This window comes from Aquarana catesbeiana, linkage group LG03 (assembly GCF_042186555.1).
Source record: "Aquarana catesbeiana isolate 2022-GZ linkage group LG03, ASM4218655v1, whole genome shotgun sequence".
Lineage (NCBI taxonomy): Eukaryota > Metazoa > Chordata > Amphibia > Anura > Ranidae > Aquarana > Aquarana catesbeiana.
Genome location: NC_133326.1, coordinates 635,151,532 through 635,295,710, shown reverse-complemented (window position 1 = coordinate 635,295,710; position 144,179 = coordinate 635,151,532). Strand labels below are relative to the sequence as shown.

The 144,179-nt window shown below is 45.2% G+C and overlaps 1 protein-coding gene and 6 non-coding genes across 7 annotated transcripts; 3 read left to right on the top strand and 4 right to left on the bottom strand.

The window, feature by feature from the left end:
• Positions 1 to 4,182: 4,182 nt before the first annotated feature.
• Positions 4,183 to 4,254, top strand: TRNAE-UUC (transfer RNA glutamic acid (anticodon UUC)). Its single transcript has one exon. It is a non-coding gene; the product is annotated as a tRNA-Glu (tRNA).
• Positions 4,255 to 36,423: 32,169 nt separating this feature from the next.
• TRNAE-CUC (transfer RNA glutamic acid (anticodon CUC)) lies at positions 36,424 to 36,495 on the top strand. Its single transcript has one exon. It is a non-coding gene; the product is annotated as a tRNA-Glu (tRNA).
• A 362-nt stretch (positions 36,496 to 36,857) lies between these two features.
• TRNAV-CAC (transfer RNA valine (anticodon CAC)) lies at positions 36,858 to 36,930 on the top strand. The gene has a single exon. It is a non-coding gene; the product is annotated as a tRNA-Val (tRNA).
• Positions 36,931 to 59,934: 23,004 nt separating this feature from the next.
• On the bottom strand, positions 59,935 to 60,007 carry TRNAM-CAU (transfer RNA methionine (anticodon CAU)). The gene has a single exon. It is a non-coding gene; the product is annotated as a tRNA-Met (tRNA).
• A 27,138-nt stretch (positions 60,008 to 87,145) lies between these two features.
• On the bottom strand, positions 87,146 to 87,218 carry TRNAM-CAU (transfer RNA methionine (anticodon CAU)). Its single transcript has one exon. It is a non-coding gene; the product is annotated as a tRNA-Met (tRNA).
• Positions 87,219 to 100,158: 12,940 nt separating this feature from the next.
• TRNAE-CUC (transfer RNA glutamic acid (anticodon CUC)) lies at positions 100,159 to 100,230 on the bottom strand. The gene has a single exon. It is a non-coding gene; the product is annotated as a tRNA-Glu (tRNA).
• A 2,526-nt stretch (positions 100,231 to 102,756) lies between these two features.
• Positions 102,757 to 141,660, bottom strand: LOC141133251 (hepatic lectin-like). The gene is made up of 7 exons (XM_073622513.1): positions 141,510 to 141,660; positions 131,051 to 131,161; positions 128,188 to 128,250; positions 125,304 to 125,351; positions 117,041 to 117,183; positions 113,242 to 113,363; positions 102,757 to 104,133 (listed from the first exon to the last, which is right to left on the bottom strand). Exons 1-7 carry the CDS (start codon positions 141,550 to 141,552, stop codon positions 104,001 to 104,003), a joined length of 663 nt encoding a protein of 220 aa, XP_073478614.1. The 5' UTR covers positions 141,553 to 141,660; the 3' UTR covers positions 102,757 to 104,000.
• Positions 141,661 to 144,179: the final 2,519 nt, after the last annotated feature.

The window sequence follows — 144,179 nt, the reverse complement described above, 5'->3', positions numbered from 1 at the left end:
CTGAACCCCGATAAAGACCCGTAATCGATAAACCGGAGTCCCTCCTCTCCGGTCCCCGCCGGCAGATCTCCTTCCCCTCTCACCCCTCCCTCTCCCTCATCTCTAATCTTGCTTCCCTTTCTTTTCTTCTCTTTTTCGATCTTACCCTTTTATTGATTGACATAGCCAGTTTATATGACTTCTTATGCTTTTATAACTGCCAGCCTTGCTGTAGGCGATAGCCATTTGGCATGCTGGTTATCACTGTAATGTAAAATATTTTTTTTTCTTGTCAACTGCGCTTTTTCCTTCCTGTTTCTTTATACGAATAAAAACATTTTCAACCCTAAATTGCTGTATTTGTAAATTTTAAAAGCCAATATAAAGGAATAATAGTGGTAAAAAAAAAAAGCCCTTGTGGATTTAATCAACCTTTTTTTTTGGTTATTCTCTCTTAAGGGGTGTGGCAGGGGGCCTGTCCTATGCCTACATATGCTTGTTAGTAGGTGTCCCTCATTCCCATCTCAAAATGTTGGGAGGTGTGTAAATCCCACCCCTCATTCTGCAGCCAGCAAGCCATGCTACTCAGTAACACACGGTATGATAGGTTACAGCCTAATAAATGCAAAGCATTTTAATATAAATGCATATTAATATAATATTAATTAAATGCATTTAATAAATTAATTTAAATTAAATTAAATTATTAAATTTAATGCATTTAATATAATGCAAACCAGTGCAGCTCATCAGTGTCCACCAGTGCCGCATGTCAGGGACCACCAGTGCCGAATGTCAGGGACCACCATGTCAGGGATCACCAGTCAGGGACCACCAGTGGCGAATGTCAGGGACCACCAGTGCAGCATGTTAGGGACCACCATGTCAGGGACCTCCAATCAGGGACCACCAGTGCCACTTGTCAGGGACCACCATGTCAGGGACCACCAGGTCAGGGACCACCAGTGCCGCATGTCAGGGACTACCATGTCAGGGACCACCAGTGCTGCATGTCAGGGACCACCATTGCCGCTTGTCAGGGACCACCATTGCCGCTTGTCAGGGACCACCAGTGCCGCTTGTCAGGGACCACCAGTGCCGCTTGTCAGGGACCAGTGACCACCATGTCAGGGACCACCAGTGCCGCATATCAGGGACCACCATTGCAGGGACCACCAGTGCTGCTTGTCAGGGACCATCATGTCAGGGACCACCAGTGCCGAATGTCAGGGACCACCATGCCAGGGACCTCCAGTGACGCTTGTCAGGGACCACCATGTCAGGGACCACCAGTGCCGCTTGCCAGGGACCACTATGTCAGGGACCACCAGTGCCGAATATCAAGGACCACTAGTGCCGCTCGTCAGGGATCACCATGTCAGGGACCACCAGTGCCAAATGTCAGGGACCACCAGTGCCGCTTGTCAGGGACCACCATGTCAGGGACCACCAGTGCCGCTTGTAAGGGACCACCATGTCAGAGACCACTAGTGCCGCTTGTCAGGGATCACCATGTCAGAGACCACTAGTGGCAAATGAAAGGGACCAGCAGTGGCGAATGTCAGGGACCACCAGTGCCGCTTGTAAGGGACCATGTCAGAGACCACTAGTGCCGCTTGTTAGGGATCACCAGTCAGGGACCACCAGTGCCGAATGTCAGGGACCACCATGTCAGGGATCACCAGTCAGGGACCACCAGTGGCGAATGAAAGGGACCAGCAGTGGCGAATGTCAGGGACCACCAGTGCAGCATGTTAGGGACCACCAGTGCCGCTTGTCAGGGACCACCATGTCAGGGACCTCCAATCAGGGACCACCAGTGCCACTTGTCAGGGACCACCAGTCAGGGACCACCATGTCAGGGACCACCAGTTAGGGACCACCAGTGCCACTTGTCAGGGACCACCAGTGCCGCATGTCAGGGACTACCATGTCAGGGACCACCAGTGCTGCATGTCAGGGACTACCATGTCAGGGACCCCCAGTGCCGCTTGTCAGGGACCACCATGTCAGGGACCACCAGTGCCACATATCAGGGACCACCAGTGCTGCTTGTCAGGGACCATCATGTCAGGGACCACCAGTGCTGAATGTCAGGGACCACCAGTGCTGCTCGTCAGGGACCACCATGTCAGGGACCACCAGTGCCGAATGTCACGGACCACCAGTGCCGCTTGTCAGGGACCACCATGCCAGGGACCTCCAGTGACGCTTGTCAGGGACCACCATGTCAGGGACCACCAGTGCCGCTTGCCAGGGACCACTATGTCAGGGACCACCAGTGCCGAATGTCAAGGGCCACTAGTGCCGCTCGTCAGGGATCACCATGTCAGGGACCACCAGTGCCAAATGTCAGGGACCACCAGTGCCGCTTGTCAGGGACCACCATGTCAGGGACCACCAGTGCCGCTTGTAAGGGACCACCATGTCAGAGACCACTAGTGCCGCTTGTTAGGGATCACCAGTCAGGGACCACCAGTGCCGAATGTCAGGGACCACCATGTCAGGGATCACCAGTCAGGGACCACCAGTGGCGAATGAAAGGGACCAGCAGTGGCGAATGTCAGGGACCACCAGTGCAGCATGTTAGGGACCACCAGTGCCGCTTGTCAGGGACCACCATGTCAGGGACCTCCAATCAGGGACCACCAGTGCCACTTGTCAGGGACCACCAGTCAGGGACCACCATGTCAGGGACCACCAGTGCCACTTGTCAGGGACCACCAGTGCCGCATGTCAGGGACTACCATGTCAGGGACCCCCAGTGCCGCTTGTCAGGGACCACCATGTCAGGGACCACCAGTGCCGCTTGCCAGGGACCACTATGTTAGGGACCACCAGTGCCGAATGTCAAGGGCCACTAGTGCCGCTCGTCAGGGATCACCATGTCAGGGACCACCAGTGCCAAATGTCAGGGACCACCAGTGCCGCTTGTCAGGGACCACCATGTCAGAGACCACCATGTCAGGGCCACCAATGCCGCTTGTAAGGGACCACCATGTCAGAGACCACTAGTGCCACTTGTTAGGAACCACCATGTGAGGGATTATTATCAGAAATCACTTGTATGACACACGGGGATCTCCCGCTGTGTCGGGTATTGTATGTGAGAACACCGATTGCTGATGCCCCGCCTCCCGACCATTAATATGTTTGACAGCGCACTGTTCCTATACAGGTGGGAGGTGGATATCAGCGATCAGTGTTCTCATATACAATACATGACACAGTGGGAGATCTCTGCTGTGTCATACAACTAATTATTGATGATAATCCCCGCTCGGGGGGGGGGTGGGAAAGAGTGGAGGGGCGGTGACTGGCAGGAGCAGAGGAGGAGGAGGGAGGAGCAAGGAGAAGAAGGACACCTTCTCCATGGGCGGCACAGACCGGGGGCTGTGTGACCCCTTCCGCCCACTACATGTCTGCTTCCTCCTGCTCGGCTTTCAGGAGGACTACAACTGGGAGTGTCCCCAGGCAATAACGTTTTTTCAGCAAGTTCAGCAGCCTACTACAGAGAAACTACAGAGCTCAGAAGAACATGGGTGGCAATGTTGGTGAAGTTGGAGATCAGCAACAAGGACATGGAAAAAAATTTGGGCCGGAGTTCTGCTTTAATGTTGTATACAGCGTTAACACCCGTGTCTAGCCACGCCTAACAGCGCCAAGCGTTTTTACTGCTGTAACGCTGCTGCTCCAGAACACGCTGCGCCTGGGTTTTTGTAGCTTGAAAATGCCTATGCCACTTAAAGCTCCTAAAAGCCTATGTGTGCATGGACACATAGAATAACATAGAGAGGCGTTTTTAAGCTGTAAAAAAAAACAAAAAAAAAAAAAACACCTGATGCCCCTAGGAGCAGCTGTAAAGACATCCTGTGTGCATGAAGCCTTATAGTTTAATTTTACTGTCAGATATACAGCATAAACAGAACTTACACCATCATTGTGCCTCTTTTGCCCTCCCCCTGTCATAAAATATCCTCTCTCGGGTTCCATTTTGTCAGTGCCCCATTGTCCAAGACGGATTTTATTCCTGCATTGCCGTAGTTATCACCAATCCTCATTCATTTGAATCCTTATGCGCTCTGTAAAGTAGCCCATGTGTCTGATATCTATGAAAATTATCAGATAAAATGATCACTTACAGACAGATAGATAGTCCATGCCTTGTATAACCATGACATAAAATGCAATGTAGCCTGTAGCTCCCATATGGTCTAGTGGTTAGGATTCCTGGTTTTCACCCAGGCGGCCCGGGTTCGACTCCCGGTATGGGAAATACATGTTTTGATTAGGAAAAATGATCATATATAAGCAGAACAATTTCAGCTAAAAAGATTGACTAATAACAATTTACCAGGGAATGTCAGAAGCAATAACTTGTATTCACATCCATTTTTACTTCTATACCAACTTCAGAGATTAGAAGAAAACATCAGCAAATATTAGACATGTGCAACTTGTTTCCGTCCAAATACAAATTTGGACAAATTTTTGGTTATTCAGAGATTTGGATGTATCCGAATCTCCGAATAAAATAGTAATGAATAGTAACGAATTTCATTGAAATGCATTAAAATTAATTTATGAGTTTAACGAATACCAATTTCTCAGAACAATAAAAATTTGGATTGGTTGAAAAACGTCCACCTGTGTCCTTAACAACCATGATTTATCATCTGGCTTCCCCACTGACAGATGAATGTAAAGAAAAGAACGCTGGCAATTGCCCGGCAATAGAAAAAATTAAAAAAACTGCCTGTGGTTGTCAAAGTCTGTGGGCGGGGGCTTAAAAGAATCTAGGAAGCCCCCTTTAATCATAGGCTCCCACCCCCCCATGTGAATAGGTATCGGGTACATAGTACCCCTATCCATTCACCAAAAAAGTGTACAAAAGTAATAAACACAAGAGACAATTTTTGACCCGAAAAATCCAAATATTTTTCGGGTCCGGCCGGCGGCGTGATTGACGATGGATTTACATCGAGGAACATTATTTTTTGTAAAAAAAAAATAAAAAATAGTGTCCCTCAATGCAAATCCATCGTCAATCACGTCACCCTCTTCTGACGTCATGGACTGGTGGGCCCGGCCCCCCACCCGCAGACCCCGACTACCACAGCCCAGGGTTGTTGGGAAGAGGCCATTGGACAAGGTGCTTTGGCAGAGCTCCCCACTGCCCCATAGCACCCACCCCCCATGTTGAGGGCATATGGCCTGGTATGGTCCCCCACTTTCCTGACCTGCCAGGCTGCATGTGCGAATAAGGGTCTGGTATGGAATTTGGGGTGGACTCCACGCCGGTTTTTTTTTTTATTTTTATTTTTTTATTTATATTATATTATATTTAGCTCTTTTAGATTTTAAACTTTTTTCTATTGGCGGGCAATTGCTGGCATTCTTTCTTTACATTCATCTGTCAGTGGGGAGGCCTACTGACAGATGATGACTCATGGTTGTTAAGGTTGCGGGAGGCCGGCTTCCCGACCCGCTGCTTAACAACCAGCAATTTCTTCACACAGAATTCAAATTGGTCGATTTCGACCGATCCGAATTCTAATTGTTCTGAAAAGTTGGAATTCGTTAGAAAATGAATAAAGGAAACTAATTTTAACGAAAACTAAACTAATTTGAACAAAAACGAAACTAAACAAATTCTGAAACCAAACCAAACGAATTCCATAACGAAACAAAATTAGTAACATAACGAATCTATCCGAAACAAAACAAATTTTACCTTTGTGCACTTCTAGCAATTATTATTTCAGCTTTAAAAGATAAGTAACATAGTTACATCGTTGGTGAGGTTGAAAAAAAACACAAGTCCATCAAGTCCAACCTGTGCATGTGTGCATTTATGTCAGTATTACATTATATATCCCTGTATGTTATGGTCGTTCAGGTGCCTGTCTAATAGTTTTTTTTTTAATTATCTATGCTCCCTGCTGAAACAACTGCCTGTGGAAGAGAATTCCACATCCTTACCGCTCTTACAGTAAAGAACCCTCTACCCAGTTTACGGTTAAACTGCTTCTCTTCTAATTTTAGTGAATGACCGTCTGTCTTTTTGAATTTCCTTTCGCGGAAGAGTTTTATCTCATTGTAGGGTCACCAGTACGGTATTTGTACATTGAAATCATATCCCCTCTCAAGTGTCTCATCTCCAGAGAGAATAAGTTCAGTGCTTGCAGTCTTTCCCTGTAGCTGAGATCCTCCAGTCCCTTAAATAGCTTTGTTGCCCTTCTCTGGACTCTCTTGAGTTCCAGCACATCTTTCCTGAGGACTGGTGCCCAGAACTGGACGGCATACCCCAGGTGCAGCTGGACCAGAGTCTTGTAGAGTGGGAGAATTATCGTTTTATCAGGTTTTCGGATTCGAGTTAATCCCTTTTTTAGTTTTCAATAATTTTTATTCAAGCTTTTCACAAAACAGAAGAAACACTTTGGCACTGACTCCGAACAGTGCATAGCTTCCTTATTCTGAAGATCATACAAAGTAAAAATGAAAAGTCGAACAGTACATTTGTATAGGTACGCTAGACGAACATGCTACCCCATTCCGCGTGGTGATAGGTCATGCTCCCTAAGACAACAAATCATAATCTTTGGTAATAGTGATTCATTAACTACGATATTGAGTATTAATCTTTAAAGCGAGCTGCAAGGTAGACTACAAATCTTAAACTTCTCACTATGCCCTGTGTCCTTGTGTCAACTCTGTTAAAACAGGTCCCGGAGTACGCCCCTCATGCCAAGGGATGCGCGTCTCCCCCACAGGTAGCTGGAGACATTCCATCCCCAAAATGTGGAAGGACACAGTCCAGGTCCTACAATACCAAAATCCAAGGAGAGAAATAGAAGGGGAGAAGAAAAATATAAAGAGAAAAGGAAATCAAAATGTATGAGAGGTGAAAAGAGGACGAGAGGAGAGAGGGGGGAAGGGGCGGGGGGGGACTCTGCGCTCTGAGCTATGCTGACCAGGAGGGATCCTAGTCAGCGACTGTCCGGGGATCATTTTTTAGATCTCTTTAGATATCTGACCCAGGGACTCCATACCTTGTCAAACAGCCAAGAAAGTTTATGCTTAAGTTGGTCAAATGGTATAGCTGCTGACTTCCAGTTCTTGGCTATTGTGATTTTAGCAGATACAAATATGAATATAAGGACCGTCTCTGAGTTTTGGAGGCTTCTTCTACCTTGCAACCCAGTAGCGCGTGTTTTGGGAACTTAGTCAGGTTGATTTGGGTGAGAGTATAAATGAAATTATAAACCATGATCCAAAACCTTCATACCTTGGGGCATGGCCACCATATACGGTAGGCCGTCTCTTCCTGACCACAGCCTTGAAAACACTTAGAGGAAGCCCCTGGAACAAAAGTGGCCAATCTAGCCAGTATCAAATACCATATAGTTCAGTTTTTACTTAAAAATGTTTTAGGATAGTGTATATTGCAGATATATGACTTCGAATTTTGTCATATTAACGACATGTTTTCCATAGGTGACATAGTTGCGAGATCACTTTTGCGTGATAAGGTTTGCGAATAATGCTGTATTTGAGTATATCTAAAGTGTTCAGATTCTGGCAGTTGGTGTTTTTCTATCAGCAATCTTTTGGATAACATACCTTTATGGTCACAGAGGTCAGCAATCCTCATGAAACCCTTGTTGGACCACCATTCAAAAAGCAAGGGGGTGAGGCCCGGGGTGAACTCCCTATTTTGCAAGAGGGGAGCTAATGGGGTGTGAGGCTATTTGAAGTTCAGAGATCTAGACAGTCTGTCCCAGATATCTAGCGACAAAGAGAGGGAGGGGCATAGAATCGTAGGCCGATCTTTCATCGGCAACCACATAACGTGGGAAATTGGTTTAGGTTTAGGATGACAGGATTGAGATTCCATTAACATCCACAATGTATGGGGCTGCTGGAAATTATATTTGGTAAGTTGGACCAATTGGGAAGCGTGGTAATATTTCAGTAGATCGGGAAGTCCTAGACCTCCCTTCTGTTTAGGGGTAAACAGTGTACGTTTATTCACCCTGGGCCTCTTGTCTCCCCAAATGAACTGAAGAAGCTTCTTTTGAAATACCATCAGATCTAACAAGTGCCACTGGTAAAGTGCGAAAGAAATATAAGATTCTTGGAAGAACATTTATTTTTACTGAGTGTAATCTGCCGAACCACAATGGAGGGTGGATTTGCCATCTGGCTAGGTCTGTCGTCAAAAGTCTATACAGTGCAGGGTAATTGTGTGAGTATAAGGTCTGTAACAAAGGCGTCAACTTAATTCCTAGGTAAGGAAGAGCTTCTGGTTCCCAATGAAATTTGTAGGATTGTTCAAGGGCTTTTTGAGTGTTACTCTGTAAAGAGATATTCAATGCCCTAGATTTGTCTTGGTTGATTTTAAAACCCGAAATTCCTGAAAAGTGTTGTAGGATTGCATATAGGTTGGGGAGGGTGATGACAGAACCATCAACATGTCATCTGCGAACAGTATACATTTATGTTTCCTATCTCTGCATTCTGTTCCCCAAACATCTGGACAGTCACGGATCTTTATTGCAAGCGGTTCCATTGCTAGAATGAATAGCAATGGGGACAAAGGGTAACCTGCCGAGTTCCCATACGTATGAGAAGGGATCAGAAGGAATACCCTTTAAGCATTAAAGACGTCATAGGAGTGTCATACAATGCGTGAAGGAGAGCTGAGAAATTTTGGCCAAACCCAAAGTGGGATAAAACATGAAATAAATAATCCCAGGACAGGGAATCAAACACTTTATGGATATCCATTGAAAGAAGCATGCCCTGTCTGGATCCCATGTGGTCCCAATCAGAATGGCTGAGATTATATCTATAATTCTTCTAGTCTGATCTGATGCCTGGTAATTAGGAATGAAGCCTGCCTGATCAAGATGAATATATTGTGGAAGAAAAGAATTTAGTCTAAGAGCTAGCACCTTTGTCATTATTTTTAAGTCCACGTTTATTAAAGAAATAGTTAGAGAAATCCCCGTGATCTTTACCCGGTTTCGGCATCACATGGATGTACACCACGTTTTCGTGTTTGGGGATGCTATTACCACGTCTCAGGTCATTAAAATAGGAGCACAAACGGGGGATCAGGATTTCCTGATACTTCCTATAGTAATAGCCGGGGAAGCCATCCGGGCCTGGGGCTTTAGAGGGATGTATCGTTTTCATAGCCATTCTAATCTCAGATTCTGTGAATTCCTTATCCATAAGTTTGACATGAGTTTGTCTGAGCTGGGGCAGTGGAATATCTTGAAGAATTTCATCTGCATTTGTTTGCAAAAACTGATCAGGCATGCTGTATAGCCTGTAATAGAATTTGTAGAATTCCTGTATAATCAGTTGAGGGTTCTGGGTGGGGTGTCGTAATTTGGGTAAAGTAGGTGTATGTACCCGGGGTACCAGTTTTCTAGCCAGCATTGAGGTAAGTCTGTCACCCATCATGTAATATTTAAGTTTCGACCAGTGAATGTGTTTTCCTGCTTGGGTAGTTAGACTTAAATTTAATGCCAACCTATGTCTAATATCTACCTGAGGGGCTGCACGCTGCTCGTTCATGAGACTTACCAAGTCAGCTTCCAGTTGTTTGATTGTCTGTTCCCGAGCTCATTTGGCCCTGGCCGCTAGCTGGATAAGTTTACCGCATATGGTGGCCTTATGGGCCTCCCAATTTATAGCAGGAGATGTATCTGAGGATGAGTTATCTGGAAAATATGCACGTAATTCTGTCTCGATTTCAGAATATAGTATGGGATCATTTAATAAGGCGACATTGAAGTGCCATGGAGAGGGGGTGCGGTTTAGTCCTATAAAACCAGGTGTAGCGCTAAAAAATGAGAAAGAAAATATTGCTATACCACATAAAATAACAAGATAAATTGTTAAAAAATGGTGTTTTGTATGTTTTGTGGAAGTTCACACATAAAAGTCACTCATGTTATAAAGCCTTAGGGTCACCAAACGTGATGACAGGATGCAATAATGGCAATAAAGTCCAAAACTGAATATGCAGGTGCAGTGAACATAAATGTTGCAATGGTGATGAATTCCAAAACATATACTCGTGAACATTTCTGAATATAATCCAATATGTGCTGACAGACACTTGTGCGAAACCACCACCCGAGATGACTGGAGGCTTACCAGAAAGTTGGGACCCACCCAGCATACGCTATATGGGTCAAACAGGCTTAGGTTGCTCACTGGCAATGGAGGTAGGATACCAAGGACTGGTAAATGGTGAAGTTGTAACGTTGCTATCCCAAAGTAGTCTTCCCCATACGGAAGCTCAGACATCAACGGACATTACCCACATGTAATGAAGAAGGGGCTATCTAATGGATGCCTTCTACCTTTGTTCCAGAGCGGTTTAGTCCAAAGGTCAGTCAACGATAGTTTTATCGGAGAATGTTCCGACCAGGGGATGGACAGAATGTTCACCGACGTTATATACGATAGCAGTGAAGTATGTACGAAAAAGTGGTCTATTTGAGAGTATGTATGGTGTACCTGCGAAAAGTGTGTGTAGTCTCTAGTGGAGGGGTTGGCCTCTCACTAGGCATCTATTAGATCATATAGGTGTAGCAGGCATGCCACTTTGCTGCTGCTTTTGGGTATTTGTTTGAGAATCGCATTGGTAGGGTTAGCTTCATCCAGGATCCGATCTAACGGAATAGTGCTATCGCCACCCAGAACTACCTATCCCTGTACCTTAGGTATTAACACCGCCAAAATCTTGCTAAAGAACTCTACCTGTCCAGAGTTCGGGACATAATAAGAAATGAATGAGACCACTTGGTCATGAAGGGCGGCCCACCGCCATGATGTATCGGCCATTCTTATCTTTAACTATAGTGATGGGTGTGAAAGGGGTCTGTTTAGAGAAACAGACTGCCACTCCCCTTTTTTCTCCAGGCCAGAGGATAAAAAATATTGTGAATATCTAACACTGAGATATCTAGGAGCTGAGGTCTTAGAAAAGGGAGTTTCCTGTAATAATAGGACATCAGCTCTCTGTGAGTGATAGTATTGGAAGGCTTTAGTTCTTTTGACTGGGGAGTTAAATCCATGTACATTATGGGTAATTATAGAGTACTTAGTGGAATATACCTTAGTCATCGTGGTAGGGCAGAGTACACTCACCTTGATCCATGAAGTTGGGAGGTGGAATCACCAAGTCAGGTACTACGTTCCTCAATATGATCCAGAAGAAGCGTGAATCCGGAGTTGGGATGGGAAAAAGAGTAAGAAAGAAAAGTAAATAAGTGAAAATGGGAGTTGAGCGGTTGGCCTAAGGCCTATTTTACAATGCCTAATAAACATCAAGTAGAAACCATAACCCCTTCCCGCCGACCAAACGCATATATGCGTACTCGGCTTTCCGGGGTTATACCGGGATGATGCCCGCAGCTGCAGGCATCATCCCGGTACCGTTGTTTTCAGCGGGCGATCGGCTACCCGAGTATAACAACCGATGTGGCTAAAAGCCGCTCGGTTGTTATACCGGAGGAGCGGGAGGGGACATCCCCCCCTCCCGCCGCCTCCCGCCGCTGTTACCGGGCCTCCCGTGCGATCGGGAGGCCCGGTGTCCGTTCCGCTGCCTTCGGCGGCTGGGGGCGGACTGGAACGAAGCTGCGAGCGGCTTCGTTCCAGCCTTCTTGCTGTAAACGCGGAAGCGACGTCATGACGTCACTTCCCGTTTACTCGGCTGCCAATGGCGCAGAATTTAAAAAAGTACACAGTATTCAGAATCGCCGTTTTCGGCGATCTGAATACTTTGAAGTGTAAAGGAGGGATGGGGGGTCTTTTAGACCCCCCATTCCTCCATAAAGAGTACCTGTCACCACATATTACTGTCACAAGGGATGTTTACATTGCTTGTGACAGCAATAAAAGTAAAAAAAAAAAAAAAAAAATTTTAAACACAATTTATAAAGTACAAAAATAAATAAAATAAATAAAGTGCCCCTGTCCCCGCGAGCTCGCGCAGCGAAGAAAACGCATACGGAAGTCGCGCCCGCATATGTAAACGGTGTTCAAACCACACATGTGAGGTATCGCCGCGATCGTCAGAGCGAGAGCAATAATTCTAGCCCTAGACCTCCTCTGTAGCTCAAACCTGGTAACCGTAAAAAATTTTTAAAGCGTCACCTATGGAAATTCAAAGGTACCGTAGTTCGTCGCCATTCCACGAGTGCGTGCAATTATAAAGGGTGACATGTTTGGTATCTATTTACTCGGCGTAACATCATCTTTCACATTATACAAAAAAATTGGGGTAACTTTACTGTTTGGATTTTTTAAAATTCATGAAAGTGTCACTTTTCCAAAAATTTGCGTTTAAAACACCGCTGCACAAATACCGTGTGATAAAAAATATTGCAACAATTGTCATTTTATTCTCTAGATTCTCTGCTAAAAAAATATATATAATGTTTGGGGGTTCTAAGTAATTTTCTAGCAAAAAATACAGATTTTAACTTGTAAACACCAAATTTCAAAAATAGGCTTAGTCATGATGGGTTGAAACCCTACCCGGAAGCAATGTCCGGGAAACATAGCGTAAGGGTACCCTCATCTAGGGATGAGCCGAACACCCCCCGGTTCGGTTCGCACCAGAACCCGCGAACGGACCGAAAGTTCGCACGAACGTTAGAACCCCATTGACGTCTATGGGACTCGAACGTTCGAAATCAAAAGTGCTCATTTTAAAGGCTAATTTGCATGGTATTGTCCTAAAAAGGGTTTGGGGACCCGGGTCCTACCCCAGGGGACATGTATCAATGCAAAAAAAACTTTTAAAAACGGCCGTTTTTTCGGGAGCAGTGATTTTAATGATGCTTAAAGTAAAAAAAAAAAAGTGAAATATTCCTTTAAATATCGTACCTGGGGGGTGTCTATAGTATGCCTGTAAAGTGACGCGTGTTTCCCATGTTTAGAACAGTCCCTGCACCAAATGTCATTTTTAAAGGAAAAAATCTCATTTAAAACTGCTTGCGGGTTTAATGTCATGTCGGGTCATGGCAATATGGATGAAAATCAGTGAGACAAACGGCATGGGTACCCCCCAGTCCATTACCAGGCCCTTTGGGTCTTGTATGGATATTAAGGGGAACCCCGCACCCAAATTAAAATAAGGAAAGGTGTGGGGCCACCAGGCCCTATATACTCTGAACAGCAGTATACAGGCGGTGCAAACAAGACAGGGACTGTAGGTTTGTTGTTAAGTAGAATCTGTTTGTAATTTTGAACATTTTTAACGTGTTTAGCTCCAGCCAAAAAATCTTTTCTAAGCTTTTTGGAAAACATAGGGAAGGGTTATCACCCCTGTGACATTTGTTTTGCTGTCTTTCCTCCTCTTCAGAAGATTTCACCTCACTTTTTTGTCCCAATGAAAAATGTTTTTTGAAAATTTGGGTTTTTTTGTGGAACAAGGATTGGAAAGCATCAGTGGAAAGGAGAAATTGTTTTCCCATATTAACTCTTACAGGAGAGAATTTCCCTTCCTAGGGGTAGATTTCATCTCACTTCCTGTTGTCTCCTTCCGTTTGCAAGTAGGAGTCGTTTGTAAGTTAGATGTTTGAAAGTAGGGTCCTGCCCTATATACTCAGCAGAAATTTGGGCCTTAGGTGTTGCTGTGGCCACAACACTGTAAGCCCTCACAGGGCCCTGCTGTGAAATATTAGATCAAGAATTGTAATTACATGCCCCTGTTGAACAGGAGCTGAAAAATTAGGCCTTAGGCACTGGTGCTGGTGCCACAACACTGCAACCCCTCACAGACACTCTAGTTGGAACGCAGGAATGAGCCCTGCTGCAAATTATTGCTTCAAAAATTGTAATTACACGCCCCTGTTAGACAGGGGCAGAAAAATTGGGCCTTAGGCACTGGTGCTGGTGCCACAACACTGCAACCCCTCACAGACACTCTAGTTGGAACGCAGGAACGAGCCCTGCTGCAAAGTATTGCATCAAAAATTGTAATTACACGCCCCTGTTAGACAGGGGCAGAAAAATTGGGCCTTAGGCACTGGTGCTGGTGCCACAACACTGCAACCCCTCACAGACACTCTAGTTGGAACGCAGGAACGAGCCCTGCTGCAAAGTATTGCATCAAAAATTGTAATTACACGCCCCTGTTAGACAGGGGCAGAAAAATTGGGCCCTAGGCACTGGTGCTGGTGCCACAACACTGCAACCCCTCACAGACACTCTAGTTGGAATGCAGGAACGAGCCCTGCTGCAAAGTATTACATCAAAAATTGTAATTACACGCCCCTGTTAAACAGGGGCTGAAAAATTGTGCCTTAGGCACTGGTGGTGGCGCCCAGAACCAAAAATGTTCTTACAAGCTATCAGCGTGATGATTGAGGAGGAAGAGGATAATTACTCAGGGATAGTCACTCAGCATCAGCATAGGCAGTCTTTGAAGGGATCTGAGATTTCAAAAAAAATTATTCGGTTACATCAGCATCAGGTGCTTGGTAGCTGGTGGTGATCCAAGACTCATTCATTTTTATGAAGGTCAGCCGATCGACCGAGTCGGTGGACAGACGCACCCTGTGATCGGTTACCACGCCTCCAGCAGCACTGAATGTGCGTTCCGAAAGAACGCTGGATGCAGGACAGGCCAGTAGCTCAATTGCATACTGTGCAAGCTCTGGCCAGTGATCCATCCTCAAGACCCAGTAACCCAGAGGATTTTCGGTGGGAAAGGTGTCCAAGTCTGATCTTGCCCCTAGGTATTCCTGCACCATGTAAAACAGACGCTGGCGATGGTTGCTGGAACCGATCATACCTTGGGGCTGCGGACCAAAAAATTGTCTGAACGCATCGGTCAGACGGCCACCTTCTCCACCACTCCTTCTTTGACTGACCGAAGCCTCAGCAACACGTTGTCCAGAAACAGGAGTTTGTAACCTCCCAGTCTCTGGGAACGCGTTGCACAGACCTTTCTGCAAGGCCTCCCGAAGATGTTTCATCCTCTGCTCCCTCTGCGATGGCAAGATAAGGTCCGCAACCTTACCCTTGTAACGTGGATCAAGGAGGGTTGCCAGCCAGTATTGGTCCTTCTCCTTGATACCACGAATACGAGGATCCTTACGCAGGCTTTGCAGGATCAGGGAGGCCATGCAGCGTAGGTTTGCTGAGGCATTCGGTCCGGAGTCCTCTGGGTCACTAAGAACGACATGGTCCGCAGCCACCTCCTCCCAGCCACGTACAAGTCCATGTGTTTCTTGGGACTGATCCCTTAAAGACTGCTGCTGATGCTGAGTGCCAGGCTCCACCTCCATACTGACACAATCTTCCTCCTCCTCCTCTTCCTCCTCGTCCTCTTCCTGTGTGATCGGCGGGCACGCAGGAACACTGTCTGGATAAAGGGGGCCTTGAGAGCTAAGGAAGTCCTCCTCTTCCTGCCTCTGTTCTGCCTCAAGTGCCCTGTCCATTATTCCACGCAGCGTGTGCTCCAACAGGTGAACAAGGGGGACAGTGTCACTGATGCATGCACTGTCACTGCTCACCATCCTCGTGGCCTCCTCGAATGGTGACAGGACAGTGCATGCATCCCTGATCATGGCCCACTGGCGTGGGGAAAAAAAACCAAGCTCCCCTGACCCTGTCCTGGTGCCATAGTCGCACAGGTACTCATTGATGGCCCTCTGCTGCGTGTGCAGCCGCTGCAGCATGGCCAACGTTGAGTTCCACCTGGTGGGCATGTCACAGATTAGGCGGTTCTTGGGCAGGTTAAACTCCTTTTGGAGGTCCGTCAGCCGAGCACTGGCATTATATGACCGGCGGAAATGCACACAGACTTTCCTGGCCTGCCTCAGGACATCCTGTAAGCCCGGGTACCTGCCCAAGAACCGCTGCACCACCAAGTTAAGGACGTGAGCCAAACAGGGCACATGGGTCATTTGTCCCTGTCGGAGGGCAGAGAGGAGGTTGGTGCCATTGTCGCAAACCACCATTCCTGCCTTAAGTTGGCGTGGCGTCAACCACCTCTGAACCTGCCCCTGCAGAGCTGACAGAACCTCTGCCCCAGTGTGGCTCCTGTCCCCCAAGCACACCAGCTCAAGCACCGCATGGCATCTTTTGGCCTGCGTACTTGCGTAGCCCCTTGAACGCCTACGGAGCACCGCTGGTTCCGAGGAAGAGGCCATGGAGGAAGAAGAAGAGGAGGGGGTGGAGGAGAGAGGTGTGTCACAATCAGCATTTTGGAGGCGTGGTGGCGGAACAACCTCCAACACTACTGCACCTTGTCCTGCATCCTTCCCAGCTGCCAGCAGAGTCACCCAATGCGCCGTGAAACTTAGGTAACGTCCCTGTCCATGCCTGCTGGACCATGAGTCAGCGGTAATATGCACCTTACCGCTGACCGCCCTGTCCAGCGAGGCATGGACATTGCCTTCCACATGCCGGTAGAGAGCCGGAATCGCCTTCCGTGAGAAAAAGTGGCGTTTGGGTACCTGCCACTGAGGAACCGCACATTCCACAAACTCACGGAAGGGGGCAGAGTCTACCAACTGAAAAGGCAGCAGTTGAAGTGCTAGCAATTTTGCCAAGCTAGCATTCAACCGCTGGGCATGTGGATGGCTGGGAGCAAACTTCTTTCGGCGGTGCAGCAGCTGGGGCAGGGAAATTTGCCTGGTACAATCTGACGTCGGTGTACCAAAAGCAGATTGCCCACAAGTACTTGGCTGTGACACACCTAATTCTACACCTTCATTCCTCTCACTGCAGGTCTCAGAGAGGACTGAAGGTCTAGTGGGGTTGGAAATCTCAGCTGATGAGGAGCAAGGAGAGATCCTCTTTGTTCTTTGGTGTGGGTCTTTTAGATACGCTTGCCAACGAACTGCATGGCAGGTCAACATATGTCTGGTCAAGCATGTGGTACCCAAGCGGGAGATATTTTGGCCACGCGAGATACGCTTGAGACATATGTTGCAAATAGCAGCGGTGCGATCTGATGCACTCGTCTCAAAAAAGGCCCACACCAAAGAACTTTTTGAATAACGCGCAGAGACTGCAGCGCCCTGCACATGTGGAGCTTTGGGGTGTGATGCAGTCAATGTGCTGCCCTTAGGCTGGCCCCTGGAGGGCATCCTGCCTCGTTGGTGATGTGCTGCCGCCTCCTCCTCCTCCTCCTCCTCCTCCTCCTCTCTCCTATCAGGCACCCACGTTGAGTCAGTGACCTCATCATCCCCTCCCTCCTCATCACTGGAGCAAACCTGGCAGTATGCTGCAGCAGGGGGAGCATGACTGCCAGATTGCTGTCCTTCTTGGGCACCCCCTCTGTCTGCGCTCATGTTACTGCCTTCATCGAGCTCAGTATCGTCATCAGAGCCTTCCAAACGCTGGGCATCCTCCTGGAGCATGTACCCAACACTGTGGTCAAACAGTTCGAGGGAATCCTCATGAGGACATGGTGGAGCCAGGGAAGGAGTCACTGATGACATTGAGCTGAGGGAAGAGGCCGCTGCTTTGCCAGACAAAGCACCCTGGGCATGGGTGAGAGAGGATGAGGAGGATGAGGACGGCTTGGTCATCCACTCGACCAAGTCTTCCGCATGTTGCGGCTCAACATGGCCAGCTGCTGAAAAAAAGGCCAAGCGTGTCCCATGGCCACGTGCTGATGAGGATGCACCGTCTCCACGACCAGCACTAGACACAGAGCCTGCTTGCCCTCTCTTATTGGCTTGTGACTGTCTGCCTCTCCTTCTTGGCCTTCCAGACATACTAATGGCCTGTAGCTGCACTAAGCTGGGATAGAACACCTGTAATTTTCTTCAAGTAGCTTTATATACTGTAACCAGACAAGCCTGCCTGTCAGTAGGAAGATAACAGGAACAGATCTAGCTGAACACTGTGAGCAGGACGCACTGTACTAAATGTAAATAGTCTAGCTGCCTGACCGTGGTACTAATAGGATCAAATAGAACACCTGTAATTTTCTTCAGGTAGCTTTATATACTGTAACCAGACAAGCCTGCCGGTCAGTAGGAATTTAACAGGAACGGATCTAGCTGAACACTGTGAGCAGGACGCACTGCACTAAATGTAAATAGCAGGAACGGATCTAGCTGAACACTGTGAGCAGGACGCACTGCACTAAATGTAAATAGTCTAGAAGATAACAGGAACGGATCTAGCTGAACACTGTGAGCAGGACGCACTGCACTAAATGTAAATAGTCTAGAAGATAACAGGAACGGATCTAGCTGAACACTGTGAGCAGGACGCACTGCACTAAATGTAAATAGCAGGAACGGATCTAGCTGAACACTGTGAGCAGGACGCACTGCACTAAATGTAAATAGTCTAGAAGATAACAGGAACGGATCTAGCTGAACACTGTGAGCAGGACGCACTGCACTAAATGTAAATAGCAGGAACGGCTCTAGCTGAACACTGTGCGCAGGACGCACTGCACTAAATGTAAATAGCAGGAACGGATCTAGCTGAACACTGTGAGCAGGACGCACTGCACTAAATGTAAATAGCAGGAACGGATCTAGCTGAACACTGTGAGCAGGACGCACTGCACTAAATGTAAATAGCAGGAACGGATCTAGCTGAACACTGTGAGCAGGACGCACTGCACTAAATGTAAATTGCAGGAACGGATCTAGCTGAACACTGTGAGCAGGACGCACTGCACTAAATGTAAATAGTCTAGAAGATAACAGGAACGGATCTAGCTGAACACTGTGAGCAGGACGCACTGCACTAAATGTAAATAGCAGGAACGGATCTAGCTGAACACTGTGAGCAGGACGCACTGCACTAAATGTAAATAGCAGGAACGGATCTAGCTGAACACTGTGAGCAGGACGCACTGCACTAAATGTAAATAGCAGGAACGGATCTAGCTGAACACTGTGAGCAGGACGCACTGCACTAAATGTAAATTGCAGGAACGGATCTAGCTGAACACTGTGAGCAGGACGCACTGCACTAAATGTAAATAGTCTAGAAGATAACAGGAACGGATCTAGCTGAACACTGTGAGCAGGACGCACTGCACTAAATGTAAATAGCAGGAACGGATCTAGCTGAACACTGTGAGCAGGACGCACTGCATTAAATGTAAATAGTCTAGATAGAAGATAACAGGAACGGATCTAGCTAAACTGAATACAGTGTATATATATATATATGCAACACCTGGGATGCATATATATACACAATACACTGTAAGTGCAGCTAACTGACTGACTGTTCTGCCTAATCTATCTAACTCAAATCAAATGACACTGTCTCTCTCTCTCTCTCTCTATCTCTCAGCACACCGGAACACACACTACACAGGGCCGCCGTGCAGGCGGCCTTATATAGTGTGGGGTGTGTACTAAATCCCCTGAGCCATAATTGGCCAAAGCCACCCTGGCTTTGGCCAATTACAGCTCTCTCTACTGACGGCGCTGTGATTGGCCAAGCATGCGGGTCATAGTGCATGCTTGGCCAATCATCAGCCAGCAATGCACTGCGATGCCGCAGTGAATTATGGGCCGTGACGCGCCACACGAATTTAGCGCGAACGGCCCATAACGTTCGCAATTCGGCGAACGATCGAACAGCCGATGTTCGAGTCGAACATGGGTTCGACTCGAACACGAAGCTCATCCCTACCCTCATCCTCCGAGGAAGGTAGTCTCACAAAGAGGGGAATGCATGTGCACCCTGACCCAAAGATCATAAAACAACAGAAGAGACAGGAACTATTCTTTAACCAATTTAACTTTTGGATCTCTATTTCTCTGAGCAAATCTCCTCTTCCTTTGGCCCAGAAGCCCAGAGCAGACTGGTGCTATCCCAACCTTCTTTGCTCTGGGAATATGGTCATAAGGGGATCGTGCGACTGCCCATTATAGCTGTTTGAGCTTAAAGTAATAAGATATCTAGCTTTAAGCAACCATTAACTGAACAGAAAAAGTCCAACGGGTATGACAGTGGCGAATCCACTATCAGCAACAGGTCATATCCAGCCCTACTAGAACAACAGTGTCACCCCTGTGTAGGGGGGAAGTAGAGTCATTCTGGAATCAGGAGATTGGGGAGGATCTCCTGGCTGACAATGGTCTTTGTTCCTGCCACAGTTGTGAAAGAGGACGGTCTGCTTGGTAAGAAGATGAGACGGTCTGGGAGTCACGTGAGATAATCCCCAGCTAAATCTTTTCCATCCTAGATTCCCCCAGAGGTTCACCCCCTAGTGAGTAGATTGCATTCATATTTTTGCCACCCATATGCATTATTTTACATTTATCTACATTAAACCTCATTTGCAATGTAGTTGCTCACCCCATTAATTTGTTCAGATCTTCTTGCAAGGTTTCCACATCCTGCAGAGAAATTGCCCTTATTAGCATCGTCTGCAAATGATGAGATTGAGCTGTTTATCCCATCCTCCAGGTCGTTTATGAATAAATTAAATAGGATTGGTCCCAGGACAGAACCCAGGGGGACCCCACTTTCCACACTGGACCATTCCGAGTATTCCCCATTTATCACTACCCTCTGAACTTGCCCCTGTAGCCAGTTTTCAATCCATGTGCTCACCCTTTGGTCCATGCTGACAGACCTTAGTTTGTACAAGAAACGTTTATGGGGGACTATCTAATGCTTTTGCAAAATCCAGATACACCATGTCTACGGGCCTTCCTTTATCTAGATGGCAGCTCACCTCCTCATAGAAGGTTAATAGATTGGTTTGGCAAGAACGATTCTTCATGAATCCATGCTGATTACTGCTAATACAGTTTTCATTACAAAAATATTGTATATAATCCCTTATCATCCCCTCGAAGAGCTTGCAAACTATTGACATTAGGCTAACTGGTCTATAATTCCCAGGGATATATTTCAGCCCCTTTTTAAATATTGGTGCTACTTTGGTCTTTCTCCAATCTGGTGGTACCATACCAGTCAGTAGACTGTTCAAAAAAAATAGGAACAATGGTCTTGCAATTACTTGACTGAGTTCCTTAAGGACTCTTGGTGCAAGCCGTCTGGTCCTGGTGACTTATTAATGATAAGTTTTTCAAGTCTATTCCTAAATCTATCTTTTGTTAAGGGTGCTTCCTGTGGCATGTTGTGAGTATAAACATTGCAGCCCCCCGTTTCCATCGCAAAGACCGAGGAGAAGAATAAATTCAATACCTTCGCCATCTCTCCATCCTTAGTAACCAGATTCCCTTCATCATTCTTTATGGGGCCAATGTGATCTGACTTCCCTCTTTTACTATTTATATACTTAAAGAATTTCTTGGGATTTTTTTTACTCTCCTCTGCTATGTACCTTTCGTGTTCTATCTTAGCCGCCCTGATTGCACCCTTACATATCTTGTTGCATTCTTTGTGAAGTTGGAATGCTGATGATGACTCCCTCAGCCTTGTATTTTTGAAGGCCTTCTCCTTTGCTTTTATATGCATTTTTACATTAGCGTTAAGACATCCAGGACTTTTGTTCGCTCTTTTGATCAGGGTCATTTGGGTAGTTTCTGTTGTCATTATGATTTAAAAAGAGTAAACACAGCTGATTGATAATAAATGGCTTCAGCTAAACACTAACCATGAGCGAAAGAAATGTTTTTGTGTTAACATATATATTCTCTGAAACATGGCCAAGAAATCATAAATCCTGCCAGGGTATGTAAACTTATGAGCACAACTGTATATGCATTTTTACGTTGGAGTTAAGCCACCCAGGACTTTTATTAGCTCTTTTAAATTTATTTCCCATTGGGATGCACTGGCTAATACCCTTATTTAATATACTCTGAAAGCACACCCATTTTTCCTCTGTCTTCTTTGTTCCTAGGATTTTATCCCATTTTATATCTTCTAGCAAGGAGCGTAGTTTGTGGAAATTGGCTCTTTTGAAATTCGGTGTCTTTGTACAGTGCCTTATGTTTCCTATTTGTGTGATTTATACTGAAACTTATTGACCTGTGGCCGTTGTTTCCTAAATTGCCCCGTATTTCTACAACCGCGATCGTGTCTGTATTGTTAGTAATCAGTAGGTCTAGTAACGCAGTGTTCCTTGTTGGTGCATTCACCATCTGACCCATGAATTTGTCCTGTAAGACATTTAGGAAATGGCGAACCTTAGCCAAATGCGCGGTTCCGTTCGCCCAGTCTATGTCTGGATAATTAAAATCCCCCATTATAATGATGCTTCCCATCCTTGCCGCCATTCCAAACTGTGATAGGAGGTCCGCCTCCCCCTCCTCCCTTGGGTTAGGGGGTCTATAGCATACACCCAGTATTACTTTCCCCTTGGTTTCCTCCCTTTGTAGCTCTACCCATAAGGATTCCACCTCTTCCCTTGCTCCATTTGTGATGTCGTCCCCTACATTCACTTGTATATCATTTCTGATATACAGGCATGCCCCTTCCCCTTTTTTTTACCCTCCCTATCTCTGCGATATAGGGAATACCCTTGAATGGTTTCCAGCCAATCATGAGAGCTGTTAAACCAAGTCTCTGAAATTCCCACAAAATCAAAATCCTCCTAGTACAACAGTAGCTTTAGTTCTCCCATCTTGTCTGCCAGACTCCTGGCATTGGTTTTGTCCAAACGCATACTACCTCCTTATTGGGTGTTCTGAGGTTGCAAATAGGACTTGTTACTGTACTTACCGCATGTTTAGGTGCGTTAGTCAACCTATCACTAATGCCCTCAATACTACCCTCTGGAATTTGTTTCACACTGGCTATCTCTACATCTGGACCCTCCCTCCTGTCGCCTAGTTTCAAATCCCCTTTAGCTTATTGGCCATCTTCTCTCCAAGCCGAGCTGCACCCTCCCCATTTAGGTGCAGTCCGTCCCTTTTAAAGAGCCGGTAACCGACTGAGAAGTTGGCCCAGTTCTCCAGGAACACTTTTAGAAACATGTTACATGTTCTACCCTGTGTGTGAATGAACTACAAGCCCCGACATCCTTTGCGGCTGTTGGCTTGTAGTTCTCAATGAACTACCATGGTGCTGTGGAGCGCCAGGGTAGTTCATTGATTCTTCCTGTCAGTGTATCTGCTTGCCCATATGGGATATACGGCGCACAGATATACTGACAGATCTGCAGAAGACCTGCATGGCACCAGCGATCTGCTGCTCGCTGGTGCAATGCTTTACAGGACCAAAAAAATAATGCAAATTTTTTACCTGCAAAAAAGTGTGCATTTATTTTTTAAAAGTGAACTTATCCTTTAAGGGCTTTTTTTTATAAAAAAAATATATTTAGAACCCCCAAACATTATATATATTTTTAAGCAGGGGCTCTAGAACAACCAACCCCCGGGCCGTGGCCTGTTTGCAGTTGGGCCGCGAAGGTTGCACTGTCTGACCTGCGGCGGTGGGCAAGCAGAGAGATTACATCTCTCACCGTCCGCTCAGAACACCACTCTTCCACCCACACAGCGGGGCCGCTACACTGCGGTGAGGCGGGGGGGGAAGCAGACAGATGAGATCATCTCTCACGGCCCACCCGGAACACCACTCTTCCGCCACACAGCGGGGCCGTTACACTGCGATGAGGGGGGAGCAGAGAGATCATCTCTAACCTCCCGCTCGGATCACCGCTCTTCCACCCACACAGTGGGGCTGCTACACTGCTGGAGGTGAGGCGGGACAGCAGAGAGATGAGATCATCTTTCACCGTCGGCCGTTCATCACTGCTGTTCTCCCTGGACATGTGCATTACGAAAATATTTGTTTTGTTTCGTATTGATTCGTTAATCTAGTTATTTTGTTTAGTTAAATTCGTTTGATTCATTCAATTCGTTTTCGGTATTTGTTTTCGGAATTTTCAAATTTTCTTTGAATTTATGAGGGTAAAAGGGTCGATGGGACGTGCATGCAAGTCAGCAAGGACGGCAAGACTTCAGTCTCCAGAGCAATCTTCCAGTAGGGCCTTGTAGGACCATGTTTTAGTGTATTGCTCTCTCCTGTTTTGGGCGGTAAGTACTAGGTCTTCCAGAGCATTAATATTCCTAACTTTGTTAAGCCACATAGCAATGGAAGGAGGACTAGGGTCCTTCCAGCAAAATGTAATACAGGCTTTGGCAGCATTAAGCAAGTGACGAAGTACTGATTTCTTATATTTCATAGTGCAGCCTATCAGTGCCCATCAGCGTAGCCTCATCAGAGCACTTTAGTGAAGGAGAAAAATTACTTATTTACAAAATTTTCTAACAGAAACTTTACTCTCTTGAACACCGGAGGAGGTAATCATCGAAGGACTCCCCTCTCCATTCCCCTTCTCTACTCTTTTGTCTATCTCTCCTTCTTTTCTACTCTCCCCCCCCCTTTTTTTTTTTGCGTTTCCCCATCCCCTTCCCCATCCCCTCCCCCACTTCCCTCATCACTCCCACTCCCCTCCCACTTCCCCTTGCCAATCCCCCTTGTCCCTATATTATAATATGATCCCCAACCCAAGCATCTACAGATTCTCTACATGGCTTCAATTCACTTCATAAATTCCCTATCTGTGCTTGCTCACGACCGCACATGAATTTACAGTACAACAAAACAATGCACCTCTCGCCACTAAACCCCTTAACCACCTCGAGATAAGGCAACAGAGAGCCTGTTTTTTTTTTTTTTGTATTCTAAATATCCTTACATTCCCTCAAACAGTCCTAGAAACCTGACATTAGTCGCACACCATAAACACCCCAGTCACGGTCATCGCATGATCAAATAACACGAAACATCGCAGGGAACAAATGGCTAAGACACATCCCGTACAGGTTTTTGTTAAAGTGATAAAAAATGTGTTCTTCTAATATAATCTTTCTATTCCATTCACCATTTATGTATAATGCCCTGTACACACGATCTGACTTTCCGACGGAAAATGTGCGATCGGAGCTTGTCGGAAATTCCGACCGCGTGTGGGCTCCATCTGACTTTTTCCATTGTAATTTCCGACACACAAAGTTTGAGAGCTGGACTTAAAATTTTCCGACAACAAAATCCGTTCGTGTAAATTCCGATCGTGTGTAGACAATTTCGACGCACAAAGTGCCACACATGCTCAGAATCAAGCAGAAGAGATGCACTGGCTATAGAACTTCATTTTTCTCGGCTCTTCATACATGTTGTACGTCACCGCGTTCTTGAATTTCCGACCAACTTTGAGTGACCGTGTGCATGCAAGACAAGTTTGAACCAACATCTGCCGGAAAAAATCTGATGGATTTTGTTGTCGGAATGTGCGATAACAGTTGTCTGAGAATGCTGTAAACGTTTACTTTTCCTCAAATAAAAAACTTTTTCAAAAAAAAAAGAAACTTTATTGTTCTGTATTTTTTATTTTTTTGGCAAAAAATAAAAAACCCAGTGGTGATTAAACACCACCAAAAGATAGCTCTATCGGTCTCAAAAAAAATTATAAAACTTGCATTTGGGTCCAGTGCTGCACGACCGCGAAATTATCATTCAAAATGTGACAGCACTGAAAGCTGAAAAATGGCCTGGGCAGGAAGGGGGTGAAAGTTCCCTGTATTGAAGTGATTTAAGAAGTGGCAGGGAGGTGGAAAAAGTCCAGATCCACAATTAAATGAAGCAGGGGTAAGGAGATCGATTTATGCTGGTCCTAATGTACAGCATCCACTCCATCAATGAGAACTGTATGCAGGAAAGGCATTATGAAAACTTGTGATACTGGCAGTCAAAGGTAGCAGTGCCTTAGATCTTACACTTCAAATATACAGCTATGAAGCTAGGCCAATGTTTTTCAACCTTTTTTCAGTCATGGAACCTTTTTGCCAGATCTCAAGGCACCCCAGTCTAAAAAGTAAAAAAATTATGATGTTACTTATCAGTGGGAAACCTGAACCTGGGATGAAGCACACAACCACCTTGATGAAATTAACTTCAAAGCAGAAGCTCTCCTTTACATCAAATGCCTCTCCATCACGTCAAAGCTTCCCCCCCTTTACATCATAGTCCCCCATCTTGTCAGAGGTCCCAGCTTCCCATCACATCAAAGTCCCCATCACATCAGAGTCCCCCCTATACATGAGAGCCCCATCACATTAGAGTACCCCCATGAAAGTGTCTCCCCATTACTCCAGAGTCTTCCTATGACATCAGAGTCCCCCATCACCACAAAGCCCCCCTCTCATCTATTTCTGATCCAGGCCATCTCTGATATCTGGCTTGCGGCACCCTAGGGGAACCCAAATGGCACTCTGGGTGAGAAACACTGTTCTAGGCACAGTCACATGTTGGGAAGTGCACTGTTATGTAGCACCCTCCTAGGTAGGTTACTAGGATTAGTGTATTAGAGTTGTGGTTTCTCTGTAGAGAGACAGCCAGGTAAATTTATTTGATGTCTGCTTAACAGAGAGCAGTGATCAGCTAGTGTAGTCTGCTCAGTGTGCTCTGGTGCTGCTCATGCTGTCTTGAAGTTTCACACTGTCCTGGCTGCTTTGGAATAGAAGGCAGGAACAATGCAGATGGGAGGATGAATATTCATACAGCATAGCTCCCAACTGTCTCTGATTTCGAGGGACTGTCCCTGATTTGGAGCAATGTCCATCTGTCCCTCTTCCCCCCTCAATTGTTCCTTATTTTGGTCTGATCTATATAGTTTTGTATAAAATGCACTTTTTATCTTTCAACAAGTGTTTCCCAGTGTTAAAGCTTTCATCCAAATTCTAAATTGCTGCATTTGTAAATTTTTAAAGCCAATATAAAGGAATAGTAGTGGTAAAAAAACCCTTGTGGATTTGATTAACTTTTTTTTGGTTAATTCTCCTTTAAGGGGGTGTGGCAGGGGGCATGTCTTATGCCTACATACCTTTGATAGTAGGTATCCCTCATTCCCATCTCAAAATGTTGGGAGGTATGATACAGCCCTGGCCAATTAGAAGGGGAGGTGTCCCTAGGCATGCTGAGTGCCTGTAATTATGTTTGAGGAGCACATGGGCTCTTGGTCATTTCTAGTAGAGGATTGCACCAGGCTGGGGGGGAGGCATTACCTCCCCCGGCACTTGCTGTCATGTGACCTCAGGTGGGCGACCTGAGGGCCTGAATTGATAACATGTGGCCTCAGGTGGGGGGCCTAATGTCTGTGTGGCTGACCCTGGTCCTACCATAACTGACAGAGGGAGAATCTTCAGTGCTCCTGGTCTGGTATCATGGAGAGAGAAGGCTGTCGGTGGTGCTTCAGGAGCCCTGTGAGTACAGACACCCTAAGGATCCTTAGACAATTAATCCCCCTCTTGTGCTCTAAGTCAGCTGTGGGTCCACACAAAGAGAACACTGGATAGTGTTCTTAGAGCTTTATCCAGAACTGTCCACTACTTTACTAAAGGACATCGCTCAGTTCTGCAATCAGTTTGCTGCTGCTGTGAAGAAGTCTGTATCTGCTTTCTGCAAGGTCTTCAGCAAATTTCACTAGGTAAGGAAGTTATGCCGCGTACACACGGTCGGACTTTTCGGCTACAAAAGTCCGACAGCCCGTCCGACAGACTTTCGACGGACTTTTGGCAGACTTTTGGCGGACTTGCGGCAGACTTTCTAACGAACGGACTTGCCTACATACGATCACACAAAAGTCCGACGGATTCGTACGTGATGACGTACACCGGACTAAAATAAGGAAGTTGATAGCCAGTAGCCAATAGCTGCCCTAGTGTGGGTTTTTGTCCGTCGGACTAGCATACAGACGAGTGGATTTCTGGGTCTGGCGTAGTTACGACGTAAAGATTTGAAGCATGTTTCAAATCTAAAGTCCGTCAGATTTGCGGCTGGAAAAGTCCGCTAAAAGTCCGGGGAAGCCCACACACGATCGGATTGTCCGCCGGCTTTGGTCCGTCGGCGTCCTTCGGACTTTTGTAGACGAAAAGTCAGACCGTGTGTACGCGGCATTAGAGTTCTCTGTGTGAATAGTTCAATTAGGAGTATCCTACTATATCCCTTCCCTGTCCAAGTTCTCCAATAAAACAACAAAACAAAAGCCCTAGACTGATTATTGGAGACAACGAGCAGAAGTATGTGTGCACCTGGCTGTGTGAATCTGCCTTGTGCCAGGCTGCAGAGCAAAAGTGGGGAAGACCCGGGCAAAATACCAGTGGCTACTTCGGGGGTAGCGCTACAATTATTTTTCGAGAGGATTTCAAAATAAAAAGCAGATTTTCCAGGTACTGCTTTCAATTCTCCCTATAAGAAAGGATATCTGAGGTCCATGTTTACAGGTTTCATGTTATAATATAGTAATGATACTGCACACTGCATAATTTATCACTACCAAGAACCGCTCCCAGCATTAATTATAAAAATGTCCTCCCTGAACATATTCAGGATTTTTCAATTGTGGAATTCACTCCAGCTAAATAGCTAGCCGTTCAACCTATACACTTCAATGTTTTCTTTTCCTCACATTGCCGTCCATGACAAGTGTAAATTATATGCAATGCCAGCCGAGCATGTGATTTGAGGGCCCGTTCACACCAATTGTGGTACTGGAAATGTGCGTTTTTGAGTTTTCTGCACTGCATGGGAATGTACTGCCCTGGTTAGATGCGCATGGGTGTTATTAATTGTTAATGGCACCCCAAATGCATCTAGAAAATTAGTGAATGTTGCGCACACCAAACTGCATGGTATTACAGTACCATGTGGTTTGGTACAGTGCAATTTTAAATGTTGTGCCTGATGTACTTTTTGCATGATCCTGGGCATTTACAGCCCCCCATATACTTACCTGAGCCCAATCTCAATCCAGCAATGTGCATGAGAGCCGAGGCTCTCTCTCCCCCCGCATTCCTCATTGTTTCAGACATAGCAGTGGGAGCCACTGTCAATCACAGCCAGTGAGGAGGGAGTGGGGCCCAGCCATGCTCTGTGTGGCTATGGACACACAGTGCTGGCTCAGGAGCGAGCACACCAAGTGCCCCCATAGCAAGTGACTTGTTATGGGGACACTCAGTGTGTGTGTGTGTGTGTGTGTGTGTGTGTGTGTGGGGGGGGGGGGGTTCTTGGAGGGCTGGTGGGGCGAAGCAAGAACAAGAGAATCGGGGCTGCTCTCTGCAAAACCATTTCACAGAGCAGATATACAACCTGTTTGATTGCTTTTGGCACCACTCAAAGTAGAGGTGAAAGCCAACCCCCCCCCCAACAAAAAACAGTTGATAACAACCTATGTGTACATGGACACATAGGATAACATGATGGGGAGTTTATTGACTGTTGAAAAAGACATCTGAAGCCAAAAACAGCAGCTGTAAAAACATCCAAAAATGTCCAGTGTGCATGAGGCCTAAGAGTTTAAAGTGGGGTTCCACTCAAATTTTTAACTTAATCTTACCCCCTTCAGTTAATTGCATAGATGTTCAAATGCCGCACGGAAAATTTTCATACTTTTGGCTCTGTATGCCACCAGAATAAAATTAAAATTAAACAATCCAAATGAATTTGAAGTGCAGACTTTCAGCTTTAATTCAAGGGGTTGAACATAGATATCAAGTACAAATTTTAGAAAAGGCAATCGTTTTTATACACAGCCCCCCCCCCATTTTCAGGGGCTCAAATGTAACTGGACAAATGAATATAATCATAAATAAAATGTTGATTTTTAATATTTTGTTGAGAATCGCCTACTGGCAACGACTGCCTGAAGTCTGGAACCCATGGGCATTAGCAAAGACTGGGTTTCCTCCTTTCTGATGCTTTGCCAGGCTCTAACTGCATGTCATGACCTTGCAGTAATACATTCATGACCTGTCTGTCTCTTACCTGGTCTGTGTATCAGCCTTGAGGCTTGTACTCTCACACCTGCATGCTTAAGTAATCTTCCCTCCACCCTAGCCTCAACAGGAACCACTATTTAACACCGTATTCTCCAAGCCTGCCTTGCTGTGCAATATTGTGTGTTTGGCTTCCTGGTTGCCGTGTGCTCTAAGTTTGTATCTGTCTCTGTTACCGATCTTGGCGTGTTCCCGACTATTCCTGTCTGCTTGTGACCCTGACCTTTGGTGCGTTCTCGACTATCCCGGTTTGCCTGTGACCCTGACTTTTGGCGTGTTCTCTGTTATCCTTGTCTGCTAGTCGCCCCCACATTTGGCTACCTCCTTACTATTCCTTGCTGTCCTGGGCTGCTGTTTCCTCTCCATCCTCCTGTAGCCTACTGTGAGCGTGAGCTGGGAGACCCTGGGGGCCGCGACCTGGAGCCAGTTGCAGCCCAGTCCATCCTCACCACTAGAGGCTCTGGTGAACACCAACTGGCTCTTAGACTCCACGCTCGGGGGAATCTATGATCTAACTCACTGTGGGATCCGTGTTGGTGCTCCAGGGGACCTGCCTTCCTGAACCACCCCGAGTTCCATCTGCAGCAGTCAGCCTTAGGGTCCACTATCATAGTGGTGCACTCCTGACCCCAATGGGGTGCATCTGTCACCTGGATACAGGTGACCTGACACTGCAGCTGCCTTCAGTCGTTCTTTGCTTGTGGGTATTTCTGCCTTTAGTTTTGCCTTCAGCAAGTGAAATGCATGCTCAATTGGGTTGAGATCAGGTGATTGACACGGCCATTGCACAATATTCCACTTCTTTTCCTTCAAAAGCTCCTGGGTTGCTTTTACAGTGAGTTTTGGATCATTGTCCATCTGTAATGTGAAGCACAGTCCAATCAACTTTGCTACATTTGGCTGAATCTGGGCTGACAGTATATCTCTAAACACTGCATAATTAATCTGACTGCTTCTGTCACATCATTAATAAACACCAATGACTCAGTGCCACTGGAAGCCATGCATGCCCATGTCATCACACTTGGTAAAGATAAAAGTTGTGATAGCGCTGCCCAATAGTAATCAATCATTCAAATAATAAACTCCTGTGAAAAACACATAAACACATATTGGGTAAATAAATAAAGTCCTAACAGTTCACGCATAAAGTGCTCTAGTGCATCTTCATATTTCAATATGTGTTCCACCATGTAACAAGAGTGCTCCATCACCAGGTGAAATGCTCGCTCATCTCAGGACAGAACCCTCAAAAGGGCCAACACAGCATAATGGTAATCAATCCTGTGCACCAGATAGTGGGTCCTCTGCTCACTTCCTCCTCTGATGATGGGACTTCCCCAGCTGGGATGACTCCACAGAACTCTCAGGATAAAGGAAACAATCTCCAATAGTGCAGTATCATGGTTAACATGCATAAGAGAATACCAGCCAAGCTTAAGGGAATGCACTGACATTTATTTATTATTATTATTAAAAACAAGCAATATGACAGCATCAATATAGCACCCTGGTTGTAGGCAGGGTTGCTAACAAATTTCGTGCTAGGTGGTAACTAGCCTGGTTAATTGTTAGGGGCATCCACTGACTTTTCTCTAACTCTGGATTTGATGCACCTCTCTCTTCTGTCACTAGGTGGCATTGTTGCCTGTGGCATTCGAATGACAAGGGCACAGTGCATTCAGACTAGGAGTGGATGGGTTGTCTCAGCCAATTGGCAGGGGTTTATTTGGTCCCTTTGCCTGCTGGGAGATTCTATCTATCCAGGAGGAGTCAGGTGATCGGGGTTCTGTGCCACCTGGGTGGCTGTCTGGGTGGACATGTGTTACAACGTCCGGGTTGCTAGGCCAGAAGCCAGAGGCCTATCCCGGGAGCACCTAGCTGCTAGGCTGTCTGAGACCTATCCGGGTTTGAGAGAAGCAGCGCAGGGTTGGGGCTTCATGCAGGAAGCCCAACCAAGTTGCAGAGGTTCCGTCAGACGGGGAAACAAATTGTTGCCATAAGGGATGACCACTACTGTCGCCAGAGGCAAGTGAGGATCAAGGCCAGAGGTAAAGGGGAAGCAGTCGCCACCAAGGGACAACCACTCCGGTTATCAGAGGACAGTGTATGGAAGTCTGAAGAAGTACCAGAGCAGCCTTTTCACCAGCCGGGGACGGTGAAGAAGTGGGAAAGCTTCAGCAAAGTGTCAAGCCAGGGACCCAGCGGGTTAGCAGGGGTGAAGCTTGAGGAGTATACAGCGGGTTAGCTGTGGAAGAGCTCAGGAGATCCAGTGACGGCTGGGGTCTTAACGTTTAGTGAGAGACTGGGAGCTCGGTGAAGATCTACAGTGGGATACTGTGAGATGTAAAAGAAGATCTGTAATGGGTTACTGTGATTTACGTGTATAGATATGTTAAAAGTTTATTTGCCATAGGAGACAGCAGTTCTACAAATACAGTTGCTGCATCCAGCATAAAGGCCCTCCACCTGTATAGCTGTCTGTCTATTATTTTTGCCTCGGACTCTGCCAATTGCTATTGCATCTGCCTAAGGGTGTCCTGGCCCTAACCCTCTCTCCACCAGAGCTGTTTAGGAGACAATAAATCTCTTTTTCTTGCATTCAAAAAGGGACTGGCGCCCATGTTTTCAGCTTGCATTACACCCACCATGCCTAATAACCCACACCCACAAGGAAGGATGTCAGCTCTCCCTTACTCTGGAGATCACCATTAGGCCTTTAGGAGTCGGGGACAATGCTACATCTAGATCAAGTAATGATATACACCCCCTGGCTCCTCTTTTACGCCTTACATCACTCTCCCATGTGGCTTCTTCTGATACTGGCATGGATAGGAGGCACTGATAGAGAGGCACTGATGGGCACTGATAGGCAACACTGATTGGCAGCACTGGTAGGCACAGATTGGCAACACTGGTGGGCACTGATAATAAGCACTAATTGGCAGCACTGGCGGTCACAGATTGGCAGCACTGGCGAGCACTGATAGGCAGCGCTGGTGGGCACAGATTGGCAGGACTGTTGGGTCTGCACTGATAATCAGGATACTGATAATCAGTGCCCTCATTATCAGTGTACATGTCCCTTTTACAGAAGCCAGTTATCGGCACTCTTCTCCCTTCCTCATGCTGTCAGCATGAGGAAAGGAAAGCCAATAACTGGGTTCCGTTTACATCTTGATCAGCTGTGATTGGCCACAGTGTCCGGAGGACACCCATGCACCGCAGCCCACCTCCCAGAACTGGCCATCCATGCTGTAGCCGCCATTCAGCTATAGCATTGTCGGCAAGTGGTTAAAAGGACACTGTATGGATATGTTACAGGGCCTCTTCAAAGCATTTGTTTTAAGTGGACTGACTCAGATATTAAAATGGCTGCCTTGGTGATAAAATTCAAAAAGTATAATAAAAGTTGTTTAACCACCTCAATACAGTGCATTTTCACCCCCTTCCTACCCAAGTCATTTTTCAGCTTTCAGCACTGTCACACTTTGAATGACAATTGCGCGGTCATGCAACACTGTACCCAAATGAAATTGTTATCATTTTTTCCCCACAAATAGAGCTTTCTTTTGTTGGTATTTGATCACCTCTGCGGTTTTTATTTTTTGCGCTATAAACAAAAGAAGAGTGACAAGTTTGAAAAAAACACAATATTTTTTACTTTTTGCTATAATAAATATCCAATTTTTTTTTCTTTAAAACAATTTTTTTCCTCAGTTTAGGCTGATATGTATTCTTCTACATATTTTTGGTAAAAAAAAATCACAATAAGCGTATATTGATTGGTTTGCACAAAAGTTATAGCGTCTCCAAAATAGGGGATAGATTTATAGCATTTTTATAATTTTTTTTACTAGTAATGGCGGCGATCTGTGATTTTTATCGTGACTGTGATATTGCGGCGGACATATCGGACACTTTTGACACATTTTTGGGACCATTCACATTTATACAGCGATCCGTGCTATAAAAATGCATTGATTACTGTATAAATGTGACTGGCAGGGAAGGGGTTAACACTAGCGGGTGATCGAGGGGTTAATTATTTTCCTAGGGAGTGATTCTAACTGTAGGGGGAGGGGATTCACGAGGGGAGGAGACCGATCGGTGTTCCTCTGTACTGAGAACACACCATCGGTCTCCTCTCCTCTGACAGGACCGTGGATCTGTGTGTTTGCACACACAGATCCATGGTCCTGCTCGGTTACCAGGCAATCACGGGTGCCCGACTCCCCAGTGACACAGCGGGCGTGCACGATTGTTGTCGATGGCGCACGCGCGCCCCCTGGTGGGCCGGGAAAGTGCCCTCCTGCAACAAGAGCTGCGCCGCCTGGCTGATTGATGGCCGGTGGTCGGCAAGCAGTTAGTGTGTGTGTGTGTTGGTGGGGGGGGTTCTTTATGATCTATAAGAGAGATATAAGGATTGTAGAGGGGTTGACTAAAGGCTGTAGTTCATGAAATGAAGACTGTTTTAAGTGGCTGTAATCCTCTGAAATATGAACAGAGCATATCCCTTAATGGTGTGTACAAGCCTCAATCCAAAGCACAGAGTGTGATTTCTGTCTCTTTTCTCTTCACTGCTATCTGCATTAGTTTCATCTGATGTTATCCTGACACCACAGAATCTTGGGAGACAGCCTTGCCCCCTCCAGCTGTACTCAGTGGTGCATGTTTCCCTATCAGATGGTGCAGAGCAGGGATAGGCAAGGACCAAGCCTGTGGCGGACATTTTCCAAAGTACTGACCTTAGTGAAGGACATCAAGGTACATTTCAGATTAAAACCATCAAAAAATACTCTGTCTACTAGCAGGGTCCCCATAGATCTCCATTTAGAGCAGACCAGGGTCCCCATAGACCCCCCTTTAGTCTTACCTTTTCACCTATATTCCCCGTGCTATGAGATTTTCCTGCACCACCAGTTACAGGAGCAGGCCAGGGTCCCCATAGACCCCCCTTTAGTCTTACCTTTTCACCTATATTCCCCGTGCTATGAGATTTTCCTGCACCACCAGTTACAGGAGCAGGCCAGGGTCCCCATAGATCCCCCTTTAGAGCAGGCCAGGGCAGCAGGTCCCCCCAATAGAATAGATCCCCCTTTAGTCTTCTTACTCTTACCTTTTCACCTGTGTATTCCCCAGGTTTTTCTGCACCACACTCCAGGCTCTCCTCCTGCAAAGAATATATACAGGCATACCCCACTTTTAAGTACACAATGGGACCAGAGCATGAATGTAAGACAAAAATGTACTTAAAGTGAAGCAATACCTTTTTTCACTTCTCAATCAGAGACGGCCTATCCATTAAGGGCACATGGGTGCTGCCCCCTCTGTCACGCCACCCCCCTCTATGTAAAATGGATAGATTCATGCATAGCATGAATCTATCTATGGCCACTGTAGCCACCCCCTATTCATGTGTCTGGCCCCTTTCAGGATGCCGGGCGCCTGAATTCCAGTGATGGGGTTTTTTTTTTTGAAGCACCTGATTAGAGCCATAGGCTCCAATAGGCTTCAGAAAAGGTGGACTTGGAGCGAAAAGCATTGAACTTGCAGTCCACCCAGATGTGTTAGAAAAACAAATGAATATTCTAGATTGTAAGCTCTAACGAGCAGGGCCCTCTGATCCCTCCTGTATTGATTTGTATTGTAAGTGTACTGTCTGCCCTCATGTTGTAAAGCGCTGCGTAAACTGTTGGCGCTAAATAAATCCTGTATAATAATCACCTGATTGGCTGAAAGCACAGGCAATCCCATTGGTCGCCTAGCAGAAGGCAAGAAGAGACGCATGGAGGACACAGGAGCCGTCGCCTGACCTGCGCTACCCGTCCCACAGCTTGCTGCTGTCACCCGCTGCCTGACCCGCCACCACGATGGGGTAAGTGCCAGTCAGACAGCAGGGGGGGGGGGGGGGTCACAGTGGCTGCATTTGCTGGGCACAGTTGGCTGCATATGATAGGCACAGTTGGCTGCATTTGCTGGGCACAGTTGGCTGCATTTTCTCAGCACAGTTGGCTGCATATGATGGGCACAGTGGCTGCATATGATGAGCACAATTGGCTGCATATGATGGGCACAGTTGGCTGCATTTGCTGGGCACAGTTGGCTGCATATGATGGGCACAGTTGGCTGCATATGATGGGCACAGTCGGCTGCATATGCTAGGCATGGTTGGCTGCAATTGATGGGCACAGTGGCTGCATTTGATGGCACAGTGAGGCTGCATTTGATGTTTTTGTTTCAGTATTTTTCAGAATTTTTCAGTTCGTTTGCACCCCCCCAAAAATTTTGAGCACCAGCCGCCACTGTAATCAATGCATGTTAATACACTAGCTCTATGGAAATCTTGGTCAAATTGACATGGCACTGCTCCCAAACCATAAGTGACATAGACACCAAACTTGGGGATTTCGTTAAGGGGACCCAGGTCTACGGCATGGTAGTTTACCTGGGCAAGCTGGCCGACCCCAAAATTGGATATGTTGTAGTCCCGGGTCCCCTCTTGGTGCTCCCCAAGTTGGGGGTCCCTGTCACTTATTGTTTGGGGGCAGTGCCATATCAAGCTGATCCATAGACGTCAATGTTAAAAACTGGGAGCAGTGCCATATACATGTTGTATATTTAATAGTGTTGAGATTGTTTTTTGGGGATTTTGACAACTTCCCTGGTGGTCTAGTGGTTAGGATTCGGCGCTCTCACCGCCGCGGCCCGGGTTCGATTCCCGGTCAGGGAAAGTCTTTTATTATTTAGCCTGTGTGAACTGCTCCTTCTTACATCTTCTTACATATATTGGAGTTTCATGTCCCGCTCTTTCTTTCAAACATTTTCTTTGTAGGTTTTACTGTTCAGGCAAGAAATTGCAATCAAGAAAGAATCCTGCTAACGTATGAAATTATCTTAACAGATTTATTTATTTCCTGAAAACTACTTGTTTTACAATCAATCTGAATTGCACCAGTAAATGAATAATGGAAAATGTAGTTACTTATAGGTTAATAAATTATTAAAAAGAGAAAAGGATAAATACCCACAGAGCATATTAACACTGTGTAGTATAAAGAGTCCCTATTTGTCCTTGAATAGCTTCCAACATGAGTTTCCGTAGTGTAGTGGTTATCACGTTCGCCTCACACGCGAAAGGTCCCCGGTTCGAAACCGGGCGGAAACATTTTTTTTTTTTTCATCTGTTGGCTCGTGATCACTGTAGAAATCTTTGTTACACTAATGCCAGATACAATGTCAGATACTCGCCATAGTCTTGTTTATTTCAAATCACCCTTTTATTATTCCTTGTTTATTTTAGACATAGGATTAACATATTACAGTACAGAGGTAAGAGCTTTAAAAAATAATTGCATGACAAGTTTTTTCACAAAGACATATGAAAAAGATCAGATTGGTGAAAATGATCACTATGGGATGTAATTATAAAAAAACTGCACAACAATTTGACCAGTGAAAGTGCATGTACATTTGTTCTGTGTGAATTGGAAAAAAAAATTATGTTTAACCACTTGTCTACCGGGGCAATTTTTTACTTATTTTTTTAATAAAATCTGCATTTTCTGCTAGAAAATTACTTTAAATCCCCAAACAATTAATTTTTTTTTCTGACAGCAGACACCCTGTAGGATAAAATGGTTGCAGATGAAATGTTTTATGTTGCTTGATATTTGCGCAAACGCATATTTTCAGGAGAAATGCATAAAAACTACCAAACACAATGTAAGATAAAGGGGTTGTGTTGAGTAAATAGATACCAGATTTTTGGGGGGCGCAAACAAACTGAAAAATACTGAAACCCCCCCATCAATTGCAGCCTCACTGTGCCCATCAAATGCAGCCACTGTGCCCATCAATTGCAGCCATTGTACCCATCAAACACAGCCACTGTGCCCATCAAATGCAGCCACTGTGCCTATCATATGCAGCCACTGTGCCCATCATATGCAGCCATGTGTGCCCATCATATGCAGCCATGTGCGCCCATCATATTCAGCCACTGTGCCCATAATATGCAGCCACTGTGCCCATCATACGCAGCCACGTGTGCCCATCATATGCAGCCACTGTGCCCATTATATGCAGCCACTTGTGCCCATCATATGCAGCCACTGTATCCATCAAATGCAGCCAATGTGCCCACCAAATGCAGCCACTTGTGCCCATCAAAAGCAGTCACTTGTGCCCATCAAATGCAGCCACTTGTGCCTATCATATACAGCCACTTGTGCCCGTCAAATTCAGCCACTTGTGCCCGTCAAATGCAGCCACTTGTGCCCAGTATATGTAGTGACTTGTGCCCAGTATATGCAGCCACTTGTGCCCATCATATGGAGCCACTATGCCCACCCCCCCCCCACTCGTGGGGCTCGCGGCTCTGGCAGCACCCACCCCCACGCACGGCTCTGACAGACCCCCCTAGCACTTACCACCAGGCAGCAGCTCCTCTCAGTGCAGTGAGTGCACCAGAGCGACGGCGACTTCCGGTCCAGCGTGTGTCTCCTCCGCTGAATCCACTCCTCTTCCTAAGCGCCAGGCATCCAATAGGGTGGCCTGGCGCTTTGGCCAATCAGGAAACAGGTTTGCCGCCTTGCCTCATAATTGGCAGGGAGGCAGGTAAGTGTGAAAATAGCGAAAATTAATTCGCTATCATCACACAATTGGGTGGGATCAGGGTGCACTCTCTGCGCCCCGAGCCCACCCTATATTGAAGCCTAATAGAGCCTGTGGCTCTAATCAGGTGCTTCAAAAAGTACCACCCCCTCCCGTCCCCGCCATAGGAATCCATGCGTCCGGCATCCTTAAAGGGGCCAGGCGCATAGATGGGGGGGCGGCGCCCGTGCGCCCACAGTGCACGGGCAGCCACTGATCAAGCTCTAAAATTGCATGCACCCGGGAAATGGAGAAAAACTACAGTACACAAAGTTCTCCATAGGTGACGCTTTTAAAGCATTTACAGGTTTAGATTTAATTATAATTTATGATCCTAGAATTATTTGCTCTCACTCTGACATCCGCAACAATACCTCCCATGTGTCATACAGTTGCTGTTTACATACTTTACATGTTCATATTTGCTTTCGCGTTCATGTGCAGGGTGACAGTGGGCTTTACATTTTTTGAAATATTTGTATTAATTTCATTACAAATTAATTTTTTAACACTTTTTTATTTATTAATTTAACTTTATTGCAATCTCAAGGACACTAACAAACCCCCTATGTGATAGCATGGGTTTTACACTTTATGGGCTATATGGGCTATACACTTTATAAAGACATCAGATGTTTTTTTTAGACCCTCATTGTCTTCCTTGCCCTTCCCTGCAGCTAATCAAGCACAGATTGCAGTGGCAGCTGGTGAAGTTTTAGGATGGGGGGCGCCAGACCCAGCCCTTCCTTTTTGACCCCTCCCACTTGGTGAAAATGGGCATGGTTTCAGCGAAATATTGGGCGTGGCCCTAAGGTGGTGTGGTTAGCGTCTGAGATGAATGAGGGATGGAGGGAGAGAGAGAGGGACAGCAGGCCCAGATCCTACACAACAATAGAAATATGTGTATTCTAGAAAGTTTAACAATCAGCAGATAAAGATACTCCAAACACCTGGTGTTAGCACTTCAATTATCCCGGCACCATGGTTGTTATGGTGTCAGGATGATTGAAGCGCATTATTTCTATTATTACATTGTAATATGAAATGAAATCATTCAACTCACCATAATGCAGAATCAGTGGGAGCCCCAATTGTGTCACTAGCCACGTCGCCTACAACCAGATGCCATCAGGCATCCCCAGAAGTCTGTCCTTACATCAGGTGCCAGATACAGCCTTTGCCCCCCCCAAATGCAGCCTCTGTCCCCCCCCCAAATGCAGCCTCTGTCCCCCCCATGCAGCCTCTGTCCCCCCCCAAATGCAGCCTCTGTCCCCCCCAAAATGCAGCCTCTGTGCCCCCCCAAATGCAGCCTCCGTCCCCCCCCAAATGCAGCCTCTGTCCCCCCCCAAATGCAGCCTCTGTCCCCCCCCAAAATACAGCCTCTGTCCCCCCCCAAATGCAGCCTCTGCCCCCCCCAAATTGCAGCCTCTACCCCACAAAATGCAGCCTCTGTCCGCCCCAATGCAGCCTCTGCCCCCCCCAAATACAGCCTCTGTCCCCTCCCCCAAATGCAGCCTCTGCCCCCCCAAATGCAGCCTCTGCGCCCCCCCAATACAGCCTCTACCCCCCCAAAATGCAGCCTCTGTCCCCCACCCAAATGTAGCCTCTCCCCCCCAAATGCAGCCTCTGTTCCCCCCCAAATGTAGCCTCTGTCACTTCAACCCCCCCTCCTTCTCCGCACAGTGGTACTTACCTTGGGTCTCCTGCGGTGTCTGCTTCACACTGGCAGCAGCATTCTTCCTGTTTCCTCTCTCGGGCGCAATGAGAGATAGAAACAGGAAGTGACATCTAACTCAGGTCAGATGTCAATCAAATATGAAGCGCCGAGTAGCTTCCGCCCGGCGCCTGTAGTATCTATTACTATGGTCGGGCAGAAGCTACTCGGCGCTTCAGAAAACACCGCAAGGCGGGCTAAACGACCGCAAATGCAGCGCCACGTCTGCAATCTCGTGATTGCATAGACGTGGCGCTTCCCATAAGTGCACTGTGTCCGGCGTCCGAACACAGTGCACTTAAGGACCTTTTCTTTTCTTTTTTTTAAAGGGCCAGTAATAAAAAACTTTTTTTTTTTGTTGCTGCCTGGAGGGGGGGGGGGGGGGTGGCGCCCAGGCGCCCCTATGGACGGGCCGCCACTAACAGATTGTTGTACTCAGCCGCTACCCTAACTGGGGAATGACAGCTGTGAATCCGCAAAAAGGATGATTCCTACTACTGCTGAATAGAATAGAATAAAATAGAATAGAAAGAAAAATTAGATTAAAACATAATAGAATCGAATAAAACAGAATAGAATAGAAAATAAAGGAATAGAATAGAATGGAAAATAAAGGAATAGAATAAAACATAATATAATAGAAAATAAAGCAATAATATTTAAATTAATAGAATAGAGTAGAATAGAATAGAGTAGAACAGTATAGAATAGAGAAAATACACAAGATTAGAATAAAAATATGGTCAAAAAAAAAAAAACGAAAAAGATTAAAACAGACTAGAATAAAATAGAATATACAAAAATAGAATAGAATAGAAAATAAAATATTAGAATAGAAAAAAAGAATATAATAAAACAGAATAGAATAGAATATAAAGAAATAGAATAAAAAAAATAGATTAGAATAGAAAATAATAGAATAGAAGGGAATGGAAGAGAAAAAATAGAAGAGATTAGAATAGAATAGAACAAATATAGCCATCTTTTGAAATTTGAATTTTGGATCTATTTCGTTTTTTTTTTCTGCTCTAATCTTTAAAGCAGCCTAAGTAGGAATTTTATATCTTACTGTATTTATTGCACTGTTTCCATTTCGAATTTGAATTCATTTCGAATCGACTGAAAAGTCGAATATACTAAACAAATCCGAATATATGAAACAAATTCCGAAAATGAATCATTCTAACATAAAACGAACATAACTAAACGAAATTCCGAAACAAAACGAAACTCATTTTTCCATCATGCTTCTCTCTAATCCAGAGTGGGGGCACTCTAATACAGGAGGTGTGTTACTGGCGAGATCACCAGGTCAAAACAGAGGGGTAAAAAAACGAATGCAGCCACCACATCTAATGATTGGTAGGCTGCAATATATTGCGTTTTTGGTTTTGGCTTTAATACTACTTTAATGTTTTATATGCTGGGGGATTTAGGTTTGTTTTTTGTATTAATCCAGTCTAGACATGAGCACATTTTCCATATTGCATAGCCAAACATGTGCACATATGGTCGCTGACGAATTAATTCATCTTTCTGGTACAGAAGTTGACCATCCTATGTCACCTTTCTGCCCCCTAGACAGTGAATCTACACAACTCAGCACATGGGCGTGCACGTGGGGTGTGCCAGGTGTGCCTGGGCACACCCTAATGCCCAGGAACATTCAACACACCTCAGGACTTTTTTTCTGTCAGAATGTGTTAGAATTTTTTTTCGGCACCTCCGCTAAAGGAACACTGGTAGCTGTGGGTGGGACTATTGTCATTTGGGAGTGTAACTTCTGTAAGAACTACAGGCACCAGCCGTGGAGTAAGCAGACAGTCTGCCACATTTTCCGATACTGACTCTGTAGTTCCGGCTACAGCATCCCTGACAGCTGAATATCACTCCGCCGCCTGCTATCAGGGATGTTGTACCACGTGAACTACAGAGGCAGCATCAGAAAACTCCTGACTGCTTACACCCCAGCCGTGGCTGCAGTGCTCACAGGGGTTACTGTATTTATTGTCATATAACACTCACCTTTTCACCATGAAAATCTGGTGCAAATAGTGTGTGTGTGTTATACGCCAATACTTCAATTTTAGCTGCCTCGGAGGGGACAGGGAGGGGGGCGGGACGAGCGCTGTCAGATTACATACAGTGAGAATCTCCTGTTTACTTGGCGGCCTCTGTAATAGGAATTCCCTTCTCCTAGGTGGCCATTCTGTCTATCATAGGAGATTCTCACTGTATGTAATCTGTCGGCGCTCATCCTGCTCCCCTCCCTGTCCCCTCTAGGCTGCAGATGGGCATTGATCAGGCTGCACTGATGGCAGTGGTGAGGCTGCTGCATTGATGGCAATGGTGAGGCTACATTGATGTGGACTGATTAGGCTGCATTGATGGCAATGATGAGGCTGCTGCATTGATTGCATAGCTCCCAACTGTCCCTGATTTCGAGGGACTGCCCCTGATTTGGAGCAATGTCCCTCTGTCCCTCATTCCTCCTCATGTGCCCCTCATTTTGGTCTGATCTATATAGTTGTGTTTAAAATGTACTATTTATCTATCAAAAAGTGTTTCCCAGTGCTAAACCTTTCATCCAATCTCTAAATTGCTGCAAGTGTAAATACTAAAAGCCAATATAAAGGAATAATAGTGGTAAAAAGCACTTGTGGATTTAACCAATCATTTTTTTTGTACAATTCTTCTTTAAGGGGGGGGGGGTGGCAGGAAGTGTGTCCTATGCCTACATACTTTTGCTAATGGGTGTCCCTCATTCCCATTTCAGAAAGTTGGGAGGTATGCATTTTATCTTATTAAAATTATTCATTTTTAATGATATAGTGTGTATGTAGAATACATCTATGTAGCACCTCAGAAGTCCCAGTAATTCCTAACCTATCAAAAAAAAATCTTATCATAAACAGCGAGCAACGGTATTCCATAGTACAGCCCAACTTCAGGAAAGTAAATAAATCCATCCCTGAGGAGTGGGGGAGAGGGGAGTCTCTCTCACCTGATTCTAATCTCTCTTCCTTCATCCAAAGCCATGCCATAATCACATAGACATGTGCGCCGTCAATAAATTTGTTTTGTTTCGTTCCGTTTTGTATTAGAATTAATTTGTATTTTGTAATCGTGTCCGAAATTTTGTACGAAATACGAATTTTCGTTAAGTTTGTTAACTTTTCGTAGCAATTACGAATGTTCGTTATGATGAATTTATCATTATGAGGGGTTCCCACCATCCCTGTGCTGTGCTGACTTCCTGGGTTTTTAAATTTTAGGTTAATTAACTTTTTGTAACAATTACGAATGTTCGTTAGGAATTTCGTACAAAATTTGGAAGCATAGCAATTCGTATTTCGGATCCTCCCGAATGTACGAATTTATGGAAATTCATACGTATTTTCGATTCGTACGAAACTAATCGCACATGTCTATAATCACATACCTTACAGGGACATTAACCCAGTATGGTATGATGTTAAGGCTGGATTGTGACCACAGCCAGTAAAGTGCACACCAGTAGCTTTTTTTTGTTTTGTTTAACCCAGCAGGCTGAATGAAAAACAAAACTGACCACTCAGGAGGAGCCGCTGTACTAACTATCTGACATTAGTACAGCGATCTCCCCTACTGAGTTACTGTGCTCTGACAGGGGGACTGCCTTCCTACCAGAACACTCTAGCCAGCGCTCTCGACCATTGGCTGAGAGTGCTGATCGGGAGCCGGTCAGCAGACCTTTTTCAGTCATGCCCCTTCAAAAGGCCAGCTTCTGTTGGAATAACTATAACAAAAAAAGAAAAGGGAACCAATAAAATATGGTGCATTGGTGTACCGACTGGTATTGTTCCACACGCTTATATTAAAGCGGTTGTATACCCGCACATCGAAAAAATTAAAAAGAAATAAACCCTGCAAGGCAAAGGCATAATGAGCTAGTATGCACCGCATACTAGCTCATTATGAAATACTTACCTTAGATCGAAGCCCCCGTATCGCAGCCCAGTCCACGTCGAGGGAGCTGACATCTTGCTCTCTGTGATTCTTCTGGGTTCACAGCTCCGACACTAAGAGTGGCCAGGGCCGCGATGTCGTCACTCCCGCGCAGGAGTCTTCTACCTGGCAAGGTCCGGCAGGGTCTGCCGGACCTTCAGCCGGGCATTCAGAGCGCATGCGCTGCTGACATCAGCGGCTGCATGCAAAGGGAATATCTCCTAAACCGTACAGGTTTAGGAGATATTAATTTTACCTGCAGCTTAGCCTTATTATAGGCTTACCTGTAGGTAAAAATGACAAATTAGGGTTTACAACCACTTTAGGCGGGACTCTGTGACAAAAAGACGTATGGAGGAGTGTGCACTGTGTCAGAAAGACGACTCAGTACTAAGTGTCACATAGATGAGCCCACGGGAAATAATTAACGGACTAAGAAAGTAATGAATTCAATTATTTTATTGAAAAAGGATCAATTATTAAAATTACAACAAATCCACACTTGACGCTATGAATAAACATAAAGATCTGGGGACAAAGACAGACAACAAACACACATAAAACAACGATAGACACCACCCAAGAAATTCATCAAATAGTACTATAAATACAAATTGCGCTAAACCGCATCACCACCCAGCCTAATGAATTGAATAGGAAAGCAACGGCCATTGCAATTTCAGAGTTGTAGTGTGAAAGGGTATAGCATTATATATGACAGTCCGTGGTTGAAATACAGGGCAAGATGATAGTCAGTTCAAGGGATTGGAGAAAAGGGGGAGATGAAGCCAGGGAGCTGTCTGCAATTGCAGATCATGTAAAGTCCACTGAGCTATAGATGATAATGAGAGCTGTATGTCCACAGACTGAACGTGATCCAGGTATGTAAATGAATGATCAAAAGAGCTGTTGTGATTAGCCAAAGGTATTCCACTGGAACAAATGAATGACAAATGGTCTGTTCCCGGACAATGATAAAGTTCAAAGTGAGAATTTAACAAATGTTCAGTCAACAGAAATTGATGATGTGGGTAAATCAATTACTCACCATCTGTGTAGAGACTGTGAAAGCAGCACTGTGCAGCACAAATGTGAACAGCTGATCTGAACTTTCATAGATTATCAAAGGTTCTCTTCATAGCTGTATAACCTCGTGCTGACTCCAGAAGTAGCCGCTCACAGTTGATAAGTAGCCGAGAACCGCTATGCAGAAGATAGGCTGGCTGCCTTGTGAAGAGTAGCAACTCCCAAATCTCCTATATCAGGGACACAGCCAAAAACCACGGACCGGCTAACCAGCGAGGTGGTGATGCCGGGTGATGCTTGAGGTGGCGTCTGATGCTGCAGGGAGTGACGTCAACGCGTTTCACTGGGAAAACCCCAGTTTCATCAGGACTAGCGCCCCCTAGCTGAGGCCAGTTTTAATACACAAAATTTCAACTCAGCTTCAATTAACTCACAGGTATCTAGCCACTTGCGGATTGTCTCCTGTACATATACGTCGGCACTTTAAAGATGGATATCTCGGTAACGGCAGCAGCTGTTGTAGCGCATTGGCACATCAGCATACGCACATGCGCACTCGCGCGTCAGCGTATGCGCGTATGCCCGTACGCCAGAAGGGCTATTTAAATTAAGCTCTTGCATAGACTCATTGCTGTTTGATCTGCAGCTTCTGTGTGTTCTGACCTGTTATCTGTGCTGACCTCTGATCTTGATCCGGCTTGTTCTCACTAATACTGTCTGCTTGATACCCCGACCCCGGCTTGTTTTGAACTTCTCTTCTGCCTGCTGCTCCGTCTATCTGCCTGAACATTACCGACCCGGCTTGCCTGACGCTGCAACAAGTCACGGCTCTGCTCTGCAATCGCATCTGGATCCTGCTCTAGCTGCAAACCCAGCCTGCCACAGCCCAGGTCTGCCTAACCACCACCTGCCTCCCTGCTGCACATCCATCCACAAACTACCAGTTATACAGACTACAGGACTGATCTCAGGCACTCCTACGCCACCGTACTTCTGTGGCTACTGTCTCACCTTCAGTAACCCACAAGCCGGTGTGGTACCAGAAGCCCTCCTCTACTCGTCAGGCTCACCAGGTTACGTGACAGTAGCCCTTCCTGTTAGACAGAAGCCGATCATTAGATCAGCTTCTCTTGAACAGGACTGCTGGAAGCCTTCTTCAATTTGTGGCTTGCAGCCAATCGGCTGCAGCACTAATCAGTGTATTCTAACAGGGTAGAGTCCCTGTTGTCAATACAGTGTCCCAGCAGGGGGGGATTCCTGCACCCACATCACTTGTGTAGGTGCAAGAACCTGTCAGCTAGTGATCTGAACGAAAATACCTGTGCTCGTGTACCAACTTAAAGGATGTTTTCACCTTTTAGAACATGTTACACCAGTATACAGAGTGTAACACGTTCTAGTTGCCCCTTCTCCTCCTATGTGCCCTCATCCGCACAGCCTCATCAGTAATTCATAGGAGTCTGTGAATGTATATATGACAAGTCCGGTCCACCACTGCAACAGACAGACTTGTAGTCTAAATTAACTGCAGTACACTGATCACGGGCGCCGCCCCTCTCTCCAGCCACCCCTCTATCACCAATAGATCTTCTCTATCACCATTGCATGAATCTATCTGAGATCGCCACTGCCACCCCCTATTCAGGCACCCGGCCCCTTTTTGGGCCCTGGACGCCTGAATTACAGCAGCAGGGTTTTTTTGAAGCACCCGATTAGAGCCATAGGCTCTAATAGGCGTCAAAAAAGGTGACCTGCGAGCTCCATGCTGGGCACTCGCAGGTCACTCAGCTGTGTTAGAAAAGTGAATGAATGTTCGCTTTCCTAACACTAAACCGCCTCTCCACCAATCAGGTGCTCAGATCTGTTACCTGTCACCTGATTGGCTGAAACGACAGGCGCTGTGATTGGTTGTCAGTCTGCAATTGATGGGTTTTTTTTTCCAGAATTTTTCAGGTTGTTTGCGCCCCCCAAAAATTTTTTCGCACCAGCTGCCACTGCCTGTAGTCCATCCACACTGTTTACAGCTCTGAAATGACAGCAATACAGAGGTACAGGCACAGAGCTGTAGGCAGTGTTGCAGGGGCCTGACACTTCACATGCAATCTGCTGATCTCAAGTGCAATACTTTGCAGGTTCCTGTTATAAAAAATAATAAATGCACATTTTTCACGGCAAAAATATGTACATTTATTATTTTCTAATAAAAAGTTGAACCTATCCTTTAGGTATAAGGTTTGGGTTTTATACTTTAAACCTCCCCCCTAGTCTAAATGAGCATTAAAGCATTAAACCCATGCAGTATGGGGCCCTACTGCAAGGATGTGTTTTTTTTTTTATGAACATGAATGTCAGAGAAGACACTTGGGTCATGCAGGAACATAAATGGGTTTCTGCGCATACAGTATATATATATATATATATATATATATATATATATATATATAGCCCTCAAATTTTCCACTCGGGGCTGTGCGAGAATGAGCGGAGACAGTTTCAATGTCAGCTGTTACGGCGTGTTTTACAGCTCTGCGATCCTGGCACTCCTCTAACTCGTCATGATCCGGCCGCCCTCTCACTTTCTCCCCCCTGGCAAGGCTGCTGTTTGAGGCACATCGATAATACAATTTGGGGAACAGTGAGGCTGCAATGGGGGCACAGTCAGGCTGCAATGGGGGCACAGTCAGGCTGCAATGGGGGCACAGTCAGGCTGCAATGGGGGCACAGTCAGGCTGCAATTGGGGTACAGTCAGGCTGCAATGGGGGCACAGTCAGGCTGCAATGGGGGCACAGTCAGGCTGCAATGGGGGCACAGTCAGGCTGCAATGGGGGCACAGTCAGGCTGCAATGGGGGCACAGTCAGGCTGCAATGGGGGCACAGTCAGGCTGCAATGTGGGGCACAGTGAGGCTGCAATGTGGGGCACAGTGAGGCTGCAATGTGGGGCACAGTGAGGCTGCAATGTGGGGCACAGTGATGCTGCAATGGGGGCACAGTGATGCTGCAATGGGGGCACAGTGATGCTGCAATTTGGGGCACAGTGAGGCTGCAATATGAGGCACAGTGAGGCTGCAATTTGGGGCACAGTGAGGCTGCAATGGGGGCACAGTGAGGCTGCAATGGGGGCACAGTGAGGCTGCAATGGGGGCACAGTGAGGCTGCAATGTGGGGCACAGTGAGGCTGCTATTTGGGGAACAGTGAGGCTGCAATGTGGGGAACAGTGAGGCTGCAATGTGGGGAACAGTGAGGCTGCAATGTGGGGCACAGTGAGGCTGCAATGTGGGGCACAGTAATGCTGCAATTTGGGGCACAGTAATGCTGCAATTTGGGGCACAGTGATGTTGCAATTTGGGGCACAGTGATGCTGCAATTTGTGGCACAGTGATGCTGCAATTTGGGGAACAGTGAGGCTGCAATGGGGGCACAGGGATGCTGCAATGTGGGGCACAGTGATGCTGCAATTTGGGGCACAGTGATGCTGCAATTTGGGGCACAGTGATGCTGCAATTTGGGGAACAGTGAGGCTGCAATGTGGGGCACAGTGATGCTGCAATTTGGGGCACAGTGATGCTGCAATGGGGGCACAGTGATGCTGCAATGTGGGGCACAGTGATGCTGCAATGTGGGGCACAGTGATGCTGCAATGTGGGGCACAGTGATGCTGCAATGTGGGGCACAGTGATGCTGCAATTTGGGGCACAGTGATGCTGCAATTTGGGGCACAGTGAGGCTGCAATGTGGGGCACAGTGAGGCTGCAATGTGGGGCACAGTGAGGCTGCAATTTGGGGCACAGTGAGGCTGCAATGGGGGCACAGTGAGGCTGCAATTTGGGGAACAGTGAGGCTGCCAATGGGGGCACAGTGAGGCTGCAATGTGGGGCACAGTGATGCTGCAATTTGTGGCACAGTGAGGCTGCAATTTGGGGAACAGTGAGGCAGCAATGAGGGCACAGTGAGGCTGCAATTTGGGGCACAGTGATGCTGAAAATTTGGGAAACAGTGAGGCTGCAATGGGGGCACAGTGATGCTGCAATTTGGGGCACAGTGAGGCTGCAATGGGGGCACAGTGAGGCTGCAATGGGGGCACAGTGATGCTGCAATTTGGAGAGCAGTGAGGCTGCAATGGGGCACAGTGAGGCTGCAATGTGGGGCACAGTGATGCTGCAATGTGGGGCACAGTGATGCTGCAATGTGGGGCACAGTGAGGCTGCAATTTGGGGCTCAGTGATGCTGCAATTTGGGGCACAGTGATGCTGCAATTTGGGGCACAGTGATGCTACAATTTGGGAGCACAGTGAGGCTGCAATTTGTGGCACAGTGAGGCTGCAATGGGGGCACACTGAGGCTGCAATGGGGGCACAGTGAGGCTGCAATGGGGGCACAGTGAGGCTGCAATGGGGGCACAGTGAGGCTGTAATTTGGGGTACAGTGATGCTGTAATTTGAGGCACAGTGAGGCTGCACTTTGGGGCACAGTGATGCTGCAATTTGGGGAACAGTGAGGCTGCAATGGGGACACAGTGAGGCTGCAATGTGGGGCACAGTGAGGCTGCAATGTGGGGCACAGTGAGGCTGCAATGTGGGGCACAGTGAGGCTGCAAAGTGGGGCACAGTGATGCTGCAAATTTGGGAAACAGCGAGGCTGCAATGGGGGCACAGTGATGCTGCAATTTGGGGCACAGTGAGGCTGCAATTTGGGGCACAGTGAGTCTGCAATGGGGGCACAGTGAGGCTGCAATGGGTGCACAGTGATGCTGCAATGGGTGCACAGTGAGGCTGCCAATGGGGGCACAGTGATGCTGCAATATGAGGCACAGTGAGGCTGCAATTTGGGGCACAGTCAGGCTGCAATGGGGCACAGTGAGGCTGCAATGGGGGCACAGTGAGGCTGCAATGGGGGCACAGTGAGACTGCAATGTGGGGCACAGTGAGGCTGCTATTTGGGGAACAGTGAGGCTGCAATGGGGGCACAGTGAGGCTGCAATGTGGGGAACAGTGAGGCTGCAATGTGGGGCAAAGTGATACTGCAATTTGGGGCACAGTAATGCTGCAATTTGGGGCACAGTGATGCAGCAATTTGGGGAACAGTGAGGCTGCAATTTGGGGCACAGTGAGGCTGCAATGTGGGGCACAGTGAGGCTGCAATGTGGGGCACAGTGAGGCTGCAATGTGGGGCACAGCGAGGCTGCAATGTGGGGCACAGTGAGGCTGCAATGTGGGGCACAGTGAGGCTGCAATGTGGGGAACAGTGAGGCTGCAATTTGGGGAACAGTGAGGCTGCAATGGGGGCACAGTGAGGCTGCAATTTGGGGCACAGTGATGCTGCAATTTGGGGCACAGTGATGCTGCAATTTGGGGCACAGTGATGCTGCAATATGAGGCACAGTGAGGCTGCAATTTGGGGCACAGTGAGGCTGCAATTTGGGGCACAGTGAGGCTGCAATGGGGCACAGTGAGGCTGCAATGGGGCACAGTGAGGCTGCAATGGGGGCACAGTGAGACTGCAATGTGGGGCACAGTGAGGCTGCTATTTGGGGAACAGTGAGGCTGCAATGGGGGCACAGTGAGGCTGCAATGTGGGGAACAGTGAGGCTGCAATGTGGGGCAAAGTGATACTGCAATTTGGGGCACAGTAATGCTGCAATTTGGGGCACAGTGATGCAGCAATTTGGGGAACAGTGAGGCTGCAATTTGGGGCACAGTGAGGCTGCAATGTGGGGCACAGTGAGGCTGCAATGTGGGGCACAGTGAGGCTGCAATGTGGGGCACAGTGAGGCTGCAATGTGGGGAACAGTGAGGCTGCAATGTGGGGAACAGTGAGGCTGCAATGTGGGGAACAGTGAGGCTGCAATGGGGGCACAGCGATGCTGCAATTTAGGGCACAGTGATGCTGCAATTTGGGGCACAGTGATGCTGCAATTTGGGGCACAGTGATGCTGCAATTTGGGGCACAGTGATGCTGCAATTTGGGGCACAGTGATGCTGCAATTTGGGGCACAGTGAGGCTGCAATGGGGGCACAGTGAGGCTGCAATGGGGGCACAGTGAGGCTGCAATGTGGGGCACAGTGAGGCTGCAATGTGGGGCACAGTGAGGCTGCAATTTGGGGCACAGTGATGCTGCAAATTTGGGAAACAGTGATTCTGCAATGGGGGCACAGTGATGCTGCAATTTGGGGCACAGTGATGCTGCAATTTGGGGCACAGTGAGCCTGCAATGGGGGCACAGTGAGGTTGCAATGGGGGCACAGTGAGGCTGCAATTTGGGGAACAGTGAGGCTGCAATGTGGGGCACAGTGATGCTGCAATTTGGGGCACAGTGATGCTGCAATTTGGGGCACAGTGATGCTGCAATTTGGGGCACAGTGAGGCTGCAATGGGGGCACAGTGAGGCTGCAATGGGGGCACAGTGAGGCTGCAATGTGGGGCACAGTGAGGCTGCAATGTGGGGCACAGTGAGGCTGCAATTTGGGGCACAGTGATGCTGCAAATTTGGGAAACAGTGAGGCTGCAATGGGGGCACAGTGAGGCTGCAATTTGGGGCACAGTGAGGCTGCAATTTGGGACAGTGAGGCTGCAATGGGGGCACAGTGAGGCTGCAATGGGGGCACAGTGAGGCTGTAATGGGGGCACAGTGATGCTGCAATTTGGAGAGCAGTGAGGCTGCAATGGGGCACAGTGAGGCTGCAATGTGGGGCACAGTGATGCTGCAATGTGGGGTACAGTGATGCTGCAATTTGGGGCACAGTGATGCTGCAATTTGGGGCACAGTGAGGCTGCAATTTGGGGCACAGTGAGGCTGCAATTTGGGGCACAGTGAGGCTGCAATTTGTGGCACAGTGAGGCTGCAATTTGGGGCACAGTGAGGCTGCAATGGGGGCACAGTGAGGCTGCAATGGGGGCACAGTGATGCTGTAATTTGGGGCACAGTGATGCTGTAATTTGGGGCACAGTGAGGCTGCAATTTGGGGCACAGTGATGCTGCAATTTGGGGAACAGTGAGGCTGCAATGGGGGCACAGTGAGACTGCAATGTGGGGCACAGTGAGGCTGCAAAATGGGGCACAGTGATGCTGCAAATTTGGGAAACAGCGAGGCTGCAATGGGGGCACAGTGATGCTGCAATTTGCGGCACAGTGAGGCTGCAATTTGGGGCACAGTGAGTCTGCAATGGGGGCACAGTGAGGCTGCAATGGGGGCACAGTGAGGCTGCAATGGGGGCACAGTGATGCTGCAATGGGGGCACAGTGAGGCTGCCAATGGGGGCACAGTGAGGCTGCCAATGGGGGCACAGTGATGCTGCAATGTGGGGCACAGTGATACTGCAATTTGGGGCACAGTGATGCTGCAATTTGGAGCACAGTGATGCTGCAATTTGGGGCACAGTGATGCTGCAATTTGAGGAACAGTGAGGCTGCAATGGGGCACACTGAGGCTGCAATTTAGGGCACAGTAATGCTGCAATTTGGGGCACAGTGAGGCTGCAATTTTGGGCACATTGAGGCTGCAATTTGGGGCACAGTGAGGCTGCAATGTGGGGCACAGTGAGGCTGTAATGGGGGCACAGTGAGGCTGTAATGGGGGCACAGTGATGCTGCAATTTGAGGAACAGTGATGCTGCAATTTGGGGCACAGTGATGCTGCAATTTGGGGCACAGTGATGCTGCAATTTGGGGCACAGTGATGCTGCAATTTAGGGAACAGTGAGGCTGCAATGGGGGCACAGTGAGGCTGCAATGTGGGGCACAGTGAGGCTGCAATGTGGGGCACAGTGAGGCTGCAATGTGGGGCACAGTGAGGCTGCAATGTGGGGCACAGTGATGCTGCAAATTTGGGAAACAGTGATTCTGCAATGGGGGCACAGTGATGCTGCAATTTGGGGCACAGTGAGGCTGCAATTTGGGGCACAGTGAGGCTGCAATTTGTTGCACAGTGAGGCTGCAATTTGTTGCACAGTGAGGCTGCAATTTGTTGCACAGTGAAGCTGCAATGGGGGCACAGTGAGGCTGCAATGGGGGCACAGTGAGGCTGCAATTTGGGGCACAGTGATGCTGTAATTTGGGGCACAGTGAGGCTGCAATTTGGGGCACAGTGATGCTGCAATTTGGGGAACAGTGAGGCTGCAATGGGGGCACAGTGAGGCTGCAATGTGGGGCACAGTGAGGCTGCAAAGTGGGGCACAGTGAGGCTGCAAAGTGGGGCACAGTGATGCTGCAATTTGCGGCACAGTGAGGCTGCAATTTGGGGCACAGTGAGTCTGCAATGGGGGCACAGTGATGCTGCAATTTGCGGCACAGTGAGGCTGCAATTTGGGGCACAGTGAGTCTGCAATGGGGGCACAGTGAGGCTGCAATGGGGGCACAGTGAGGCTGCAATGGGGGCACAGTGATGCTGCAATGGGGGCACAGTGATGCTGCAATGGGGGCACAGTGATGCTGCAATGGGGGCACAGTGAGGCTGCCAATGGGGGCACAGTGATGCTGCAATTTGGGGCACAGTGATGCTGCAATTTGGGGCACAGTGATGCTGCAATTTGGGGCACAGTGAGGCTACAATTTGTGGCACAGTGAGGCTGCAATTTGTGGCACAGTGAGGCTGCAATTTGTGGCACAGTGAGGCTGCAATTTGTGGCACAGTGAGGCTGCAATGGGGGCACAGTGATGCTGTAATTTGGGGCACAGTGATGCTGCAATTTGGGGAACAGTGATGCTGCAATGGGGGCACATTGTGGCTGCAATGTGGGGCACAGTGAGGCTGCAAAGTGGGGCACAGTGATGCTGCAAATTTGGGAAACAACGAGGCTGCAATGGGGGCACAGTGATGCTGCAATTTGCGGCACAGTGAGTCTGCAATGGGGGCACAGTGAGGCTGCAATGGGGGCACAGTGATGCGCCAATGGGGGCACAGTGATGCTGCAATGTGGGGCACAGTGATGCTGCAATTTGGGGCACAGTAATGCTGCAATTTGGGGCACAGTAATGCTGCAATTTGGGGCACAGTAATGCTGCAATTTGGGGCACAGTAATGCTGCAATTTGGGGCACAGTGATGCTGCAATTTGAGGAACAGTGAGGCTGCAATGGGGCACACTGAGGCTGCAATTTGGGGCACAGTGATGCTGCAATTTGGGGCACAGTGATGCTGCAATTTGGGGCACAGTGATGCTGCAATTTGGGGCACAGTGATGCTGCAATGGGGGCACAGTGATGCTGCAATTTGGGACACAGTGATGCTGCAATTTGGGACACAGTGATGCTGCAATTTGGGGAGCAGTAAGGCTGCAATGTGGGGCACACTGAGGCTGCAATTTGGGGCACAGTGATGCTGCAATTTGGGGCACAGTGATGCTGCAATTTGGGGCACAGTGATGCTGCAATGGGGGCACAGTGATGCTGCAATGGGGGCACAGTGATGCTGCAATTTGGGACACAGTGATGCTGCAATTTGGGACACAGTGATGCTGCAATTTGGGGAGCAGTAAGGCTGCAATGTGGGGCACAGTGATGCTGCAATTTGGGGAACAGTGATGCTGCAATTTGGGGAACAGTAATGCTGCAATTTGGGGAACAGTAATGCTGCAATTTGGGGCACAGTTAGGCTGCAATTTGGGGCACAGTGATGCTGCAATTTGGGGCACAGTGATGCTGTAATTTGAGGCACAGTTAGGCTGCTATTAGGGGCACAGTGATGCTGCAATTTGGGGCACAGTGAAGCTGCAATGGGAGCACAGTGAGGCTGCAATGTGGACACAGTGAGGCTGCAATGTGGGGCACAGTGAGACTGCAATGTGGGGCACAGTGAGACTGCAATGTGGGGCACAGTGAGACTGCAATGTGGGGCACAGTGAGGCTGCTATTTGGGGCACAGTGAGGCTGCAATTTGGGGAACAGTGAAGTTGCAATGGGGCACAGTGAGGCTGCAATTTGGGGCACAGTGAGTCTGCAATGGGGGCACAGTGAGGCTGCAATGGGGGCACAGTGATGCGCCAATGGGGGCACAGTGATGCTGCAATGTGGGGCACAGTGATGCTGCAATTTGGGGCACAGTAATGCTGCTATTTGGGGCACAGTAATGCTGCAATTTGGGGCACAGTAATGCTGCAATTTGGGGCACAGTGATGCTGCAATTTGGGGCACAGTGATGCTGCAATTTGAGGAACAGTGAGGCTGCAATGGGGCACACTGAGGCTGCAATTTGGGGCACAGTGATGCTGCAATTTGGGGCACAGTGATGCTGCAATTTGGGGCACAGTGATGCTGCAATGGGGGCACAGTGATGCTGCAATGGGGGCACAGTGATGCTGCAATGGGGGCACAGTGATGCTGCAATGGGGGCACAGTGATGCTGCAATTTGGGACACAGTGATGCTGCAATTTGGGGAGCAGTAAGGCTGCAATGGGGGCACAGTGAGATTGCAATGTGGGGCACAGTGATGCTGCAATTTGGGGAACAGTGATGCTGCAATTTGGGGAACAGTGATGCTGCAATTTGGGGAACAGTAATGCTGCAATTTGGGGCACAGTTAGGCTGCAATTTGGGGCACAGTGATGCTGCAATTTGGGGCACAGTGATGCTGCAATTTGGGGCACAGTTAGGCTGCTATTAGGGGCACAGTGATGCTGCAATTTGGGGCACAGTGAAGCTGCAATGGGAGCACAGTGAGGCTGCAATGGGGACACAGTGAGGCTGCAATGTGGGGCACAGTGAGACTGCAATGTGGGGCACAGTGAGACTGCAATGTGGGGCACAGTGAGGCTGCTATTTGGGGCACAGTGAGGCTGCAATTTGGGGAACAGTGAAGTTGCAATGGGGCACAGTGAGGCTGCAATGTGGGGAACAGTGAAGCTGCAATGGGGGCACAGTGAAGCTGCAATGGGGGCACAGTGAGGCTGCAATTTGGGGCACAGTGATGCTGCAATTTGGGGCACAGTGATGCTGCAATTTGGGGCACAGTGATGCTGCAATTTGGGGCACAGTGATGCTGCAATTTGGGGCACAGTGATGCTGCAATTTGGGGAACAGTGATGCTGCAATTTGGGGAACAGTGAGGCTGCAATGGGGGCACAGTGAGGCTGCAATGTGGGGCACAGTGAGGCTGCAATGTGGGGCACAGTGAGGCTGCAATGTGGGGCACAGTGAGGCTACAATGTGGGGCACAGTGATGCTTCAAATTTTGAAAACAGTGAGGCTGCAATGTAGGGCACAGTGATGCTGCAATGTGGGGCACAGTGAGGCTGCAATTTGGGGCATAGTGCGGCCGCAATGGGGGCACAGTGAGGCTGCAATTGGGGCACAGTGAGGCTGCAATTGGGGCACAGTGAGGCTGCAATTGGGGCACAGTGAGGATGCAATGGGGGCACACTGAGGCTGCTATTTGGGGCACAGAGAGGCTTCTATTTGGGGCAAAGTGAGGCTGCAATTTGGGGCTGCAATTTGGGGCACAGTGAGGCTGCAATGGGGGCACAGTGAGGCTGCAATGGGGGCACAGTGAGGCTACAATGTGGGGCACAGTGAGGCTGCAATGTGGGCCACAGTGAGGCTGCAATGTGGGGCACAGTGAGGCTGCAATTTGGGGCTGCAATTTGGGGCACAGTGAGGCTGCAATGGGGGCACAGTGAGGCTGCAATGGGGGCACAGTGAGGCTGCAATGGGGGCACAGTGAGGCTGCAATGGGGGCACAGTGAGGCTGCTATTTGGGGCACATTGAGGCTGCTATTTGGGGCACAGTGAGGCTGCTATTTGGGGCACAGTGAGGCTGCTATTTGGGGCACAGTGAGGCTGCAATTTGGGGCACAATGAGGCTGCAATTTGGGGCACAGTGAGGCTGCTATTTGGGGCACAGTGGGGCTTCAATTTGGGGCACAGTCAGGCTGCAATGTGGGGCACAGTCAGGCTGCAATGTGGGGCACAGTCAGGCTGCAATGTGGGGCACAGTTAGGCTACAATTGGGGCACAGTGACACTGCAATGTGGGGCACAGTGAGGCTGCAATGTGGGGCACGGTGAGGCTGCAATGTGGGGCACGGTGAGGCTGCAATGTGGGGCACGGTGAGGCTGCAATGTGGGGCACGGTGAGGCTGCAATGGGGGCACAGTCAGGCTGCAATGCACGGTGAGGCTGCAATGGTGGGCATGGTGAGTTTGCAATGATGGGCACAGGTTACACTGCAATGATGGGCACAGGTCACGCTGCAATGATGGGCACAGGTCACGCTGCAATGATGGGCACTGGTGAGGCTCTGCTGAGGGGAACTGATAAAGTTGTTGTTAATATTTATTTTTGTAACTTAATTCTGCATAAAACATTTAAGTGTCATTTCATGAGACAATTTATGATGGCGTGATTAGGGGCGGGGCAGGGTAAGGGTTGGGTGGGGCAAATGGAGGCGAGTAACCCTTGAGACCTGGCTAGTAGCTCAGGACTTGAAACTTTGAGCCCTGTATATATATATATATATATATATATATATATATATATATACACACACACACACACGCAGGTGTGTATGAACTTTGGGATGCACACCCTAATCTATTTGTGGGGGGAAAAAAGGACATCAATTTTGTCAGTTAAAGTGGCGCAGTCCCGTATCGCAAAAAGTGCTCTGGTCAGGAAAGGGGTAAATTCGGGGCTGAAGTGGTTAATGCATTCTATGCATTATGTGCCTGTGTATGAGAGCAGCAGCTCTTTCCGCTCTCTCCCTCACAGGGCAGACTGATTTGACTGGCACCTGCCGCTGTCAATCAAATCCTGTGATGAGGGATTAGAGAATGGCCAAGCCACCCTGTCCATGTCAATAGACGCAGACAGGGCGGCTCAGGAGTGAGTCTGCATGAGTGTCCCCATAGAAAGCATCTTTTTAAGACGGCACAAACAATAGAGGAGCCAGGAGTGCGGGCGGAGGACCCCAGAAGAGATTGATCGGGGCTGCTGTGTGCAAATTCAATGCACAAATCAGTTAAGCATGGAAGTGAAGCTTTACTATAACTTCAAGCATGCTTTAGGTTTTAAATTGACAATCTTCAAGTGTCTAGGGGAGAGAAAAGACAGGTAGGGGGCAGTGTATACAGTCAATGAATTTGATTTGGGTTAATTGGTGAGAGCACTGAATCCTAACCATTAGACCGCACTCCAGTGAACTGTACTGTACAGTACAGTTCACTGGAGTGGTCAGCAGTATGTAGCATATAGTACAACATACAGAGTGTAATTGGGTATAAGTTTGTAATATACAGTGGAGTGGTCAGTAGTATGTAACATACAGTACAAAAGGAGCAGTCAGCTGTATGTTAGTTAAGTGCACTCTGGAGTGTTCAGCAGCATGTAATGCCAATCTCCAACTTCTACAGGGAACAAGATACTTTCTTAAAATTGCAGGGATATAGACTTCAGAGAGAGGAAGATAAAATTGTGCTCCTGTGCAAAGTGTACGTAAGACAGTGGTGGCTGGTGCTCAAAATTTTTGGGGGGGCACAAACAAACTGAAAAATATTAAACGCCCCATGAATTGCAGCCTCACTGTGCCCATCAAATGCAGCCACTGTGCCCTCAAATGCAGCCACTGTGCCCATCAAATGCAGCCACTGTGCCCATCAAATGCAGCCATTGTGCCCATCAAATGCAGTCACTGTGCCCATCAAATGCAGCCACTTGTGCCCATCAAATGCAGCCACTTGTGCCCATCATATGCAGCCATTGTGCCCATCAAACGCAGCCACTGTGCCCATCATATGCAGTCATTTTTGCCCGTCATATGCAGCCACTTGTGCCTATCAAATGCAGCCACTTGTGCCCATCATTTGCAGCCACTTGTGCCCATCATATGCAGCCATTGTGCCCATCAAACGCAGCCACTGTGCCCATAATATGCAGCCACTTGTGCCAATTAAATGCAGTCACTTGTGCGCCCACAATGCACGGGCCGCCACTGACGTAAGATCTCATCTGGAATATGAAGTTCAGTTTGGGGAATTGGTTCACAGATAGGTCCCACAACTGGAAAGATTGCAAATCTAAGAGCAGCAAAGGCATTCTATGGTAGGTGTATTTCTCTGCCCAAACATATGCTGTGATGGAGTCTATCAGGAAAGGAATATTATCACACACGCACATATGCAGCCTCAGTTTTAAGGGGTTATACTGGGATGATGCCGGCATCATCCCGGTACCGTTTTTTTAGAGGGGGCGGTCGGCTCTTCAGGGATAACAACTGATGTGGCGTCCCCCCTCCCGCCGCCTTCCGCTGCTCTTCGCAGGCCTCCCATCCTACCGGGAGACCCGATCCGCGATCCGGCATTTCCTCCGGCTAGAGTGAGACTGGAAGGAATCCAGTCTCCTTTGTGTAAAAAATTGCGTTTGAAAGACTACTGTGCTAATATAATGTGACATAAAATATTGCAACGATCGCCATTTTATACTCTAGGGTTTCTGCTAAAAAACATATATATAACGTTTGGGGGTTCTAAGTAATTTTCTAGCAAAAAATACGGATTTTAACTTGCAACAAATGTCAGAAATAGGCTTAAGCCCCATACACACTATCAGATTTTCTGCTGATTTTTGTCTTCAGATTTACCACAACCATGTAGTGCAAGGGCCTGCCTGATTGCATACAAATTGAAACTCCTAAGGTTTGACCTCATATTATATGGTTTTGGTAAATCTGAAGGAAACAATCAGCAGAAAATCTGATAGTATGTATGGGGCTTTAGGCACGAAAGGATATCTGATAGGGAATTTTACATTTTCTCTTTTGACAGATACAAATTGTCAAATTATCGAGCCATGACATAAAATCAGTGCCCCGTGTGAGGATTGAACTCACGACCTTCAGATTATGAGACTGACGCGCTACCTACTGCGCTAACGAGGCAGCTGTTGTGCAAAGCCATGCCTGTGCTGAGTGTAGTCTCTGCATATATCCTGTGATAGGGCATTAACCACTTCAGCCCCGGAAGGATTTACCCCCTTCCTGACCAGAGCACTTTTTACAATTTGGCACTGCATCACTTTAACTGCTAATTGCGCGGTCATGCAATGCTGTACCCAAACGAAATTTGCGACCTTTTTTTCCACAAATAGAGCTTTCTTTTGATGGTATTTGATCACCTCTGCGGTTTATTTTTTGCGCTATAAACGGAAAGAGACCGAAAATTTTGAAAAAAAATGATATTTTCTACTTTTTGTTATAAAAAAAATCCCATAAACTCAATTTTAGTCATACATTTAGGCCAAAATGTATTCGGCCACATGTCTTTGGTAAAAAAAATGTCAATAAGCTTATATTTATTGGTTTGCGCAAAAGTTATAGCGTCTACAAACTAGGGTACATTTTCTGGAATTTACACAGCTTTTAGTTTATGACTGCCTATGTCATTTCTTTAGGTGCTAAAATGGCAGGGCAGTACAACCCCCCCCCCCCCCAAATGACCCCATTTTGGAAAGTAGACACCCCAAGGAAATTGCTGAGAGGCATGTTGAGCCCATTAAATATTATTTTTTTTGTCCCAAGTGATTGAATAATGATAAAAAAAAAAATTTACTAAAAGTTGTCACTAAATTATATATTGCTTACACATGCCATGGTTATATGTGGAATTACACCCCAAAATACATTTAGCTGCTTCTCCTGAGTATGGGGATACCACATGTGTGGGACTTTTTGGGAGCCTAGTCGCGTACAGGGCCCCGAAAACCAAGCACCGCCTTCAGGATTTCTAAGGGAGTAAATTTTTGATTTCACTCCTCACTACCTATCACAGTTTTGAAGGCCATAAAATGCCAAGATGGCACAAAACACCCCCAAATGACCGCATTTTGGAAAGTAGACGCCCCAAGCTATTTGCTGAGAGGCATGTTGAGTCCATGGAATATTTTATATTTTACCACAAGTTGCAGGAAAATGACAAACTTTTTTTTTTTTTGCACAAAGTTGTCACTAAATGATATATTGCTCACACAGGCCATGGGCATATGTGGAATTGCACCCCAAAATACATTCTGATGATTCTCCTGAGTACAGGGATACCACATGTGTGGGACTTTTTGGGAGCCTAGCCGTGTACGGGGCCCTGAAAACCAAGCACCGCCTTCAGGATTTCTAAGGGCATAAAGTTTTGATTTCACTCCTCACTACCTATCACATTTTCGAAGGCCATAAAATGCCAAGATAGCACAACCCCCCCCCCCCAAATGATCCCATTTTGGAAAGTAGACACCCCAAGCTATTTGCTGAGAGGCATTGTGAGTATTTTGCAGCTCTCATTTGTTTTTGAAAATGAAGAAAGACAAGAAAAAAATTTTTTTTTTTCTTTTTTCAAAACGTTGTGACAAAAAGTGAGGTCTGCAAAATACTCACTATACCTCTCAGCAAATAGCTTGGGGTGTCTACTTTCCAAAATGGGGTAATTTGGGGGGGGTTTGTGCCACCTGGGCATTCCATGGCCTCCGAAACTGTGATAGGCAGTGAAGAGTGAAATCAAAAATTTACGCCCTTAGAAAGCCTGAAGGCAGTGCTTGGTTTTCGGGGTCTCGTACGCGGCTAGGTTCCCAAAAAGTCTCACACATGTGGTATCCCCGTACTCAGGAGAAGCAACAGAATGTATTTTGGGGTGTAATTTCACATATTCCCATGGCATGTTTGAGCAATATATCATTTAGTGACAACTTTATGCAAAAAAAAAAAAAATGTGTCTTTTTCCTGCAACTTGTGTCACAATATAAAATATTCCATGGACTTGATATGCCTCTCAGCAAATAGCTTGGGGTGTCTACTTTCCAAAATGGGGTCATTTGGGGGGTTTTGAACTGTCCTGGCATTTTATGCACAGCATTTAGAAGCTTATGTCACACATCACCCACTCTTCTAACCACTTGAAGACAAAGCCCTTTCTGACACTTTGTTTACATGAAAAAAGTATTTTTTTTTTGCAAGAAAATTACTTTGAACCCCCAAACATTATATATATTTTTTAAAGCAAATGCCCTACAGATTAAAATGGTGGGTGTTTTATTTAATTATTTTTCGCACAGTATTTGCGCAGCGATTTTTCAAACACATTTTTTTGGAAAAAAACACACTTTTTTACATTTTACTGCACTAAAACACACTATATTGCCCAAATGTTTGATGAAATAAAAAAGATGATCTTAGGCCGAGTACATGGATACCAAACACGACATGCTTTAAAATTGCACACAAACGTGCAGTGGCAACAAACTAAATACATTTTTAAAAGCCTTTAAAAGCCTTTACAGGTTACCACTTTAGATCTACAGAGGAGGTCTACTGCTAAAATTACTGCCCTCGATCTGACCTTCGCGGTGATACCTCACATGCATGGTGCAATTGCTGTTTACATTTGACGCCAGACCGTCACTTGCATTCGCCTTTTTCTTTTTAATTATTTTTTTGCTTTTTTATCTTATTTTTAAACTGTTCCTTTCATTTTTTTAAATCATTTTTATTGTTATCTCAGGGAATGTAAATTTCCCCTATGATAGCAATAGGTAGTAACAGGTACTCTTTTAAAAAAAAAATTGGGGTCTATTAGACCCTAGATCTCTGCCCTCAAAGCATCTGACCACACCAAGATCGGTGTGATAAAATGCTTTCCCAATTTCCCAATGGCGCTGTTTACATCCGGCAAAATCTAAGTCATGAAATGCTCGTAGCTTCCGGTTTCTTAGGCCATAGAGATGTTTGGAGCCATTCTGGTCTCTGATCAGCTCTATGGCCAGCTGGCTGATTCACCGGCTGCATTCTCAGGTTCCCTGTTGGGACAGGAGAGCCAGAGAAAAACATGGAAGACGGTGGGGGGGGGGGCATTCCCTCCCACTGCTTGCAAAAGCAGTCTAGAGGCTAATTAGCTGCTAGGATTGCTTTTACATGAAAGCCGACCGCTGGCTGAAAAGAATGATACCAAGATGATACCTAAACCTGCAGGCATCATTCTGGTATAACCACTCAAAGTCCAGCAACATACAAGTACGTTGCTGGTCCTTGTTGGGCATATATTGTAAACTTTTTTTTTCATGCAGCCTGTGGGCTGAACGAAAAAAAAGAGATTGATCGGTGGGTATGCCCACCATTAGAATACCTCCCTTCATCCACCCACTTCTAATGATGGGCATACATGCACCGTTTATATATGCCGAAGAATGGGGGGGGAATCCGCCCCAAAAGGTAGGAGCAAATCGCTCCTCCGCCCCTGCTGCCCCCTATATTCTGCATATATGCTCTTTTTTTTAACTGTGGTGATGAAATCACCTCCTACAGCGCTGGAGTCACGGCTTTATGTATCGTGGGAGCAAACGCTGTTGCTGTCAAGATAAATAAATCCACGCTGCAACTGAATGGCATACCTGCTAAGCAAATGATGGTTAACAATAAAACAAAGTAACATTACAGTATAACAGTAAGACTTACCATACCTGCAATTTTTTACATAGTAAAAAATAAAACATTTTTTAACGCAACCTGTGCCTAAAATATATATATATGCCGAAGCATGGGGGCATCCACCTGCAAAAGGTAGGAGCAAATCGCTCCTCCGCCCCTGCTGCCCCCATGCTTCGGCATATATGCTCTTTTTTTTAACTGTGGTGGTGAAATCACCTCCGACAGCGCTGGAGTCACGCCTTTATGTATCGTGGGAGCAAACGCTGTTGCTGTCAAGATAAATAAATCCGCTCTGCAGCTGAATGGTGTACCTGAAAACAAAAAAATGGTTAACAATAAAACACAGTAAACAGTAAAGTATAAAAAAATTGCATACCTATAAAGCAAACATGGTAAAACATAATAACAATAAAACATTGCAGAATAGAACACAGTAAAAAAGAGCAGAACAATAGAGAGAGAATAGAGAGAGAACAATAAAACGACAACTATTTTTGTTTTTTAATTTTATATTTTTTTTGTGTTTTTTTTTTTTTAAACTTTTTTTTGTAACTGTAACTTTGTAACTGTAACCAGTCGATAACCGGTACTATAGAAGGGACGGACTGCACCTAAATGAGGAGGGTGCAGATCTGCTGGGAATGAAGATGGCCAAAAAGTTAGAGGGGTTTTTAAACTAGGCGATGGGGGGGGGGTCCAGAGGTAGAGATAGTCAGTGCGGAAGATATTTCAGAGGGTAGTATTGGGGGCATTAGTGGTAGGTTGACCAAAGCACAAAAACACAAGGTAAGTATAGTAGCAAGTCCTAGTTGCAATCTCGATACAACCAATACGAGGACAATATGCGACCGGTCTAAACTATGTGGCATGTTCACCAATGCCAGGAGCATGGCGGACAAGATGGGCGAACTAGAGATACTGTTGTACGAGGAGGATTTGGATTTTGTGGGAATTTCAGAGACCTGGTTCAACAGCTCTCATTATTGGCTGGCAAACATTCAAGGGTATACCCTTTACTGCAAGGATAGAGAGGGTAAAAAAGGGGGAGGGGTATGCCTATATATCAAGAATAATGCACAAGTGAATGTGAGAGATTACATCACTGAGGGAGCTAGGGAGGAGGTGGAATCCTTATGGGTAGAGCTCCAAAAGGATGAAGCTAAGGGGAAAATAATACTTGGAGTATGTTATAGGCCCCCTAACCTGAGGGAGGAAGTGGAGACAGATCTCCTATCACAATTTGGATTAGCAGCAAGGATGGGAAGTGTTATCATAATGGGGGATTTTAATTATCCAGACATAGACTGGGCGGAGGGAACCGCGCATTCATTTAAGGCTCGCCAGTTCCTTAATGTCTTGCAGGACAATTTGATGGGTCAGATGGTAGACGCACCAACTAGAAATAAAACATTTCTGGATCTACTGATTACCAACAATACAGACCTGATCACGGATGTGGAAATACGGGGCAATTTAGGTAACAGCGATCACAGGTCAATTAGTTTCAGTATACATCACACAAATAGGAAACATAAAGGGAATACAAAGACACTGAATTTCAAAAGAGCCAACTTCCCTAAACTACAAACCTTGCTAAAAGGCATCAATTGGGATAAAATATTAGGAACAAAGAATACGGAGGAGAGATGGGTTTGCTTTAGGAGCATATTAAATAAGGGCATTAGCCAATGTATTCCATTGGGTAATAAATTTAAAAGAGCGAACAAAAGTCCTGGATGGCTTAACTCCAATGTAAAAATGCATATAAAAGCAAAGGAGAAGGCCTTCAAAAAATACAAGGTTGAGGGATCATCCTCAGCATTCAGACTTTATAAAGAATGCAACAAGAAATGTAAGGGTGCAATTAGGACGGCTTAGATAGAACATGAAAGAAACATAGCAGAGGAGAGCAAAAAAAGTCCCAAGAAATTCTTTAAGTATGTAAACAGTAAAAAAGGGAGGACAGACCATATTGGCCCCATAAAGAATGAAGAAGGACATCTGGTTACAAAGGATGGGGAGATGGCGAAGGTATTGAATTTATTCTTCTCCTCAGTCTTCACGAGTGAATCGGGGGGCTTCAGTAACCAAAACTGCAGTGTTTATCCTCATGACACAAAACAGGAAGCACCTTCATGGTTAACAGAGGACAAAATTAAAATTAGACTTGAGAAACGTAACATTAATAAATCACCGGGACCAGATGGCTTGCATCCGAGGGTACTTAGGGAACTCAGTCAAGTGATTGCCAGACCGTTGTTCCTAATTTATACAGATAGTCTACTGACTGGAATGGTACCAGCTGATTGGAAAAAAGCCAATGTAACACCAATATTTAAAAAGGGCCCAAAATATATCCCTGGGAATTACAGACCAGTTAGCCTAACATCGATAATATGTAAACTCTTGGAGGGGATGATAAGGGACTATATACAAGATTTTAGTAATGAGAATGGTATCATTAGCAGTAATCAGCATGGATTCATGAAGAATCGTTCTTGCCAAACCAATCTACTAACCTTCTATGAGGAGGTGAGTTGCCATCTAGATAAAGGAAGGCCCGTAGACGTGGTGTATCTGGATTTTGCAAAAGCATTTGACACAGTTCCCCATAAACGTTTACTGTACAAAATAAGGTCCGTTGGCATGGACCATAGGGTGAGTACATGGATTGAAAACTGGCTACAAGGGCGAGTTCAGAAGGTGATGATAAATGTGGAGTACTCGGAATGGTCAGGGGTGGGTAGTAGGGTTCCCCAAGGTTCTGTGCTGGGACCAATCCTATTTAATTTTCTCATAAACGACCTGGAGGATGGGATAAACAGTTCAATCTCTGTATTTGCAGATGATACTAAGCTAAGCAGGGCAATAACTTCTCCGCAGGATGTGGAAACCTTGCAAAAAGATCTGAACAAATTAATAGGGTGGGCAACTACATGGCAAATGAGGTTCAATGTAGAAAAATGTAAAAGAATGCATTTGGGTGGCAAAAATATGAATGCAATCTATACACCGGGGGGGAGAACCTCTGGGGGAATCTAGGATAGAAAAGGACCTGGGGGTCCTAGTAGATGATAGGCTCAGCAATGGCATGCAATGCCAAGCTGCTGCTAACAAAGCAAACAGAATATTGGCATGCATTAAAAAGGGGATCAACTCCAGAGATAAAATGATAATTCTCCCACTCTACAAGACTCTGGTCCGGCCGCATCTAGAGTATGCTGTCCAGTTTTGGGCACCAGTCCTCAGGAAGGATGTACTGGAAATGGAGCGAGTACAAAGAAGGGCAACAAAGCTAATAAAGGGTCTGGAGGATCTTAGTTATGAGGAAAGGTTGCGAGCACTGAACTTATTCTCTCTGGATAAAGAGATGCTTGAGAGCGGATATGATTTCAATATACAAATAACGTACTGGTGAACCTACAATAGAAATAAAACTCTTTCGCAGAAGAGAGTTTAACAAGACTCGTGGCCACTCATTAAAATTAGAAGAAAAGAGGTTTAACCTTAAACTACGTAGAGGGTTCTTTACTGTAAGAGCGGCAAGGATGTGGAATTCCCTTCCACAGGCGGTGGTCTCAGCGGGGAGCATCGATAGCTTCAAGAAACTATTAGATAAGCACCTGAATGGCCACAACATACAGGGATATACAATGCAATACTGACACATAATCACACATAGGTTGGACTTGTGTCTTTTTTCAACCTCACCTACTATGTAACTATGTAACTATGTAACAGTTCCAGGTTCGGGTCTCTCAAAATGCGATGGCATCTTGGGAGACCCTGTGAAAGTGTGCCTAGTCTGTGCAGTGCTGTACCCTATGCTAATACTCAACTAGTGTATGGTAGCGTTCAAAACATTCACCAATGCAAAGACCAGGATTGTCAGGACAGGAGGGACAATAATAGCGGGTGTCACGCCTATATCCACGCTTGCTGCAGACACAACATCTTTTTTGGGGGGCTCGTTGGGTAGGGGTACTCGGGAGGACATAAGGAAAATGCATTTCATGCAGCCGGCTTACTGCATTTGGTTGGGGAAGGTGAGGTAGAGCACCGTCTGGAAACAGAAGGGCTCTGACGATCTCTTCCTGGAATTTAAGGAAGGATCCAGTCCGTCCTGAAGCTCTGTATAGCACATGAGCGTTCAGCAAAGCCAATTGAAATAAATAAACAGACACTTTCTTGTACCAGCATCTGGCCTTACGGGCAATTAGGTACGGCGCCAACAACTGGTCGTTGAGGTCCACCCCTCCCATATTTTGGTTATATTCGTGGACACAGAGGGGTTTCTCCACAACACCAGTCGCCGTAGTAATTTGGACCGTCGTATCTGCATGAAGGGAGGTAAGAACGAAAACATTCTTATTATCCCTCCACCTCATAGCGAGCAAATTATTACACTGCAAGCAGGCTCTCTCCCCCAGCCTAAGACGGGAATCTACAAGCCGCTGGGGAAAGCCCCGGCGATTAGGTCGCACGGTGCCACATGCTCCAATCTGCTGATCAAACAAGTGACTAAAAAGTGGCACGCTCGTTTAATAATTGTCCACATATAAGTGGTACCCCTTTCCGAATAAGGGTGACACCAAGTCCCACACTATCTTGCCAGCGCTTCCTATGTAGTCAGTGCAGTTTGTCAGCTCTACGTGGCTATCTTTTCCCTCGTAAACCATAAAACTACATGTATAGCCTGTGGCCCTGTCACAGAGCTTATACATCTTGACCCCGTATCTGGCATGCTTGCTGGGAAGGTACTGTTTGAATGACAAGCGGCCAGAAAACTTAATCAGGCACTCATCAACGCAGACAACTTGATGGGGAGTAAACAAGTCTGCAAAACGTTGGTTAAAGTGGTCCGAATTTTGTAGAGCCGATCGTATCCAGGGTCTCCACGAGGACGACAGAGTTCATTGTCATTGAAGTGCATGAACCGCAAGATCTGCTCATATCGTGTCCTGGTCATGGAGGCAGAGAACAAGGGCATATGGTGAATTGGGTCAGTGGACCAATATGACCGCAACTCACTCTTTTTAGTTATGCCCATGTTGAGGTAAAGGATCAAAGAAAGATCCCAGAAAGATCTTAAATTCAGAGACCGTAATTGGTCTCCAATCTCTGGCAAGGGAGGACTGGGGAATAGTGGCGATGTGTTGACCAGCTTATAAATTGCTTTGGTCCACAATAGATCTATAGAGATCTTCGGTGAAAAACAGCGAATAAAAATCAAGTGATGTAAAATCAACTGTTTACACCTGAATGCCAGGTTGGCCAGTGAATGGGGGAAGTACGGGTGCTGGAGAAGTGGTGGGTTCCCAATTAGGATTGGCAAATGCAGCAGGAAGGGCACTATGGGCACGACGGGCCTGTGTTCGTCTTCTTGGTGGCAGCGGGACACTACTTGTGCTTGCCACCTCACTAGCTTGAACTACACTTATGGGACTCGCCACGTCACCAAGTGTTACTGCAGTGCTGGATTGACTACGACCAGGGTGTACTAGGCTGCTGATGCTTGCCAGTTCACCAGAAGGAATAGCGGCGCTAGTACTTCTCTGCTCCATACGAGGGACCTGCGGTTCTTGCACATCAACGACAGAAAAAGAAGTTTGGGGTCTGGTACGCCTGACCTTGGCAGGGACCACAACTCCCCGTCGTCAGAGCTATCTGTCATGGAGCCGCTGTCGTCTACAGGATCGTATTCTGAGCCTGAATCTGACAGATAAGTGACTTCCTCTTCGCTATCTGTCATGCTCAGAAACGTGTAGGCCTCTTTACTAGTGTACCTTCGATTTGCCATTTTGGGCTCTAAATTTAGTGGTACACTAGTGAGACTCACAGGCAAAAAAGCTACTGACTGTTAGCGACTGTATCAAAATGCTACGAAAAAAACTGTTAGCAATCGCAGGGATCAGGCCTGACTCTGCGAACGCTGCAGTTATGTGTGTTTAGTGTTTTGTAAGTGACAGTGATCAATCGATACTGCACTTGGGTGGGCTGGGCAGGGCTGGGCCGAGGGGCAAAACGCAGGTGCTAGCAGGTATCTGGGCTGATCCCGCTAACACTGCAGTTATGTGTGTTTAGTGTTTTGTAAGTGACAGTGATCAATCGATACTGCACTTGGGTGGGCTGGGCAGGGCTGGGCCGAGGGGCAAAACGCAGGTGCTAGCAGGTATCTGGGCTGATCCCGCTAACACTGTGTTTTTGGGAACCCTAAACTGCTGGGGACGCTAGTAAAGATCTGATCAAATCAGATATTCATCCGTTCAGATACTATACCACTAAGGGAGGTGTATGCTGTGAGCGTGGGTGTTAGCAGTACTGGCGCTAACCTGACGCTGCCTGGGGCGACGCAGATCCTATATGACCCTAAAACCTAACTTATATCACCGCCGGGTGATCAGGGGGTTAAACCTTTATTAGGTAATAAACGGCGGCTGCCCTGAAACTATAAAAAACAAACTAATTAACCAGCGTCACCCGTAACAGTTATACGGTGATCACTGGTGAAAGGGATAACTAGGGGGCAATCAGGGGGTTAAAACCTTTATTAGGTAGTATATGGGATTCCCTGACGCTATAAAACGCTGACGGCGAACCTAAATACTTACCTCCCTAACTAGCGTCACCTGTGACACTAATACAGCGATCAGAAAAACGATCGCTTAGTGACACTGGCGATGGGGGGTGAAAACGGGGTTAAACCTTTATTAGGGGGGGTTAGGGGGTATCCTAGACCTAAAGGGGGCTAACACTAACTGCCCTACCACTTATAACTGTCACAAACTGACACCAATGCAATAATCAGTAAAAAAAAAAAAAATGCTATTGGTGTCACTGTGACAGGGGGTACAGGGGGGTGATCCGAGGGTGATGGGGGGTGAAAAGTGTGCCTAGAGTGTTCTACTGTATGTGTAGTGTTGGTGCACTTACTTGGATGTCTTCTCTCCTCGGCGCCGAAACGTAAAAGACCGACCCGAGGAGAGATTACATCACTTCCTCTGCTGCTGTTTACATTATAGAGGCAGAGGAAGATTGTCATGCGTTGGGAGCGATCGTGAGGGGGTGGCCACGAATGAGTGGCATCCCCCTCAGCATTGATCGCTCCCCTAACGATGCCGACCGCCTTGGGCACCAGGTACGTGATTTTGCCTGCCCGTGCCATTCTGTCGCAGTATATCTGCCTTAGGTGGTCGGCAAGTGGTTAAAGGTTAAGTACACCTTTAGAGCCCTTTCACACTCATAGCTCCCGGGCGTTGGCGGTAAAGCGCCGCTATTTTTAGCCGCGCTTAACCGTTGTTTTAGCAGCGCTTTTTGGCCGTTAGCGGGGCGCTTTTAACCCCAGCTAGTGGCTGAAAAAGTGTTTAAAACGCCGCTGCTGTGGCGCTGCCCATTGATTTCAATGGGCAGGGGTGCTTTAGGAGACGTGTATACACCGCTCCTAAAGCGCCTCAAAGGGCCTGCTTGCAGGACTTTTTTTGACGTCCTGCCAGCACACTGCTCCAGTGTGAAAGCACTCGGGCTTTCACATTGGAGTGACAGGAAAGGTGCTTTACAGGCGCTTTGCAGTCGCTATTTTTATCGCTATAGTGCCTGTAAAGCACCTTAGTGTGAAAGGGGTCTTAGTAACATGTTACACGTTACTATGCAGAACCCCCACTCACCCCCCCTAATCAGCCCCCTTTTTGCATAGATACATGGTTGGTAAGGTTCAATAAAGACACCAGTCTATCCAGTTCAACCTGCGTGGGTGTGTACGAAAGGTTAAATCAATAATAATTCCCATATCCCTGTATATTGCGCTCATTAAGATGCCCATCTAATAGTTTTTTTCAAACTATCGACACCCCCTGCTGATACCACTGCTTATGGAAGGGAGTTCCACATCCTTACTGCTCTGATAGTAAAGAACCCTTTACCCAATTTAAACTGCTTCTCCAGTTTCAATGAGTGGCCGCATGTCTTTTTAAATTCCCTGCAACTGAATAGTTTTTCCCCTATGCCAAATTCACCATTGAGGTAATTGTATATAGCTATCATATCTCCTCTCAAGCGTCTCTTCTCCAGGGAGAATAAGTTTAATGCTTATAGTCACTCCTTGTAACTGAGGTCATCCAGTCACCTTATTAACTTTGTTGCCCTTCTCTGGACTCTATTCAGTTCCAGCACATCCTTCCTGAGGATTAGTGACCAGAATTGGATGGCATGCTCAAGATGTCTTGTAAAATGGTAGAATTATAGTTTTATCACTTGAGTAAATTTTATGCATGCTAATATTAAGCTTGCTTTGCTTGCAGCAGCTTGTCATTGTATGCCATTGCTTTGCCTGTCATCTACTAAGACCCCCAGATCTTTTTCCATCCTGGTTTTACCCCAGTGGTTCTCTACCTAGCGAGTAACTAGCGTATATATTTTTAGCCCCCAAATGCATTACTTTACATTTTTAAACCTCATATGTCATGTAGTTGCCCATTCCATTTTTTTTATTGAGGTTTTCCTGTAAGGTTTCCACATCCTGCTGTGTTGTTATTGCCCTGCTTAGTTTTGTATCACTGAGATTGAGCTATTTATCCCAACCTCTATATCATTTATGAATAAGTTAAACAAAATTGGTGCATGAGGGAGAGAGGGGCATGAGGGAGAATGGGGGTGAGGGAGAGAGAGAGTAAAGGGTTGAGAGAGAGAGAGAGAGAGAGAGAGAGAGAGGAGAGAGAGAGACACGAGGATGAGGGAGAGAGAGGGGGGATGAGGGAGAGAGAGAGAGGGGGATGAGGGGGAGGATGGGAAGGAGAGAGAGGGGGGATTAGGGAGAGAGAGAGGGGGTCAGGGAGAGAGGGAGTGGGTGAGAGGTGGTGAGAGAGAGAGGGGCGTGATGAAGAGAGAGGGGAGAAAGACAGAGAGGGAGGGGTGAGAGAGAGAGGGAGGGGTGAGAGAGAGAAATGGCAGGTGAGGGAGAGAGATCAGGGGGGTTTAGGGAGAGGGGGATGAGGGAGAGAGAGAGGCGGGCAAGGGAGAGAGCAGGGGCATGAGGGAGAGGGGGATGAGGGAGAGAGGAGGTGAGGGAGAGAGAGAAGGTCAAGGAGAGAGGGAGTGGGTGAGAGAGGAGGTGAGGGAGAGAGAGGGGCGAGAAGGAGAGAGAGGGGCATGAGGGAGAGAGAGGGCAGAGAGAAAGGGAGGGGGTGAGAGAGAGGGGGATGAGAGAGAGAGGTGGGTGAGGGAGAAAGAGAGGGGGTCAGGGAGAGAAGGAGTGGGTGAGAGAGGGGGTGAAAGAGAGGGAGGGGTGAGAGGGGGAAGGGTGAGAGAGAGAGGAGGGGATGAGGGAGAGAGAGAGGGTAAGGGAGAGAGAGCAGGGGGTGAGGGAGAGAGAAAGAGGGGGATGAGGGAGAGAGGGAGAGAGAGAGGAGGTGAAGGAGAGAGAGGATGTGAGGGAAAGAGAGGGGGATGAGGGAGAGAGAGAGGGTGTCAGGCAGAAAGGGAGTGGCTGAGAGAGGGGGTGAGAAAGAGGGGCACGAGGGAGAGAGAGGAGAAAGAGGGAGGGGGTTAAATAGAGAGAGGGAGGGGGTGAGAGAGAGAGGCGGGGATGAGGGAGAAAGCAGGGGGTGAGGGAGAGAGAGCGGGGGTGAGGGAAAGAGAAAGAGGGGATAAGGGAGAGAGAGGGGCGTGAGGGAGAACGAGAAAGGGGGATAAGGGAGAGGAGGTGAGGGAAAGAGAGAGGAGGGTGAGAGGGAGGAGGGTGAGGGGGGTGAGAGAGAGGGGGAGGGGGGTGATGGAGAAAGAGAGGGGTGAGAGGGAGTAGGGGCAAAAGAGAGAGGGGGAGCAGGGGTGAGGGGGAGAGAGTAAGGGGTGAGAGAGGGGAGAAAGAGGGAGGGGGTGAGGGAGAGAGAGGTGCGTGAGCGAGAGACAGGGGCACAAGGCAGAGAGAGGGAGGGGGTGAGAGAGAGGGGGATGAGAGAGAGAGAGGTGGGTGAGGTAGAGAGAGAGGGGGTGAGGGAGAGAGAGCGGGGTGATAGGGGATGAGGGCGAGAGAGAGAGGGGGGAGCAGGGGTGATGGAGAGAGAGTAAGGGGTGAGAGAGAGGGGAGAGAGAGGGAGGGGGTGAGGGAGAGAGAGAGAGGTGCGTGAGCGAGAGACAGGGGCACGAGGCAGAGAGAGGGAGGGGGTGAGAGAGAGGGGGATGAGAGAGAGAGAGGTGGGTGAGATAGAGAGAGAGGGGGTGAGGGCGAGGGGAGAGAGAGGGAGGGGTGGGGGAGAGAGAGAGAGGTGCGTGAGCGAGAGACAGGGGCACGAGGCAGAGAGAGGGAGGGTATGAGAGAGAGGGGGATGAGAGAGAGAGAGGTGGGTGAGGTAGTGAGAGAGAGGGGGGTGAGGGAGAGAGAGCGGGGTGATAGGGAATGAGGGCGAGAGAGAGAGGGGGGAGCAGGGGTGAGGGAGAGTAAGGGGTGAGAGAGAGGGGAGAGAGAGGGAGGGGGTGAGGGAGAGAGAGTGGAGGTGAGGGAGAGAGAGCAGGGTGAAAGGGAGAGGGGGTGTGGAAGTGAGAGGGGGTGAGGAAGAGAGGGGGGAGAGAGGGAGGGGATGAGGAGGGGGGCATGAGGGAGAGCCAGAGAGGGGCATGAGGGAGAGGGAGGGTGAGGGAAAGAGGGGGTGGGAGAGAGCGTGAGAGAGAGGGGTGTGAAAAATTGAGAGGGGGAATGAGGGAGAGAGAGAGAGAGAATAGGGGGTGAGGGAGAGGGAGAGAGAGAGAGAGAATGGGGGGGTTAGGGAGAGAGAGAGGGTGTGAAAAAGAGAGAGGGGGATGAGGGAGAGAGAGAGAGAGAATGGGGGTGGGGGGAGTGAGGGAGAGAGAGCGAGAGAGAGGATGGGAGGGTGAGGGAGAGAGAGGGAGAGAGAGATAGGGGATGAGGGAGAGAGGAGGTTGAGGAATCACTTGTTAAGTCACATCACCAGCTCCTCCTCTCGAGTCTCTTCCCTTATTATGGGCTCACGGTCAGCATCCTCTATGGTTTCTACTTGTCAGCCTAGAGTTTATTGCACATAATGCCATGTACACATCTATGAAAGGCATGAGGAGCCTCTCATGGGGCACCTACTGGCCCCGGGCTCCGAATGGTCAGTCCTCCCCTGATAATGGCTTCAAATATGGCCCCTGACATCACCATTTGATGTATGTAATGCTTGAGAGGACTGTCAAACTGCAGACTAATAGAGAAAATGAGGGTCAGAGAGTGTGGACATGCTACATTTTGGCTGGGGATATACTACAGGAGACAATATGAAACTGGAAACATGGAGCCTCAATCTCTCAAATGGTTACAGTATACTTCCGTTTGTTTAAACTCCAGCCATCCTCTCCATATTCTATGAAATTTTTGTCTGCAATCATTTTGTGAGGCTATCAATTCTTCCATCAGTCTAATTTTATCCACCCCTCTAAACCAATCCTTTATTAGCAGAGTTTTTTTAAATTTCCACTGTCTTGGTATTAGAGCTTTCGCTGCATTTAATAAGCATGGTACAACTGTTGCTCTATATTTCTTCCTCGGTTCCCCCGTAGCATGGAACAAACACCGCCAGGGGTCCTGCGCAATCTCAACCCCACTAATCTTTTTAATCATCTTCAATATCACTCTCCAGAAAGGTTGGATTTCAGAACACTGAAATTTCAGAACCACCAAATATGAGCATGAGTACCCTCCAATCCGCACTCCCTCCAGTATTACGGTGACATCTTTGGGTCCATTTTATGAAGTTTTGTTGGAACGTAATACCATTTTGTTAACAATTTATAGTTTGTTTCTTTTATTCTCGTATCTATTGATGTGGAGTGTACATAATCTATGAGGAAGTCGTAGTGGCCCCAGGCCCGGGGAGGAGATCAACATCCCATATATATTAGATATTCCCTGGCCCCTTATCCCCCCTTGATCCAAAAAACTTTCCCATGGGGTTAGCTCCTTAATAGAGCGTAGGGGTTTTGGGAGAGTGTCTACGAAGTGTTGGAGTTGCCTATATCTCCACATATCCCATGGTGATTCTCCATATCTCTTGCGTAGTTCACTTATTGAACAAAGAGCATTTCCATTCTCCCGCCTCGACTACTGCAACTCCCTCCTCATTGGTTTACCTCTAAATAGGTTATCCCCACTTCAGTCCGTCATGAACGCTGCTGCCAGGCCCATCCACCACACAAACCGCTCAGCGTCTGCTACACCCCTCTGCCAATCCCTCCATTGGCTGCCACTCAGTCACCAAATTAAATTCAACATACTAACTATAACTTACAAAGCCATCCACAACCTGGCCCCCAGCTACATCTCTAACCTAGTCACAAAATACCAACCTAATCGTTCTCTTCGCTCCTCCCAAGACCTCCTGCTCTCAAACTCCTTTGTCACCTCATCCCATGCTCGCCTTCAGGACTTCTCCAGAGCCTCCCCCATCCTCTGGAATGCTCTACCCCAATCCATCCGATTTTCTCCTACTTTATCCACTTTCAGACGATCCCTGAAAACTCATCTCTTCAGAGAAGCCTATCTGGCCCCCACCTAACAACTGTACATTTATCTTCTCAATCAGCACATCACCCACAGTTATTACCTCTTGTATCTCTTGACCTTCCCTCTTATATTGTAAGCTCTAAGGAGCAGGGCCCTCTGATTCCTACTGTATCAAAGTGTATTGTATTTGTACTGTCTACCCTCAAGTTGTAAAGCGCTATGTAAACTGTTGGCGCTATATAAATCATGTATAATAATAATAACATCTTTTAGTTTCAAACTATCTGAAGGGGTCCACCTCAGATGTAGTTTTTAATCTCCCTCCCTGGTGGGAAGTAGCTTCAATGGACTAATATATTGCCATTGCCTAGATTTAAATAGGCTATCCCAGGCTCTTAAGGTTTCTTTTGTTATTTGGGCCACTTCGTCAGGGAGGTCCCTGTACTGCCTTGGTACCCACATTATTTGACTTAAATGTCTTCCACATAAATTTTCTTTCCAATGAGACCCATTTTTTCTGAGAGGCACCGTGGACTCAATCAATCGTCCTCTGTAACACTGCTGCCTCGTGGTACCTCTCAAAATCCGGGAGATATAATCCCCCCTTGGACCGAGGCCTTGTCAAAGACTCAAAAGAGATACGGGCCTTCCTGTCCTTCCATATAAATTTTCCAACCAACATCCTGAGAGTCTTAAAATAGGCCCTCGGGATGTTTATCGGCAGAGTCTGAAATACATACAAAGCCCTTGGCAGTATCACCATCTTGATCACGTTTATCCTACCAAACCATGTCAGTTTATTTATTGGGTAACCCTTCAGATCTTGCTTAATTTTATTTAATAAAGGTAAATAATTATCCTGGTATAAATCTGCTTCCGAAGTAGACAAGAGAATACCGAGGTACTTTAGGCCCTTATACTTCCAGGGTACTGCTATTCTATGTATAAAAAGGTGGTGAAATAAATCCTAGGAGTGCTCTGTAAATGGCTGAATATATTTCTGACCCCTGTATTAAATACGTTACACACACCTCTGTTCATTACCTATACCTGGACAATGCATTATGTACATTATGTATACCTTGCCTCTGCACTATGTACATTACACACACCATGTTGATGAGGACAAGGGTCTCTTCCCCACAACACTAATGAAGTGGTTGTGGGGATCTGTGGGTGGGTGGCTTAACAGAATCTGAAAACAACCTTTAACAATAAAGGCCCCCAGATACTGGTCTTGTAAATGAATAAAATATAAGTATCAGTGTTGCTGTAGTAGGTTGTGTGCATCGCACAGATGTGTCACACTTCACAGGCAGGATCAGCATTCAACATTGATTGCTCCGCGCCAAACTGAATTATTAAACTTTTTTTTTTTTTTGCTTTGGTGCATGTCCTTCAGAGAAGTGCCCAACCCTGAGGACATGCATGAAAGCAAACATTTGCTTTTAATTAATTTGACAATTCCTTGCTTATTAGTCTAAAAAAGGCCATTACTCTTTTGTTTTTCTTTCAACTCCGATTGACTTCCACTGAGTTCGGATTAGGCTCCCAAACTTAAAGCTTGGCTCCACCCAAAAAGGGGAAGCTCCACTTGTTTGCTTCCTCCCCCTCTGGTGCCACATTTGGCACCTTTTGGGGGGAGCGAAATAATTACCCGTCTCCACTTCCACCAACCGCCGGGCCATTCACAAAGCGCAGCGTGCTTTGCGCATGCGCAGTAGGGAACGGGCTGTGAACCCGCAAGGCTTCACTGTCAGTTTCCCTTACAAGGAATGGTGGTGGCAGAGTTGATTGAAAAATCGGCTTGGGTGCCGACATCGCAGGATCCCGGGACAGTTAAATGTCCTAATGTTAAAAGTCAGCAGGTACAGTAATTGTAGCTGCTCACTTTAAATTTTTTTGTGGGGGGGGGTTGAAGCTCCTCTTTAACTTTAGGTACATTTGGTTCATCACTAATGGATTATATTAATGAACTTGCTAAAGCTGGCCTTAGATGGGTAGAATTTCGAACGAAAATTCTTGGGAAAGCAAAATGATTCCAAACTTTTTTCTTTTTTCTTTTTTTTAAAGCCGATGCTGTGCTACGTGAGTATAAATAAACAACTGAAACATCAATTGTGGCTTTGAAGTCAGTGTATTGCTCCTAAGCAGTAATTAAACTAATATTCCTAAACAATAAACAAAAATATAATAACACTGAAATACTTACCTTAGAACGATGCCCTGCAGTGCCTCCCACACTCCGCTCCCACGGCCAACATCTTTCACCAGAGTTACTTCTGGTTTCGCTGGCTCCAGTGCTGTGATTGGCCTGTTGGGGGATAGGTGATCGCTGCCGTCCGTCTCCCGAACGGGGGAGGGGTGATCGCCACCCTCTGTTTCCCACAGGTGGGAGGGGTGGGGGAGGGGTGATATGGTGTTAGTTTGTGCCGGCCACCAGCCGCCACTGAGTGTGGCCAAAAGATCTTTGGCTATACCTCTCCTTTCAGTTTCACTTCAACTGCTCAGGTCATTTTGTTTCCTCTCCCAGCAGTGGCTTAGTGGCATACCCAGCTATTTATTTCTAATGTAAACACAGAACAAGAGCAGAGTGTTGGGACTGACATATCCCACAAAACTGGAAGTAACTACTCATCACTTATGATTTTTTAGAGATGATCAGGGATTTTCCGGTCTTTTATCGACTTTATAGTCAGCCGGCTGCAATCCCGGGCTCCCCGGTGGGACGGGAAAGCCGGGGAATGAGGCGAAAGGTGGGGGAGGAACCCCCTTCTGCCACCTGTAAAAGCCATCCAGCGGCTAAATAGCCGCTAGGATGTCTCTTACAAAAGAGTCCATTGACGGCTGTAAAAAACAATACCGGGATGATGGCTGTAGCTGCAGGCATCATCCTAGTTGAACCACTTGAACTAAGGCAACATGCATGTACGCTTATATTGCACTAAGGTCTAATTTACTTATCTACAAACACTAGTCTAATGTGACCGGATGTCAGAAAAAAATAGTTGTGGCTGAAGTTCAACATAAATGCTATTAGTTCATGAAGCTGAGGCAGTCCTTTGGGTCTGGGAAAAAGCAAGAAGGTTATGGCAGATGAAGAGAAGACACCATCAAGGGCAATGGCAACTGGGCAAAAGGTGATGAAGGTAGAGCTAAATCTTCAGGTCTAAGAATAAGAGACACTTGGAACTGATCAAGGTGTTTGATGAGAGGGTGAAGAAGTAGCCAAGCATGTGAGTTTCTGTAGTGTAGTGGTTATCACATTCGCCTCACACGCGAAAGGTCCCCGGGCGGAAACATGTTTTTTTTTTCCTGTACCACACTTTAGATCACCTTTTAGCCATAGGAGTAATATTTTAAAGATTGGAAATAATAACCCAGTGAAAGTTCTTGTATATTGGTTCTGTGTGACTTGGATGAAAAAATGCTATTAGACTATTTCCTTTGCTTGTCCAATGGCATTAATGAATGAATGAATGTGAAATGGAAAATACTAAATGTGGCCACTAGATGGCACTAAATATCACAGGAAATTTCTGAGGGCTCATGGCGCAACCACTTGCTTTTAACTCCCCCTTATATCTTTGCCACATGTCTGAACAAGCCCTTAGTTCTGAATCAAGTATAATTTAAAAGTTTACATTGGCAGCCTTCAAGTGCATCTACAGCATTGCTCCCAGCCATCCTGGATTTCCTGGGATTCCAACAAAGTCTGGCATCATGTGGATTCAGTGTCCTGAAGCCCAGTACTGGAGCTCATCCTGGAAATGACACTTGCCCTGTACACATGATAGGATTTTCCGACAACAAAATCCATGTTTTTTTCCGACAGATGTTGGCTCAAACTTGTCTTGCATACACACGGTCAAACAAATCTTGTCCGAAATTCCGAACGTCAAGAATGCTGAGACGTACAACTGGGGTGACCACATTTCCAAACTGCCATTCAGGGTCAATTTTGCCAAGGCTCGGGGAGGGGGGGGGGATTGGGTTTGAATGTAGTCTCAGGGTTGACGGGGATTTCAGGGGCGAGTGATTTGTCAGGTGAATGGCTGGTTTTAGCACTTATATCATCCCAACACCATGCTTGATATGGTGCCAGGATGATCAAATCATATTATTTCTATTACTACATTGTAATATATAATGAAATAGTTCAACTCACATAATGCCGAATCATTGGGAACCCTGAGCTTATCACTTGCCACCAGATACAGCATGCCACCGTAGCCTGCCACCAGATTTAGTGTGTCACTTTCCACCGTAGCCTGCCGCCAGATGCAGCGTGCCACTTGCCACCGTAGCCTGCCACCAGATGCAGCGTGTCACTTCCCATCGTCGTCTGCCACCAGATGCAGTGCCACTTACCACCCATAGCCTGCCACCAGTCCGACACACCGGAGTCCTAAGAAAGGTAATGCCCCTCCCGCCGCTGGCTGCTGATGTGGCTCCTCCCAGTGGCAGTGCGGCCCAGGGACCCCTGTTTTAGAGCATGCTGGAGTGGGCCCGGAGAAGAGAGAAGTGGGTGGCAGTGGCTTCGCTAGGGTTGGCGTCACCCCACCGGTGCAGTAAAACATGGTGTCACCCCCTGCCAAGTAAAGTCCCCCCTCAGTAAAGACCCCCCTTCATTAAGTATAGACCCCCCTCCCTCAGTACAGACCCCCCCAATAAGTACAGACCCCCCCACCAAGTATAGACCCCCCCAATAAATACAGACCCCCCCACCAAGTATAGACCCCCCAATAAGTATAGACCCGCCACCAAGTATAGACCCCCCATTAAGTATAGACCCCCCCACCAAGTATAAACCCCCTCAATAAGTACAGATCCCCCCAGTATACATCCCCCTCCCTCAGTACAGACCCCACCCCCCAGCTCCACTTGTGCTAGTAGGGAGGTGGGGGGTCGGATATGTGCTGTGGGGCGATTTTTTTACTGATCACTGTCCCCCTCATCTGTCTATCTACCTACAATACAATAATCTTCAAACAGACCTCAGCGTGGGAAATGCACAGCGGTTTCCCCTCCTTTGGCTCCTGTGTACTGATGTAACCAGCCGAGGAGGGGGAGGCGGTTTCGGTCAGCTCTGCTGATAGAGGCAGGGAGACACAGCCGGGGGTGGAGATCATAGTCACCCGGAGTGCAGTGCCGGTGTCTTGCCGAGAAAGTTCCCTCGGCGGATAAGTTCCCCCCTGTACTGCGCAAGCGCTGCGCTTGCGCAGTACGAATGACCAGGAGCCGCCGAAAATAGCCGAAGATTAAAATCTTCAATCAGCTGTACACGGCGCCTGCGCCCTAGGTCCAGGCTGAAGCCCCACCATCCAAGTGGATCTAGAGGGGGAATAAAAAAGCGCCGAGCGAAGCGAGGCCGTGCCCGAAGCGTGGCGAGCGAAGCGAGCCCGCGAAGGGCCCTCTTACAGGCGCTGTGTACAGCTGATTTCTTCTGTATTTCGCTTCGGCTATTTCCGCCAGCTCCTACTGTACCACACATGTACCACACAGCCAATACTTGCCAGTTATACATGCATCTACCTTAACCACTTGCCGGCCAGCCGCCGCAGTTGTACTGCGGCAGAATGGCACGGCTGGTCGAAACAACGTTATGTAACGTCGCTTCGCCCTGTGGCCTGGCGGCGCGCGCGTGCCCCCTGCTCGCCCACGGAGCCAATGCAAGTGCCTGGTGGTCTTGATTACCGACGGGCTCCCGCGAATGCTCGGGGCACATGGAGAACCAGGATCTGTGTGTGTAAACACACACTTTCCGGTTCCCTGAGGGGAGAAGTGACAGATCGTCTGTTCATACAAAGTATAAACAGCAATCTATCTCTTCCCCTACACAGTCCCATCCCCCCTTCAGTTAGAACACACACTAGGGAACTCATTAACCCCTTGATCGCCCCCTAGTGGCTAACCCCTTCACTGCCAGTGACATTTTTACAGTAATCAATGCATTTTTATAGCACTGATCGCTGTAAAAATGCCAATGGTCCCAAAAATGTGTCAAAATTGTCCGACGTGTCCGCCATAATGTCACAGTCCCGATAAAAATCGCAGGTCACTGCCATTACTAGTAAAAAAAAAACATAATACTAAAAATGCTATAAAACTATGCCCTATTTTGTAGACGCTATAAGTTTTGCGCAAACCAATCAATATACGCTTATTGCGATTTTTTTACCAAAAGTATGTAGAAGAATACATATTGGCCTAAACTGAGGAAAAAAATAGTTTTTTTATATATTTTTGGGGGATTAATCATTATAGCAAAAAGTAAAAAATACTGCGATTTTTTCAAAATTGATGCTCTTTTTTTGTTTATAGCACAAAAAATAAAAACCGCAGAGGTGATCAAATACCACCAAAAGAAAGCTCTATTTATGTTAAAAAAAGGACGTCAATTTTGTTTGGGTGCAACGTCGCACAACCGCACAATTTTCAGTTAAAGCGACGCAGTGCCGAATTGCAAAAAGTGCTCCATCCATATACAGTTTTTTGGGGGGTTGTTGCTAAAGACCGGGGCAATTTTTGCATTAATTCCCTATTGGCCAAACAGACCTTGGTTCCTGCCTTTGATACTGGGTACTGAGGTACCGGATTGAAGTCCTTTCTCTCGAATGAGATCTTCCTTCATAAAGAGCAATTTTCCACCCTTGTTCATCTCTTCCAGTTTCTCATCCTGGCAGGAAGAGACTGATCAGGCTGGCTGTGGTTTCTCTAAGCTAATATCTATAAATCCTACAAAAGGATTTGAATAGAGCTTGTTCAGTTTGGACTGCTTTGTTTTCTTTGCTTCAGTCCCCAGGTCAGGTGCATTCTGGACTTCAACTGATCCTAAAGCTCTCTTATGCCCCGTACACGCGATAGGATTTTCCAATGGAAAATGTTCTATGGGAGCTTGTTGTAGGAAATTCCGACCGTGTGTAGGCTCCATCGGACATTTTCCATCAGAATTTCCGTCACACAAAATTTGAGATCTGGATCTCAAATTTTCCGACAACAAAATCCGTTGTCCTAAATTCCGATCGTGTGTACACAATTCTGATGCACAAAGTTCCACGTATGCGTGGAATCAAACAGAAGAGCCGCACTGGCTATTGAACTTCATTTTTCTCGGCTTGTCATACGTGTTGTACGTCACCGCGTTCTTGACGTTCAGAATTTCCGACAAGATTTGTGTGACCATATGTATGCAGGACAAGTTTAAGCCAACATGCGTCGGAAAAAAAACATGGATTTTGTTGGTGGAAAATCCTATCGTGTGTACAGGGCATACGAGGGCAGATCTCTGCAGTCCCTGTCATATCCAATATCTCATGGGTAGACTATCCCTTACTCATCCAATTCTTTGATGGGGGCTGCTTTTGAGACTCGAAGGAGAGCCAAGACTCTCTAGGAGGGGTTTACTACTTGCTCTGGACTTCCTTGCTGGCTACAGTTGAGATCTCTTGCAGTCCAGCTTGGGTAAAAACTGAGCTATGAAGACATGCACTGTAAGGGCTATCTCTTCAGCCAGGAAGTTTGCCAAGATCAAAGCTTTAGGCTAGGAAGTATCCTTTGGTGACTTACAGCTCCAGGTGGGATCCCCCTCCAGTCCAGTTGGAGTAAGGATTGAGCCATGATGTCAATCTCTCTAGGGCTACATCCTCAGCAGGAAGCTTGGCCAGAGTCAGGGCCTTTAAGGGCCCTTGACAGCTTGCTGCTCCAGATGGAATCTCTTTCAGTCCAGTTTTGAGTAATGTCTCAGTCATGAAGGCTTTCTATGGGTTCTTTTCCTCATTTAGAAGGTTTGCTGGGATCTGGGCCTTGTGCCGAGACAGATTCTTGTGGCTTTCTGCCCAGTATGGGTAGTGTTTATGTCCATACTGGGCGGCAATCTGAGGATCGCTTAGGCATTCTATGAGAACAAAAGATTTGTTCCTCCCATATGCAGGACCACCAGGGATAACTGGTTCCATTCCATGGATATTGGGATACTTTGAGCATGCTCTCAAGCTACAGCTTTGCTCAGAGTTTTAGGACATATTTGTCACTCTCTCTAGCAGAACCAGTGGAATGTCATCCAGAATTTTCAATGGGTGGGTCACTCCAGCTAGCTATCAGGCTAATAAAGCTTAGGGCTTGGTTCCTACAGAAGCAGTCACCACACACTCATCCAGGAGTGTGTAGGCTGCATGGGCTCCCTGTGAAAGGGCACCAGGAATAGTTGTAGGAGGATTACGTCTTCATTGAAGCTGTTCTAGCTCATTGTGGGGTGTAGCTAACTTCCTTATGCTCTTAAAGAGGAAGTAAACCCTCCTGCAAAAAAATAAATAAAAACACACCCTGCAAGATAAAGGCATAATGAGCTAGTATGCATAGCATACTAGCTCATTATGAATTACTTACCCGAGTACGAAGCACCTGCAGTCGTCCTCGTCTCCCTCTCAGGCCGCCGACATGTCGCCCGAGGCTTGCTTCCGGGTATCACGGCTCTGGCGCTGTGATTGGCCGGAGCCGCAATGACGTCACTCCCGCGCATGTGCGCAGGAGCCGCCGCGAACGGCACAGTACAACTGAAGCAACGGCACGTACATGCCATTGCTTCAGTTGACTTGAGTGCGCATGTGCCGTGACATCGGCACATGCAAATACAGAGATATCTCCTAAACCATGCAGGTTTAGGAGATATCCAGTGCAGCTACAGGCAAGCCTAATTTTAGGCTTGCCTGTAGTTTAAAGTGGTTGTATAGGGTTTACAACCACTTTAATATCTATCCATAGGGTTTCTGTTGGCTAAGATTGAAACCCTACTTTTCTGACATCCCACCCCTGTTTTTTGGGCTAGTTAGCTTCCAAACGTATGCTGCCATGGAAGTTTGTCAGGAAAACTGAAAATTCACTATCAAATACTTACTGGAATTTTCCTTTCCTGCTGGACTCCATGGCAGCAGGAGTTCCCTCCCAGAGTTATGAGTAGGCTAGTTATGGAACCCAGCCTCTGGCTCAGCTTGAAAATTTATGGAAGTGGGGTCCTATGGTGTAGGAGCGAGGGTGGGGCCACTCAAACATATGCTGCTATGGAGTCCATCAGGAAAGGAAAATTATAGTATTTCATAGTAAATTTTCTGTTTTCTTATATAAAGCCCAACTCCAGGCAAAAATGACATTTCTTTAGCCATTGTGCATCAATTACCTTACTCCTCAGTCTTGATTCCAAACACTTCTTCCTAATCCATCCTGCAGTGTAATGGATAAACTCAGTTTCCTCTGTGAGCCAAGATAATTTCCTGCTATGGGGACCAGACATTTTTTCCCTGCTTGTTATCTTCTTGGGTACTGGTCTCCTCACCCCCCCCCCCCCCCCATGAATTCTCCTGCCTCTGGGTTCTATGGAAGAGAACTGAGTTGCTGGAAATATTGTCTCTAGAGGTGTCCCCATCATGCAGGCAGTGGACACCGGAAAAAAGACCACAGGAAGTAAACAGAAGAATAGGGATGAACTGTCATGTGACCATGGCATCAGGCCCAAGACATTGTGCTGCCTGGTACCAAGAATGAAATGCTGCCCCCCCCCAAAAAAAATCACGCCCACCAAAATGCCCCCACATCCATTATTTTATATCATGGTAACTAAAGTGGACCTGTCATGGCTCTATACATGTAAAGGAGTATAAAGAGGACCTGTAAAAATACAAACCGCGGAGGTGATCAAATACCACCAAAAGAAAGCTCTATTTTTGGGAAAAAAAGGACGTAAATTTTGTTTGGGTACAACGTCGCACGACTGCGCAATTTTCAGTTAAATCGATGCAGTGTCGTATAGCAAAAAAAATGATTGAAGTGCAATATTTCTATTATTACATTGTTATATAAAATAAAATAGTTCAACTCACCATAATGCAGAATCAGTGGGAGCCCTGAGCGTGACACTTGCCAACGTCACCTGCCTTCAGATGCGGATTGTCACGTGCCACGACGCCACCTGCCACACATTGCAGATTGTCACTTGCCACGATGCCACCTGCCACACATTGCGGATTGCACTTACCACGACGCCACCTGCCACATATTGCGAATTGCCACAACGCCACCTGCCACACATTGCAGATTGCCACAACGCCACCTGCCACACATTGCAGATTGTCACTTGCCACGACTCCACCTGCCACACATTGCGGATTGTCACTTGCCACACGTACAGGATTGTCACTTGCCACATCACCTGCCACATGTGCCGGATTGACGCTTGACACGTCACCTGCCACATGTACCGGATTGTCGCTTGCCACGTCACCTGCCACACGTACCGGATTGTCGCTTGCCACGTCACCTGGCACACATTGTGGATGTCACTTGCCACTGCTGCTGATCCCACTGTGAGGAGCCCGGTGTTCTGCTGAAAAAGGCCCCCCACCGGATAGTGTCCGCCCTGTACTGCGCTTGCGCAGTATGGAGGACAAAGGAGACGCTGAAAGTCTCCGAACATCAACAGCGGGAGCGTGTGGCACAATGTACTCTGAAGCGCAGGCGCCATGTAGAGCTCATGAACAGCTGTTCATGTTCGGAGACTTTCAGCGTCTCCTTTGTCCTCCGTACTGTGCAAGCGCTGCACCTGCGCAGTACAGGGCGGAGAGTATCTGATGGGGACCTTTCTTGGCAGATCCTCACAGTGGGATCTGCAACGGACCTGGCGGAACAGGCTGGCTGGTGGGCGGCAATTTGCCGCCCCCCTGAATGTGCCGCCTGGAACCATGGCTCCATCGGGTCCCATGGTAGGGCCGGCCCTGGCATCAGGTAAGTAAAATGGACATTTAGATGGCCATTTTTATACCAGTGGTTAGCTGCAGGGATGTGGAAGGAGGGGTTGCTGATATCCTGGAGTTGGGTTTTAAAGAGGTATATACTTCAGAGAGAGACTTACCTTGCCTCTATGTAAAGCATTATTAATCCCTCATCTGGAATATGCAGTTTGGTTTGGTGCACTAGTTCACAAGGTTCGAGGACTGGAAAGAGTGCAAATCTAAGGACTGCACAGGCATTCAATGATAGGTGTATTTCTCTGAAATACCCATCTGAAATTATCATGGGTATGAATAATGAAATTATCATGAGTATGAGCCATAACATAAAACTTATGCCCTGTGTGAGGATCGAACTCACGACCTTCAGATTATGAGACTGACGCGCTACCTACTGCACTAACAAGGCAGTTGTTGCAGCCATGCCAGGAAATTCCACTAGTGGCATATATGACCATGTATTAGGTCAACAAAAGGGCAAATCAAGCAATGGAGGAAACCTCAAGGAATGATCTTAAAGTTCTGATCTTCTCTGAACAGCCCAACAACAGCCTATATTACACACAGGCATGAATAGCTCATGAAGTAAAACCAATGCTTCTGGCCCTGTTTTAACTGGATGAACAGGGACTTGAAGAGTGATTTATGCTGGATTGCTCTTCATTACTAATTAGCTGGAGTCCAGGCAAAAGCTGGATAGGTATCATCTATGATCAGTAGGTATAGTCTAAATAGTATTAATTACTATTTGCCTCCATTTACTATGTTCCACTGGCATATCCAAACTTAAAGGCAAAGCTCCTCCTGTCGAGTGCCTCCACAGCAAGCAATTTGCTATGGGGGTACTCAAGTCGAGCTGCAGCTCGGTGTGTCCATTCAGCCCCCCCCCCTCCCCTGATTGGTTAACTGAATTTGATTAACAGCTGTGGGAGTCAATGGCGCCGCTGCTGTGTCTCAGCTATTCAGGGGGGAGAGTCCCAGATGGCCGAGGGACTCATGTACATCCCTGGACAGAGATGGGGCTCAGGTACGTAGTAGGGGGGCTGGGAGGGCTGCTAGACACAGAAGGCTTTTTATTTTAATGGATAGAATGCATTAGGATAAAAAAACCTTCTGCCTTTACAACCCCTTTAACCCCGGTTCGAATCTCAGCCGATTCAGCAGGGACCAGCCACAATTTGAACCATGTATGGGAAGGCTGAATGTACCCAAGTCAAACTATGGCTGGCTTTAGAGAGAAGACATAGGGGAATAGCAAGAAAGAGAGGGAGGACAAGAGCCTGGGGATAAAATTAAAGTAGAAGAGAAGGTGAAAGAGATTGGTCTAACATAAGAAGTGGCAGAACCATTGCCACCACACACGAGTGTATAGGGAGCAAAAATGATCAGCTATTAGGGAGTCTAGGAGCCAGCACTACTACTTGTGGCCCTTCACCCTCAACACCAAAGTGTGTCAAAGGTGCATAAGGCAGGCCATACATTATTCATTTTCTTTCCTTCCTCCCACAGAACTATTGTATTCTGACAGCAGGAAGGCTTCCCCACCGTCCGAATACACTCATCAGTACCACGGGCTATAGCCGGTGACACGGAACGAGCGAATATTTCCAATTGGTTGGTTGTACAAAAGTCGATTGAGAGATCAACTTCTGTACAGCCAGCCTGCTCATAGATGGATTGAAATTCAGCTGGTCCCTGCTGAACCAGCTGAATTTAATCCATCTATGGCCGGCTTAAGGGTAGCATTTTCCATCTCTGGATTGTATAGTGTTATCCAAAGTTCCTAGAAGTTCAAAAACTTTTTGTGCTTAACTAGGACAATAGTAAGTCTCTAATTAACCAGAATATTGTCCACCCTGTTTTTGACTTCAAGGAATGGAGTCATAAATTGGTTCTTCTAGCAGCCTGCCAGTCTTATGCCCCGTACACGCGATCAGATTTTCCGATGGAAAATGTTCGATGGGAGCTTGTTGTCGGAAATTCTGACCGTGTGTAGGCTCCATCGGACATTTTCCATCGGAATTTCCGTCACACAAAAATTTGAGATCTGGATCTCAAATTTTCCGACAACAAAATCCGTTGTCGTAAATTTCGATCATGTGTACACAATTCCGAAGCACAAAGTTCCACGCATGCTCGGAATCAAGCAGAAGACCCGCGCTGACTATTGAACTTCATTTTTCTTGGCTCGTCGTACGTGTTGTACGTCACCACGTTCTTGACGTTCGGAATTTCCGACAAGATTTGTGTGACCGTGTGGATGCAAGAAAAGTTTGAGCCAACATCCGTCGGAAAAAATCCATGGATTTTGTTGTCGAAATGTCCGATCCTGTGTATGGGGCATTAGGCTACATGTACACTAGCATACCCTGACCATAGCCATGGGAAAATGAAAAACTTGTTTTTGCCGCATTTTGCATTTCCCGTGGCCGGCGGTCAAAATGTTCCTATACTTAACGCAATTCTTCTACACTCAGGACAGGGAGCTTTAACCACACCTAATCACAGCAGCTCCTAAACTCTGCTAAAAGCCCAGGCTTTTAGGGCCCTTTCACACTGGGGCGGTTTGCAGGCGCTATTGCGCTAATAATAGCGCCTGCAAACCAACCCGAAACAGCCGCTGCTGTCTCTCCAGTGTGAAATTCATCAGGAAATTGAAAATCAAGAAACATTATGCTTTGAACAAGAAGACCACACACACGCCAGAATCTGAAGTTTACACACACACGAATTTAAGAAACAATTCGGTTTTTAACCCTAGAGTCCCAGGAGACCAGTGTATAAGGGCTTTTAAACGCATGGTTGAAAGTGACCTGGCGAAAATGGAGAATAAGATGTCTAAAAGCATACACATATGGAAGACCATTAAAGAAATTGGAAATAAGAAACAAGTGGTGATACGTCCTGCCGACAAAGGGGGGGGGACTAGTCATATTGAAGAACGAAGAATATGAATAAGAGATGGAGAATCTACTGAAAGTTGAGAACACCTACAATAAGCTGAGATGTAACCCTAAGGCACAATATAAAAAGAGATTGAAGAAACTTGTTAAGAAAGGGTTGGAGGCAGGCATTTTAAATAAAAAAGAAGCTCAATATTTGGTCCCTGGGTCTACAAAAACCCCGGTTATATATTATCTGCCTAAGATACATAAACGGCTCAATAAACCACCGGGAAGGCCAATTGTGAGCGGAGTGGATTCCTTATTCTCCAGATTGGGAGAATATATTGACCAATTTTTGAAACCCCTGGTGGTGGAAGGGAAATCTTATCTCAGGGACAGTACCCAACTGATCAAAGAGTTAAGAACGATATCAGGGAGTCGCCAATGGCTTTTAGCAACAATAGACGTCAACTCCTTATATACGAGTATTTCTCAGAAAGATGGATTGAAAGGAGTTGAGAAGGCCTTATATGACAGATCAAATTTACGGCATGAACAAATCAAATTTATCTTGGAGGGACTAGAGCTGGCAATGGAGGGCAACAATTTCTGGTACAACAAAGAGTTTTATGTCCAGAGGAAAGGCGTTGCCATGGGCGCCAAGTACGCCCCAAGTGTGGCAAACTTATTTATGGATATGTTAGAAGAGCGCTACATATATGGGACCAGAAGACCGGAAATCAAATTTTACCGTCGATACATCGATGATGTCATCATATTGTGGGAAGGGGACCCAGAGTCATTCCAGAAATTTCTCGATGAACTAAACCATAACATGTATGGCATCTCCTTCACTGGAAAATCAGATTACAACACGATAGACTATCTAGACTTACAGATCTATAAAGAAGGTGAAGAATTGTTCACAAAAACTTACTTCAAAGCCACAGATCGTAACGGGTATATACCCATCACCAGCTGTCACCACCCTAAATGGAAAGAAAACATCCCTAAAGGGCAGCTGTTGAGAGTAAGGAGGAATTGCCGGAATGTCGAGGACTACCAGAATCAAGCTGATATGTTGATCAACAAGTTTGTGGATAAGGGCTACCATACTGAAACCTTATTGAAATTAAAGGATGAGATACAAAAAATGGATTGAGATTCCCTGCTAACAACAAATAGGAACAACACCAATATGAACTCCCTAGGGGATGTAGCTTTCATCACTGGTTTTAATAGCCAATATAGGAACATAGAGCATATAGTGAGGAAATACTGGCCTATTTTAAAATCTGACAGAGTTTTGGGGAATATTCTAAAGAAAAAGCCTCATTTTATTTATAGGAGGGCACCAACCCTCAGGAACCATCTGGTCCATAATGTGATCGACCCCCCGAGAAATATTAAACTGTTTTCGGGTATGAAAGGCTTTTACAGATGCCAAAAATGTTTGGCTTGCCGGGTCAGCAAAAAACAACCGAAGAAACGATCCTCATTCTATTCTAGGAGAGGCATAGAGTATGACATTAGAGAACTAATCACCTGTAACACAACACATGTGAACATATGTCAATGAATGCCCTTGCCGACTGCAATATGTGGGCAGGACCACTAGACCCCTTTGTGTGCGCATCAGAGAGCACATTAACAATATAAAAAAGGGGTTTCCTAAGCACAACCTCTCAAGACACTTTGACGAATTTCATCACAGGGATCCTTCTGGTTTAATTTTTTATATTATTGATACCATTAAGGACCATTGGGGGGGGGGGGGGGTAGTAAAAAGATACAGATATCCCAGAACGAAACCAGATGGATATACCGTCTAGATAGCTTGGTGCCTAGAGGACTTAACGTGGACATAGATTTAAATTGCTTCTTATTGAATTTTTAGCTCCGCCTTCTAACTCATGTATCAACTTATATCTTTAGGATACATAACATATACCAGTGAGCCTTTTTTTACTGAGGGTTCGAACTGGGAATATACATTCACACATATTTCAATAAGGAATTATATATATGTTTTATCAATTCTATTCACCTAATGATATTTGTTTATATTCCCTTCAGTTCAACATAGCCTCCTTCTCCAGCCCTCAAAAGGCCGATTAATCTATATTAACTTCACATAGAATAACCAGAGTGGGTACTACACACCTCCCCCTTTCCTTCATCTTCTTCATTTTTTCTATTTTACATTTTTACATTTTTAACATCTGTTTTTAGTATAGGGGGTTTCATCAGGATTTGAAGTTCCCCCAATTTTTATGTACGTGAGATATTATATATTGATTATCATTGTGAGTTAACATTTTATGGCGCAAAATATATTTTTTGTCCTTTTACCCACATTCGCATTTTTTATATATAATATTTTTATATACGTTTTATTTTTTATTATTATTTTTTTTATTATTTTTTATTATTATTTTTTGGTCCAATACTGATTCCTGTATAATTTTGTATACTTTAACTACATTGCCGCCATCATTTCAACTATTATTCTGCACTTTTTTGGTCTATTATTGAATTATGTACATTTTTGTAAATTTTATTCTTTCATATTTCTGCCATCATTTTAACCATTATTCTTTACTTATGAGTGGTAGCATTTGAAATGTGCCTTTTGGCCTTCTCCCTTGTTTCAGTGTTCATATGTGGGCTAATTGTACTATAATCTGTGTGCCTGTCATCTATTTTAAATCTTCTGCTTCTTTTGCATGGAGGCGCCCCCCAGAGACACCTATCACACACCTTTTATACCATTTTTGCATTTTTCACTTTTTTCCACCAGGGGGTGTTTTGCCTGTGGGTCCGTTCTTAGTCCTTTCATAAGAACTCATTCAATATTCCCCGCAGAGTGGGCGTGTTTTTCTTCTACCATTCCCCCATTCTGATTGGACACGCGGCGCCTCCCTGTAGCATATTAGGATGTATGGAGTACCAAGATGGCCGCACCTCAGATGACGCCTTGATGACGAAACGCGTAAGGCGTGGTCACGTTGGTACGCATACGTCGCTGTAAGCTTTTGTTTGTTTACTTCCGGTTTCTGGCAGTCCGGCTGTGGAACGCACGCCGCTGCCTCGCTACTGTCTCGGCTATTGGCTCATCACTAGCCGGTGGAGCAGTGTCACTTCTCAGTCAGATACTCTCAGTCAGATTTTACCTATTTCATTTTATTTTATTTTGTTTTAATGTAAGCTGACTGGCTAAATAATAAAACTTTTGGATTTACACTATGGGGCTCCTCTCTTCTCCATACATATGGATACACTCTGGTGGACTTTTCTAAAGGACTAGCGGTAACCCAACCAGGAAGGAGATCGCGGAATCACAGAGGGGGACACCGATCGATTTCTGCCAGTGGATTTACATTCATATGCTCATTACCCCTGCAGGGGTTGGGCTTTTCGGTGAGTGGGGACACAATTGGGGGTTCCAGAAGAGGAGATTACATATCAACCACAACAATTCACACGGGATCCTTTTGAAGCAAAGACACTTCTCACAGATTTTTTCTTTTTTACATATATAGAACTTTATTTTTGTTTAGACACTTATATCATTTGGATCTTATTTTTGATAATCTTGGTGCACTATCACGTCAATTATTTATTACACCATTGATTCTAATTGTGCATTTTTTGGGGATTTTTTAAACCAGCACTAATATTACGCACATATTTATATATTTGTTATGAGTGCATGTATTTCTTTTAGGACTATTTATACTCCAGCTTAACCTATATTTATTTGCACTTTAATTTATAATATTACGTGATGTTTTACACATGTGGCATTCACACATGACATACTTTTTGTTTACTATTTACACTTTTTTTACAGTACTTCTCACATATTGTAACAAAATTTTTTTGGGGTACTATTTTATTTCCATTCACTTTTGAACAGCGCCACATTCCCCACTAGAGTTTTTTAGTCTTTTTGGATTTCACCTCAGTGTTTTTCCATTTTTTTGGGGGGGCTGCAGTTCTCTTTAAATTTTGTCCTAAGCGCGGAATATTTGAGTTTATGTTTTATTTCTAGGTCCCTCAGAATTTTCGGAAAAAAAGTCCGGTGAGGCCTTCACACGATCGGAATATACAATGAAAAGCTTCCGTCTGACTTTTTCTGTCGGACATTCCGCTCGTGTGTACGCGGCTTTACCTGCTCTGTGCAGTGGGTTCCCCCTCTGATACCGGAAAATAAACAAAACAATGCTGGCAATTAAAGCTTGGATTGTTGACTACTGTGCTATATCTTTTAACTGTGAACCAATCCAGTATAGCTTTTCCTTGCTGATTCATCACTGTACAGTCTCTCTTCACCTCCACCTGGTTGTAAAACACTTTGCCACTACTCAAATGCCCCGTACACACGGTCGGACATTGATCGGACATTCCGACAACAAAATCCTAGGATTTTTTCCGACGGATGTTGGCTCAAACTTGTCTTGCATACACACGGTCACACAAAGTTGTCGGAAAATCCGATCGTTCTGAACGCGGTGACGTAAAGCAAGTACGTCGGGACTATAAACGGGGCAGTAGCCAATAGCTTTCATTTCTTTATTTATTCTGAGCATGCGTGGCACTTTGTGCGTCGGATTTGTGTACACACGATCGGAAATTCCAACAACGGATTTTGTTGTCGGAAAATTTTATAGCCTGCTCTCAAACTTTGTGTGTCGGAAAATCCGATGGAAAATGTGTGATGGAGTCTACACACGGTCGGAATTTCCGACAACAAGGTCCTATCACACATTTTCCATCGGAAAATCCGACCGTGTGTACAGGGCAAAACAGTTTGGTGTCATTTTCTGAGATATATGTATTGCTGTGTTTGGAGGTACAGAGCTGTTCACAGAGTTGTAGGCACAACAACAGAGGACCAGACACATCAAGTGGCTCCCAAGTGCTACACCCAATAGAGAGAATGTATATATATATATATATATATATATATATATATATATATATATGTTTTTACCATTCTGTTCAGGACTACATAGAAAAAAGAATTTCATAGTGAGTTAAAAAGAGGAGTTGCCACTGCACATATATTGGATGCCAATTGCTCTGTTGCCCCACACACAATGCAATCAGCCTGACCTTGATGTTATTGTGGGTTCTATAGCATAAATATATTGACCCCGGCACTAGTTTTTGTGCAGATATTGTACTTCTTTTTTTTTTCATGTGTCCATTACATTTATATCCTATTAACATGTGATTAGCATAAAATTGTCCACTGGTGGTTGCTGTCCACTCTGGAGCTTTCCCTCCAGTTTTGGGTACCGCCCCCTCCCTCTCCTATGGAGATGCCTGTCACAGGTCTGTGGAGATTTTTCTCCTCATCTTTTCCATGTACAGGCAGTCTCCGAGTTACGAACGGGTTAGGGACTGCCGGTTTGTTCCTAAGTCGGATATGTTCGTAAGTCGGAAGCGCATGTGCATAACGGCAGAGACGTAGTTTTCCGATGTTTTCTGATGTTCTGTCAAGTAGCCGCTCATGCGCAGACTTCATTTTCCGATGTTTTCCAAGGTGCCTGCCGTCAAAAAGTGGCCTCGCATGCGCAGAACGTCACGCTGCCTCCCGTTTGTAAGTAGGAGTCGTTTGCAAGTCGGAGGTTCGTAACTCTGGGACTGCCTGTATCCTTCTACTGCCTGTAGGACACTCTGCTATGGGTTTTGGTACCTTCTGTGCTCTCCCTGTTCTGAGCTTTAATTGTCTGCTGTTTTATTGTATCCCAGTTCTGTTTATTTTCACTTTCAGCACATTTATTTGGTGATTTTACACAGAATTCATGTCTGTTTTTGGACTTGTCTTTTGATCTCTGGTGTTGCAGGTTGCTTTGCAGCACCTTCCTTTTTCCTGTACATTGACCTGTCTACCATTTTCTGTTATTTCAGCCCCGATTCATTTTTGGTGGCCATCTTGCTTAGGTAACATGATGCTCTGTCCTGCCTTTTCTTGTCTCTGGCACTTGCCATTAGTGCCTGGGTTTGGCTCCATCCTTTATTTATGATCATTTTTTATGTACCACTTTGGTGCTTTTTTTCTGTGCTTCTAATTAAGATATTTGCCCACCATTTTTAGCTGTAACCTTTGTACTTGATGATCTCATCACATGTGGGTGGTAATGATTGAAGGGTTTATTTTTAGGATATATATGTTATTTTGCTTCACTTCACTGTTGCTCTGAGGAAAACAAACTTGTGCCTCATCGAAAACCAAACTGCACTACTGTGTTATCTTTCAAGCCCTGACTGAGCTTCATCAAAACGTTCACTTTAAAAAACTCTGCTGTTTTGATTTATTCCCTCTGCAAGACCTGTGAGTGCCTCTATACAAGTGTAGCGGTACCCCCGTGGGGGGCTACTAAGTGTTGTGGCCCACCTGCCATCCTGCCCAGCCTGGCATTCACCTCTCAGACACTCCAAGACATAAAACAGTCATAAAACAATTGAGGGGTTTGAAGTTGGATGGGGTAAGGGAAGTATGGGATGCCCAATGGAATTTTGCAGAACTTGGTTTGGACAACTATATACATATTTCTCCTCCTGCACATCGCTTCCTCTCTTATCTTCAGGCAGAGCTAGCACAAAGTGGTTAGGCCTGACACTGGCTCAGCCAGGCCTTAGCGATTGCCCTTTGCAAGTAGGGATTGTGGGCCCCTATAGTGTAGCAAAATAGAAAGTCTCTGGTGCTAGCTGTCCTATATGCGGCTACTGAGCACAGTAATCCATCTTCAGGCCCTGACAGCCTTCGTGGCCGCAGCTGCCTTTCCTCACTGCCCATAACACCACAGTCCACACCACTGGTTCTGCACCCATCCCAGACGGCATTCTCCCAGTCCTTTCAGGCGTGCCTCCCCAGTCCTCTCAGGTCTGTTCCCTCCTGGCTGTGACCAGTTGTTGCTTTCCCTAGAGACTTGCCCAGCAGTGCTCTCTCCTGCTGTCCTCTCTTGCTCCTCCTGTGCCTCCTGTCCAGGACACCCCTGTGGTTTGTACGAGGATCCCGTCTGCCCCTGAGCAAAGGCCCAAGGTCACCCCCCCAGACTGGGGAGCTCCCTCAAAGGCCCCCAACAGCTAGCACTCCATCTCCAGCTCTTACACCTGAACAACACCTCCCCAGCTGGGCTGACCCTGGGTACTTAAGGAGGCCTGCCCCCTGCCAATCCAGGTTGGGGATTGGTCGAGGCTCCCTGAAACACCCCAGGCAGCTCCACCTCTCCTCTCGTGCTCTTTCTAGAACTTTCCAGCAAACTCTAGAAAGAAGAGGGAGGTCTCAGTGATGCTGCCTGTGAGTCATCAGCTTCTACTCTGAGCCACTCCCAGCCCAGATCAGAACAAAAAAAAAAAAACATGCCTGGCTGCCAGCCAGGCCTGCCTAAATTTACCTATCCTACCAACTACCTCTAGCATCTACCTACCTAGAGGGTGCTACACAAGTTTGGGGTTTGTATGGGTTTCTTTGTGGGTGAGCACCTGGGCATTTACCTCAAACATTGAATGCTGTGGCTACCCTTCAGTTTTATATATAAGTAATTTGTAGTATGGCATAAAAGATTTTTCCTGTGTGGTCAGATTCATGAACATTACATCAGAATATGGGACTGAGGCAGCTACTAAATTTGGCAAAAAAAGCATTTGATTTATCTAGTGAATGATTTAATTGGAGGCAATTTTAAAAATCTCTCCCCTGACTGGGAATCAAACCCAAGCCGCGACAGTGAGAGTGCCAAATTCTAAACAATAGACCACCAGGGAGGTTGAGGTCTTGTGGCACTGTGGCGAGTATCTGACATTGTATCTGGCATTAGTGTAGCAAAGATTTCTACAGTGATCACGAGCCAACAGATGAAAAAAAAAAAAAAAATTGTTTCCGCCCGGTCTCGAACCGGGGACCTTTCGCGTGTTAGGCGAACGTGATAACCACTACACTACGGAAACACACGTGCTCATTTGCCCTGGCCATGGTTGTGGTGAGGAGGTACAAATGAGGGGGCCCCAAGCCTGAGGTTGAGCTTAATTTACATCACAATGCCTTTAGATACAGGCAAGCTTGTACATTCTGTAAAGAATATGCAAATATTTTAATGCATATAGCAAGGGTACTCGGCCTGCAACCTCAAGCCAGGGAAGTGCATGCCCATGTCCTGCAATGGTGGGTTGGCAAGCCCAGATTGTGATCAACTGATTGGCAACCTGCCATCCCAGAGCATCAGAGTGCATGGAGCTGATGCCGGCAGTGGAGGAAGCAGGCAGCCACGGAGGGAGACAGAGCCATATAAGCCAATACTTCCTCTGTAGCATCAGCTCCTGTCCCAGGCCGAGCTATACTAAGTGCACTTTGCCTGGGACCTTTCTAGCAGCCTGGAGAGCTATGCCAGTGGAAGCTGGAAGCTGGAAGAGGAAGAGGCCAGTGTAATAAACATCACATACACTGCATTTTAGCAATGAGCATATTAGCACTTAACTTGTTGGCGCTGAGCGCACTCAAATATGCGGTCTCTTTGGGCCAATCGGCTGTATATTTGCGTGCAATAGAGCTATGCCCCGATTGCATGCCGTGCTCCATGGCAGCCAAACATAACGTTCATATGGCCAAAAGTCCCGCCCCTGTCTTGGCATTGTAAACCCTTAAAGGGGCGGCAAGAGCCGGTGCCAATGGTTAAAAAGGGTTATTAGCAGTGGCTGATTCCCTAATCCATGCACCGGGCCTCTACATGCATGGCGCTGGACGTATGGATTCCAATGGTTTTATTTTTAGAAGCATATGATTAGAGCCTGAGGCTCCAATTGGCTTCAAAAAAGGGTGAGCACTGTGCCCTGAGCCCAACCAGTTGTGTGACAATAGCGAAATTAGTATTGGCTATTGTCTTCCTAATTCTCCTCCTGGTGAATCAGGAAGCGGGTCCTGAGACCCAATTGGCCGGGAGTTCTAAGACCCAATTGGCCAAGTCCTATCTCCTGATTGGCCAGGAGGAGAAGTGACTTGGGAGGAGACGCGGGGGGAAGCAAATGACCTGGATGGGGTAAGTGCAGAGCTGGCGAGCGATTGAGCGATGAGGGGGAAGTGGTGATCGAGCGAGCGTCGGGAGGGTGAGAAAATTGAGCACCAGTCACCACTGGTTATTAGACTGCTTTCACACTGATATACAGGTGCAGCACACTTGCAAGATGTAATAGAGGTCTATGGCAAAGCTCAGCCAACCCGCAGGAAAGCCGCAGGTGCACTGTGCTGCACCTATGGTGCCGGTAAACCGCAGGTAATCAGTTTGAAAGCAGCATTATAGGGGGCTCAGGACAGTATGGGTTTGTTTACGTTTGGGGGGAAACAGTTTATTGTGGCCCATGACTAGGGTTGCCATCTTTTCTTCAGGCCAAACCCGAACACTTTAGTGGTGCACGGCAAACATTTTTTTAAGGGGGAACGCAGTGTAGGAGAATGTGAAGGAGAACTCTGATGGAAGGTGGTTTCTGCTCACCAAACCTCCCACTTACAGCTGAGTTCCCAGCATTCCCCCTTAAATTAGGATTCCCAAAGCCCCCCTTACATCAGAGTCCACAGGACACCCCTTAAAACTAAGTCCCTCTTACCTTGGTGTACTCACTCGCTCAGAGGCAGAAGAGAGAAGTGAGGGAGACTTCAGTCACAGACATTGGATGGTGAGCAGGTGTCGGGGGCCCCCGTCATGGATGAAAAGTGTTGACACCTTTCATCCATGATGTATCTGCCAGTTCCTGAGATTCAAATTTCCAGCCCACACATCCCTTTGCTGAGGCACAGAACGCCGGAGATAATGGTGGCCACACAAAATATAGACACTTTGGGTCCAATTTGGACATTTTCACTTAGGGGTGTACTCACTTTTGTTGAGTTTTTTTTGAGGGGACAGCAAATTTACACTGTTATACAAGCTGTACACTCACTACTTTACATTGTAGCAAAGTGTCATTTCTTCAGTGTTGTCACATGAAAAGATAGAATAAAACATTTACAAAAATGTGAGGGGTAATACTGTATATGTTGTTTTGCTTCACTTCACTGTTGTCCTGAGGAAGACAAGCTTGTACCTCATCAAAACCAAACTGCACTACAGTGTGTTCATCTTTCAAGCCCGGACCGAGCTTCATGGAAATGTCAACAATAAAAACTCTGCTGTTTTGATCTATTCCATCTGTAAGACCTGTGAGAACCTCTATACAAGTTTGGGGTTTGTATGGATTTCTGTGTGGGTGAGCACCTGGACATTTACCTCAAACATTGAATGCTGTGGCCACCCTTCAGACTGTTTTTTATATAAGTAATTTTTAGAGTGGCCTAAAACATTTTCCCCAGATTCATGAACATTACATTAGAATATGGGACTGAGGCAGCTACTAAATTTGGCAAAAAAATCATTTGATTTTTTAGTGAAGTAATTAATTGGAGGTAATTTTAAAAAGCTCTTCCCTGACCGGGAATCGAACCCGGGCCGCGGCGGTGAGAGCGCCGAATCCTAACCACTAGACCACCAGGGAGGTTGAAGGCTTGTGTTACTGTGACAAGTATCTGACATTGTATTTGGCACAGAGATCATGAGCCAACAGGACATAGGACATACTTCATTGGTATGTTCCAGCTATTGTCATCTCAACACATTTTTTAATCAAATGTCAGCTTTAAAATGTCTTGCAGTGTTCACTGGGGTTGCATTCACACTTTAGCATTTCATGAGATGCACATTGTTGCATGAAAAAATGTACGTCAAACATGAAAAATGCACAGTTACAAAAAAAGGAAAGCTGAAGACCCTTACCCAGAGGAAATAGAGGCTAAGCTGGCTGCTCCCACCCCCTCCACAGCCCAGTGCTCCAGTAAGCTGGGGGGAAGGCAGCTCTCTGCTCAGGGAGCCCTAAGAACCGAGCGATCTGCGGTGTTTGATCGCTTAGTTCTCAGTGTCGGACCGATGCTGTATCCACCTAGGTAAGTATGATTCTGCAAAAAAAAAAACCCCATACTGCTCTTTTAACCAATTGCCAACCAGCCACTGCAGTTTTACTGCGGCAGAATGGCATGGCTGGGCGAAGCGCCGTCATGTTTCGTCGATTCGCCCTGTGGGCACCAGGGGCGCGCGCGCATGTCCGCTGCTCATCTGAGGAGCTGATGCGAGTGCCCGGCAGGCGCGATGACCGCCGGGCTCCCGCTATCGCTCGTGACAGAGCGAGAACCGGTATCTGTGTGTGTAAACACACAGATCCCAGTTCTCTGAGGGGAGAAGAGACTTATCGTCTGTTTATACTAAGCATGAACAGCGATCTGTCATCTCCCCTCAACAGTCCCATCCCCCCTTCAGTTAGAACACACATGAGGGAACACAGTTAACCCCTTGATCGCCCCCTAGTATTAACCCCTTCACTGCCAGTGACATTTATACAGTAATCAGTGCATTTTTTTTTAGCACTGATCGCTGTATAAATGCCAATGGTCCCAAAAATGTGTCCGATGTGTCCGCCATAATGTTGGAGTCCCAATAAAATCTGCAGATCGCCACCATTACTAGTAAAAAAAAATAATAATAAAAATGCTATAAATGTATCCCCTATTTTGTAGACGCTACAACTTTTGCACAAACCAATCAATATACGCTTATTGCGATTTTTTTTAATCAAAAATATGTAGACGAATACATATCAGCCTAAACTGAGATAAAAATTTGCTTTTTTTAAAAAAAAATTAGGATATTTATTATAGCAAAAAGTACAAAATATTGTGTTTTTTTTCAAAATTGACGCTCTTTTTTTGTTTATAGCGCAAAAATTAAAAATCGCAGAGATGATCAAATACCAAAAGAAAGCTCTATTTGTGGGAAAAAAAGGACATCAATTTTGTTTGGGTGTAGCATCACACGACCGACCAATTGTCAGTTAAATCGACGCAGTGCCGAATCGCAAAAAATGGCCTGGTCATTCAGCAGCCAAATCTTCTGGAGCTGAAGCGGTTAACATTCGGCTCCTATTGACTTCAGTGGTGTTCAGGTTAGTGGCATTCTCTGAACCCGTTTCAAACTAAACCCTGCAACCCTTCCCTTTGTCCTGGATTTCTAAAAAAAATTAGCAAACCTCCCACTTACATCTGAGTTCCCAGCATTCCCCCTTAAATTAGGATTCCCAAAGCCCCCCTTACACCACAGGGCACCCCTTAAATCTAAGTCCCTCTTATCTTAGTGTACTCACTCACTCAGAGGCAGAAGAGAGAAGTGAGGGAGACTTCAGTTACAAACATTGGATGGTGAGCTCAGTGAGTGAGTCCTGACCTCAACTTGATAGAACACCTTTGGGATGAATTAGAGCGGAGACTACGAGCCAGGCCTTCTCATCCAACATCAGTGCCTGACCTCACAAATGCACTTCTGGAAGAATGGTCAAACATTCCCATAGACACACTCCTAAACCTTGTGGACAGCCTTCCCGGAAGAGTTGAAGCTGTTATAGCTGCAAAGGGTGGGCCAACCCAATATTAAATCCTACGGACTAAGACTAGGATGCCATTAAAGTTCATGTGCGTGTAAAGGCAGGTGTCCCAATACTTTTGGTAATATAGTGTATGATATTACTCCAAACAAATAAAAAAAATGTTTTTCTAAATTTACTAAACATTGGTCATCTAGGCAAAAACATAAAATGTGAATTTCTCACAGCTAAACTCCAGGCAGATAGTGCAAAGTGCATGCAGACTGGAGGAAAGAGCAGAGTGATAGAGAAATTATCTTCTCAGTCTGCTGCTTCTTCTTTTACTAGTCAGTCACTAGCTGGGGGATGGACAAGACCTGTAAGTGTTACTGAATTACAGCATAAAACAATAATGTCTTCTGCTTCCCTAGCAAGAGCTGTGCTGTATAGCAGGGATGTGTAAATCTCAAAACTGGATAGAAAGAAAAACAAATCTTTTGGCACTTATCTGTATATTTAGCATCTAGTTGTCTGGAGTTCAGTTTTAATTATAGAAAATTGCTTTATAGAAATCCCCTTTCATGTCAATTAATTTCTAGAATTAATGTACACCCCTTCTAAAATCAGTAAAATAATTAAAACAAATTTTATTTTATCGGTTTACATGTTTAATTAATACATTTTATTGCAGTATGCAGATAAGTGTTACATTATCAGTAGTACTAGTTACATTGAAGTGATTGTTATGTCTTGGAGCTTAGAATTGTTTTATTTCTACTTATTTCTAGAAATCAAGCAAAACTGATCAATATGCTATTTTTGTAAAAATGTTATGATTGAAATGTAATAGGAAACTGCATCCAAGCTGTGGTCATGGACTATATCTGAGAGAATCAGCGGCGGTTGCAACTACAGTAGAAACTGTCATTGTAATCTACCTCCTGCTGCTGATTGGCTGGCAATACTTTTTTTGTTTTTTCCCTGCTGAATAATGCTTGTTTGTTTCTAATAAGAAGGGATGATTAGTGGAACCCTACAGACAAAAACTGGGAAAAAAAAACTATGTGCAAACGAGAAGATCTGGACAGCCGCACTCCATTGAGCTATGAGTAAGCACTTGGACAAGTGTGAAACGCGTTAACCTATGATCTGTACACTCTGTCTATGATGTCCTGTATCTGATGTGTTCCTGATTTTAAAATAAAGAAACTTGGATTATTACTTCCTGGAGTGTGGCTGTCCAGATCTTCTCGTTTGCACATAGTCTCTACTAGCATGAGCCAGCACCTGGAACCTCTCATCTCTGGAGAGCAAAATCAACTTTACACCTGGTGAGACCTAAACTAGTGCGGGGATAACTTTTGGGATGCCATAAAAGTTCATGTGCGTGTAAAGGCAGGTGTCCCAATACTTTTGGTAATATAGTGTATGATATTATTCCAAACAAATAACCATGTGTGAGAAGAATTGCACTCTTTAACTTGTGTACTATTCAAACAGAGTGAAGTGTATGCATATATCAAATCGTTTTTTAAGTTGTGGATTGAGTAGTGAAGGGTAGAGAAGGGTTAGAACCCCCTGTCAGGTTTTTATTGCTGTTTTGGCCTCACTGTTGGGATTTCCCTTTCCCCTCTCTATTAGTCCTAGTGACCATTGTTACTGTAAAAAAAATGATGGGACTTTTTAGAGAATTCATCTCACTTATAGTTGAGTCCCTAGGTCAAAAAGTCAAGGAAATTCTCCCAATAAGACACAGACAGCAGAGTATAAACCAACATGGGTTTTAGCCCTTCCCTTCCCCATTCCACACTAATAAAAACTGGGGCTAGAAATACACTTTAAGTGAATCTGATAAAGGTTCAGAGCTTTTGTTCACAAACTGCATAGCTGTTTTCATAGCTGCATGGTACATCATTCCATTCTCCATTGGTCCATAACAGTGCACAGTCTTCCTCATCGCCATGGTTATTTGGCTCCCCTTTGGTCCAGGACCTGAAAATAAAATGGCCAGTATTACATACAGGACTTTTTTTATATAGACTTAAATTAGATCACCCCCCCCCCCCCCCTTTTTTTTTCTTTTACCTCTACTTACTTTGAGGTGCGTGCTGCACATTTCCGATACTCACCCATCCAGCAGATCCAGCTTTGTCCTCTCATGCCCAGCCACCACTTGGTCCCTGTGACATCATCAAGAGGCCCGCTGGCTTTTCTGGGGGCAGCAGACAGGCCTCCTGAGAACGCTCTTCACTAATAATCAGGAACCAGTCAGAGTAGTTCCCAGTCATATAATCACTTGTCAGTAATCAAGTACAAGTTGGGGGTTCATTGACAATTTCTAAAGTGTTTACTTTTGTATAAGGCATAAATAAGTAGGCTAACACCAAGCCAGGACAACAATTCCTGGTAAATGCAGTAACACAAGGAACGTTAGGATATAAGGATATAGGATATAATACATTTACTCACACATTCATACCGTTAGTTCCTACCCATGAAATAGCACAGTGGCAACACTATTTTCAGTTTAGGAGATATTTCCAGTACCAACAGGTAAGCCTTAATAGCGGCTTACCTTTAGGTAAAAGTAGTTGTACAGGGTATACAACCAATTTAACATAGATAAGCATTAGGTTACAGTAGACAGATTTGGCCATTGGTATTTCTTTTGCAAGCATAGAAGACTATCCTTTGGAAAATGGATCTTTGATACACATGGAAAACAAAAAAATGTAGTATTCCTAAAAGGTGTTTTGGGACTAGTAATGGCTCGGGTACAAACTAGTCGAAAACATATGTAAACGGTTGGCTGCAAGAAGCTCACAACTATTCCAAGAGGCTGTAGTGAAAATCCCAACCTGTGTAGCCACTCTGGGGTGTAATGGAGGCAGCGCAGTAACTTAAACTGTACAAGTTGGTCCATCATACTGATAGTATAAGTAAAGCCAGTTGTTGTTACCTTGTTGTTGAGACCATTTTGGGAAAGCTCTTTCTTAAAGTTGGGAGGTAAGGTATTGTAAGAGAGTATATAAGCTCATAGTAGGTTTGGAATGGAATGCATGTCACAGGAGTAAATACTTGAAATATAATTTATCATTCAAACTAGTTAATGTACACACCTCAGCAAAGATTTTAAATATACAGTTTTGTGAAAAAGTATTTGCCCCCTTCCTAAATTTTTTTTTTTTTGCATATATGTCACACATTCAGATTATCAACCAAATTTTAATATTACACAACGATTACCCAAGTGATTACAAATGCAGCTTTTAAATGATGATTTCATTTATTAAGGGGGAAAAAGCTGTCCACACCTGTCTGGCCCTATGTAAAAAGGAAATGACCCCCCCCTCGCTAAATCATGAATGAACTGTTTTTGGAAAGCTGAGTTAAATTTCACTTGCCACACCCAGGCCTGATTACTGCTAGACCTGTTGAATCAAGAAATCCCTTAAATAGCATTTATCTGATAAAGTGAAGTACACTAAAAAAAATCTCAAAAAAGCAACACATCATGCCATAATCTAAAGAAATTCAAGAACAGTTGAGAAACAAAGTAATCTACATGAATCAGTCTGGAAAAGGTTACAAAGCCATTTTTAAGGCTTTGGGACTCCAGCAAACCACAGTGGGAGTCATTATCCACAATTGGAGAAAACTTGGAACAGTGGTGAACCTTCCCAGGAGTGGCCGGCCTACCAAATTTACTCCAAGAGGACAACGTGACTCATCCAGGAGGTCATAAAAGAACCCAGAACAACATTTAAAGAACTGCAGGCCTCACTTGCCTCAGGTATGGTCAGTGTCCAGGATTCAACAATAAGAAACGGATTGGGCAAAAATGGCATCCATGGGAGAGTTCCAAGGCGAAAGCTACTGTTGACCAAAAAGAAGGGTCATCTAACTTTTGCCAAAAATCATCTTGATTTTCCCCAAGACTTATGGGCAAATATTCTGTGGACTGATGGGACAAAAGTTAAACTTTTTTAAAAGTGTGCATTCCGTTACATCTGGCATAAAACTAACCAACATTATATAAAAAGAACATCCTACCAACAGTCAAACATGGTGGTGGTAGTGTGATGGTCTGGGGCTGCTTTGCAGATTCAGGACCTGGACGACTTGCCATAATTGATGGAACCATGAATTCCATGAATTCTGAGCTCTGCCAGAAAATCCTGAAGGATAATGTCCGGCCATCAGTTCATGACCTCAAGCTCAAGCGCACTTGGGTTACGCAGCAGATCAATGATCTGAAACACACCAGCAAGTTCATCTCTGAATGCCTCAAAAAAACAAAATTAATGTTTTAGTGGCCTAGTCAAAGCCCGGACTTAAATCCGATTGAGATCCTGTGGCATGACCGTATAAAGGCCATTCATGCTTGAAAACCAGTTCATGCTTGAAATGTCTCTGAATTAAAACAATTCTGCAAAGAAGAGTGGACCAAATATCCTCCACAGGGATGAGAAAGACTCAATGTCAGTTATCGCAAACGCTTGATTGAAGTTGTTGCCGCCAAGGGTAGCACAACCAGTTATTAGATTTAGGAGGCAATTACTTTTTCACATAGCCAGGCAGGTTTGGACAGCTTTTTTCCCTTAATAAATGAAATCATCATTTAAAAACTGCATTTTGTATTTACTCGGGTTATATTTGTGTAATATTAAAATTAGTTTGATCAGAATCACTTAAGTGTGACAAATATGCAAAAAAACCCCAAAGAAAATCAGGAAGGGGCAAATACTTTTTCACAGCACTGTACCATTTTTAGAAATTTGGGAGATGTATTTTAGGTCATGAAATATCACCATAGGGCATGCTGTGAAATTAGTTTGGGGTCCCACCCAAGTACTTTTTGACCACTGTGCCGAGTCAGAATTGAAGTATCAATGGTGGATGGGTTAATGCTGAATATCTATGCAGCAAATTGCAAAGACCTTCATAGGATCCAGCGGACATGCAGCCAACTTCATGGCTGTGTTTTTTAACCTGTTAGTTAAAGCCATTTGTGTTAGCTAGAAAGTAAAAAAAAAAAAAATGTAATTTGGAAGGCCTAACCTGCAATAATTTTGGGGGTCTGTAAAGCAGTCTCAGCTATTTTAGTTTGGAAGATGTTCTAGGCCAGGCATGTCCAAAGTCCGACCCGCGGGCCAATTGCGGCCTGTGTTCTGGTTTAATATGTCCCCCTGGGACTTTTTGTAAAATCTATCTCTTGTGGCCCCTGACCACTGGGATCTCTGGATCTCTCAACTCCGATGCCGCGGGACTGCACGTCCTCAGTCAGCCTTCTCGCAATCTCTCAGACACCGCAGGAAGTGCACGTCCTCAGTCTGCGTTCTCGTGAACTCTTGGATGTTGTAGGATTTGGTGCGTTCCTTCTCCCTACGCTGTGTCTTTAGCACACACAGCCACAAAGGCAAGAGAATTCTTGTTGGGAAGTGTCAGACAACCTTTATTACCAATAATATGTAATGTACTTTACAATGTTCCTGACATATATTTCAGCTTCCTGGAGTTTTTTTAACTGGCCTTCAGATATGAAAGGCAGAGTGATTTAACACCTGTTTAGATTTGTCATCCATGTGACAAAATGTAAAGTATGCCGTTTGCAATAAACTTTGCATAAAATAGTTCATTTGCATTTACCATATTTCTCAGCGTATAACACAAACCCTAATTTGAAGAGGGAAGTTTCAAGAAAAAAAACTTTACACAGCCCCCTGCACAGCACACGGACCCCCTGCACAGTACACGGCCCCCCCTGCACAGCACAAGGACCCCTGCACAGTACACTTACCCCCTGCACAGCACACGGACCCCCTGCACATTATACAGCCCCCTTGCACAGCACACGGACCCCCTGCACAGCACATGGACCCCCTGCACAGCACACGGCCCCCCTGCACAGCACATGGCCCCCCTGCACAGCACACGGCCCCCCTGCACAGCACACGGCCCCCCTGCACAGCACAAGGACCCCTGCACAGTACACTTACCCCCTGCACAGCACACGGACCCCCTGCACAGCACACGGACCCCCTGCACAGCACACGGTAAATAACAGGTCTAAATGAGGAGCTATTATGCATACATAATAAATTTAAGGAGAAATATCACATTAATTCTTCCAATCAGGTGTAGGGGGAGATTACTCCACACTAGAAGTTTATTTTACATTTATGATAGAATTGGTTGCACATTCATTACAACAAAATTAGTAAATCATTATGGATGTGTATTCTGTAGTGTTTAGATTTCTCTACCACTTGTAATGGATAACGAGAGGGTAATTGTAAATATAAATAGGGCCTATCGGAAAGGCAGAGGTTCATTTGTATATAATTACCTTTTGGCCTGCTGTTGTTATTGCTGCTTGAAGATGGCTGTGTGCCTCTTTTTCATAGTGTGATTGACAGATACAGTATTAAAAAAATGATATACTGTATAGTCAGCCTATAATGAAAGAAAGCATTATATGCTCTTAAAATATTTTTAAATGTAGACAATATTTTGCTACTAATCTACTATTTTAGAAACAGTAGTCACAAAGTTCTTTTTAAGTTAACCAATGCATACTAACACTGTTAAATTTGGCCTGAGCATCTCGGTTTCAGTGACCTCTGGACACTAAATCACTAAATCATTCTAAGCCTGAATACGCCAAACGCTAACTAAATTATAACGGCTAAGCGTTCATTGTGATTGCAGCTGCTTCTACAACTCAGCGTGATACAGCTCAGGAAACAACTAACCTATTTGCACTTGAAACTATCAGTGAGCCGAGAATCACAATGTCATTAGCAGCTTGTTGTAAATTCCTTGCTTACCAGAACACCTGATAGCCATGTGCTGTTCATGCTATAACTAGTAGCAGTAGGTCACATTCAACTGAACTTATTCTGTAATGTTTTTCACCACTTGGATGAGTTAAAAAACATCTTCAATATTACAGAGCAAGTTCAGTTAAAGGAAACCTAAAATGGATTTGGATCAATTTTATTTCTATTTTTTTAACCCCTTCCCATTCGTGCTATAGCTGAATGACGGCTACAGCACGGGCTTACTTTGCCGGGAGGGCACCTATTGACTGAGTCCTTTGGATTCAGCTGATCACAGATTGGGATAAAGGGCTCATCACAGCGGCCCTTTACCACGTGATCAGCTATGTCCAATGACAGCTGATCACGGATGTCAACACAGGCCGGTTATCGGCTTTTCTTTCCTGACAGCGTGAGGAGAGAAAAAGAGAGCCGATAACCGGCTTGTAATAAAGGGACATTGACACTGATAATGTGAGCAGTGATTATCAGTGTCTGATTACCAGTGCAGTTCCAACAGTGCCCACCAGTGCTGCCAATCATTGTTCATCAGTGCTATCAATCAGTGCCTCCCCATCAGTGTCACCTATTAGTGCCCATCAGTGCCCAACAGTGCCATCCCATCAGTGGCCATCAGTGCATCAAATTGCAAAATTTTATAACAAACTATGAAAAATGTTTTTGTTTTTTTTCAAATTTTTTGGCCTTTTTTTATTTGTTTAGCAAAAAAAAAAAAAAAGTGGTGATTAAATACCTCCAAAGGAAAGCTCTATTTATGTGAAAGAAATGACAAAAAATGTCATTTGGTTACAGTGTTGCATGACCGCGCAATTGTCATTTAAAGTGCGACAGAGCTGAAAGCTGAAAATTGGCCTGGGCAGGAAGAGAGTGAAAGTGCCTCTAAGTGGTTAAAGTTCAAAAATTTGAAAGTAAGATTTCTATCATTTTTACTTTATGTATACAATTATTTCTGTAGAAAATAACATTTATTAAGAGATGAAGGCTTTCCAGAGCACAATTCATTTTTCTTAAGTGAGACCATAGCCAAAGTATTATTTTAGGCATTATTTTAGGCATGTTATTTATGACTTAAAAGGGGAGTCATTGCTATGACTTATTCATGTTTGTGTGTAAATTTCAGCTATTGAGCTCTGCATAGAAGCCTGGAAAACATGTGAAAATGAGCTAATAGCTCCACTTACCACCTTCCTATACAGATATACAGTATTGATATAGAATATTTCATATTCAATTTTTTGTCTTGGTCATAATAAAATAATCAGCTATAGTGACCTGCAGGTGCCCAGGAAATTCTGCAACATGACCATTAGAATGGCTTTTAATGTCGGTTTATCAGAATAGTGGTACATTTTTTTAGCTGTTCATTTGTGGCAAAGACTACTAATGTATCAAAAACAAAACAATAATTTAGCATACTTAAAGTGATAGTAAAGTCTTGTTTTTTTTTTTCTATAAAAAACACAAACATGTTATACTTACCTCTTCTGTGCAGTGGTTTTATACAGAGCAACCCAGATCTTCCTCTTCCTGGGTCCCTCTTCTGTGCTCCTGGCCCCTCCCTCCTGTCGAGTGCCCCCACAGCAAGCAGCTTGCTATGGGGGCATGTGAGCTGAGTCACAGCTCCCTGTATCCATTCAGACAAGGGGCCGGGGCATGGCCCCAACCCCCCCCCCTTCCTGATTGGCTGACTTTGTCTCAGCCAATCAGGAGGGAGAGTCTTAGATGGCCAAGACACTAGTTGGACAGAGATGGGTCTCAGATAAGTATTAGGGGGGCTGAGGGGGGCTGCTGCACACAGAAGGCTTTTTATCTTAACGCATAGCATGCAGAATAAAAAACATTATGCCTTTACAACCCATTTAAATAAAATAAAAACAATGAAAGTATTCTGCCAAAATGTAGTTGTTCAATGCAGAAAGTATGAAGAAAAATATTGTGTGGGCTTTAATGCACTAGTTGTAAAGTGTCCAGAGCCTTGGTGCTCCAGTGTGCAAGGCATTGTAGTACATACCTGCCATACTAGTGGACTAGAAATGGGGAGCATTTGCCTCCTGAACCAATATTAAAAGGATTTATTGGGCTAGTGGCCCTAGGGAAAGATACTGCACCATTCAGATACTGATCAGTGTGAGTTAAGTGACATATGGTGAACAATATATAGCTTCAAGCTCCTCATTTAGACCTGCATACCTCCCAACTTTCTCAGATGGGAATGATGGACACCTATTAGCAAAAGTATGTAGGCATAGGACACACACCCTGCCATGCCCCCATTAAAAGAGAATTGTACAAAAAAAAAAGATTGGTTAAACCCACAAGTGCATTCTTACCACTACTATTCCTTTATATTGGCTTTTGGAATTTACAAATGCAGCAATTTAGAAATTGGATGAAAGGTTTTAACACTTTTTGATACATATGTAGTGCATTTTATATACAATTAAATAGATAAGACCAAAATGAGGGGCAAACAGGGCAAATGAGGAGGAAAGAGGGACAAAGGGAATTTGTTCCTCAAAATCAGGGAAAGTTGGGAACTATGGACCTGCAGTCACAGCATTTTTTTTGCTCCAAGATATCATGTGGCAGAATAAAAAAAAGCTGATACGGAAAGATGTGAAAAGGTGTGCCACAATATGTCCTTTAGGAACAACCACCTTTCACCATGTTCACCATTTAATGAGGCACCATGGTACACGTTTTTCGGTACACATTCTTTTGTCCACAGAAATGTGTCCCTAACTCGAAATACCCATGTAGTTATGTTTGTCCCCAGGCCAAAGATTCCCATTCCTCCCCTTGCTAGAGTGGATAAAATAATATTCTGATATTTGTTTATCTTGTGTAGTAAGAAAAAAAATGGCCAGCAGCTGGTGGCCCAGTGATTGTCTTTCTCTCTTTCATCACATTAAGGTGGCACTGCATTCAATACTTGCTGTATGACGTGCCATCAGGATATTTGTGCAGGTGTTCCGTCAGATTAGGCGACCCTTCAGATTTTGTAATGGAAGTGACGTTCCATAACGACTGTCTTGGTACACCCCACACTCAGGCACACTAAGCCTACAGTCTGAAGTCGCCAAGCAGACATCTTTTTACACCCACGAAGTCTTGCATTTTACACTTATTTTTACCATTAAACTGAGCTTACATCGTCAAATACAGTATTTAGAAGTCTGTGAAACTGCTTTGATGTTGAATTTTAAAAGCAGCGGCAAGCATGCTGATCTCAAAGGTTTGCTAATCTGACAAAAGACCGCTGCTTTTAAAATTCAACAACAAAACAGTGTCACGGGCTTCTAAATACTATATTTGATGATATAAGCTCAGTTAATTGGTAAAAAAAAGTGTGAAATGCAAGACTCCGGTGGGTGTAAAAAGATGTCTGCTTGACAACTTCAACTGTAGGCTTACTGCGGCTGAGTGTGTGGTGTACCAAAATGACTGTGGCAGAACATCACTTCCGTTACAAGATTTGATGGGTCGCCTAATCTGACGGAACACAGGCACCCTACTCTGCCTGGGAGTCTCCAAAGCTACCTTCCAGAGCACACCAGGAATCCCAAACCCAGGGGGGGTTGCCCCTTTCTCTGACTCCTACCTCTAATGCCCTGTACACACGGTCGGATGTTCCTACGGAAAATGTGTGATAGGACCTTGTTGTCGGAAATTCCGACCGTGTGTAGGCTCCATCACACATTTTCCATCGGATTTTCCGACACACAAAGTTTGAGAGCAGGATATAAAATTTTCCGACAACAAAATCCGTTGTCGGAAATTCCGATCGTGTGTACACAAATCCGACGGACAAAGTGCCACGCATGCTCAGAATAAATAAAGAGATGAAAGCTATTGGCCACTGCCCCGTTTATAGTCCCGACGTACGTGTTTTACGTCACCGCGTTCAGAACGATCGGATTTTCTGACAACTTTGTGTGACCGTGTGTATGCAAGACAAGTTTGAGCCAACATCCGTCGGAAAAAATCCTAGGATTTTGTTGTCGGAATGTCCGAACAAAGTCCGACCGTGTGTATGGGGCATTAAACTTGCAAAGTCAATGAGCCCTTGTAACATAGCTGGGGAGATGTGAGCACACAGTTCAGTGCAAGCACCAACATCTTGACAACACTTTATACAGAAAGTGGTGAGTACAGTGTTCCCTTAAAGAGAAATTACACTATTTGTAAAGAGATTCTCATGACTGTGATTGTTCTCAACTGAAAATCAGAGCAGTTTATGTTATTCATATATACTTACTTGTAAGATGTTTCATAGTTTGTTTCATCCACCCATTTCCACAATCCTTCCTCATCGGTATCGTGCAGACCAAGCCAGAAACGCTTGAAGGAGGTTGGATTTGTTTTGCCGGCAATAAAAAGCTAAAAAAATGGCAACCATCAGAAATTGAAGCCAGGAAACAGCATTACAGAAGCTTTTCAACACATGGACCACCAGAAAAAATGTGTATATAATAGCTTTTACAGGTACATCTTCAGTCCAGTTTTATCCCTGTAGTGACACGGTTGCTTTAACCTCTGAGGGCTTTTGCGTATGGGTAATTTTAGGTACTGTAGTTTGTTCCGTTTCCACAGGCATGGGCCATTTTAACCACTTAAAGACCAGGCCTTTTTTTTTACATTTGTTGCTTACAAGTAAAAATCTGTATTTTTTGCTAGAAAATGACTTAGAACCTCCAAACATTATATATATTTTTTAGCAGAGACCCTAGAGAAAAAAATGGCAGTCATTGCAATATTTTATGTCACACTGTCAGGGGCGTTGCTAGGTGTGAAAAAGACCAGGGGCTTCAGCCCGAAGTCCAAGACCGGCAACGGCGGGGGATTGACTGCTTGGCGGGGGGGTTGGGCTCACTTGCTGGTTGCTGGCTGGCTCACCAGTGCCTATCCATGCTGACCACTAAATTGTCCTACCAGACCCCTACATTGATCCCCCTGACACATACGCTGACCCCTCTGACACATACATTGACCCCCCTGACACATACATTGACCCCCCTTACACCTACTTTGACCCCCCTGACACATACACTGATCCCCCTGACACCTACACTGATCCCCCTGACACCTACACTGATCCCCCTGACACCTACACTGACCCCCTTGACACCTACATTGATCCCCTGACACATACACTGATCCCCCTGACACATACACTGATCCCCCTGACACCTACACTGATCCCCCTGACACCTACACTGACCCCCTTGACACCTACATTGATCCCCCGACACATACACTGATCCCCCTGACACCTACACTGACCCCCCTAACACTTACACTGACCCCCCTGACACTTACATTGATCCCCCTGACACCTACATTGATCCCCCTGACACATACACTGATCCCCCTGACACATACACTGACCCCCCTGACACATACACTGACCCGCCGACACCTACACCGATCCCCCTGACAGATACATTGCTCCCCCGACACCTACATTTCTCCCCTCTTGACACATACACTGACCCCCCTGACACATACACTGACCCCCCGGACACATACACTGACCCCCCCGACACATACACTGACCCCCGACGCATACACTGACCCCCCTGACACATACACTGACCCCCCTGACATATACACTGACCCCCCTGACACATACACTGACCCCCCTGACACATACACTGACCCCCCTGACACATACACTGATCCCCCTGACACCTACATTGATCCCCCTGACACATACACTGACCCCCCTGACACATACGCTGACCCCCCCTGACACATACGCTGACCCCCCTGACACCTATACTGATCCCCCTTGACACATACACTGACCCCCTGACACATACATTGATCCCCCTGACACATACATTGATCCCCCTGACACATACACTGACCCCCTGACACACACATTGATCCCCCTGACACATACATTGACCCCCCTGACACCTACATTGACACCTACATTGACCCCCCCTGATGCCTACATTGACCCCCCTGACACATACACTGATCCCCCTGACACATACACTGATCCCCCTGACACATACACTGATCCCCCTGACACATACACTGATCCCCCTGACACCTACACTGACCCCCCTGACACCTACACTAACCCCCCTGACACATACACTAACCCCCCCTGACACATACACTGACCCCCCTGACATATACACTGACCCCCCTGACACATACACTGACCCCCGCTGACACATACATTGACCCCCCCGTGACAGGTGACCTCTTGACACTCCTGCAGCTCAGCCTTACCTGTGTAGTGTAGCCCATCTCATTCCGAGCACTCCACAGCAAGCTGCACGCACCAGGGAGAGAGAGCCAGGATAGGAGAGCCGCTCTGCTGCCCGCCCATTTACATAGCGCAAGTGGGGACTTCCCAGTGCCCAGTGTGGCCGCAGTGTCATTCCCGCCTCCTCCTGGACCCGGTGGCACCTATGATGGACGTCACACGTCCTGCGGTCTCGGCATTGGACCAGTGGGACGTTCATCATAGGAGCCGGGTCCCGAAGGCGGGACTTTTTGTACGTCACTCAGCCACGCTGGATAAGTGGAAGATCATTCCCTGTTGCCTGTGGAAATGGCTCGAGGCTAATAATGAATTTAGGACTATCGAGACCCGGGGCTTTTTTGGGGCACACTCAGGGCTCCAACCCCTGTCAGCCCCCCTCCCGATGCCACTGCACACTGTATTTGCACAGCGGTCTTTCAAACGCATTTTTTTAATGAATAAAAAATAAAATCAACAGTAAAGTTAGCCAATTTTTTTTCTATAATGTGAAAGATGATGTTATGCCGAGTATATAGATGTCATGCTTTAAAATTGCGTACACTCGTGGAATGGCGACAAACTACGAGACTTACAAATCTCCATAGGCAACGCTTTAAATATTTTTACAGGTTACTGTTTAGAGTTACAGAGGAGGTCTTGTGATAGAATTATTGCTCTCACACTAACGATCGTGGCAATACCTCACACGTGTGGTTTGATCACCGTTTACATATGTGGGTGCGACTTATGTATGTGTTCGCTTCTGTGTGCGAGCTTGGAGTATGGAATGCTTTGAAAAAAAATCTTATTTATCTTAGTTTTTACTTTTACACCGTCCCTTTTTTTAATCACTTTTATTCCTATTACAAGGAATGTAAACATCCCTCGCAATAGAATTAGGCATGACAGGTCCTCTTTATTGAGAGATCTGGGGTCAAAGAGACCTCAGATCTCTCATTTACCTTTGAAAGCAAAAAAAAAAAAAAAAGAAAAAAAGACATTTTGCCTTTAAGAGGGGAAAAAAAACCCATCTCTTTAAGGCTGGGAGGTGTAAGTGACTTCAGACGTTGCTCCGGTCCTTCAAGGCCATAGAGTCGAGTGGGAGCTATCTTGCCCTCACCCGGCTTCCTGCCTGACGATCGGCAGCACCGGATGGTTTCCCAGGTTACCGATGGGTCTGGTAAGCTCGGGAAACACCCGGAAGCAGCGGGAGGGGGAGCACCTCCCCTGCGGCCCTATAAAAGTGACTTTTCAGGCAGACCCACAGCTGAGACCACTTTTATCTGAAAACTGGCTGCCTGCTGTACATAAAGATACTGGCGTTATGGCAGCTAGTTGCTGCCATAATTTTGGTATTTAAGGTCAAATTAATGACGTATATTTACAGTTAGGCGATCGGCAAGTGATTAAATCTTGACATATTTGGTATCTATTTACTTGACACAACATTGTCTTTTACATTTTCCCCCAAAAATTGGGAATGATATTGTGTTTGTGTGCACTAAAATTAATTTAAGTGTATTTTTTACAGAAATTTTTCATTACATTAACAGCTGCGCAAATATCGTGTAAAATAAAACAAAAATTGGAACAACTAACATTTTGTTCTCCAGGGCCTCCGCTTTCATAAAATATACAATTTCTAGCAAAAAATTCAGATTTTGACATGTATGTGAAAAATGTTAAAATTGGCCTGGGCGGCAAGTGGTTAATATAGCAATAAAAAAGTCTGCTTTGAATGTTGAAGTCCACAACTGTCCCTCATTTGGAGGGATTGGCCCTTACAGTATCTCACCTGTTCTTTTGCACTGTTAATTACAAGCAAGTCACTTTCTTTTTTTTGGCACATGGTCCTGGCTTCTGTCCAATCAAATTTGGTCTTGCTTATGTAATAGCAGCTGTTCTCAAATTGTATCCAGTCATCTTGACACTTCTTGTCTAGAACAATCCAGAAAGGCAATAATGACACTCAAATGATAAAGAATAATAAAGTCTGAAAAACACTCTTTACACTTTAGGATATTCAGCCCAGACATCAGACACATGTTCCACCTCTTGTGACTGGTGGCTTTCATCATTAGCTATAATGCTGCTGCTAAAACAGCTTGAGATCAGCAATGGCGTCCCTAGGGGGGGCAGAGGGGGCCCTGACCCCCCCAACATTATGCTGTGCCCCACCATGTGCCCCCCCCCCCCCCCCCCCCAATTAAAAAAAAAAATTTTTTTTTTTTTACAAAAAATCAATGTCTAAGAGGAAGAGAGTCCCCAGTCAGCTCCTGCGGGTGATTCCTCCCCCCTCCCTCTGCTCGCTGACACTGCATAATGCGAGCGCTCACACAACCACGGCCGCCCGATCTGCTCCTTCCCCTGCATCCTCATTAGCAGGGAGAAGAGCGAGTTGCAGGAAGGACTCCACCAGGACTCTCAGTTACTGAAAAAACAGACTGATTTCTCCTGTCCTTAGGACAGGAGAACCAGCCTGTAAATTCCAAGAGATGCCAGACCAGCGCTGTCAATAGCAGGGGCAGGACAGCAAGAGGAGGCTGGGGAACCCCACAGTGGCAGAACACCAGGGCCTGGTGGCAAGACAACCTTTGCAACCCTGATAGTTCTCCCACTGCTTTGGATCCTTATATTTTCTTGGTATGCTGGTGACATATATCTCTTGTTTTACCACCCTGTTTTACCACCCTGGGGGGGCCCCAATACAGTAGGAAGGGAGCTCACTGCAGAACACGTGAAAGGGCCGTTGTGGGGTTGTAGTAAAGGGCCCCAGGATATATATATATATATATATATATATATATATATATATATATATATACTGTATATATATATATATATATATATATATATATATATATATATATATATTTGCATTTTATAGTTGCCCCCCTACTTTTGTCCCTGTCCCCCCATGTGCCCCCCCTAAAGATGAAAGCTGGAGACGCCACTGGAGATCAGCACAGATACTTTGGTGTCAGACACTTTTGAACCACAAGTTTTGTCTCTTTACCGACTTACAGATTAAGGCAATCGGCAATCATATCATGTCTATAAAGTGGAACTAAACCCACCCATTTACCTGTTTCCCAAAACCTTACATTCAAAGCATGTCATGAATTTTACCTGTTACAGTTACTAGTGTGCTTATATTAGTTCTCAAACCAACTGTCAAGCCATAAAAAGGCTGGTGTCATAGCTGATCACATGTACAGCACCATGCCAACTGCAGATCAAACAGAAGTAAAGACATCTAGCTAACTTGGCTTTAAAATATAGGAGGCTTTAGTTCTGCTTTAAGGTTAACTTAGCATTAAATATAAGCCCCTGCTCCCCCAGCCAACACTTTTAACCATTTGTGGACCACTCACCGTACATTTACTGCGGCAGGGCCGCCGCTCTGTGCCAGGACAAACACTAATGCCGCGTACACACGATCGGAAATTTCACCAGCAAAAGTCCGATGTGAGCTTTTGGATGGAAATTCCGACCGTGTGTATGCTCCATCAGACTGTTGCTGGCGGAATTCCCGCCAGCAAACGATTGAGAGCAGGTTCTCCATTTTCGAGGTGCAAAAAACCATGCATGCTCAGAATCAGAGACGGAAGCGCTCGGTCTGGTAAAACTAGCGTTCGTAATGGAGATAGCACATTCGTCACGCTGTAAATTTATGGATCTTTTAATGCAGCGCATTCTTTTGTTCTTTATAATGCTAGAAGAATGAAATTGTTTTGCTGCTGATATTCACACAATTCTGACAAACTTATTTCTTTATTATTTCTTGTGATCTCCTTAATAATATTTTTAGTTTTTAAAGTCAGATCTCCACAATAATGTTTAGAATTGTGTTTTATAGTATTTTTTTTTCCTTTTTTTATTTAAATCAAGATCTCCTTTTTTTTGATTATTTTAAATTTATTTTCTAGTGAACTCCATATTTTTATTTTTTTATTTTTTGTGTGTCAAGTTACCACAACAACATTATTATCTTGTATTTTTTAACCTCAAGGAGGTTGGTGTCCCTTGTTAATTTGACATTGTATTTTTGAAAGGTACCTGCCTACTCACAAACAAACTGTCCTTTTTTAATAAAAACACATAGGCAAGTATTTGTTGAAAACAAAATTACCATTTATTCTGGGTCATAACAAAAGAAAGAGGAAAGGCAACGCTGGAGAAACTGCAAAAATTTGCGAAGCCTTTGTACCCCAAGGCACACATCAACTATTTGAAAAAGAAAATTGGTAGCCTGAGGAGTCCATACAATAAGGAGCACAATCTGGTCCTGAACTCCGAGAGATCAGGAACAGCAGCAGATAACATATATGTCCCCAGGCTGTGGTACCACAACAGCCTGCTTCTTCTGTCAGACCAGACTAAACCCAAGCCATCACTCTCTTGTCTCCCTTCCACGCTTCCCTGCACTCTGTGGCTTTGTTCGTTGACTTGTGGCAGGAGGTGGAGGAGGTGGAGGAGGATGGACGAACTCAGAAAGGTGTGTACTTTCTGCCATTTGGCCACTCAACCCCTTATTTAGGGTCTGTAAAATGATGTTCTCACATAAGAGGCGTTGGCCCTCCTCCATTTCCTGCATTTTCGCTGCTACTATGCAGCCATAGCCCTCTTGAACGCTGGGGGGTTCTCTCAGGGTCGCATGAGCATCCCGAATGAGGGCAAGTGCTGCCTCCTCCACGTTCCTCCCCTTCCTGGGCCTTTTGTGTGGAAGGCGCAGGGAAGGGACCTGGGATTGGGTCAGTCCACTGGGCCCGGCCACCTCCTGGCTGCCACTTCTCCCTGCCACCTCCTGGCTGCCACTTCCCTCTGCCACCTCCTGGCTGCCACATTCCAGACCCTCATCCTGGCTGAGGCTTTCCTGTGTTTAAAAAAGGGACATAGTTTTAGTTTTTGCTTCATCAATCACACACAATTTTCAGCCTGTTGCAAATTGAATGTTAATAAATAGAAAAGACTATCATTCTGACTCCAGCATTTTTCATTCTTGGCCCAATCATTTTTGGCCACTACTATCTATTGATATGTAAAACACTTTTTGTTTAATCATTAATTTCTTATCAATAATAACATCTAGTTAACATCATTAATTTTAGGACAAGAAATATGTAGAAAAATTATATACCTGCCTCAAGCTGGGTTCCTCCACTTCTTTCTGGATGGAAGGCCCAGGTTGGTCCTTGGAAGCCTCAGCTGGGGGAGAAGGAAGTGTGGAAAGTGATGACCTCACTTCAGTCTGGTCTTCCAGAAAACGCATTTTGTTGTAGTACCACAGACTGGGTACATACACGTCCTCTGCTGCTGCTCCTGACCTCTGGGATGCCAGGACCTTATTACGCTCCCTCCTGTATGTGCTCCTCAAGCTACCAATTTTCCTGTCCAAAAAAATCGCTGTCTGCGCTGGGGACCTCTGTCTTCACAAATTCCAACAGTTTCTCCAGCGCTGCCTTCCTAGCTGGTCTGTTATGGTATAAATTATGTTTGACTTGCCACAAACTGGGCAGCTCAGTTTTATAAAGCAGCTATAGTTTTATAAAACTATCCCATAGTCTGTAGACGCTATAACTTTTGTGCAAACCATTCAATATATGCTTATTGGGATTTTTTTTACCAAAAATATGTAGTAGAATACATATTGGCTTAAAGTGATGAAATTTGTGCAGCACCGTGATGTTTAGGCATGGTTGCTATCAAATTTAGTTGCCAGAGGATAGTTGCCTTGGCCAATTGTTAGGAGATTGATTGATTCCTCTCTAGGTCTGGACTTGTTGGACCCTTTCACTTCTGTCACTGGGTTGCACTATGCTAGTGACATTAGATAAGACAGGGGCTTTGCAAGCTCGAAATGAATGGATGGGTTGTCTCAGCCAATGGGCAGGGATTTTCTTTTGTCCCTTGGCTGAGAGAGCCTATATATTTGGGTGGAGTCAGGTGATCGGGGTTCTGTGCCACCTAGACGGCTGTGTGGGTGGATGTGTGTTGTGCTGTCCCGGGCTGCTAGGCTAGAAACCCAGGGAAATTTGGCTGCTAGGCTGCCTGAGGGCCTTTCCAGGAGCAGGAGAGCAGCGTAGGGTTAGGACTGCTAGTTTGTAGTCCAACCAGAAGTAGCGGTTCAGCCGGATGGTAAACCAGCTGTGGTTGGAGGTAGGAGGGGAAGCTGTCGCCACTAAGGGACCGTCCACCTCATTACAAGAAACCACTGCTGAAGCCAGCACCAGAACAGTCTTCTCACCAGCCAGGGACCTTGTAGAAGTGGAAAAACTTCAGCAAGTGCCAAGCCAGGGACCCAGCAGGACAGCAGAGGTGACGCTTGCAGAGCATCAGTGGGGGGGCAAACAGGGACCTAGAGGGTCAGTAGGCCGCTTAAAGAGTATCTGTGAGTGCCAAACCAGGGACCCAGCAGGAAAGCGGGGGTGACGCTTGAGGAAGATACTGAGTGCTAAAAGTGGAAGAGCTCAGAAGATCCAGTGGCTATTAGATCCGAAGTCTAGTGAAAGACTGGGAGTTTGTTGAGTGAAGACCCACAGTGGGTGACTGTGAAGGAAGAGGAGAACTGTTTGTGTTGCCAATAGTTGAATACAACTATCGTTAGTAACTGCTACAAGATTGTTGCCATAGGAGACAGCGGTCCTACCTATACAGAAGCGGTGTCTGGCTGAAGGCCTTCACCTGTATAGCTGTCTGCCTACAGAAGTCTCGGAGTCTACCAATTAACATTGCATCTACCTAAGGGTGTCCTAGCCCTAACCCTCTCTCCCACAGTTCTGTTCAAGAGACAACAAATCTCTTTGCATTCAAAAAGTGTCTGGTGCCCACCATTTCATCTTGCAGTACACCCACCATGCCTTGTAACCCACTCTGGATGTCAGCTGTCCCTAACTCTGGAGGTCACCATTAGGCATCAAGGGACCTTTGCTACATTTAATTTTTTTACATGTTTATTTTGGATATGTTTTATAGCAGAAAGTAAGAAACATTGTTGTTTTTTTTTTCATAATTGTCGATCTTTTTTTGTTTATGGCGCAAAAAATAAAAACCGCAGTGGTGATCAAATACCCCCCAAAAAAGCTCTATTTGTGGGAAAAAAGGACACAAAACGTATTTGGGTACAGCGTTGCACAACCGCGCAATTGTCAGTTACAGTAACGCAGTGCCGTATCACAAAAAATGGCCAGGTCATGAAGAGGGGTAAATCTCCTGGGGTCAAGTGGTTAAAGAGGAATTGAAATTTTAAACAAAGTACCCCTCTGTGGTCACCCTTCTAATAGTGCTAAATATGAACTTTAGGCAGAATAAAAGATGCCTTGTGCTCACTAATACACCATTACGTTTTTCACATGTTCACACCCCAACTGACTCAATCAACAGCTCAGCAACATTTTGCACCCCACAATTGCACATACACAAAGGGGTGGGAATGATTGTGATATCATTGACCTTTTATGGCTGCTTGGGTCAATGTGTATGTGCAACTAGGGGGGAATGCCCTGGACACAGCTGATTGGACTGGCAGGGATGTGATCATGTGATAGGTTCCCATATGTTCTGCTAACTTGGGTTTAGACTGAGTTCAGACAAAATCCAGCAGCCATAGCGATCAGAGTGTGTACCTAAATTTGACCTGGCATTAGCCTCCCACAGTAGAGCTTATACTGGAAAGGGGAGAAGCAGCACAAGGAGCCAAACAGCTGTGCTGCAGAGTAATAGTGGAATGAGCTCATCAGTATTATGTTTCTCCTTTCATTGTCCCATCACAGGCTGGGGAAGGGTCAAGACTTCTGAGTGTTACTTTTCAACAGTTGAGAAAAAAAAAGATCTCCTGCATTGCCACACAGGTCTGTGCTGTGTGGCAGAGTTGTGTAGGTCCCTCAGGACTGAGTGAACAGAATGCAAATCCTTTAGCAAGTAAAACAGCTTCCATATACAGTAAATGTATTTCATCTGTATTTAGCTGTCTGGCTTGAGTTCAGCTTAAAGTTAATGTAGAACTTAAAATTAAATGTTGGTGGGATCCTCTGCTGGTCAGTTTATGCACAGATTTCCTCCATAGGCAAAAACATGAACACTCCAGGGCCCATTTTATGCCTTCATTTGGAATAAATAATAAAGGGATAATGCCTGAAGATTAGCAGATCATTTCCTAACGTTGATGACTGGCTTTTATTATTAATAGAAAAAATGTGTCTGCGCTAGATAAAAATTATCGTTTCAATAATAAATACAAAAATAAATACGTAAAAAAAGTGTTATAGCTAACCAATAAATCAAAAAATAACCATAAGTACATAAATTTGTAAAGTGCTCAGTGCTATATCAAACATGCAATAAATGTGCTCAATCAGAAAATAGAATATCAAAAAATTCGATATAAGTGCTCAATCAAGAAATTGAATACAATATAAAAGGGAATATCTTCTTGTGAATCTAATAAAGTCCAAGACAATGTGCATCCAAAAATGTAAACGTGCCCAAAAACATTGTCCATATTCAGTGAAATCCACACATCTTTCCTTCTGAAGGTGTATCACCATAAAACGTGCTAAAGTGTCTTCCAGTGTTCCCCACAAGCATATATGCTCACCTTCTTGCGTGTGACACAGTGGTTACACTCTGTCAAACCAAGCTTTGGAGACACTCCTGTGCTCTAATGGAAACCGCTGTGTAGATCTCCAATGCTCTCAATCAAGGTTATATATGCAAAAAGAAAAGAGACTCCATAGTGCAACATTGCATGATGTAATAAAACGTTTTATTGAGAAAAGACTAACTCCCCTTGTGGGGGTACTCACATACTGTGGGTGCGTTAGTGCACCATCCTAAACAGATTAAAAACGGCCGATCTCGTGGTATGGCGTGCGGTGCGGTGTGTCATACGAACTCTCCCTCTCTCTCTCTCTCTGCTGACAGCTCCGTCCAGGCCCCTCCCCTACGCGTGTTCAGCACCGGGATCACGTGCCTTCATCAGGGGGAAAGATGAAGGCACGTGATCCCGGTGCCGAACACGCGTAGGGGAGGGGTCTGGACGGAGCTGTCAGCAGAGAGAGAGAGAGAGGGAGAGTTCGTATGACACACCGCACCGCACGCCATACCACGAGATCGGCCGTTTTTAATCTGTTTAGGATGGTGCACTAACCCACCCACAGTATGTGAGTACCCCCACAAGGGGAGTTAGTCTTTTCTCAATAAAACGTTTTATTACATCATGCAATGTTGCACTATGGAGTCTCTTTTCTTTTTGCATATATAACCTTGATTGAGAGCATTGGAGATCTACACAGCGGTTTCCATTAGAGCACAGGAGTGTCTCCAAAGCTTGGTTTGACAGAGTGTAACCACTGTGTCACACGCAAGAAGGTGAGCATATATGCTTGTGGGGAACACTGGAAGACACTTTAGCACGTTTTATGGTGATACACCTTCAGAAGGAAAGATGTGTGGATTTCACTGAATATGGACAATGTTTTTGGGCACTTTTACATTTTTGGATGCACATTGTCTTGGACTTTATTAGATTCACAAGAAGATATTCCCTTTTATATTGTATTCAATTTCTTGATTGAGCACTTATATCGAATTTTTTGATATTCTATTTTCTGATTGAGCACATTTATTGCATGTTTGATATAGCACTGAGCACTTTACAAATTTATGTACTTATGGTTATTTTTTGATTTATTGGTTAGCTATAACACTTTTTTTACGTATTTATTTTTGCATTTATTATTGAAACGATAATTTTTATCTAGCGCAGACACATTTTTTCTATTTGTCACTTACACGATTATGAAACGTGATTGAGTGTTTGCAGCTGATTGGTTACACAGGATTGGTTATACACTATTTTGATATTTTTTTGGGCATTTATCCGTAAGTGGCTCGCAAGGTTCATCTATTATTACTTGGCTTTTATTATTGTTTTATTTCTTCCATTCAGCTATTTGTCATTTCACAGGTTCCTTACAACCTTATACACTTTACAATTTGATAATTTAACTACATTTTTCTAACTGATTACTTGTGCTTTGTTATGTTAGTTGTCTTACTTTTAAATGTTGATTGTAGCTGATCCATTTCTGAAGAAAGTTTGCTGACTGTAAAGGAAAAATGCATTGGAGTAGGTGCAATATACAATCTAAAAATGTAAAACACAATGCCAAATATAAAAATGACAATTGCATGAGATCAAGCTGAGGAATAATAAACAGAACTATTCCATCATTAAAGAAAAAAGACCAAGTGGGTCAAAGTGAAAGGTTCTCTGGACAAACTCCCACTGACAGTTACCTTCTCCATGCTTTCCCACTACCCTGTTCTTCTGTGGGAGCCCCAGTTCACATGCCTGAGTTTACATAATTTCCCCCTTACTTGAATGTGTGTTCCTCCCACCATTGTCTGCAGATGTCCTTCATCACATAACTTTTCATACACAGCTAATGAGCTTTTTATCTCCCCAATATAGCAGTGTTGGGGCTTAGTGATTGGCTGCTCAGACCCAAGCACTGCATCCTTGGAGGAAGTGCAGAAGGTTATATGCTTACCCAACCACAGAATTCTGGGTACATGCAATGATTCTGATAAATAGACCAGCAGGATGGGCATATAATTTTACCATCCACTATTGATTTTCAGTAACTACTTTGAATAGTTGTCTCTTAAAAGGTTCCTATATTAAATAATTTCTGTTCTGTCCTGTTGAAATGGCAGGATCAGGAGACAATCCTGGTGGCCGTTAGTGACTATAACATAAAGGCTTACAGCTGTAGGCTAATTTGTAGCTGGCCATAAAGAGGTCTGATTGCTCTTGGATCTGACAGCCCAATGCCTTGCTCTGGCTGTTTAGGGTAGCTATGAAGGCAGACTAACACCCTGGCAAGTTCTGCTTTTTATGAAGCCCCCTCTTACTGAAAAACACTTGAAAAACTTGTAGGGGGAAAAATGTACCTTCAGGTTCTGAGGTGCAAGGGGGATGTCATCCTTCTACCTATGAGATCCTGAGGAATGTTGAGCATGTCAAATCTCACATGAAGATGCTGCAACACAGTGCTGGGATTCTCTTCTCAGCAAGATTTTGAGTACTCTGCATCCTCCAGATCTAACCAAAAGAAAGATGAAGTTGACCTTGCTTTTTAGCTGCAAGGTCCACTTTAAAAGGACAATGATGAGTACATCTGTCACTGAACGTGTTTATTATTGCACATAGAGGTGGGAAGGAGGTGCCAACTAGTTTGGTGCTACTTTAGTCTATAATGTGAGTCACACAAGTAACAGTGGTGGGTCTCAGTACTAAATGTGGAAGGGAGATGTGTCTCAACACATAACTCTGGAGGAATGAAGTCATTGGACAGGTGGGAAAACATTGTCTAATCACTGTTATGTCACTGTAGATGTGACAGCACAAGATATCTCCAAGCACCTCCCTAAACCTTCTTATGACAGCATCATTTGTCAGAGGTACCGCAGGCAGGATTTGCTTTGTATCTTACTGCCTTGCTGTGTCTATAGGCACTGGTCAACTGGAGAGAATCCACCTGATTCACATATGGGTATTGCATGCCCAACTGCCACTCTTCATAGAGTGGTCAAATCATTTCCAAGGGTCTGGTGAATGACTAGAGGCTATGTTTAAAATCTGAAGATGGCATTCAGACAAGGATATTGCTGATATTTATTTCAGGTTGGTATGTTGTGGGAAGTAGAAAACTAGGAACAGCTAAATGGGACTTTAAATGAGGACGCAAGGCGATTATGGGGACAATTCCCCCTCTTTTCCTCTCCCCTCTCCCTACATAACTCATATTTTTGTATACTCTACACAAACTAATCATGTGTTTCTATACCTAGACATCTTCCCCATATTTTCTCCTGAAGAGTGGCAGTCGCGACGAAACGCGTAGAGCCAATAGATGCCTTCTCTTTCTTATTCTATAACACTACCAATTATTGTATTTACTAATTGGACTGTATCAACAACTATAGTTATACTTTTTACCAAGGAGACACGCTTCAATGAAAGTGTTTTTTTTTTTTACCATGTGTACAGTATGAACCAACCATGTTACCAATATATTACGCTATCATTATCACTGGTATACATCTTATATGCTTAAATGTATCTGGTTTATTTATGGTTTACATTGTGAACTTATCAAGTCACTATTTTACCTTGTGAATACCATTACCATAAACTTTTTACATTAAATCAGTGATTACCTAATACCGATTCTACAATGTTATGTGTGTTCATAGTCTTAGTATTCATAGTATCGCCCATTTTCATTTGCATCGTGTCATTTCCAGGGATACATGCTTCATTTAAAGTCCCACCCCTCTCTTTTTCTTATTTATCATGTTGTGGGAAGTGTTTGGTGCTACTTTATTCTATAAGATCAGTCACACAAGCAACAGTGGTGGGTCTCAGTACTAAAGATGGAAGGAAGATGTGTCTCAGTACACAATTCTTGAGGAATTAAGCTACTGGACAGGTTAGAAAACATTGTGTAATCACTGTTATTTCACTGTAGATGTGACAGCGCTAGAGATCTTCAGGCACCTTCCTCAACTTTCTTATGACCATGGATCATTTGTCAGAGGTATCGTTGGTAGGATCTGCAAATGTATCTTAGTGTCTTCCTGTGTCTATGGGCACTGGTCTACTGGAACAAATCCACCTGGTTCACATACTGTATGGGCATTTCCAGCCTAGTGCCAGTTGGAGGGTTGAGACCTTGGTCAGATCATTTCCAGGGGTCTATTGAATGACTAATGGCTATGACCATGTTTAGAATCTGAAGATGACATTTAGACAAGAATCTGTCTGATTTTTTTGTTCAGGTTGACATGTTGTGGAAGGAGATTATATAGCAGGAGTGGAAATCCCTTTTAACTTTAATCAAAAACTTGACCCCAGTCACAATTGAATCTCCAGACCTTTACTGTTGAAGTCATTAATTTCCTTCTTGCTAACGAGCTGAAGATTCCCAGATGAAGAGGCTGTAAAAATGGAAACATAAAGTATATTTATAAATATACACTATATACAAAGTATAACAGGCACTTGGAGAATGAAAATGGTACGGACAATATAGGGAAGTATTAGGAGTGTCTCCTGTCTTGTTTCATAGGTATCAAAAAATCTTCCATACGACTCTTGTTTTAGTGGCCAAAATTTCACCTGAAAATAAGTCTTTGTATCAAGTTACATGTTTTGGAAAAAATTTGGCAGACTTTGACAATTAGAAGCTTTGACTATACAGTTCCAAGGAGGAACAGCACCTTTGAAATCCACTGGTTCCAGAGCATCCTTAAAACACCTCTGTCACTGTTTAAAAAATGAAAAACAAGGCCAACCTGCAAAATAAAGCATTTAATACCCACCTGTTCCACCTCCTGCACCAATGAACTTCACTGCCTTTGAGAAATGCTGTTTAGCCTCCCGCACACCTCTGGATGTATCAGATGTCTGCATCCCCCACTGTGCCTCGTAGTTCACTCCATTGGCCCCTATATAACTTCTGTGTCCTATAGTAACACAGGAGCCAGTGGACGAAACTAAAGAGATCAGTAAAAAAAAGATATATATTTTGTCTTTTTTGGACACTGATGATGGAAATTGCATACAGGAGGAAACTGGAGCCAACTTGTTAGAATGCTGCTGCTGTAGGAACATCACTACCAATTGGTTCTCCATGCCTGGTGTCCCTTGCTCTTACACTCTCATTATTCTCCTCCTCAATCTCAGAGCCCAATAATTAATGCATGACTCTGTTGGAATAAGCAGCATCTGAATGATCTGCGGTGCTTCGCTGCCAACAAAGGGCAGCTGTTGTGGTAACACCAACAGAATCATGCTGTTATTGACCCCTTAAAAATAAATAAATAAATAAAAGACCCTAACAAAATAAAATCCAAAAAAATAAAGCACAAACACAAAACAACATCAAAAATAAATATAATCTCCAAACAGCTACCCGAAAACACTACAGTAAAATAAAACCCCTTTTATATTTTTAATATTATTATTATTATTTCTTAGGGTAAAAAAAAAAAAAAACAACTACTATTAAAGATATGCAAGGAAACACCTTTGCCACTGACAAACAAAAAAAAGTAGTCTTAAAAAAGTCTGCTGGGTCTTCACAGTGAGTACTGTATAACACACAAAGCAGTAGCAGCACATTACACTACACTAACCAACTCTCCCTAAAAGCTGGCCCTCACTACACTCCCAACATGCTAACAAAGGACTGCTGGGAAAACAGCCTTTTATAGTGTGTGTGCTGAAACCTATATCAAAACCATCACTGGCCAAAGTCTTCCACCTGAGCAGAGGTCAGGTGGAAGACCTTGGCCAATGGTGGCTTTGCATTATGAGATGTTCAGTAGGGCAATTCCAGGTAAAAATGTCAAAAGTTCAGTAGTTGTCACATACTGTATATGTATACAAGACCTCTAATTTTAGCATTTTGTATACTCTGCCATGTCTGAGCCTGTTCATTTTTAAGTAAATGGGGAATTATCCAGTATGGGGCCTGAGTGCAATTTCTTCCCATCACTGTAATAATGATGACTCAACCAGCACTTCAGATATCTTATTAGCTGATCCACAGTTGGGCTGGAAATGAGACAACAGGCCCACTAAATGATTTGTAACGACAATGCTTGTGATGGCATTTTGGGAAGAATGGTCATAGAATAATTTTCAGCCTCTCTAGTTGTGATGGATTTTAATGTTCAAATGTCAGGTTTAGTTTAACACCAATGGCAGAATCTGATCTGGCTAGTGTGCTATAATTATATCTGCAAAGTGCTGATACAGTATATGTTGGCTTCAGGATATCCCTTGACTAGATGCCAGAACCGTTCCAGTTAGTATCAACAAGTAGCGGAAGGAATGAGAATGATGTGCTGGTAGTGCAGTTGGTATGTATATATGTGTATATATGCATGTGTGTATTGAGGAGAATTACCAACCAAGGCTAAAGAGTTTAAAGAACAAACATGAATGTCTTGCATACAGGGTGCCAAATATTTCACTGTATATTTTCTTTTTAAAAAAACTAAAAAAATGTATTTTGCATGAATGATTTTTTATTCTTTTAATTTTTATTTAAAGTCCAACTCCGGGATGGAAAAACCCTTGCAGTGACCCCCACACTCTGACAGGCTCCAATGCTCTCCTCTTCTCTCCCCCATGCCAAGTAGTGGGTGGTTCTTCTGTGGCATCACATGCAATGCAGGGCTATTATTCCTACTTTGTATGTGATAGTGGTAAGAGTGGAACCGTGGCAGGGAGTACCCTAGTGAAGAACTGCAAGAGACCAATTGCACAGATTGAGGGGGCTGGCAGAGTGCAGAACATTTTTTTCTTTTCTGGCTTTAAATACCGTAAGTCCAGTTCAAGACTGACTACACGGGTGACATTTTTATTTGGGGTATTTACCTGAATAAAGTAAGTTACCTGAGTCACTTTATAAAATATGTAAAGCTATGAAACCAACATGCCATCTCTACATTTGTATAAACACTAATTGATATATTTTATATAGAAGCTATATCACTACATAATGAAATCAACGTATTGTAAAAAAGTTCAATGTCAATAAATGTAACAGTAAAAAATCTCCACTGCAGATAAACCAAACATGTGATCATAATCCACAGACTGTCCATGTGTTCTTCTAACCAGAATAAATTGCACTTCCAAGCAGTGAAAAGCCATGAAGAAATATAAACAGATAATATAATTTATACAAATTTGAAATACAAGAAGGATAAAAAAGGAAAATCTTACACTTGGAGAATACGGTAATGAATAAAGCCAGGATCATTATATACAACAATGCCAGCAGTCCATAGGAAAGCCGTTCTGGGTTTTGCCTGTAATAATTAGACCATCTGTTGCCTAAAATGACAACACAAAAGGGGATGTTAGTATACCAGAACTTTAAAATTCTAAAATTAGTATTTTAAAGACCAACAACATTTTTTACCCCGACCCTATTGTGTTGTTATACATACCTTTTTTCCTGCAGTCAGGATTGCATGGCTGCTGACATCCATGACCTGATGGTGGGTGGTGGGTGGACCTTATTTTAGGACAGCTTGGCATTCATATAAGAAAGTGTGCTGGTAGGTTAATTAGCTTCTGTCCAAAATTGGCCCTAGTATATGAATGTGAGTTGGGGACCTTGGATTGTGGGCTCCTTGAGGGTGGGGACCGATGTGAGTGTGCGATGTATGTGTGGAGCACTGCGTAAATTGACGGCACTATATGGGTACCTTAAATAAATAATAATATAATAGATAAGCATCTTAACCACTTCAGCACCGGCCTATTGTCAAATGACGTCCACAGATGGGATCTCCCATCCTGGGTGGACGTCATATGACGGCCTCGGGTTCCCGGCCGCCTAGGGGGCGCGTTGCTCAGGACCCGGTGCGTGTGCCCGGCGGCCGCAATGTCCGCCGGGCACCCGCGATTGCCCGTTAACCGGGCCGGACCGTGGATCTGTGTGTGTAAACACACAGATCCACGTCCTGTCAGCTCAGAGGAGAGCGATCTGTGTTCCCAGAACGGAGGAACACTGATCGGTCTCCTCCCCTTGTGCGTCCCCTCCCCCTACAGTTAGAAGCATTCCCTAGGAAACACATTTAACCCCTCCCCTCCCCCTAGTGGTTAACCCCTTCACTGCCTGTCACATTTACACAGTAATCAATGCAATTTTATAGCATTGATCGCTGTATAAATGTGAATGGTCCCAAAAATGTGTCAAAAGTGTCCGATGTGTCCGCCATAATGTCGCAGTCACGAAAAAAAATCGCGATCGCCGCTATTACTAGTAAAAAAAATAAATAAATCATTTTTCTTTAAAAATGCCATAAATCTATCCCATATTTTATAGACGCTAAAACTTTTGCGCAAACCAATCAATATACGCTTATTGCAATTTTTTTTTACCAAAAATATGTAGAAGAATACGTATCGGCCAAAACTGAGGAAAAAATTTGTTTTTAAAAAAAAATTGGGATATTTATTATAGCAAAAAGTAAAAAATATTGTGTTTTTTTCAAAATTGTCGCTCTTCTTTTGTTTATAACGCAAAAAATAAAAACCGCAGAGGTGATCAAATACCACCAAAAGAAAGCTCTGTTTGTGGGGAAAAAAGGACGTCAATTTTGTTTGGGTACAACCTTGCACGACCGTGCAATTGTCGTTTAAATGTGACAGCACTGAAAACTAAAAATTGGTCTGGGAAGGAAGGGGGTGAAAATGCCCGGTATTGAACCGGTTAGTGAGACACAATGTACAGGGATAGGGACAATTGTAGACACACACCCACACTCACTCAGGTTGAACTGGATGGACTGGTGTCTTTATTCAACCTTACTAACTATGTAACTATGTGTGAGCACCCCTCTGTCCAGCATTACTGCAAGTCCAAGCTATGTGAAGGTGCACTCCTAGAGTCCATGATGGCCTGGGCTAATGGGAAGTGGCTTGGATCACACTGGATATCATTCAACCTGGAAGATGCCATGGGCAATGTTAAAGAGCAGGTGAGTATTGCATCCAAATCTGCCTTTTTAATTTTTACACTCAATGTGCCTATTTTTTTTTTTTTTGTTTGGTTATTTTTCAAAGGTGAAGTTGGACTTTATTATAGAAGAATACCATATGGTACTGCCAAAGGCTAAAGCTGAATAGTTGAATCAACAGATAGAAGTCAATCTAACTATCCTCTTTTGTTGAATGGGAGTGTTAGAAATATTTTCTTCATCAGCCAGATGCAGCAAATTGCTGATCAGTGTATCCTGACAGCAATGGAGACCCGCTGTCAGAATACAATGCCCCAAGAGTTATGCCCCATACACACGATCGGAAATTCCGCCAGCAAAAGTCCGATGTGAGCTTTTGGTCGGAAATTCCGATCGTGTGTATACTCCATCGGACTTTTGCTGGCGGAATTTCCGCCAGCAAAAGCTTGAGAGCAGGTTCTCTATTTTTCCGGCGGAAAAAGTTCCTATCGGAAATTCCGATCGTCTGTAGCAATTCTGATGTGCAAAATTCCTGCGCATGCTCGGAAACAATTCGACGCATGCTTGGAAGCATTGAACTTAATTTTCTTGGCTTGTCATAGTGTTGTACATCACCGCGTTCTTGACGGTTGAAAGTTCAGAGAACTTTTGTGTGACTGTGTGTATGCAAGGCAAGCTTGAGCGGAATTCAGTCGGAAAAACCATCCAAGGCTTTTCGGACGGAAATTCCGATCATGTGTACGGGGAATAAGATTGCTCCATCCACCTCACTTGTATAGATGGGGGGAATCCATTAATTTTTATTTTTTTTAGCACCCCTCTGGCTGATCAAAAGAAAAAAGCAAGGCATCTATGGCCAGCCAAACATTGCACAATGATAAGGGAATGTATAGACACCAGCTTCTAAAAAATTGTATTACCATTGTCCTTAAGTAAGACTACACTTTTACAACTGATAATGGGTTGGTTGCAACAGGTTACAGAAAATACTTGGTTATGTATTTAACAGTGGTATTTGTACTCATGTCTGAAGTGTGGCTGCTCATTGTACCACTCTGTTGTCTGCTTTAGCTACTCTAGCTAAATGGGTAATGTAACCAATGTTTTGAGTCTTAGGGGGTAGAAATTACTTTAAATTGACAAGGTTCCACTGTGGAGTCTGGTGAATAGAGACCCAAAAAATCTCAGACGAGTATTATCGAAAAGTACTTCCAAATGCTAAAAAAATATGTTTATTGGGTTGGTGGAAACCCACATAGGATCCCCAAAAACTGTTTTTTAGAGTTTTCAGATTGACATTTCACAACAGAATTATGATGTGATAATACTCAAAATACTTAAAGTGGAGTTCCACCCACTTTTACAACTCTTCAGCATCCCTCACTAAACTATGCACTGTAAACAAATTGGATATTTTTTTAGTTTTTTTCTCAGCACCTACTGTATATCTGCTGTATTCATTTTTCACTTCCTCCTCCCTGGCCGCGGCCCATCGCATCATTTCCTGTTTGCAATGCCTTCTGGGAAGGGGCGGCAACTTCCTCTGAAACTGCCGTTGCTATGGAAACCTGACCTGAAACCTATTACACTGCTTGTGCTGCACTGAGCATGTGTGAGATCTGCAAGGATGAGATCCAGGAAGAAATACAGTCTGGCTTCAGATGCCCACACTTAACCACTTGAGCCCCGGACCATTATGCTGCCTAAGGACCAGAGGTCTTTTTCCAATTTGGCACTGCGTCGCTTTAACTGCTAATTGCGCGGTCATGCAATGCTGTACCCAAACGAAATTTGCGTCCTTTTCTTCCCACAAATAGAGCTTTCTTTTGATGGTATTTGATCACCTCTGCGGTTTTTATTTTTTGCGCTATAAACGGAAAAAGACCGAAAATTTTGAAAAAAAATGATATTTTCTACTTTTTGTTATAAAAAAAATCCAATAAACTAAATTTTAGTCATACATTTAGGCCAAAATGTATTCGGCCACATGTCTTTGGTAAAAAAAATGTCAATAAGCGTATATTTATTGGTTTGCGCAAAAGTTATAGCGTCTACAAACTAGGGTACATTTTCTGGAATTTACACAGCTTTTAGTTTATGACTGCCTATGTCATTTCTTGAGGTGCTAAAATGGCAGGGCAGTACAAAACCCCCACAAATGACCCCATTTTGGAAAGTAGACACCCCAAGGAAATTGCTGAGAGGCATGTTGAACCCATTGAATATTTATTTTTTTTGTCCCAAGTGATTGAAAAATGACAAAAAAAAAAAAAAATATTTACAAAAAGTTGTCACTAAATGATATATTGCTCACACAGGCCATGGGCCTATGTGGAATTGCACCCCAAAATACATTCAGCTGCTTCTCCTGAGTATGGGGATACCACATGTGTGGGACTTTTTGGGAGCCTAGCCGCGTACGGGGCCCCGAAAACCAATCACCGCCTTCAGGATTTCTAAGGGTGTAAATTTTTGCTTTCACTCTTCACTACCTATCACAGTTTCGGAGGCCATGGAATGCCCAGGTGGCATAAAACCCCCCAAAATGACCCCATTTTGGAAAGTAGACACCCCAAGCTATTTGCTGAGAGGCATATTGAGTCCATGGAATATTTTATATTTTGACACAAGTTGCGGGAAAGTGACACTTTTTTTTTTTTTTTTTTTTTTCATAAAGTTGTCACTAAATGATATATTGCTCACACAGGCCATGGGCATATGTGGAATTGCACCCCAAAATACATTTAGCTGCTTCTCCTGAGTATGGGGATACCACATGTGTGGGACTTTTTGGGAGCCTAGCCGCGTACGGGACCCCGAAAACCAATCACTGCCTTCAGGATTTCTAAGGGTGAAAATTTTTGATTTCACTCTTTACTGCCTATCACAGTTTCGGAGGCCATGGAATGCCCAGGTGGCATAAAACCCCCCCAAATGACCCCATTTTGGAAAGTAGACACCCCAAGCTATTTGCTGAGAGGCATGGTGAGTATTTTGCAGCTCTCATTTGTTTTTGAAAATGAAGAAAGACAAGAAAAAACATTTTTTTTTTTCTTTTTTCAATTTTCAAAACTTTGTGACAAAAAGTGAGGTCTGCAAAATACTCACTATACCTCTCAGCAAATAGCTTGGGGTGTCTACTTTCCAAAATGGGGTCATTTGGGGGGGTTTTGTGCCACCTGGGCATTCCATGGCCTCCGAAACTGTGATAGGCAGTGAAGAGTGAAATCAAAAATTCACGCCCTTAGAAAGCCTGAAGGCGGTGCTTGGTTTTCGGGGTCCCGTACGCGGCTAGGCTCCCAAAAAGTCTCACACATGTGGTATCCCCATACTCAGGAGAAGCAGCAGAATGTATTTTGGGGTGTAATTTCACATATTCCCATGGCATGTTTGAGCAATATATCATTTAGTGACAACTTTGTGCAAAAAAAAAAAAAAAATTTGTCTCTTTCCCGCAACTTGTGTCGCAATATAAAATATTCCATGGACTCGACATGCCTCTCAGCAAATAGCTTGGGGTGTCTACTTTCCAAAATGGGGTAATTTGGGGGGGTTTTGAACTGTCCTGGCATTTTATGCACAACATTTAGAAGCTTATGTCACACATCACTCACTCTTCTAACCACTTGAAGACAAAGCCCTTTCTGACACTTATTGTTTACATGAAAAAGTTTTTTTTTTTTTGCAAAAAAATTACTTTGAACCCCCAAACATTATATATTTTTTTAAAGCAAATGCCCTACAGATTAAAATGGTGGGTGTTTCATTTTTTTTTTTCACACAGTAATTGCGCAGCGATTTTTCAAACGCATTTTTTGGGGAAAAAACACACTTTTTTAAATTTTAATGCACTAAAACACACTATATTGCCCAAATGTTTGATGAAATAAAAAAGATGATCTTAGGCCGAGTACATGGATACCAAACATGACATGCTTTAAAATTGCGCACAAACGTGCAGTGGCAACAAAATAAATACATGTTTAAAAGCCTTTACAGGTTACCACTTTAGATTTACAGAGGAGGTCTACTGGAAAAATTACTGCACTCGATCTGGCCTTCGCGGTGATACCTCACATGCATGGTGCAATTGCTGTTTACATATGACGCCAGACCGCCGCTTGCGTTCGCCTTAGCGCGAGAGTAGGGGGCGACAGGGGTGCTTTTTTTTTTTTTTTTTTTTCTTTATTATTTTTTTGCTTTTTTAATCTTACTTTTAAACTGTTCCTTTCATATTTTTTTTTTTAATCATTTTTATTGTTATCTCGGGGAATGTAAATATCCCCTATGATAGCAATAGGTAGTGACAGGTACTCTTTTTTGAAAAAATTGTGGTCTATTAGACCCTAGATCTCTCCTCTGCCCTCAAAGCATCTGACCACACCAAGATCGGTGTGATAAAATGCTTCCCCAATTTCCCAATGGCGCTATTTACATCTGGCGAAATCTAAGTCATGAAATACTCGTAGCTTCCGGTTTCTTAGGCCATAGAGATGTTTGGAGCCACTCTGGTCTCTGATCAGCTCTATGGTCAGCTGGCTGAATCACCGGCTGCATTCTCAGGTTCCCTGTTGAGACAAGAGAGCCAGAGAAAAACACGGAAGACGGTGGGGGAGGGGGGGCATTCCCTCCCACGGCTTGTAAAGGCAGTCTAGAGGCTAATTAGCCGCTAGGATTGCTTTTACATGAAAGCTGACCGCTGGCTGAAAAGAATGATACCAAGATGATACCTAAACCTGCAAGCATCATTCTGGTATAACCACTCAAAGTCGTGAATGGCGTACCTGAAGACAAAAAAATGGTTAACAATGGTTAACAATAAAGCACAGTAAACAGTAAAGTATAAATAATTACACACCTGAAAAACAAACATGATAAAACATAATAACAATAACAATAACAATAAAACATTGCAGAATAGAATACAGTAAAAAAGAGCAGAACAATAGAGAGAGAGAATAGAGAGAGAGAGAGAACAATAAAACGACAACTATTTTTTTTTTATTTCATATTTTTTTTTTTTTTTACACTTTTTTTGTAACTAACTTTTATAACGGTAACCGGTTCCAGGTTCGGGTCTCTCAAAATGCGATGGCATCTTGGGAGACCCTGTGAAAGTGTGCCTAGTCTGTGCAATGCTGTACTCTACGCTAATACTCAACTAGTGTATGGTAGCGTTCAAAACATTCACCAATGCAAAGACCAGGATTGTCAGGACAGGAGGGACAATAATAGCGGGTGTCACGCCTATATCCGCGCTTGCTGCAGACACAACATCTTTTTTGGGGGGATCGCTGGGTAGGGGTACTCGGGAGGACATAAAGAAAATGCCTCTCATGCAGCCGACTGCATTTGGTTGGGGATGTGAATGGGGGAAGTATGGGCGCTGCAGAAGCGGTGGGTTCCCAATTAGGATTGGCGAATGCAGCAGGAAGGGCATTATGGGCACGACGGGCCTGTGTTTGTCTTTTTGGTGGCAGCGGGACACTACTTGTGCTTGCCACCTCACCAGCTTGAACTGCACTTATGGGACTCGCCACGTCACCACGTGTTACTGCAGTGCTGGTTTGACTACGACCGGGGTGTACTAGGCCGCTGGCGCTTGCCAGTTCCCCAAAACGCTACCAAAAAACTGTTAGCGATCGCAGGGATCAGGCCTGACTCTGCGAACGCTGCAGTTATGCGTTTAGTGTTTTGTAAGTGACAGTGATCAATCGATACTGCACTTGGGTGGGCTGGGCCGGGCGGAGGGGCAAAACGCAGGTGCTAGCAGGTATCTGGGCTGATCCCGCTAACACTGCGTTTTTGGGAACCCTAAACTGCTGGTGACGCTAGTATAGATCTGATCGGATCAGATATTGATGCGATCAGATACTATACCACTAAGGGAGGTGTACGGTGCGTGCGTGGGTGTTAGCGGTACTGGCGCTAACCTGACGCTGCCTGGGGCTGGTGCTTGCCAGTTCACCAAAACGCTACAAAAAAAACTGTTAGCGATCGCAGGGATCAGGCCTGACTCTGCGAACGCTGCAGTTATGCGTTTAGTGTTCTGTAAGTGACAGTGATCGATCGATACTGCACTTGGGTGGGCTGGGCTGGGCCGGGCGGAGGGGCAAAACGCAGGTGCTAGCAGGTATCTGGGCTGATCCCGCTAACACTGCGTTTTTGGGAACCCTAAACTGCTGGGGACGCTAGTATAGATCTGATCGGATCAGATATTGATCTGTACAGATACTATACCACTAAGGGAGGCGCATGCTGTGTGCGTGGGTGTTAGCGGTACTGGCGCTAATCTGACGCTGCCTGGGGCGACGCATATCACCGCCGGGCGATCGGGGGGCTAAACCTTTATTCGGTAATAAACGGCGGGTGCCCTGACACTATAAAAAAAAAAAAAAACTAACCAGCGTCAACCGTAACGGTTATACAGTGATCAGTGGTGAAAGGGTTAACTAGGGGGCAATCAAGGGGTTAAAACATTTATTAGGTGGTATATGGGGGTCCCTGACGCTATAAAACGCTGACGGCGAACCTAAATATTTACCTCACTAACTAGCGTCACCAGCGACACTAATACAGCGATCAGAAAAATGATCGCTTAGCGACACTGGTGACAGGGGGTGATCAAGGGGTTAAAACTTTATTAGGGGGGGTTAGGGGGGTACCCTAGACCTACAGGGGGGTAACAGTAACTGTGCTAACACAGTAACTGTCACAAACTGACACAGCAGTAATCAGAAAAAAAAAAAAAAAAACTGCTGGTGTCAGTTTGTGACAGGGGGGGGGTGATTGGGGGGGGATCGGGGGGCGATCGGGGGGGGGATCGGGGGGGATCGGGGTGTAATGTGTGCCTGGCATGTTCTACTGTGTGTGTGTGTGTTGGTGCACTCACTCACATGTCGTCTCTCCTCAGGCCGGAACGGAAACTACCGACCCGAGGGGAGATTACATCACTTCCTTTGCTGCTGTTTAGCATACAGCAGCAAAGGAGTGTTCCCATTGGCCGGCGGTGATCGCGAGGGGGGGGCCACGAACGGATGGCCTCCCCCTCGTCTCTGATCGCCGGGGGACAGAACGGGACCGCCTCGGGCGGCGGGGGGGGTCCGATCGGACCCCCCACCCGCGGAAGGCAAATCACGTACCCTGTACGTGATTTTGCCTGTCCGTGCCGCCTTGCTGACGTACATCGGCGTGAGGCGGTCGTCAAGTGGTTAAGATGGCCACGGCCATAAAATAGCAAACTACTGCTATAAACTAACAAAACAGACCTTAGTTTACAGACTAACTTTACTAGAATACATTAAGCTTGTGTATTATAGGGGTATTTTTATTTAAAAAGTGTAATTTCAGCTGGAACACCACTTTAAGATGGCCACTTGCTTTACTTGTAGGCAAGTAAAGCCTGATACACACCACTAGTTTTTTTCATTCAACTCGCCGGTCGACCTGCTGTATTAACGACCTGACCTTAGTACAATGATCTCACCTGCTGTTCTTTTGGGTTCTGACAGGGGGATGGCTAAGAGGGCTGATCGGGAGGCGGTCGGCTGTTGGTTTTTCAGCATGCTCACCCAACAGAGCATGTTGACCAAAACAGGCTGCCTTACACACGGGTAGAATATCGGACGTTTTTTTATTGAACCGGCCGATGTTGCCCGGCATTCGGCCCGTATGTGTGAGGCTAAAGACTTGTTACTTGTAACTCCCACCACCTGCTCCACCTTATTGGTGGCTGCTAATCCCATTGACAAATAGTATTTAGGTATGAGAGGGCAGACCTGGGCCAGTGATCAGGAACTGGTTAGTAGTAGCATACCTGAGCAACCCAGTTTTGGGGGGTCCCAACCACTCTATGGGAGAGTGGCATGAAGTACCTGGTGGTAAATTAGAGATGAATAAGCCTTCTTTGACCTAACCTTTAAAATAAACTTAACCCAAAGCTATAACATTAGTTATAAGTGGAAAAATAATAACAGTTATTTTGGATGAGTGTAATTGACAGTTTGCATTTCCTCCAAATTTCATCAAATATCTGCACATTTCTGCAACATTTCCGTAACATTGGACTCAATGACAAAGGCAAAAATAAGGTGATTTTAATGGTACAGTGGGCTTTAAATTGCTCTTGAGGGTTAACTACCCTTGGCCTGTTCTTATTTGACAAATATACTTTTATTAGCCTTATTATTTTACAAAGTTTTGAACAAAAACAGAAAGAAATTTTTTTTTGAGACAAAACACACAAACACACACACACACACACACAGTAAGCACAACAATCAAATACATACAAAAGAAAAAAGAAATGACCTACCCTCAAAGCACAACCCCCAAAAAACACATACATCGTACATTTTTTAAAGCAAATTTTGCCCAAGTGGCTGAATAAGCAGAACTGAGAGTTTTCACTTACAGTGAAAATTTGCCAAAGGCTAAATCATTTTTGCGGAAAAAAATCAAATTTGTTGCTGTTTAGCAATACATACATAAAGTTGATTTTTATATAGTTAGTTCTGCACTATGCACACCATTTTGCACTTATACTGCCTTACATAAGTCCACTGGGTTTTGAGCATAGAACTACAAAGGGCAACATGCAAAGAGCAAAATCTCATTACAATCAAACATTTATCATTTTTCTATAAATTGTTTCTTTGAATTACTCATATATGCTTTCTTTACACACTATTCAGCTACAACAATTAATTTCTTACCTGAATTCTGGAAATCATGAAAAGTGCTTTGGTCCGATTCCATGGTCACAGTTTACACAGTTTACTTGACTTAGCAGGTTTTATGCAGAAAACAGCTGAATCAGGAAGGAAATGGTTGAGAAATAGTTTATCCTATCCTTTCTGCTGAATGGGATTCTAAAAGATAAGCGCATCTTTGTGGACACAAAATACTTCTACATGTCTGTAAACAGGTCTGTTAAAGCTGAACTCCAGGGATATATTGGAGACTGAAACTAAAGGAGTATTAAACCCAAACTGAACAATTTTATATACTTCAGCTTATCAGTTCTTGGATGTGGTGCCTGCATTAGTTAACTATTCTTGAACTTTTTTCCTTATTTTCACCAATTGATCCGACCAATGAAGCTGGCCATACACATATAGATTTCCTTCGTTCAGCCTGTGCACTAAATGAAAAAAAAAACTGAACATATTCCTCCATCTTTAGATTAGTCTCCCCCTGCAGCTATTGTATAGCAAGCCCCTGTCAAAATACCCAAAACAACATCTGCATCTGATTGGCCTGCCAGAAAGCATAGTTAAGAGTCTGCTATGGATTTTTGGGGGGACTTCATGCTGCTTTTTTATTTTTAATTGTCATGAAGTTCTCCCTTAAAATCAATACCATTAGGGGTCCGATAGAGAATTCTGGGGAACCTCGCTTTTTTTTGTTTTTGTTTTGCATGGGTCCCACTTAAAATTTATTCCAGATCTGAAAAGCTTGGAATAAATAAGGGGAAAACCCCATGCCACCGGGATTGTGTAAAACTGGCGAGAAGGTGACAGCAAGCAGCCGCCCGATTGCTCACACACACCCCCGGTAGTGCCCCCCCCCTGCACTAAGTTCCCATTAAAGCAAACCTGTACCTCCTCAGCACCATGTACTCACCTTTCCTTGACTCCCCCATTCATCCTTGAAGAAAGTGCTTTCAGGTATAGAGGAGTAGATGATTTACTCCAAATGACAGCCCTGGTGTTTTGGGACTTGCCCCAGAGCTGTCTGGTAAGGGGATAAGGATGTCCTCAGCTCAGTATAATCTCTAAAGGTGGCTAAAAATGATTCTTTATTTTTTATAAGCCATTTTATAAGCCATAGCAGAACCCTACTCACGGAGACATTTTATTCTGACAGTGGGAATCCTCTGATATCACAATACACTGATCAGCTGCTGCAGCAGATTGGCTACAGCCATTGATTGAGAAAAGTTTTCCGAGGTTCCCGTTTGACAGAAGTTAATCTAACAACTGACTTCTGTCAAATGCAGTGGCAGCCCATCCACTAGGGGCGCACGGTGCTGCCCCCGCCCGTCCATGCATCTGGCCCCCTGATCTACATGCAGGGGCGCTGGATGCATGGATTCCAATGGGGGGGTGTTTTGTTTTTTTTAAGCACGTGAGTAGAGCCAGAGGCTCTAATAGGCTTCAAAAAAGGGTGGTCTTTCCGGTGTAGAGCACTGCTTTCCGAGCCCACCCAGTTGTGTTACAATAGCGAATGTATAACACTGAATTTCCTAACGGCCAATCAGGAAGCGGGTCATGAGACCCATCACCCGATTGACCGAAAGGAGATCTGATCCGATTGGCCAGCAGGAGACGCACAGCTCAAGGAGGAGAGGAGGGAGAAGACGCACGCAGGGGAACCGAGCAGCAAACAAGCAGCCCGGAGAGAAGCCACCTCCGCCTGCCCGCCACGCTCCCCACTAAATGTGGTAAATTTTGGTAAAATATAAAGGATGGGGTTGCGCCAAGTAAATAGATACCCAACATGCCAAACCTTAAATTTGTGTGCGCCCGTAAAATGGCGACAAACTTCAGTACCGTATATATTTTCTATAGGTGACGCTTCAAAAGCCCCCTATAGGTATCAGTCTATGGTTATGGAGGAGACTGGTGCTAGAATTATTGCTCTTACTCCGGCGTGCGCGGCAATATGTAACATGTGTATCGCAATCAATGTTTTCACGCGTAGGTGCCCTCGACGCATGCGTTTACATTTGTACGTGAGTATATGTGTAATTGGGGGGCCTCAATTTTTTTTGGGGGGGGATGTTATGTTTTTAGGTGCAACTTACATTTTTTGCAAAAAAAAAAATAACATTTTTTTTACTTAACTTTTGTTTTTATCACATAGGAACCAGTGATTTTTAGTGACAGATTCTCTTTAATGAGGTATGCAGGGTCTAAAAGACCCTGCATGTCTCCTTTGGGGGTGTGTGTGTGAGCAATCGGGAGGCAGCGCTGCCACCCAAATGCTTTCACCTGACAGGCAGTGGATTGTGTGTGATACCGTCAGGTCCGTGCGAACTACAGATCTGGCAGTGAAAGGGTTCAAGTCCTTTTTAGACATGACTGCTGAGGCGCAATGGGCCCAGGTCCAATTACTGTAACATAGAGGTATAGACAAAACCTCTACCCCCCCCTTGCCCCCTCAATCCATTAAATAAACACACTTACAACCAATAGGTTGGAAAGGGCAAGGCCACAGCTTTATTAAATCCAAACATAACATGTGAACACTTATTCAACTAGTGCCAGTCACAGTTGTACTGTGAGCACATAATTCCGCCAGTGAGGAAGGGGGGCCTGTCCTTACCATAAGTGCTGGACAGGCCGCCTAATTCCGATTTTAAGCCAGGGCATAGCCCATTA

Coding starts and splice junctions, on each gene's coding strand:
- LOC141133251 (XM_073622513.1), bottom strand. CDS start 141,552: ATGGAATCGGACCAAAGCACTTTTCATGATTTCCAGAATTCAG. Junction 131,162..141,509: donor TCATGATTTCCAGAATTCAG/GTAAGAAATTAA, acceptor TTGTCATTTTAG/GCAACAGATGGTCTAATTAT. Junction 125,352..128,187: donor TAATGACTTCAACAGTAAAG/GTCTGGAGATTC, acceptor TTTCCTTTACAG/TCAGCAAACTTTCTTCAGAA.